The sequence below is a fragment of the Carassius gibelio genome, chromosome B6, assembly GCF_023724105.1.
Source record: "Carassius gibelio isolate Cgi1373 ecotype wild population from Czech Republic chromosome B6, carGib1.2-hapl.c, whole genome shotgun sequence".
In the NCBI taxonomy this organism is placed as follows: Eukaryota; Metazoa; Chordata; class Actinopteri; order Cypriniformes; family Cyprinidae; genus Carassius; species Carassius gibelio.
Genome location: NC_068401.1, coordinates 21,496,354 through 21,640,532, shown reverse-complemented (window position 1 = coordinate 21,640,532; position 144,179 = coordinate 21,496,354). Strand labels below are relative to the sequence as shown.

At 39.2% G+C, this 144,179-nt stretch overlaps 2 protein-coding genes and 1 long non-coding RNA gene across 5 annotated transcripts; 1 reads left to right on the top strand and 2 right to left on the bottom strand.

The window, feature by feature from the left end:
- The first annotated feature begins 80,035 nt into the window (after positions 1 to 80,035).
- Positions 80,036 to 123,045, top strand: tmtops2a (teleost multiple tissue opsin 2a). Its single transcript, XM_052559036.1, has 4 exons — positions 80,036 to 80,977; positions 116,334 to 116,659; positions 116,786 to 117,019; positions 120,931 to 123,045. Exons 1-4 carry the CDS (start codon positions 80,608 to 80,610, stop codon positions 121,117 to 121,119), a joined length of 1,119 nt encoding a protein of 372 aa, XP_052414996.1. The 5' UTR covers positions 80,036 to 80,607; the 3' UTR covers positions 121,120 to 123,045.
- Positions 91,056 to 93,695, bottom strand: LOC127959717 (uncharacterized). Of its 2 annotated transcripts, none has more exons than XR_008154285.1 (5): positions 93,325 to 93,695; positions 93,121 to 93,206; positions 92,909 to 92,990; positions 91,431 to 91,582; positions 91,056 to 91,254 (listed from the first exon to the last, which is right to left on the bottom strand). It is a non-coding gene; the product is annotated as an uncharacterized LOC127959717 (long non-coding RNA). The 2 variants fall into 2 exon arrangements; XR_008154286.1 differs by having other exon boundaries at positions 92,909 to 92,984.
- st6gal2b (ST6 beta-galactosamide alpha-2,6-sialyltranferase 2b) lies at positions 117,021 to 143,355 on the bottom strand. Of its 2 annotated transcripts, XM_052559031.1 has the most exons (6): positions 143,070 to 143,219; positions 127,920 to 128,678; positions 124,191 to 124,288; positions 123,980 to 124,081; positions 123,632 to 123,806; positions 117,021 to 118,549 (listed from the first exon to the last, which is right to left on the bottom strand). In XM_052559031.1, exons 2-6 carry the CDS (start codon positions 128,653 to 128,655, stop codon positions 118,302 to 118,304), a joined length of 1,359 nt encoding a protein of 452 aa, XP_052414991.1. In that variant the 5' UTR covers positions 128,656 to 128,678; positions 143,070 to 143,219; the 3' UTR covers positions 117,021 to 118,301. The 2 variants fall into 2 exon arrangements, with proteins under 2 accessions (XP_052414991.1, XP_052414992.1); XM_052559032.1 differs by lacking the exon at positions 127,920 to 128,678 and having other exon boundaries at positions 143,070 to 143,355.
- Between the last annotated feature and the right edge of the window lie 824 nt (positions 143,356 to 144,179).

The following is a 144,179-nucleotide window of genomic DNA, read 5'->3' as shown; positions in this document are numbered from 1 at the left end:
TATATTGTTGGTGGCACCGTTCTGGCCCACCCAGACGTGGTTCTCGGGAATTCATCAGTCTGTTATTCGGCCCCCTTGGCAGGTGTCTTCACAGACACATCCTGCTGACTTGGGTACAGGCATGATTTGGACATCCAGATTTATGGAAGCAATGGGTGTGGCCCTATTACAAATAATATATAAACATTTATATAAATGTATATGTATACAATAAAGCCACAATACCAACAATAGGGGGTTTCTGGCTGACAGTGAAAAATTATTTTGCACATTATGAAGTAAATCGGGCACTGTACATGATACTGATGTTTGTAACCAAATAGGTTTGGAACAGTTATTGAATAAACAATTAAACTGAACTATTATGCCAGCCTATCTGCTTGACGGATGAATTTTTTTTTTTTTTTTTTTTTTTTTTTTTTTTTTATCACTGAGAGAGCATTGGCTTATGATGTTGGTTCAATATATATATATATATATATATATATATATATATATATATATATATATATATATATATATATATATATATATATATATATATATATATACATATAAAGATTAATAGCTTAGATGTAGTAAGCTACTTTTGCCATGTTGCTACTTTTCACAGGGCTGTTACATTTAGTGTAAGTTATTCTTCATTAAATGAACCTTCACTTAATGAAGAATAACTGTTAGCTTAACTACATTTTCCAAGTATCTTGCTCAACTCTGGGAGTATGTTGATGGAGTAAGCAGTTATTTGATATTTGTCACTGGATTTCATATTAACAATGTGAAAATGTCAGAATGCCATTATTAAAATGAGAGAAAAAAATAGAAATAGCTGTTTTAAAAAATAAATCATTAAAATTAAATAAAAACACTCTCTAACACTCATAGTCTACACACTCAAAAAATATACTCTGGTATATAAAAATATGACAACATCCATTTTTTCATAGACTTTTTTCTTTCTTACAGTGCTTGCATGAATATGATATATTGCCAAATCAAGTAGATGTGTCTCCTCAAAAATATCTCCAAATGTAAAGGGAAATTTCTATATATTTTTTAAGGCACAATTATGTTGACATTTGGGCCATTTATCAGACATTCTTATTCAGAGCACCTTATAAAAACTGCTCTTTCACATTCAGGAGACTGTTAATCAGCAGATAGCATGTATGCAATTCTCATCTTTATCTGCTTGGAAAAAGGCATTTCCAACAACAACAACAACAACAACAACAATAATAATAATAATACAATTATAATACAAATTGTGTTACAAGGTGTTAGAACACATTTGTATGAAATGTATTTGTTCTTTACATTACCGAATTTTTGCTTTACAGAAATAGACAAAAAATAATGTGTTTGTGGGTTGCATTGTGTAATTACAATGGATGGTTCTGTCAAATATGTGAATTGTTGCAAACATTGTTAGAGATGTTATATGCACCATATGGACATCTGAAATAACTGCCATTGATTGGTGCACTTATTGATTTCTGCCCATTTCTTTGCCTTTTGTTTCCCTCCTTTTCGTTATCTCAGTCATTACTGTTTATGTACCCACATGGCACGTGGAATGTTTGTGTAAGGTATAGCTTTTTTATTGACACTGTAAGAATAATATTTTGTCAAGGGTTTATTATATTGATGAACAAAAAATCAATTGTGATGGGGTTTATTTTCACACTTTTTGGCCAGAGCAACAAGTAAAGGGATCAAAAGAACCTCAGAAGATGAATAAAAGATAGAATCCAGAACTCTAATCACTCTCAACTCTATCTAACAAAAAGAGTGTTTCTCATTTTCCCAACCAGGCCAGAAATGTAACACAATTTCCCATTTCATCTAGTGAGCTATCCTGACTTTCATTATAGGAAAACCTAGATACACTCAACTACAGTCTTCACTGGGGAATATAGATAAGTGGTATAATTTGAGGTTTAAAAGGATTGGAATTGTCATTATGTTGAGAGCTTTGGTGATGAAGAAGGCTCAAATATAATTATGCACACATTACTCAGATGCAAGCTGTGTGGGATAGTTGTTCACACCTTGACCATTTATTACCATTTATACATTAAAATGCATGAGCAAGTAATAATGGTTATTGTAATGGAACTATTAGACATAATTACAAAATCGCAAATAGCAGATGGAGGAAATCTTTATTGCAATTGATTGTTATCTAGTGTATATAATCCAGAGATAACTATATGGTTTCATATAATGTAATCATATGTCTACAAGATATACATACATTATTAATATGCATTTGAATAGTTTGCACTGATTCATGTTGCTGTTACATGCAGTACAGTACGTCATCTGCCCAGAGCGGTTTTCTAATGGGAACTTGGGTACGACAGTTAGCTGAAGCTAAACATGGCTGTTTATATGTGTTAAATATAAATAACTTTCTTACAAAAAGACTTTCTTTATTCGCCCCCCACCCCTAAGCCATGTGGGACACTTTTTATGATGGATGTATATGCTTTATTTGACTTCTTTAGCTCTACTGAAATATAACACCTATTCACTGCCGTTATGAAGCTTGGAAGAGCCAGGATAACTTTCACAAATAACTCTGATTGTATTCTCCTGATAAAGGATGCCAGAATTAAAATTTTTGGACAAACTATCCCTTTAATATTACGTAACGCATACTTTCACAAAGTGTGCTTTCACAGTTGAGCTTTTTGATGTATTTCTTGCAAGTATTGGGTGGACACACTGTATTCACAGAAGCCTGTAAATTATTAAAATTCACACTAATATTTATTACCAAACCAAAGACAAAATTGTCTTCAGTCCAAATTATACCATACTGTATTATGCACATGTCCATTACAGCTAGGGATGGGTATCGTTAAGGTTTTAACAGTATTACTACTCTTACCGATACTGGTTAACGGTCCGGTACTTTAACGGTATTCTTATCGGTACTATGTGTTGTGTGAGTGTGTTTTTTTAGAACAAGTTGAGAACAGAATTAACATTTCTTTATTTTTTTTATGTAAAATTAATAATGGGCTTGTCTTGGACCAGAGGTGTTAGGAGGAGTTGGTTGGTTCATAGTAGCTGCATACATACCTGACGTAGATGGGGCAACAACCAGAAACGAGCTAGCTTGGCAGTCGATACACATAATGCACTTTTGCTTTGACGGATTGCTTGTGTTTCCGCCCTTACATGCAAATATTGTTTTGCACTTATGACAACGAGGTTGTCAGCATTAACTCTAGTGAAGTATAACCACAGTTAGGAACGTTGTGCTCTCTCCGCCATCGTCACTCTTTGTATTAAGCAGTAGTTTTCGTACTCTTATGCGTGTACCGCGCTCGTTCTTGTGTGTGACTGACAGACAGCCTCCGCGGCGCGCATGCAAGTTCTTGCAGATCTCACAGAGAACAAACGTCTTAATAATATCGCAAATTAGAAATGTTTGCTAAGATAAAATGTGCACGATAACATTAAGCAAATCTCTTCGCCATCGTCACTCTTTATTATTAAGCAGGATTTTTACGTACAGTCATGTGCGTGCGCTCGTTGTGGTGTGTGTGTGTGTGACTGACAGACAGCCTCCGCGGCGTGCATGAGAGTTCACGCAGATCTCACGGACAAACGTCTTAATATGATCGCACATTAGAAATGTTTGTCGAGATTCAATGTGCACGACAACATTATTAAGCAAAAGTACATAGTACATAATTTTTTTTTTCCTCCAGTACCGAAAGCAGAACCGATACCATCAGATCTTACTGATACTACGGTCTTTCATAAATTAGCCCTGGGGCCAGTTTAATACCGGGTTTCGGTACCCATCCCTAATTACAGCTGTGCTAAAAAATCATCATCAGCCACAACTTTCTCATAGAATGTGTGAATTTAGAAAGTTACCCCATTATAATTGTCAATGTGGTTTCCTGTCAGATTATCACAATGATACTTGCCAAAGTCACCCTATCAAAATGGGAGTGAGAAACCATAAATATCTTTTCCAATCTGGATGCCATGGGCGTAGCTATAGCCCCACTAAAAATGACTAAAATGACTCTCCATAAAACTGTACACAAATTTCTGTGTTGTTCTATCTCCTGGTGGTTGGATAGAGCAGTGGTTCCCAAACAGGGCTGGCCCAGGTTCTGTTGGTGCCCTAGGCCCCCACATATACAAAATTCTGAAAATGCAGATAAAAAAAAAAAAAAAATCTAAACTATAATAAAATATATCAGAAATACGCATTAACATAAATAAGTTGTAAATAAATAGTTATAATAAGTGACTTTTTATGAGTGAATCTGTTGAAATAGCCTATTGAAGAGACCAGACATGAGCTACTCCCACAACTATGCTTACAGTGACAAGTACTTATTAAAACAAATAGAAATATGAGCAATATGAAATAAGGGCTACATGTTGTAATTAATTTTTACATGTTTGCCAGCTAGCTAGCTAGTCTATAAATTTAATTTCACTTTTGTGCATACAGTGGAAAATGACATTCAAACATACACATTTATTTCATTTTATGAATGCTAGATTCAATTCAATTCAATTCAATTCAAGTTTATTTGTAGCGCTTTTTACAAAACAAATCGTTACAAAGCAACTTTACAGAAAATTATGTTTCTACAATATTTAGTAGTAGCTAGTAGCTTGTGCACATTTGACAGGATTTTAGAAAAAATAAAAATAATAATACAAGACGTAGTCAGCTAGACGATGAACTATCAATATTATTAATTAAGTTATTATATGATTCAGTCACACATTTAGCAATAATTGTTAGTTCTGTTTGTTGATTCAGGGTTAGCATCATCTGAGGTCCTCTGAGGGTCAGCATCATCTCTTCTCAGGTGTTCTGGATCCAGACTGGAGCTTGTGTAAATCCTAGTTACCACGGGATGTAAATCCCGTTGCGAAACATAGAAACAAAATACAGACATTATTAACATAGCTGCTGATCCAACAAAGTAAAATTAGTTTAACCCAAGCTAATGAATAAAAAAGCACTTTTGATCAGATGCAACTACACTCACAATTTAAAAGATACATTATTCGAATGCTTGGCGAAAGAGATGTGTTTTTAATCTAGATTTAAACAGAGAGAGTGTGTCTGAACCCCGAACATTATCAGGAAGGCTATTCCAGAGTTTGGGAGCCAAATGTGAGAAAGCTCTACCTCCTTTAGTGGACTTTGCTATCCTAGGAACGACCAAAAGTCCAGTGTTTTGTGACCTTAGGGTGCGTGATGGGTTGTAACGTGGTAGAAGGCTAGTTAGGTACGCAGGAGCTAAACCATTAAGGGCCTTATAGGTAAGTAATGATAATTTGTAACTGATACGGAACTTAATAAGTAGCCAGTGCAGAGACTGTAAAATTGGGGTAATATGATCATATTTTCTTGACCTCGTAAGGACTCTAGCTGCTGCATTTTGGACTACCTGTAGCTTGTTTATTGACGAAGCAGGACAACCACCTAGAAGTGCATTACAATAGTCCAGTCTAGAGGTCATGAATGCATGAACTAGCTTTTCTGCATCAGAAACAGATAACATGTTTCGTAGCTTGGCAATGTTTCTAAGATGGAAGAATGCAGTTTTTGTAACATTGGAAATATGATTTTCAAAAGACAAATTGCTGTCTAATACAACACCCAGATTTCTGACTGTAGAGGAAGTAACAGTACATCCGTCTAGTTGCAGATTGTAATCTACAAGATTCTGTGTAGTGTTTTTTGGTCCAATAATTAGTATCTCTGTCTTATCCGAATTTAATTGGAGAAAAATTATTTGTCGTCCAATCTTTTACATTTTTAACACACTCTGTTAGCTTAGATAATTGGGAAGTTTCATCTGGTCTCGTTGAGATATATAGCTGAGTATCATCAGCATAACAGTGGAAGCTAATTCCGTATTTTCTAATAATATTACCAAGGGGCAACATGTATATTGAAAATAGAAGGGGACCTAGGACGGATCCTTGTGGCACTCCATATTTTACTGATTATAAATGAGATGACTCCCCATTTAAGTAAACAAAATGGTAGCGATCGGACAGGTAGGATCTAAACCATCTTAGAGCCTGCCCTTGAATACCTGTATAGTTTTGTAATCGATCTATGAGTATGTCATGATCTATGGTGTCGAACGCAGCACTAATATCAAGTAAGACTAGAAATGAGATGCAGCCTTGGTCTGACGCAAGGAGCAGGTCATTTGTAATTTTAACAAGTGCAGTTTCTGTGCTATGGTGGGGCCTAAAACCTGACTGAAATTCTTCATACAGATCATTTTTATGTAGGAAGGTGCTCAATTGAGCAGACACAACTTTTTCTAAAATTTTAGATGTAAATGGAAGATTTGAAATAGGCCTATAATTTGCCAGTACACTAGGATCTAGTTTTGGTTTCTTAATAAGAGGCTTGATAACCGCCAGCTTGAATGGTTTTGGGACGTGTCCTAAAGATAACGACGAGTTTATGATATTGAGAAGCGGTTCTTCGGCTACAGGTAACAGCTCTTTCAGTAATTTAGTGGGTACAGGATCTAATAAACATGTTGTTGGTTTAGATACAGTGATAAGTTTATTTAGCTCTTTATTTAGATTATAGTCCTTGTCCTGTTCTTTTTCAAAAGAGACACTTTTTGGTGAATTAAAAGCAAGCAGTAATGTAACTGAAATTAAAACAACATTACGGAAGCTTAAATTTATTTTAAAGAAAATAAAGCAGTTAAGCAGTTAACTCAACCCATTCCATGGTGTTAGTGTTGCCAGTTAAGATGTTCTAAATAGACTATTTCAAAATACTACATAAAAACCACGGGCTAATACATAGTCGTTTACTTGTAATTTTTATCGAGAGCAGTGTTAGTTTAGTCAGGCTACGGAGGCAAGGCTGTGAACAGCTGATGCGGTCAGCTGTCAAATTGCTCCAATCACTTTCACTCTCCTATTAGACACGGGACATATATATACTTGGCACTACTGCTCGGTAAGTATGCTCAATGGCTCACAACCCTCCCTCCCTCCCCATTATAAGCATGAGCACATTACTGCGCACCTTCTGGCTGTAGTCTTCTTTGTTTCAGATCACTAAGACTTCCAAAATCTTAGCTGCTATGGACCTCACTGCGGAGAGACACTCATCTTCATAACAAGGCTACAGGATAGACGTCCCACTGCCACATCTACATGATTATCAATGTTGCTTAAAGACTTTATTACAAGTCTTAATTGTTATGTATTTCTAAACTCATGGTTCTGGGGGGTTAATGTTAAAGCTCTTGTGTGTTAAATTTTTTTGGGAGCAAGAACCCCCATAAGGAACCATACCGCCAAAGATAAATTGTGTTTAATAAACTCAATTAAACTCGCCAAAGTGGTTCCTGTCTGAAATCTCTGTAGGCTATTGATGTCGCTTAATGCCTTGTGCCCAAGATCATTTATTTTTTTCACTAATTTTTTAGAAATAATACTTTAAGAGCACATAAATAGCAAAACTATTTTAACCTGTTTAATACCATATTTTTCCCCAGACATGAAAATATCCAAATGATGAGTCATTAGTAACACTTTGAAATAATCTTCTTTTTTTTAATTTTTTGGGAAAAGTAAAAAAAAATTGTGTTTTATGTTCAATCACAATTGTGACCGGTGGGACAATGTGTGTACTGAAATAAAAATTTTCTGCAGTCATTAAATTTGTTGGATATCTTGATAGCTATTTTAAACTGTTTGATCACATTATAGGGTTACTATTATGCATTAAAAAACTTATGCAACACTGATAGGCACACCAAGATAAAAATAAATAAATAAATCAACCATCACTGCATTTAAAATTTTCTTTTTTGTAAAATATAACATAAAATTTTTATATTAACCGGATATCACAAACTGCTTTGTTTTGAACTCTCTCATAACAGACACGGAAGAGAAGACAATGCTGAATAAAGTCGTAGTTTTTGCTACATTTTTTGTAACATTTGAATTTTTCATTTAGTGCGATATTTTGTCATTGCAACATTTTATTGTCATTTTCACAAGGAACTGCAATCTGATTTATATTGTATATTTGAGTTCACTGTAATCAAACTATTATAGTCACTATTGTGACCATCAACATAAATATATGTGAATGCATATATTAATACTAAACACCCTAAAGATCATGTGTTTGTCATATATTCATGTGTCACGGTTCACGACTGTCAAGCACTTCTGGACTCCAGGGCAGAAGGTAATTTCATGGACCATGCACTTGCGCACAAACTTCAGATTCCCCTCAAACCACTCACTCACAAACCACGCCCTCAATGGCCAAGAACTTCCTGACAGGAAGAAGGATGGGTCTCTGTGACATTGTATTGATTATCTGGTACTGAAGAGCATCATGGGGGATGAATACTTATTCTTTATTGTTGATGTCTTCAGCCTTCGAGAGGTTGCAGGGAGCGTCAATCTTCACGAAATTGGATTTACTTAATGCTTATCATTTGGTCCGCATTAGGTAGGGGGATGAATAGAAGACCACTTTTAACACCCCAGAGGGCACTTTGAATAGTTGGTAATGCCTTTCGGCTTGTCCAACTCCCCAGCGGACTTCCAGTCATTCGTAAATGACGTACTGCGAGATATGGTCGACCAGTTCATATGTCTCTGGATGACATATTGATTTTTTCCTCTTCTCTCCAAAAACATGTGCAGCACATCCGATGAGTGCTTCAGAGGTTGCTGGAGAATGGGCTTTTTGTCAAGGCAGAGAAATGCGCTTTCATGCACAGTCTGTTCCTTTTCTGGGGTACATCGTTTTGACTGAGGGAATGTGTATGGATCCTGAGAAGGATAAGGCTGTGGTAGATTGGCCAAGTCCAGATTCCCGTAAGGCCCTACAGAGGTTTCTGGGGTTCGCCAACTTCTACTGGTGTTTTATTCTCAACTTCAGCCAACTAGACACACCTCTGACCTCCTTGACCTTCCCCAGAACTACGTTCAGGTTGTCAGACACAGCCGAGGCTGTGTTTGCCAAACTGAAGGGTTGCTTTGTTTCAGCCCCCATCTTGATTTCCCCTGATCCATCACATCAGTTTGTGGAAGAGGTCGACACATCTGAGGTGGGGATAGGTGCAGGTCTATCCCAATGTTCTCCCAAAGACGAAACTGTGCACCCATGCAAGTTTTTGTCCCATCAGTTATCCCCTGCCGAACGTAATTATGATATTGGTAACCGAGTGTTGTTGGCAGTAAAGTTGGCATTGGAAGAATGCTGCCACTGATAGAAGGCCCTGGGGTACCTTTTATAGTATGGACCGACCATAAGAATCTAGAATACATTAGAACCGCCAAAAGGTTGAACTTCATGCAGGCTCAGTGGGCACTTTTGTTGGACGTTTTGATTTTAATCTCTCATACCACTGGGTTCCAAGAACATCAAAGCCGATTCTTTGTCAGAATTGGTTATTTGAGCTGGGGGGATTACGGTCTGACGTCATTCAGTGGGGACACTGTTCCAATGTGGCTTGTCATCCATGAGTTAATCGTACTAAGTTTGTGGTCAAGCAATCATTCTGGTAGCCACTTATGGCTTGCGACGTTCACAGTTTTATTTTGGCTTGCTCGGGTTTGTGCCACTGGTAAGACTTCCAATCGACCCCCAGATGGGTTATTTCAACTGCTGCCTCAAGGAGAATGCATTGACTGTGGTAGAGCACGTTTTTCGCTTACATGGCCTCCTGACAGACGTGGTTTCTGGTTTCCCAGTTTGTGTCCAAATTTTGGCCAGAATTTTTTAGATTGCTGGAAACGACCTCCTTAGGGTTTCATCCCCAGAGCAATGCTCAAACCGAGAGAGCCTACCAAGATTTGGAAAGGGTGTTGCGATGTCTGGTCTCCAAGAATCCTTCCTCTTGGAGCCAACAACTGTCAATGGTGGAGTACACAATATGTTACCAGTATCATCTATGGGCCTATCTCCGTTCGAATGTAGTTTAGGATACCACCAATTTTTCACAGTCTGAAATCCGAAGTCACGGCCCCCTCCATTCACGCCTTTGCATAGAGGTGTTTACTTCACACTGATTGTTTGATGCGGGCATTTCCATTGATCATCAGTGATCAGCAGCAGCTGCATCTAATTCCTACAGCATACTTAATGCCCTGTCTTTCGTCTCTTGTCAGATCATTGTTTGAGGTCCTCCGTGCTGCATGTCTGTTTCCCTCCTGTACAGCATTCATTCTTGTGGGTTTGTTCCGGTTCCGTGTTTCACTGTGGATTACTTCGTCATCACCTGGACCTTTCATCATCCTTCACCAGCACGCTCAACTCACCTTCTCACCTGTCCTGTGCTGTCATCGAGGTCCCTGTGCCACCAGCCATCAGCTAAAGCCTTTCACATTCATTTGTCAATAAACCGTTACTTGCATTTTGCTTCCTGTCTTCAATCCCCTGACATTATGTTGAGACACTTTACTAGTTTGAAACTTTGATGCAGCCATCATCTTCTCAAGGTGCAAACAGGAAATAATCTGTGAAATCATGTGAAACTGCACATATTTAATTACCCTTTATGTTTTTCCATATTTGCAGGAAGTGCACTAAAACATCAATGAGTTTATAAATGAAAACCTTTTTTATGGTCACTTTTGTGACCGATGGGATTAAATGGGTTTTAACTGCGCGCGCCACGCATAATTAATGCATTATGATGACATATCATAATTACGTCATGAAGCAGAAAATATTTAAATTAGCCCATAATGTTGTCAAATCTTATGATTTTTCATTGATGCCAATTTTATTATATTCTAACATTATTTTATTTTTTATTATATTCTAACATCAATTTGATGATCGATTAGTACTAAAATTATCTTAACTTCAGAAATAATTTTGCCTAATATGTGGGTTTAGGCGTGCACAATATGTCACAAGAGGGCGCACTTCTGAACAAAAAAAATTTACTTTCCTGCCGCACCCCCAATTCATTTTGTGCCCTAGGCAACTGCCTATGTTGCCTATGCCACGTGCCGGACCTGTTCCCAGACCTGTCCTGGAGGACCCCCTGCCCTAAAATGCTGCAGGGCCCCAAAGGAAGAGAGGGCCTTTGAAAAGTCTGGAATATATATTTTCAAGGGGAGGGGGGGCCATTAGGACTGCCTATGCATAGGGCACGGAATCTTGTGCAGCGCCCCTGGTTATGCTGCCTCAGAAATTTGTCCGAAATCAGTTTCATGAGGTGTCTATGGCATCAAGGTAATCAGCTGCCTAAGTTTTCAGATGCAGCCTTTTTTGTATGTCTCCCTTATTAGACACACCCAATTTTGTTCTTGCAGTCTCTACAAACGAACTGATTAATGGAATCATGTCTGTTAGATAAGGAAGACATACAAAAGGTGCAGGGCAGGGGGCCTCCAATACAGGTTTGGAAAGCACTGGGATAGAGGATGTGATTACTGATGGTTGATTAGCCGCATTGATTATCTCTCGTGGTTGGAAGTATGATGCTGTTATTACGTGTTGATTATTTGTTCATGCTCCTCCTGTAATTTGTTCATAAAACATCACGTTGCAGGGTACTCTCACAGGAAACAGTCCTCATCCTCTGTAATATGCTATGCACACATATCTGGGTTGAAATGTTCTGGAACACTGCTGTAAATACAACTTATCCACTGATTTCTAGTTGTGTCCTCTTTTGGAAGCCCAAACAAAATAGTTTCACTTTCACAATGAAAAACACAGCTTCTCCAGGACATGGCAGCAGTGAGAAAAGTGAGAATAAAAGTTAACCCTTCTTTTTTTTGTGTGAACATTTGGGCGGCATTATTCAAATCTTCTCACATATTGACGTATACATGTGGGAGCATGTTATAATTAGCCCTTTTTAACGTTTACAAAGAATATCTCTTTGGATTTGATACTATAGTCTTTGCAACTTTACAGATCTTCTTTATGCACCAAGAGCTTGTAACTGGAAATCACATCATATGACCCCTAAGTATTGTAAAATTAATTGCATGTGTTAACGCATTAATGTAGATGTTTTATATACAGTACAGACCAAAAGTTTGGACACACCTTCTCATTCAAAGAGTTTCCTTTATTTTCATGACTATGAAAATTGTAGAGTCACACTGAAGCAATCAAGGGCTATTTGACCAAGGAGAGTGATGGGGTGCTGCGCCAGATGACCTGGCAATCGAGATGGTTTAGGGGTGACCTGGACCGCAGACAGCAGGCAAAAGGGCCAACAGGTGCTAAGCATCTCTCTGGAAACTCCTTCAAGACTGTTGGAAGACCATTTCAGGTGACTACCTCTTGAAGCTCATCAATCAATCAATCACCTTTATTTATATAGTGCTTTAAACAAAATACATTTCGTCAAAGCACTGAACAACATTCATTTGGAAAACAGTGTCTCAATAATGCAAAATGATAGTTAAGGCAGTTCATCATTGAATTCAGGTATGTCATCTCTGTTCACTTTAAATAGTGTCTGTGCATTTGGCAAGAAAATGCCAAGAGTGTGCAAAGCATTAATCAAAGCAAAAGGAAGAACCTAGAATATGACATATTTTCAGTTGTTTCACACTTTTTTGTTATGTATATAATTCCATACATAATTCCACATGTGTTAATTCATAGTTTTGATGCCTTCAGTGTGAATCTACAATTTTCATAGTCATGAAAATAAAGAAAACTTGAAAACTTGAATGGTGTGTCCAAACTTTTGGTCTGTACTGTATATATATATATATATATATAGTAATGGGAGGAGCCAATGAGAGAAACAGTGGGCTTTTATTACCAGAAAATAAAACAAAAAGAGAGTGAATAAACGTGGCAAAAGAGGGAGAGTGTCCAAAATAAACAGGGGACCGTTGTCCTCACATGCTACTGGGTTCATGTGGTCGGGCAGTGTTCATTGACACACACGCGCTCCCCTCTTTGGTCCAGGGCCCGAGGGGTGGAGGCTTCTTCTAGTGGCCGCATCCTTCTCGTCAGGCACGGCACTTGCAGGGGATAGACGGTCCAGCATTCTGGTCGTCGTTTGTGTAAACAGGTGCGGTTCTCGTCCGGACCGCGGGTCCGGTGGCTCACGTCTCTGGTGGTGCGGGAGTCCCTCAACGCTCCCTTCCTGGAACCACGAGGACACCAGTATGCATGCACGGGGAAGAAACCGGTCTTTCAAGGAGAGGCGCGTTGGGCTTTTAAACAGCGGCGGTGATGAGGCTCCATTCAGGCTCCTTCAGGTGTGCCCCATCACACGTCGCCAGCCATGGCTTATCCAGCACCCCTCCTCTCTCACACACCCACTCCTGTCGGGAGCCTGGTGAAGGGCAGCGATTTAGGACGGGGTGCCAATGATAATCAGGGAGGAGGCAGCTGACTTGTCACAATATATATATATATATATATATATATATATATTGTGGGCTGAGCCCCCTGAAATGAAAATCCTAGAATCACTCCTGCTGGATGCAGCTTGGCAGTGTTTCACAGAAAAATAAGAGGTTCAAGATGACACCAAGCTCAATTAAAGTTCATCCTACTCCCTGCAATTGGATGAGTCTGACAGTGTTAACATGGGGGCAGGGGCTCTGGAAGCTGGGGATCAGCTGTATGGATCACTATGTTGTAGCACATATAAAATTTCTTAGACTCAGCAAGCAGCCACACAATTACCATCCCCCATTCCATCACCTCACACCTCTGTCCTCCATTATGTGCCAGTAGGGGCTACTGTTGCCTTTAGTGTTTTATAAAAAATATCTTAATCTATGTGGCACTGTACTTTTTAGTATTTATTGATGTTCACTATTGACTCCTTTTCATATTATAATGAAAGACAGAACTTTCTGGTGGAGAAATTTCCCCTGACCTCTTCTTTAACAACAAACTACAAATAACCATTTTAATGTGACAGTTAAAAAAAAGAAAAGTGGTGTACTGTCAGGGAAAATTATGGCTTCCTCTTTCTGAAAATCTAAAGGGGCTGCTGAAAAAGCACTCATCACACTATATCTGAGTACCAAATAAATAATTTCCCCCACTTGCACATCACAAAATTTGAGCATAGTGTTCTGCATATTTCTTTGGGGAAATCATGTTCCCAGAAGTTGCCGAGGGCAGAGTGCACGGGAGCTTCGAGAACTTTTGGCTTATCTGATGGTTTGAAGCACCAGGAGGGACTGTGTGTGTCTTCACTCCAACTGATCATATCATTCTTGGGCAGCACCCAGCTGCATCCCACAAACAATTGTATTAGCCAACATATTTATGCCCTCACACTTTTCCCATAGTAGATCAACGAGGCAAGCGTGAAAAGGAGGGAAACCGCCATGAAAGATTCCATATGTGCTGTTTGTAAAAGCACACATACTGAGTTATTGCTTAACTGCTTATTTTAAAAGTTCATTTGAAGAGATTCATAAAGAATAAAATACTTAAATTATCTGAAATATCTAGGCCCAGAAAAACCTTTTTTTTTTTTTTTTTGTGGTGGTGGTGGGTTTCTAAAGCACCTGTTACAGACTAGCACTAAATAAGATATTTATTCTATTCTATTTAAAATAAAATAATACATAACAATATAAATAAAGGCTTAAAATAAACGCAACTCTCATGCTCTTTTGTTTCTTTGTGTTTTGTTAAAAAGCATGCTTGCTCATGCATGCTTTCTCTCAAAGCTGTGAAGTAATTGTATATGGACTCTTTCAGAATAAACAACATCTCTTTGAAGTAAGAGGTTTATGAGATCATTCTTGAATTTCAGACAACTGTGACCAGATTTTCTAAACAAATTAGTGTGAGAGTGCAATCACATAAAAGTACAGATGAAAGTTCTGCAGGTGACCTACTGACAATGTAAAGTTTAAAGAACACAGATGAAGCCAGATTAAATCCATAATGAGCGACACAATCTACCAAGAGCCGTTCAAATTAGCATAGGGTTGGTGATAATCAAGTGTGGGTAATCTACTAATAACACAGATACAAATTGGGTTAAGACATCTTCTCACGTGCCTTTAGAAGTGCAAGCTAAAAATTGCAAGATGTTAGGCTACAAGCTGTCAGTAAATCTGTCAGTTAATAGTTTGGGATTCTAATGACAAATACTTTCTTTTAGAATTTGAGATTTGAGAATTAGTGATTACATATAATTACATGTTATATGTAATTATGTTTTCATAATCATCCTGAAAAATACTAATTAAGTCACTAAGTAACTTCTGATCTTTCCCACCCAAGATACATATTATGAGTCAGACCACTTTTACTGCATATCCGTGTCTGTCTTTGTCTTGGCTGTCACAAGAGATACTTGATTTGCAATAGTAACATGTGAAGCAGATCTATTCTGCCAAGACAAGTAAATCATAGAGATAATTGGTACTAACATTCTTGGATTTACCATGTTTTGTTGTGAACCTGTCCTCTCTGTGTGCTCTCTGAGAGCCTTTAAAGGTCCTGTTTTTCGTGCTTTTTTGAAACTTTGATTGTGTTTACAGTGTGCAATATAACGTGTTCATGTTTCGCATAAAAAAAAAAACGCCAGTATTTTTCACACAGTTCACCTATCTGTATACCGCTGTTTTCACTGTCATAAAAACAGGCTAATGACTTCCTTGTTCTATAAAGTCCCTCCTTCAGAAATACGTAACCAGTTCTGATTGTGCCAGCGGTTCCTGTGTTGTGATTCGACAGCAGCTTAGTGCACGCGGCCCTCTTGGAAACACGATTCTAGTTTTGGAGTAGTTTTGAGAAGCAAGTGGGCAGGAGCATGTGCTGGAGATGTACTTATAATCACAGGAGCGTTTTTACTGACGAGATGCGCATGAAAATCCCATACGATTTTTTTGCACAACCTTGACATCTAGTTAACAAAGCTAAACAGTGTTGCCCTTTGTGTAATAAGTTACAGAAACTGTTAAACGCACCAACTTAAATAATAAAATACACTTACCAGTTGTGGTCCATAAACAACACCGTCTCCAGACAAAGAAGTAACTGCTCCATCTTTCAAGAATAATCTTTGTGCGAATCTGGCATTAAACTGATTGAGATTGAGGAAGCTGTCCTCAGCAAAATGTGCTGCACATAGTTTTACATGTGGATTATAATTTTCGGGAACCGAGTTAAACATAAATTGTAACCATTAATCTCCAAGTTCATCGTCCCTGGGAAGCCCAAACAAAGGTGATTGGACTCCGAGATGAAAATAACACAAACGCAGCTCTTCCTCTTCTACGTCGGAGCGCAACAAGGCCACGCCTCCCTTTTTGTGGGCGGAGGTTAGTCAAAAAGCTGTTTTAGTGATGTCATTACTGCAGGAACTAGAGGGATGTAGTCCAAACAGGTTGTTTTTTGTAGGCGAATTCTGTTAAATAAAATATCTCACTTGGCATTGAACTTTAGAATTTTACAGATATTATTTATACTCTAACAACTGCTGCAGCAACTACATCTTACATGCTCACAACATCATGTCTAGCATATCTTGGCCATAGCATAAATGGGATTAATTTATGATATAATGCTTACATAATGCTGAAATGGAAAATGAAAGTTTGAAGCCAATTTTTCATTTTGTTAATTTTGATGGTGCAAATTGAACAAAGCACTGCAAAGCGTTACACGGACCCTCCTCTATTTTAAAAACTATGAGCCCTCCATTGCATTATTACAGTGCTGCCCATGTATTAGTTTATGCAATATTTCCCACACTGTTTGACAAAGAATAATTTAACCTGGCCTGCTGTGTTGTATCTTTTATTTATCCTGGTCAGTCTGTGAGATTTCCTTTAAGTGAAAGGAAGTGCACTTACTGACCTTTGGTGACCCAGGAAGCAGTCCTTGGATATTAATGGACAAAATTGAACAATTCAATGAATCATGGCACCATGTGTGTACAGAACACTATGACAGGAGAACATAATTCCATTTTGTGGCAGACATGGCATCATCAATCAATGGATCTAATATTTAAATGTCCATTGTTCCACAACTGAAACTAGTAAACATGATGTAAATATGCTGATTTGGTCTTGGTAATGTTGTGCTACTGTCAGCAGAAAGAAATTCTTAAGAAATTCAAAGAAATGACAGACAAGAGACCTGCTATGCACAGGGTCTGAAACTCAGCACGGTTCTGGGGAGATGTCGGGATAGATCAGCCACTGAGTGCCAGCCAGACTCTAACTGCTCCGCTTACGGTCACATCTAGATGATGTGATGGACAGTCATGCTAGAAAACATCAGTCAAATTATCATACTGCCCTAATGGAAAGGGAAAGTTCCCCTGGCCATGAAACCTAAGAATGTGTGAACAACAAGTTTATGAGTAATAATATAATCTTGTTTGTAATTAGAAACAGAAAGAGAGAGTTTGTGTTTCTGATAATCACACATTGCTTTCCCCTGATGCAAGATTTGTTTTACCTATTAAAGCCTGACATAGAAAACAAGAACCAAGTCTACAGTACATAGAAACAGCAGATACAACTTTACACAACAGACTGGATAGGGCAACACACACCATGAGATGACTGACCACAAACATGGCCATCCAAGCATCATGCCAAACAGAATTTTCATAATTCAGTTGATTCTGTCCTTTTGCACTGTTTTGCTCACACAAACTCGTCCCCAACTAAACATATGTCAGTATTGCCCAAATTCATGCAGAATGATCATAAATGTAACATACTGTCACCCCCCATTTTTTTAAATAGGCATTAACATGCACTATTCAAACTAAAATTGCTGTAATTTCTGAACACTTTGGAATATTAACATAAGGTTGGTCTCTTTTTAAAGAAGAAATCGAAAAAAAATTGAAGTATCAAAAAGTTATAGAAGTTTAAATGTACTGTAAATAATTTGCGATATATTTTATTTTATTTATTATAAATATTTTACTTAACAGGTTTTAATCTAAAATTGTTATGAAATTAAAGCCTTGTGTCTAAATAAGTTATGTTATAAATTTGAATTTGATATGAAAAAAATTGAGGTTCCTGTGATATTTTATTTAGGGCGTCATACCACACACAGCCACTGGCAGTCATCAAAACTATTTAGAATTTTGCTTAATTAATTTTTCTATAGATTTCTCTGTGAATTTTTACTTCTACCTCAAAATAACCCCCAAATATGTAATCCTGAGACACATTTCCAATGATATGTTTGTTGCCAAGATTATAAAAAGTTTTAGTTCTAGAAGACCGTAATGTATTATGTTTTATGACACTTGACCCTGCCTACTAAGGGGGAGGTGACCGCTATTAGATTTTAAAGTACCATTTCCATGGTAAAGCAATGTGCGATGTCAAAATGGTTTTCACAGGATGAATCTTGGGCTTCTGAGCTTTCAAATGATATATGATTAATGATGATTACTAAAAGATTTTATAGAGAAAAAGACAGGTGGGACGGTGACAGTTATGGGGTTAATGGCATATATCATTATTAATATTGCCAAATACAATCAAGTGTACACTCTTAAAAATAAAGGTGCTACAGGATGCCATAGAAGAACCTTTTTTGTCTGAATGGTTTATAAAAAAAATAAAAAATAAAAATAAAATAAAAATAAAAAAACTTTAACATTTGAAGAAACTTTCTGTTTCATAAAAGTTTCTTTGGATTATAAAAAGGTAAGAAAGATATGTTTTTTTTAAAGAATCTTTGACTGAATGGTTCTTTGTGGCAATGGAGGCTCATGGGTTTTAAAATAGAGGCACACTAATTGTTTTGGTCTGGGGATCCCTGCCTATGATTATTATTATCATTATGGTAACACTTTATATTAAGATTTCCTTTATAAAGGGTTTATAAAGGTGTTTATAAATGACTAATAACTCATTAACAAATGCATTATAAATCATTGATAAGCAGCTATAAATGCATGAATAAAATGGTGATTTTAATGCAATACCTGCCAACTAGTGAACCATTTTTAAATGCTTAAATTGTAATGCTTCACATTATAAATGCTTAAATATATTTATTCATACTTATTTCACTTATTCATTTATATCTCATGACTATATCTCATTGTTTTAATTGGAGGTAGCAACAATTGAAGGGTAGGAAAAATCGACAGAACACCGGCTCTGAATACAGCTGTGAAATTACAAACAAAAATATGCATTCTGAGACATGAACTGAAATTAATTGTGAATTTCATTAACATTAAATCCTCCCATTTTCATCTCAACATTTTGGGGAAGCCGTGCCTCCCCTGCCTCCCCCACCTCCCCCAATGAGCCACCACTGATTTGTGGCGCCAAAAGTGGTTCTTCTATGATATCACTGTGGAGAACCTTTTAAGCACCTCTATTTTTGTACTGGAAGTACAAGTACCTTTGTTAAAGGAATAGCTCACCCAAAATCATAATTTACTCACCCTCATGTCATTCCAAACGTGCATAAGTGTCCTTCTTGTGTTGAACACAAAATATATTTTGAAGAATTCTGAAGATCCAAACAGTTTTTGGATCCCTTTGACTTCAATAGTAGGGAAATAAATAACTATGGACGTCAATGCGGCAACCAGCATTCTTCAAAATATCTTCTTTTATCTTCAACATTAGAAAGAAACTTGTACAGGTTTGGAACAACAAAAAGGTGGGTAAATGATGACAAAATGTTAATTTAAACTGAAGACAAAAAAACAACTAACTATATGCATTCAAAATATTTTTAAATCATTTAGAACTTTTAACAAGGAAACTGAAAATTATTAGGCAACTGTTTTTATTTAGCATTAATAATAATAATAATAACAGAATATGATCGATCTTATAATAACTTTTGATTTAAATAAACTTAATCATCCCAAAACTTTATAATAAATGTCTCATAGCTTTGCTTTTATTGATGATAATTAACTCCAGATGTTTCTGTCAATTCTCTCTCTTCTCTGCTGATGGAATGAGAAATATTAATTTCAGTTTTAAGTTTATTTAACAGAGCTAATTAAAAAATAAACCCAGAGCCAGGGTAAATATCAGTTTAAAACATTATTTTAGTGTCTATCATTTCCATTCAAGTTGGAATTTTGTCACATTTCTCAAAAAGTGTGAAAATACAATTTAATGGTGTTGTGCAAGCTGTGAAATTAGACATAGCAAGAAGTTGCTTATTGTATTCCATTGCATGTTTCAAAATGTAATTTAAACCACTGTAACTAACATAACAGAATACAACGATGAATGACACTGATTGGAATTTCACTATTTTTGGAAAATAAAAGACAATAAAATCCTCCTGATCTGTAGACCGCATATTCACCGTTGAACTTTGTTAGTGGACAAATTCAATGAAATAATGAGGGTGTGAAAAGTGTTTTCTGCAAAAGTGTTTTTTCTAAAAGTCCACAGAACCAAAAGTGTCCACAAAAACAACACCCATAAATAATAAAAAAAGGCTTTTTGCACATCTCTGGCCTGCAACACCACAACACAATGCGGAATCCTAACAAACTTATTCTGGGCACAAAAGAAAGAAAGTACAAAGCATGTGCAATTTGATCAAGAGTGCATTTTAGAAATGTATATATCTATATGTATTTGGATATGTATATCTCTATAGCATATTTTTGTTGCATATTAAATATTAGTAAAATAGTAAGGTAACTCCATAGTCTCTTGATTAATTTATGGCCAGAACCAAATACATATTTATTCTGGTTCATGCTTGACAGAATGATTTTATTGAGGCTGATATATTTCCGGAATTTCATTAAACCCTCATCAGTACGTCAACGACAAAATACACCAAACATTTGTTAAACTGACAAACAACTTAATAGGAAACAGACAAATTCTTCTCAAAATCACTTCCAAAAAAACAACAACAACAAAAAAACTGCTTCATTTTTTGTCAGTGAATACTGGTGTCCTCAGCTGTGTTGCTCTAAGGAGTTGAACACTCATGATGGGTAATTAAACACTAACATGATTGATGATTTGTTATCCTTGTCAGGATACTCACAACTGTCTCTAAATACTTCTAACTAGAAGCTCACCAAGCGGCCTGTATTCTCCAAAGTAGGACAGCAAAGGCTCGTCTTTGAATCATCATAAAGCATGTAAAGAATAACCAACCTTATTGTCAGAATATGATAGAAATTATTTATTTGATTTCCTTTTCTAGTGTATCACAAGCAAGTCTCTCTGAAATTTCAAAACATATGCAGCATCAACAAATTAGGGTAGCTGTTTTGCTGTCCAGGTGGTTTTGGGTAAGACCACCAGGTGTGACCTAGTTATCCCTTTAGTTATTTTGATAGGCCGAAGAACAGGAATGAAAGGAACAAAATAATTTACTTAAATAACCTCTTGCTGTTGCCTGCTACATTTGCATCTTTCTTTTCTGTCCACTAGCAACTCCCAACATCCGGCCAAGTCTAAATGTTTCATTTCATGTTGACGCAACCTACAGTATAGGTCTAAGCTCTGAACATGCATTAAGTTTTGTATTTCTATAATTATTTGAGTTATGACAATACATCTCAGCAAGTGTCTCCACAACACCTGAGCAAGCTGTAAAAACATAAGCATGTGATAAGCATTATATACTATGAAACCGTAAAAAAAAATGTCACCTCATTTATTCTTTGTACACAGTGTCTAACAGTTCTAGTCTAACAGTAAAACACTGTCATATTTGGAGAGAATTAAACGATACTTGGGTGTTGATAGTTCTCTATCTAGCAATCCATTATGTCCAGGTAAAAAATTAATAACACAATAATCCAACTCAAATGCTATGTCTGTCAGAAATGTTTATGCCTTTAGATCTTTGCCCAGTGGAGTGCACTGATGCACAGACTCTGACATCAGTTTTTAGATATCAATGCATGTGTGTATGTGTGTGTGTGTGTGTGTGTGTGTGTGTGTGTACATGTTTTTTCTATTCCGGTGGAGGCTTAAACCTGAATACACACTTGACTCATGGGGACTTGTGTCACTGTAGGGACCTACATTGAGTTCCCAGTGGGTAAACAAATCAAAAGGAATTTAAAAATGCAGAAAGTTTTCTGTGAGGGTTAGGTTTAGGTGTAGGGTTGGTGTGTGCATCAGAAAACAGCAATGTGTTACAGAGAGGCACACAAACATCTGAAAATCCAAACATACAATTCCAGACAATCTGACTGGTGTCTATACTTTCTTGCAAGAAATGTAACAATTAAAGAGACATGAAGCAATTACTCTGATCTTCTATAAAACTGGTTATATAGTTATTTATAATGTTATTTATTTGTTATGGTTTCTTGACTACCTAAAGCGATAAAAAAAAGCAAAGCATTATTTTGCTAGGAGGAAATGATCAGCAGGGAGGTTTTTCTTTTATTTCCTTTATTTTATCTTTCCTTTATTTTTTTGACTCTGACATTATGCTAGCCTCAAGGATATCCAAAAATAAATAGTCTAAAAGTATCCTTAGGGCAAATATCTCAGGTGTTTTATGAGAAAAGAAAAACTTGGATTTCATTATTTTCCTGTAGTGACAAGGGAAAAAAAAGCAATTCTCTGCTTTTAACCATGACATGAAGTGACTTCACTTAAAAATGTAAGGTAGTTGGTGTCCAGATTTTCTGGTGGAACACTTCTTTATAAAAGCTTTTTTAGTATAGTTGGGTCAGCTTGGGTTCATGGTCATCTGTGACTGCCTGTAGACATGATGATTCATTGTATTTCCTCGTGGTGTGAATGTTTGTCTGTTTACAGGATCTGTATCTCTCATGGTAAACTGATCCCTCCCCGAGCTTTCGAAATCTCTCTCCCAAAGAGATTCATTTTAATCAGCCTTGAGCAAATGGGTCACAGAGGTTCTGAAGATTTGGATGTAAACCATAGGAACAGTTGTATTTCTCTGCACATTTGGCAAGGCAGGAGACTTCAGGGATCAGAAGACTGTCATGATTTAACAAGATGAGCTCAGCTGGCTAGTCTAACAAATTTCAAATTAATGAATAATCTCTGTAAAGGAGTACACATGCTACCTCTTCATGTTTCAGTTCTCATGGAATTCAACATAATACTGCTGGAAATGAATGAATATGTCAATACCCAGTTCACTTAAAGTGTCGATACCCCAATATCCTCTCTCATTTGAGTAATGACATGTTCTGCTGCCAGTGTACCTTCAAGACAAACAATATATCTGCCACGAGCCAGCCCCTCATACACTTTGTTTAAGTAACAATCTGAGGAAAATGATTTTTGTAACTGGATTGTGCAGGTTTCACTGCTTAATATGCTACTTATTGAGCATTAAAACCTCAAGCCTCATTGATTATAACATCTCTGTTGAAAAAGGGTATATTTTGAAAGATGTCAGCTGGTTTAAGCTGGTTGGTCATAAGCTGGTTTAAGCTGGTCCTTAAACGGGGAGCAGAAGACCACCACAACCGTGTGGTCAGGGCGGAAGCCCCCCAGGGTGGAGCAGAAGACCACCACAGCCATGTGGTCAGGACGAGAGCCCCCCAAGGCGGAGCAGACCTCCGTGCGGTCGGACAAATGGGACGACGAAACTCTGGTAATCCCCTGGTGTCTTTACTGGACTCCAGAAGAACGGTGCTGGCCTGACTCTGCTCGCGAAGATCATTGGTGACTTTACTTGACTCTGAAAGGTCAACGGTGACCAGTCTTGTCTCTGGAAAGTCCATGGTACCTAGCCCTGGCTCTGGAAGGTCATCGGTGACTAGCCCTGACTCTGGAAGATCAGCGGTGACTAGCCCTGACTCTGGAAGATCAGCGGTGACTAGCCCTGACTCCGGAGAGTTCACGGGAACCTGACTCGACTCCGGAGAGTTCACGGGAACCTGATTCGACTCCGGAGAGTTCACAGGAACCTGACTCGACTCCGGAGAGTTCACGGGAACCTGACTCGACTCCGGAGAGTTCAATGGAACCTGACGCGACTCCGGAGAGTTCACTGGAACCTGACTCGACTCCGGAGAGTTCACTGGAACCTGACTCAACTCCGGAGAGTTCACTGGAACCTGACTCGACTCCTGAGGGTCAGCTGTGACTGTCACCCTGTGCAGCGGCGCTGGGCAAGCAGCCATCTTGGGCCATGACTCTTGACTGGCGGCCATCTTGTGCTGTGCCACTGGACCGGTGGCCAATTTGGGCATTGGCGCTGGGTTAGCGGCCATCTTGTGCTGTGGCGCTGGGCTGACAGCCATCTTGTGCTGTGGCGCTAGGCTGGCGGCCATCTTGGGCTGTGGCGCTGGACCGGTGGCCAATTTGGGCATTGGCGCTGGGTTAGCGGCCATCTGGTGCTGTGGTACTGGGCTGGCGGCCATCTTGGGTTGTGGCGCTGGACTGGCGGCCATCTTGTCTCGTGACGCTGGGCTGGTGGCCATCTTAGGCAATGGGGCTGGGCTGGTAGCAGGCACGTGCACAGGTAGGGCTCAACCTGTGCAGAGCACATGCCCTTTTTGCCCTTACACTCCGAAGTGCCCTTTTTTTGGTGGTGTTTTTTTTTTTTTTTTTTTTTTTTTAATGCTATTGGTCACCATTTACGTCTGTATGTCTGTTTTACAAATATTTAGCAAATGAAAGTTCTTAAAACGAGCTTGTGTAAATCTAATTCGATCCTCAAGCTGTCAGTAAGCTGATAACTCCGCCCCCTCTATATTCATTGAATCAACTGAAGTTCCACAGCAGCCGCACAGTAGACAAAAGCTGAGCTGAACAGTTTTGCGAAGGGTAAATAAATATCTTGTTTTTTGAATTACTTTTCGAAGTACTACTAAACACTATGTCTATAAAGGCTCATATTTTATTTATTGGATGTCTGTCTGACTGGCTGAGACATGTGGGACGTCGCCTGAGAGAGAGGGCTAGCATTTGCCATCTAGTCATAGCCAATACATAGCCAACACTTAAATAGCCTGGGCATATAGTAGCATTTCATCTTTTATAAAATGCGATTTTGGCCAAATGCATTTTACCACAGGAAAAACTGAGCGCTCCGTTTATATAGCTAAAAAAACTAGTTTGTAACCTGTAGATGAAAATGTAATGTGATCCTGGCAGCGGCAGGCGCCGTCGCCTTTTTAATGACGGACAAAAAATAAAAATAAATAACATTTGCACCCATTCGCTGGTCAAAAACTATATATTGATAACAACAACATATAATTTGTTTTTACCATCGGAAAATCATAACAGGTGCGCCCCCGCGCTGTTTCGAACTGGAACTTACACAAAGCAGCGAGTGATCCTCGTCACCTAGATAACTATATTTCTAAGAAATTTCTTCTTTGATTTATGATTGCTGATACACTTAATTTTTTAACATTTAGGATAATCATGTTATGGTACACTCTCCGTATACTCTCTGTATAAAAAGTAGTAAAACATGGTTTTACTACAGTAATGTAGTAGTAACAAAAAAAAATTACAGAAGATCACTGTGAAATCTTTATATTTTATCATGCAGAATGTAATTCATGATTCATTCCAAGGCTTCGTTTATTTGATCCAAAATACAGCAAAAACATTAATATAGTGTAATATTTTTACAATTTTAAATAACTGTTTTCTATTTGAATATATTTTAAAATGTAATTTATTTTTGTGATCAAAGCTGAATTTTCAGCATCATTACTGCAGTTAGTACTCTTCAGTGTCACGTGATCCTTCAGAAATGCTTTTCACTGCAACTGTACTTTTCACACTATTTTTATTTATTTTTTCATTGCTGGCTTATTTTAGGGAAAGTGTAGTGAATAGGAGACCTTCAAGAAACCAACATCCCTGGTCCACCACAGTATCAAATTTTTGCCAGGTAGGCGGAAACATGTTGGATATGTTACAGTAACGGTATGGCTATAGTTTCTTATAATCTGGAATTGAGTTGTACCGTAGTGTTGGACATAATTACTTAAATTATATTTCAAAAAAGTTAGTCCAAAATACTTGACTCATTGCTCACCTTCCCCTCTTCTCAATGTCATTCATAAAAATGTTAACCAAATAATACAAATTAGCTTATGAAACCAAACAGAATAGCTAAAAAAGAGAATATATATAATTAATATAAAAAAAGGGAGGGGGTGCCCTTTTTCAGTTTCAGCACATGCCCCTCAAAAGGTCTGTGCACGGCCCTGGCTGGTAGCCATCCTGGGCAGTGGTGCTGGGCTGACGACCACCCCAACGGAAGAGACCGGAATGGCTGGGGCATCCCACTGAAGCCGATGCTGCAAGTAACGCATAAATTCCCAGAATTCCAGTGTCTCTGAACATGCCATCTCCTCCTGAGACACTGGGTCATCCAGCCCGCCACTAAAATAGTCCTTTAGGGCTGCATCGTTGTAACCCATGCCCTCGGCCAGGGACCACCGAAGATACTTGGTTCTCCACTCCGCCATCTTGGCTGGGGAACGGAAAAACGACACACCACTGGTTCCTACTTTGACGGAGTCCTTCTGTCACGATCGGTGTTACAGGAAACACGGAGAGAGAACCAATTGCAGGTATGACATTTATTGAAGGGCAATCCAAAGGGGTAAACAGTCCAGGCAGGGGTCAATACCAAACACAATCCAAACATGAAAACAAGACAAGAAGACAAGGCAAGGGCAAGACTGATTTGACGGACATGAATAATCATTAGACGTTAAACAAGGACTCCGTAACACAGACTCAGACAGACCGGGTATAAATACACAGAAGGTGATGAGGGAACTGGAGACAGGTGGGGAACAATCAATTAACTCAAACAAGGAGGAAGGTGACCAAATAAGGGAACAGGAAGTTGATAAGGTGACAGACACCGTGGGAAAGGAGGACACCTAGTGGAAACCCAGGGAACACAACCCAGACAATGTGACACAAACAGCATATACCTCACTTTTTTTAGAACAATAAAACATTTCAGAAAGTCGGGGCACAGAGGAGCAACAGTAATGTTCATTATTTGGAAAATAATGTGTTTTAAGATTCTTAAACTGAACAAACTCATTGCATTATATCAAATATACAAAATAATGTTCTTTTTAGCAATGCCATATGACCCCTTTAAAGGTTTTAATCCCTCTCTAAGTTTTATGAACTATTTATTGCAGCATACAAATGTTAACAATAGATGCACTTATTATTATTATAGTCACAACAATAAGAAATAAAATGTTATATTGTGTTCACAGCAATAAAAAAAAGTGCTAAAATGAAAGTGAGTTCATTAAGTCATCACATAAATAACATAAGACTGAACTTATAACTGATGATGTGAGAAACTACGTTCATACCAAGAAAATCCTCATTAATCTGTCAGTTGACTGACCTGGAGCATATGTATAACAATTTGTTACCTTTTTAAACTATTTTTTTCCAATTAAATTCAGAGCCCCAAGTCTTGTAACAAGATCCCATCATCAATTTCCCAGCATTTGCTATCAAATCAGGCTAGACGTTTTAGATTTGTGACGGTTTGGTCTGTTTTGCATTTCTTTCAGATATGTCATGTCATGCACTCCACACACTTCATGACCATAAGCGCTACAGAGAGACTCATTAATGTTCCTCTGGACCATCTCAAATGTCAGACTTCTTATAATATGAGATCATTGTCATATTGCTCACCTTTCAGATACCTGTGAGTCATGGCTGTGAGGAATCTTAAGTGCTTGTTTTCAAATGCAGAAACCCTGGTATGTAATGTGCAGCATGCATCGGTGAATGTGAAAATTCTGAATCCTTATGTGAGAGCTTTTACACTATGTTACAACAATACAATATCTTTGGTTGAGTAAATAATTGAATTAACATCTCTGATACAGAGGGTACTGTTTTTTTTATTGCGGAGGCAACCTTGTTGTATTGACACCATGTCACTCAGCCCTTAATGTGCACCATGTAATATTGTGCTCTGTGGTGATGTAGTTACTGCATATGTATGGCTGATGTCTGGATGTCAGACAGTGGGAAGACAAATAACAAGAATAATCAATGCATTATGAATTTAGAGGCCTTCAGTAAAACAGTTTTACCTTATGTATGGAATAAATTGCCAGAGCATGACTAAACAGACAGGGTCATGGTGAGCATAAATCCATATATTAAAGCATTTGGTACACGGTAAAATGACAGTACAAGGTAACAAACCGTATTCATCTTTCCTTGAAGAAGGAACTTCAATATCTGATTTACATATATGTTTATAATAACATATATGTAATAACACATATTGTAATAACATATGGTATCTAGAGGGGGTTGGGGGAGATATTTGTGGACCATGTAACCACAAGCTAGTTACTGGCCTACTGGCCCCCCTGCACTGTTAGACCTTACAATAAAGAATTACAGTGCATAACTGGCAGGAGTGTTGGCAGTTATTTACTGTAATGACACAAAACCAATCAGTATAATACTGCATATAAATTTACTGTATATAACATTTGTGTAACAACAGAATTTTAAAAAGAGAAAGCATATAACATTTTCATACAAATATATTTTATTAATTTGGGAAAAACAAATACATAACATGAAATATATCACAAAATTAAACAAATCAGAACTTAACTAAAATGAAAAAAAGACAAAAAAACAACAACATTATCTATAGAATTGGCTGAATGACATCTTACAACCTCAGTAAAAATTATAAACAAAATACAAGCATTCTTATAACAATATAATAACAAAAGTAATATAAATAAACAACAACGGCAGTATATTTTAGCAACTTAATTCATCAAGCATATTTTCAATGCAAAAGCAAATTAAATAAATCAATCACTCACACACACACACACACACACACACACATATATATATATATATATATATATATATATATATATATAAATTAACAAAACCAGTGCATTTTAGTGAATTCTAGCAATTTACCTGGCATATTTCCAACATAACTGGCAAAATAATTACATCACATCACCACAATATATAATGATAACAAAAAAACTAAACAATAAAAAATATACACCATCCAAAATATAATAATCAGTCACAATTGACCCACAAGTTGTTCCAAACCTGTAATAATTCAACACAAAATTAAATTACCAGTTTATGTCTTTATAATAAAAGTTTTAATAAATACTGCTTTCGCTTAATTAATAAGATGTTTTCCATTCAAATTCGGTAAGGCTCTGCAAAAATATATGGACATGTGGATTCACATTTTGAACCTTTCTTTTAACTGTAGACTGTAGATCCTCACAAAGAACCTAATCCTCAAATCAGACATCAATTTTATCATTTAGAAAAATAAAAATAAAAATAATCAAACTGTATTATGTGAACCAAGTACAACAGCAAAAACATATTGGCAAAAAAAGTTTCAAAACAGTAGTTGTTCCCGTGTGTATTTGGACTAGCCATTCCTTAAATAAAACCATAATTGGACATGATGATTTTTAACACTTACCTTTGAATTAGCTCAATTGTGGTACTGTCTGACACCTGGTACTCAATATTAAAAACATAAAAGCAACCAAAAAGCGCAGAGAGTGCTGCAGCAAAATGCAAAATGAAGTTAGAAGTTTATCTCCTGAAATATGAAAAGTCACCATAAAAATGGCAAAGAAACATATAGGTTGTCTACTATATATTTTATGCTTACCAATCATGATGAGCCTTGGTGTGGCTGGTAGGGTTTTCTCAGTCTCTTTTGACATCTTGGTGGAAGTTTCCTTGAAAACAACATTAAAAAAAAAATCCCAGCAAAAACTTAGCAATGCTCCCTTTAAAAAGGTTTATTTTAATAGTTTTATTTAATTTAATGTATATACATTCTGACTGGCTGCACTGTTCCCTAACTGATGTTTGCCTAAACAGAGATGGAAGGGTTTCTTTAACTGGCACATACTGACAAAAGCGTTCTTAACCAGCTTTGTCAGTGCCCAGGTATATCTGTTTTGGCTCAACAAAGTTAAACTTTTGTTTGAAAAATTGTTTTCTGGTTTTGTCAGACTTTAACTGATCCTCATTGAACAAAGTTAAAAGATCTTGTGTAAGTTCATCAATAAGTTTGTCTATGTCACATGAAGGTATATCTGATGAGGATAACAGCTTTTCTTTTAGTCTAACTAGCATGGCCTGCATGCCATCAACATGAACTGCTTGAAATACCTCAATAATTGATTGAATCGTACTGGCAGTTAACAACATTTTGCCTTGCATCTTTAGGTAAAACAGAGCCAAGTTATGTAAAAAAAGCCTCTTCGTAAGTATTTATATGACTGAAAAGATGATGCAGACCAGTGGTTCCCAATCTTTTTCAACTCGCGGCCCACACAACCAAACACATATTTTTGCGTGCCCCACTGCAAAAAAAATAAAAATAATAAATAAATACAAAATACATTTTTTTTTTAACCCTGCTATTGTTGGGTTAATAACTAAGTATTCAGAACCTAGATTGTTAACTGTCTTTATTGAATGAACTGGCAATGAACAGAAAATAACTTGGGCTGGCACCACTTAGCCCAACTGTTGTTGTTCTGTAGCATGTGCAGCAAAAATATTTAAGATAAATTGGCGGTTTATTCTTAAACCAATCATCGAGCTTGAATAGTGGAAGTATAGTTACAGTTTAATATTTAATATTTAAACAATTTCATTTTTTTTCTTATTTAATTACATATATGAAATGATGTTATTAAGTGATGTGTGTCTTAATATTTAAGACAGTATAATGCACATATGCAAATTGCCTCTTGTACATCCCTGGGTATCTTAATATTTAAGACTACAGTATAATGCACATATGCACATTATTGCCTCTTTTACATCCCTGGGTATCTTAATATTTAAGACTACAGTATAATGCACATATGCACATTGCCACTTTTACATTCCTGTGTATCTAAATATTTAAGACTACAGTGTACTTTCATGCACATTATTACTATACTGTACCTTTTCCCTTGGCCCATTTGGTAGTTCCACAGGTATGAGAGGTGCAGGTGCCGGCTTGGCTGTTTTGTCATTCATCTGACATGTCAAACATGAGGCAATCAGAGTATCATCACTTCTGCCCATTTTCAGCCACCAGTAGAGCTCCCGAGGCCATTATTTTGTCCGTACAATGGTAAATGGTAAATGGACTACATTTATATAGCGCTTTCAACAGACCACATGGCCATCCAAAGCGCTTTACAAGTTGCCTCACATTCACCCATTCACTCATTCACACCGACAGCGATGTCAGCCATGCAAGGTGCCATCCAGCTTGTATTTTGTCCGTGCAATGCCTTGGTGCCCTTCGTGAGCTAAGTTCACCAGTCTTGTTCACAGTGACAGTGGAACAAGGCAGTGATCACCCAGCATAACTAACAGACCCTCCACAGACAACTCATGTCTGATGTGAAAGTATGGTTCTAGTTCTTGTTTCATGGACTTCTTGTTTTTAGGCCAGCAATTTGTGATCTGTTCACGAAGTTGGGTTAACTGGAGGCAGCTCCCCGATGCATAAGAGAACTCAGAGACTAACAAGGCATGTAAGTGAAAAACATTGACGACCATTTCAGGTTCATCTGTTGGATCACTCGGCTCAGGTAAGGGGAGTCGAGAGAGGTAGTCTGCTGTTGTTGTATCTCCCAGGGTGGAATGCAACCTCATAGGAATAACATAACAAACGGGCTGACCTCCTAGCGATTCGCATGCCAGCTCTCCCTGTGCCCTTGGATGTAAGAAGTGTTGTAAGGGCTTGGTGGTCAGTGCGCAGAACGAAAGGCAACCCCAGAGATACGTCCTCCATTTTTCAATACTCCACACACAAGCCAGTGCTTCCCTCTCCACAGTCTAATACTTTCTTTCGGCTAGCGAAAGAGTTCGAGAGACAAAGGCCACTATGCGCTCCGTACAATCAGTGTGTTGCTGAGAAAGGACTCCTCCCACAAAGTAATCGGAAGCATCAGTACCTCACGTATGTTGGCAATACTGGGTCAAACAGAGCAAGAATGGGGCTCTTTGATAAGAGTGTTTTCAGGGTGACAAAACTGTGTTCTGCCTTATCAGTCCAAAGAAAGTTCATGTCAGTGGAGGTTCTCAACACTTCTCACAGGGGTTCAACCACTGTGGCATAATCAGGTAGAAATTTACTATACCAAGATGTAAGTCCCAGGAATGAGCACAGTGAGGCTGTACCATGGGGAGCAGGTGCGTGCACGACAGCAGCAATGTTATCAGGGTCTGGATGAAGTCCCGCTTTAGAAATTGTATGTCCTGAAAATGTCAAGGTTTGGAGCATAAATTTAAATATCTGCATTTTTAGTTTCAGACCAGCCTTGTTTAGACAGTGAAGTACAGCCTGCGAGTGTCATGGATGTCTTCTGTATGTCCATAAACAATTACACTGTAAAAAATGACTATGTAAAATCCCTACAGAAAAGTATTGTAAACCCAAAAACATATTGTTTTTGTTTAATTGACAGTGAAATTTTGTAAACTATTAAACATAATTTTAACAATAACAATATGTGACAATATTCAGAATTATTTGTTAAAATTACAAATTATTGGTATCAAAAACAAAGAAATACTGTAATACTCATAACAAAACAATTTTGTTAATTTGACATGCAAATATTGTAAAAACTAAAGTTTTAGTCTGTTGTTTTTAAAAATACAAATAAAGTATGTATGTCACTTTACAAGTTTATACTGTAGGCTAATTTAAGCATGATTGATGAAATGATGCATGCAATTTTTTGTCATCTGAACAGCTTCTCTCTCCATATTATATATAAAAATATGGCTACAATTATAATAATATTGTTTTTATAATTTAGGCTATTTGTAAAATATTGTAGCCTACTGTGTGTGTGTGTGTGTGTGTGTGTGTGTGTGCGTGTGTAATAAATGTAAATTATTGATATGCAAAGTAATACTTCTGTTCAGTAATCCCTGTATGTTTCTTATAGTCTTTAAATCTTAATGTAATACTTAGCCTACTGGTTTTCTACATAGGCCTATTGATAAAATAATAGTAATAATTTGAGCATTGTGTCATTATCACAGGCTAAACAACCGAATGGTGCCTTCACTAACATTGATTTATGATTTATTTGTAGCATACTGTATTTATAGCCTATGTGTATAAGGAATTAAAATTATTGAGGCCTGTGCAAAGTAACGCTTCTGTTCAGTCCCAACCATAATTATTATGCTTTATGTTTCTTTTAGTCTTTAAATTTTAATGTAATACTTAGCTTAATGGTTTTCTATTTATTTTTATATAAAAAAGAGCATTGTATCATTATCACAGGCTAAACAACCAAACAGTGCCTCAAATTGTCTGTGCTCTCTCTCTTTTGTGCGCTGAGTATGCCTAATTTTGAATTTCATAGCGGCAGATGAAGCTCGTCTCTGATTGGATAATCGTGGGAGGAGAGCGGGAGAAGAACGAGTGACGTCAATAAACGAGCAAACCAGAACTGCATTTATTAGACAAAAAACAGGCCAAGCAGAAATCTTCGGACCGCTTTGTTATTTTAAAATCTTTTACGTTTTTAGGGACAAATATACGATCTCAACACAAGTTTTTTTGGATGATCTGATGCTGTTCATCCAGAAAATTGAAAGACTGCACGGTAAGCTTCACATTTAACTTATTCTTTTTTTCGAGACCAAGTGAAAATGTGTGCTGAAAGCCCATGGTGCAGGCTAAGTTACGTTAACAGTTAAGATAGCATATTTAAGATATCTAGCTAGCTCGATCAATGCGTGATAACTTTAAATTTATCCAAAGCGACTTACAGATGAAGACAGTGGAAGCAATCAAATACAACAAAAAGAGAAATTATATAAGATATAGGTGCTATAACAAGTCTCAGTTAGGTTAACACAGTACACGTAACATGGGATTTTAAATAATATAGTAAATAAAAAGAAAACAGATCAAAATAAAAAAGAATAGAGCAAGCTAGTTAGAGGTCTTTACACATACACACATATATATATTTGCATAATAAATTAAAAGAAAAATAGAATACAAAAAGATTAGAAAGGTAGTTAGATTTTTTAAGAATAGTATTAGAATATTGAGTGATAAAGTTAGAGGGTCAAATAAAGATGGAAGAGATGTGTTTTAAGCCGATTCTTGAAGATGGCTAAGGACTCAGCTGCTCGGATTGAGTTGGGAAGGTCATTCCACCAGGAGGGAACATTTAATTTAAAAGTCCTGTGACGAGTCAGCTGCCTCCTCCCTGATTATCACCGGCACCCCGTCCTAAATCGCCGCCCTTCACCAGGCTCCCGACTGGAGTGGGTGTGTGAGAGGAGGGGCGCTGGACGAGTCAGGGCTGGCGGCGTGTGATGGGGCACACCTGAAGGAAGTGGAGCCTCATTACCGCCGCTGTTTAAAAGCCCAACGCGCCTCTCCTCAGGAGACCGGTCTCTTCCCCGTGCATGCACACTGGTGTCCTCGTGGGTCCAGGAAGGGTGCGTTGAGGGACTCCCGCGCCACCAAGACGTGAGCTGCCGGACCCGCGATCCGGATGGGAACCGCACCCGTATACACGGCCGACGGGCCAGGATGCCGGGCCGTCCATCCCCTACCAGCGCCGCGGCCAACGAGAGAGACGCGGCCGCTAGGAGAAGCCGCCGCCCCTCGCGCCCCGGACCAAGGAGGGGAGCGCGTGCGGCCGCCGGACTCCGCCCCTTGCCTGGACCCTTCCTTGATGAACACTGCCCGACCTACACAAATCCCGCAGCACGACGAGGACACCAGATTCCCTGTTATTTTGGACACTTTCCCCCTTTTGGCCACTTTTATTCCCTTTGTTTTATGATTTCTGTTAATAAAAGCCTCTCCGAGGCCTGACGCCACGCCCACTGTGTCTGTCTTGTGCTCCTCCCGTGACACTGGTGGAGAATGCGGGCAGGCGGAGCCTAGACAGCGCAGTTGGGAAACGTCTGGTGACGTCACCCCCCTCTCGCTTGCAAACGTTCGTGAGAACCCAGACTGGGACGGAGGAAAACTGGGGACAGCCTCCCAGCCACACAAGGGGTAAGTGACTTTTCCATTGTCATTTTACCCTGTGGTTGGTTGAGGCTGTCACTAAAACCCGGTTTCTCTGTCCCTGTTCTGGTGCGCTGCGAGAGGGAGGACCGCCCGGAGAGGAAGCCCCGCCCACTCCGACCGTTTGGAGCCTGGTTGAGGATGGTAGCACTCCCGTGTGGGTGGCGCCCTGGGGACGGGGATGTCGCTTGGGAGGGGGAATGTGACGAGTCAGCTGCCTCCTCCCTGATTGTCACCGGCACCCCGTCCTAAATCGCCGCCCTTCACCAGGCTCCCGACTGGAGTGGGTGTGTGAGAGGAGGGGCGCTGGACGAGTCAGGGCTGGCGGCGTGTGATGGGGCACACCTGAAGGAAGTGGAGCCTCATTACCGCCGCTGTTTAAAACCCCAACGTGCCTCTCCTCAGGAGACCGGTCTCTTCCCCGTGCATGCACACTGGTGTCCTCGTGGGTCCAGGAAGGGTGCGTTGAGGGACTCCCGCGCCACCAAGACGTGAGCTGCCGGACCCGCGATCCGGATGGGAACCGCACCCGTATACACGGCCGACGGGCCAGGATGCCGGGCCGTCCATCCCCTACCAGCGCCGCGGCCAACGAGAGAGACGCGGCCGCTAGGAGAAGCCGCCGCCCCTCGCGCCCCGGACCAAGGAGGGGAGCGCGTGCGGCCGCCGGACTCCGCCCCTTGCCTGGACCCTTCCTTGATGAACACTGCCCGACCTACACAAATCCCGCAGCACGACGAGGACACCAGATTCCCTGTTATTTTGGACACTTCCCCCCCTTTGGCCACTTTTATTCCCTTTGTTTTATGATTTCTGTTAATAAAAGCCTCTCCGAGGCCTGACGCCACGCCCACTGTGTCTGTCTTGTGCTCCTCCCGTGACAGTCCGTAAAAGTGACTTTGTGCTTCTTTGGGATGGCACAATCAAGCGATGTTCACTTGCAGAACGCAAGCTTCTAGAGGGCACATAAATCTGAAGTAACAAATTTAGGTAAATGGGTGCAGAGCCAGTGGTAGTTTTGTAGGCAAACATCAATGCCTTGAATTTTATGCTAGCAGCTATTGGCAGCCAGTGCAAATTGATAAACAGAGGTGTGACGTGTATTCATTTTGGCTCATTAAAAATTAATCTTGCTGCCGTGTTCTGAATTAATTGTAAAGGTTTGATAGAATTGGCTGGAAGACCTGCCAAGAGGGCATTGCAATAGTCCAGCCTGGAAAGAACAAGAGCTTGAACAAGGAGTTGTGCAGCATGTTCCGAAAGAAAGGGCTTGATCTTCTTGATATTGAATAAAGCAAATCTGCAGGATCTGACAGTTTTAGCAATGTGGTCTGAGAAAGTCAGCTGATCATCAATCATAAGTCCAAGGCTTCTAGTTGTTTTTGAAGGAGTTATGGTTAATGTGCCTAACTTGATGGTGAAATTGTGATGAAACGATGGGTTTGCTGGAATCACAAGCAGTTCTGTCTTGGCAAGGTTGAGTTGAAGGTGATGGTCCATCATCCAGGAAGAAATGTCTTTTAGACAAGCTGAGATGCGAATAGCTACCGTCATCGATCATCAGGATGGAATGAGAGGTAGAGTTGAGTGTAATCAGCATAGCAGTATACAAGCCATGTTTCTGAATGACAGAACCTAATGATGCCATGTAGACAGAGAAGAGAAGAGGTCCAAGAACTGAGCCCTGAGGCACCCCAGTAGTTAGATGTTGAGACTTGGACACCTCACCTCTCCAAGATACTTTGAAGGACCTATCTGATAGGTAAGACTCAAACCATTGAAGTGTGGTTCCTGAAATGCCATTTGCCAGTAGGGTTGATAGGAGGATCTGGTGATTAACCGTGTCAAAAGCAGCGGACAGATCAAGCAGGATAAGTAATGAAGATTTGGATTCTGCTCTTGCCAGTCTTAGAGCTTCAACAACTGAGAGCAAGGCCGTCTCAGTTGAATGTCCACTTCTGAAGCCAGATTGGTTGCTGTCAAGGAGATTGTTGTGTGTGAGAAATGTAGAGACTTGTTTGAACCCAGATCTATCAAGTGTTTTTGCAATGAAAGGAAGAAGAGAAACTGGTCTGTAGTTCTCTAAAAGAGATGGGTTGAGGTTGGGTTTCTTAAGTAGTGGAGTTATACGTGCCTGTCTAAATGATGAGGGGAAAACACCAGTGTGGAGGGAAGTGTTGATGATGTGAGTGAGTGCAGGTATAACTGCAGGAGAAATGGCTTGAAGAAGATGAGATGGATAGGATCAAGCGGGCAAGTAGTAGGGTGATTAGAAAGGATGAGTTTTGAGACTTCTGCCTCAGAGAGTGAAGAGAAGGATGTAAATAAGTGTAAGTTTGCTGGTGATATGAACTTGAATGATTGTGGTGTGGAAAATTGTGCACTAATGTGTTTAATTTTATTAATGAAAAATCGTTGCAAAGTCGTCAGCTATTAGAGATGAAGCAGGAGGGGGAGGAGGAGGACAAAGAAGTGAGGAAAATGTTTTAAAAAGCATGCGAGAGTTAGATGAATTGTTCATTTTGTTATGGTAGTATGTCTTTTTAGCAGAGGAGACATTAGCAGAGAAAGAAGATAGGAGTGACTGATACACAATAAGGTCAGTAGTATTTTTGGACTAGCGCCACACTCTTTCAGAAGCTCTAAGTTTAGAACGGTGTTCGCGTAGAACATCAGGCACCCTTTTTTCGAGACCAAGTGAAAATGTGTGCTGAAAGCCCATGGTGCAGGCTAAGTTACGTTAACAGTTAAGATAGCATATTTAAGATATCTACCTAGCTCGATCAATGCGTGATAACTTTAAATTTATCCAAAGCGACTTACAGATGAAGACAGTGGAAGCAATCAAATACAACAAAAAGAGAAATTATATAAGATATAGGTGCTATAACAAGTCTCAGTTAGGTTAACACAGTACACGTAACATGGGATTTTAAATAATATAGTAAATAAAAAGAAAACAGATCAAAATAAAAAAGAATAGAGCAAGCTAGTTAGAGGTCTTTACACATACACACATATATATATTTGCATAATAAATTAAAAGAAAAATAGAATACAAAAAGATTAGAAAGGTAGTTAGATTTTTTAAGAATAGTATTAGAATATTGAGTGATAAAGTTAGAGGGTCAAATAAAGATGGAAGAGATGTGTTTTAAGCCGATTCTTGAAGATGGCTAAGGACTCAGCTGCTCGGATTGAGTTGGGAAGGTCATTCCACCAGGAGGGAACATTTAATTTAAAAGTCCGTAAAAGTGACTTTGTGCTTCTTTGGGATGGCACAATCAAGCGATGTTCACTTGCAGAACGCAAGCTTCTAGAGGGCACATAAATCTGAAGTAACAAATTTAGGTAAATGGGTGCAGAGCCAGTGGTAGTTTTGTAGGCAAACATCAATGCCTTGAATTTTATGCTAGCAGCTATTGGAAGCCAGTGCAAATTGATAAACAGAGGTGTGACGTGTATTCATTTTGGCTCATTAAAAATTAATCTTGCTGCCGTGTTCTGAATTAATTGTAAAGGTTTGATAGAATTGGCTGGAAGACCTGCCAAGAGGGCATTGCAATAGTCCAGCCTGGAAAGAACAAGAGCTTGAACAAGGAGTTGTGCAGCATGTTCCGAAAGAAAGGGCTTGATCTTCTTGATATTGAATAAAGCAAATCTGCAGGATCTGACAGTTTTAGCAATGTGGTCTGAGAAAGTCAGCTGATCATCAATCATAAGTCCAAGGCTTCTAGTTGTTTTTGAAGGAGTTATGGTTAATGTGCCTAACTTGATGGTGAAATTGTGATGAAACGATGGGTTTGCTGGAATCACAAGCAGTTCTGTCTTGGCAAGGTTGAGTTGAAGGTGATGGTCCATCATCCAGGAAGAAATGTCTTTTAGACAAGCTGAGATGCGAATAGCTACCGTCATCGATCATCAGGATGGAATGAGAGGTAGAGTTGAGTGTAATCAGCATAGCAGTATACAAGCCATGTTTCTGAATGACAGAACCTAATGATGCCATGTAGACAGAGAAGAGAAGAGGTCCAAGAACTGAGCCCTGAGGCACCCCAGTAGTTAGATGTTGAGACTTGGACACCTCACCTCTCCAAGATACTTTGAAGGACCTATCTGATAGGTAAGACTCAAACCATTGAAGTGTGGTTCCTGAAATGCCATTTGCCAGTAGGGTTGATAGGAGGATCTGGTGATTAACCGTGTCAAAAGCAGCGGACAGATCAAGCAGGATAAGTAATGAAGATTTGGATTCTGCTCTTGCCAGTCTTAGAGCTTCAACAACTGAGAGCAAGGCCGTCTCAGTTGAATGTCCACTTCTGAAGCCAGATTGGTTGCTGTCAAGGAGATTGTTGTGTGTGAGAAATGTAGAGACTTGTTTGAACCCAGATCTATCAAGTGTTTTTGCAATGAAAGGAAGAAGAGAAACTGGTCTGTAGTTCTCTAAAAGAGATGGGTTGAGGTTGGGTTTCTTAAGTAGTGGAGTTATACGTGCCTGTCTAAATGATGAGGGGAAAACACCAGTGTGGAGGGAAGTGTTGATGATGTGAGTGAGTGCAGGTATAACTGCAGGAGAAATGGCTTGAAGAAGATGAGATGGATAGGATCAAGTGGGCAAGTAGTAGGGTGATTAGAAAGGATGAGTTTTGAGACTTCTGCCTCAGAGAGTGAAGAGAAGGATGTAAATAAGTGTAAGTTTGCTGGTGATATGAACTTGAATGATTGTGGTGTGGAAAATTGTGCACTAATGTGTTTAATTTTATTAATGAAAAATCGTTGCAAAGTCGTCAGCTATTAGAGATGAAGCAGGAGGGGGAGGAGGAGGACAAAGAAGTGAGGAAAATGTTTTAAAAAGCATGCGATAGTTAGATGAATTGTTCATTTTGTTATGGTAGTATGTCTTTTTAGCAGAGGAGACATTAGCAGAGAAAGAAGATAGGAGTGACTGATACACAATAAGGTCAGTAGTATTTTTGGACTAGCGCCACACTCTTTCAGAAGCTCTAAGTTTAGAACGGTGTTCGCGTAGAACATCAGATAACCAAGGGGCAGAAGGGGTGTTACGGGCTGGCCTGGAAGATAAGGGGCAAACAGTGTCTAAACAAGATGTAAGAGTGGAGCAGAAAGTATCAGTAGCACTGTTCGTGTCCAAAGATGCAAACAGTTTAGGGGAAGGAAGTGAAGATGAAACCATTGCAGATAGCCGGGAGGGTGAAAGTGTGCAAGATTACGTCGAAAGATGACATGTGGAGGAGTAAGTGATGTGTCAGGGACCATGTTAAGGTTAAGAGTGAAGAGGAAGTGATCTGACGTGTGCAATGGAGTAACCAGAACATGATCAGTAGAGCAGTGTTGTGTATAAATAAGGTCCAGTTGGTTGCCTGATTTGTGAGTAGCAGTAGTTGACACTCGGTTGAGATCAAAAGAGGCAAGCAGAGAGTGGAAATCAGCAAATAGAGGTTTATCTAGATGGATGTTGAAGTCTCCAAGCATAACTAGGGGAGTACTGTCCTCAGAAAAGAGCAACACATCTAATTCATCCAAAAAGTTACCCAGTGGTCCTGGTGGTCGATAAACAACTACAAAATGTATTTTAAAAGGGTAGGTAACAGTAACTGAATGAGATGCACAGGAGCTGTTGATACCGAAAGATGGTAAAGGATTACATTTCCAATCATTAGAGATGAGCAGACCAGTACCTCCACCTCTTCCAATCTAACGGGGGGAGTGGGAAAATGAGAAATTATTGGAGAGTGCTGCAGGTGTAGCAGTGTCCTCTGGTTTGATCCAGGTCTCTGTTAAGGCCATGAGATGAAGCTTTGAATGACTAATAATAGTAGAAGAGTGAAGAAGAATGAAATTGGCTTTGTTTACAGCAGACTGGCAATTCCAGAGACCAATAGAAAAAGAAAGTAGTGTATTAGCAGACATAGACAAAGTGTGCAGGTGGTTAAGATTGCGCTGTCTACATTGTGTGATGCATGGTTTATGAGTGGTAATGATATTAGGGATCTGGAAACACATAGTGAGAATTGGTTATAAACAAAAACTGAAAAAGAAATTAAACAAGAAGAAGGAAAAAGAGATTAATCAAAACAATACTTATATCCCGTCGGTATCCCTGCCCGGTGGAGTCGCACGGTAGAGTCAATGGTCTTTACACTCTTCGGTCTTCACACGAGGAGGGCTTAACTGGCGGTATACTAATCTTTTTTAAACCCAACAAAACGGAAATTGAATTCAGCTGAACGCACTTTACTGTTTATCACAACAAAGGACTAAGTAAGGGCACAACACTGACAACGTATGCGATAGAGTACCAGACCAAACACAGCACGTCTCAACACAGTAAACAAACAAGTGTTTCCTAGCAACGACAACTGCGCTAAACACTAATGAGACAAGAAATAAATACACTTACGATATGCTTTTAACTCCCGCTGATTTAACTGCTTCTCACAAAGGGTATTTCTTTACACTCTCTTGGCTGGCGCTTGAACACACTTTACTGTTTATCACAACAAAGGACTAAGCAAGTGCACAACACTGACAACGTATGCGATAGAGTACAAGACCAAACACAGCATGTCTCAACACAGTAAACAAACAAGTGTTTCCTAGCAACGACAACTGCGCTAAACACTAATGAGACAAGAAATAAATACACTTACGATCTGCTTTTAACTCCCGCTGATTTAACTGCTTCTCACAAAGGGTATTTCTTTACACTCTCTTGGCTGGCGCTTGAACGCACTTTACTGTTTATCACAACAAAGGACTGAGCAAGCGCACAACACTGAAAACGTATGCGATAGAGTACGAGACCAAACATACAAAAATAAAATTTAATTTAAACTTCGGTTTAAGCTGAAAAGCAAAGGCAAACACTTGAAATCCTAAAAACGATCGCCTGCGTCTTTTGTAAAAAGAATTTGGAATTGGATACATTAAGAGGCTATGTACTACATTGCAGAGTGCATAGGAATGAGCCCCATTGTCTTTTCAAATGTGTTCGCGCCAACTGTAGTCAAATATTTACCACTTATTCCGCTTTGAATGGCCATTATTATCGTGTACACAATGCACCTGTACCGCAAGCTGATCCTATAACGTTAGCTGTTGCGGATTTAAAATGCGCCATTTCATTATGTTCCCCCCATTTTCACACGGAGAAAGAACTATTGTCTCAAACGATCATATTTGAGTCATGTCAAGTAAGTGGTTGTACAATCCTGTTTACAAAAAGAGTAATAATTTTCTTCTCACATGTGTAGGAAGCATAAAGCATGCTCCCTAGATGTTATTGATAACATGTAGGTTACACGGAAACTCGCCCTCAGCCCCCATTTGTCTTTGCCAGTACAGATGATTCAGAAAACACACGAGTCCATGCCAACAGCTAGTGCAGCCATTGATATACCAGAGAATGATAGTCAATATTATCTCAGAAACATTTGTCTCTTTTATGTGCAGGAGTTAGGTCAAGCCTTTACAAATACCTAAAGTAAGTTCTTTGAAAAAAAAAAAAAAAATGATATGAGCCGAAGAAACAGTCACTAAAATCTGTGACCGCATTAAAGAGTCCGATTTTTTGCTCAGCTACTTTGAGGAGGAGTCCATGTTCCTCCATGTAAAAGCTAGATGTCTGGCAGAAGAGGTCCACCTGGAGCAAGTGCTTCTGACACCCACTGTTATTGTCTGGTAAGTTCGTTTTTATTTTTTTCAATCTTATTTTATTGCACTGTTTATAGAATCCGTCATGTGAGTGCGGAGCTTATTGATATAACCTGTTAAATAATTTGTTCTTATGACAGTCCTGCTATTCCTCAACAAGGTACATGCTGAGTCTGGATCAGAACCAAATCAACACAAACATCTCATTCATTTCAGCATCGTGCCTCATGTTCGGGGGCTACTACTGTTTTAATATCCATTATCCATCTGAGCTGGCTTCAACTCTGGAGTTTTTACAAAGGTGAGTAAACATGGCTTTCTCATTTCTACGTTCCCTGGTCTAATCTGGTTCATACACGCACGTACACAGACAGACAGGCATGCATGCAGACAGACACAAGCACACACCATCAGACAGGCACGCAGACAGACAGGCACTCACGCACGCAGACAGACAGGCACGCACACAGACAGGCACGCATGCAGACAGACAGACAGGCACGCAAGACAGACAGACAGACAGGCACGCACGCAGACAGACAGACAGGCACACACACAGACAGACAGGCAGGCACCCACGCAGGCAGACAGACAGACAGACAGACAGGCACGCACGCAGACAGACAGACAGACAGGCACACACGCAGACAGACAGACAGGCACGCACGCAGACAGACAGACAGACAGGCACGCACGCAGACAGACAGACAGGCACGCACGCAGACAGACAGACAGGCACACACGCAGACAGGCACGCACGCAGACAGACAGAAAGACAGGCACACACACACACACAGACAGGCACCCACGCACGCAGACAGACAGGCATGCACACTGACATACAGACAGGCACACACACAGAAAGACAGGAACCCACGCAAGCAGAGAGACAGGCACCCACGCACACAGACAGACAGGCACCCACACAGACAGATAGACAGGCACGCACGTAAGCACCCACACACGCAGACAGACAGGCACATACACACAAATACAGACAGGCACCCACGCACACAGACAGACAGGCACCCACACAGACAGATAGACAGGCACGCATGTAAGCACCCACACACGCAGACAGACAGGCACATACACACAAATACAGACAGGCACACACGCAGACAGACAGACAGGAACCCACGCACGCAGACAGACAGACAGATAGGCACGCACACAGACAGAGAGGCACACAGACAGACAGGCACGCAGGTGTATATATATATATATATATATATATATATATATATATATATATATATATATATATATATATATACACACACATTGTAGTTTCTTTAATGATCAACTAAAATGCTTAATATGCTTTAATCTACAGGTGTTGGGTAAAATGGTAAAATGTTAAATTTACTCAACAAACTTGTTCACTTCAGTGTAACAATGATGTTAATATTACTGAAATCCAATGTTAAATATATATGTTAAAAATGTAAAATTCACATGTAACTCCGTAAGTATGTTTACGGTTTGATGTCGTTTTTACAGTATTGTTCTGGTAACCACAGCTGCCGGTGTTTTTCCGTAGAAACAACGGGATTTTTTTTACAGTGTAGGACATCCAGGTAAGCTTGAACACCTGGCAATCCATGCAGTATAGTCATCATCCAGTGTGGAGCAAGGTGGAATTGGAGCCATGTGGTTGAAACAGAAGCCCACCTGGGTAGCGCAGAAGACCACCACATCCGTGCAGTCGAGAAAGAAGCCCACCAAGGCGGCGCAGAAGACCACCACATCCATGCGGTCACGACAGAAGCCCACCAGGTCGGCGCAGAAGACCACCACATCCGTGCGGTCAAGACAGAAGCGCGCAGAAGACCACCACAGCCGTGCGGTCGAGAAAGAAGCCCACCAGGGCAGCGCAGAAGACCACCACAGCCGTGTGGTCGAGACAGAAGCCCACCAGGGCAGCACAGAAGACCACCACATCCGTGCGGTTGAGACAGAAGCCCACCAGGACGGCGCAGAAGACCACCATATCCGTGCGGTCGAGACAGAAGCCCACCAGGACGGCGCAGAAGACCACCACATCTGTGCGGGCGAGACAGAAGCTCACCAGGGCGTCGCAGAAGACAACCACAGCGGTGCGGTCGATACAGAATCCCACCAGGGCGGCGCAAAAGATCACCACCTCTGTGCGGTCGAGACAGAAGCCCACCTGGGTGGCACAGAAGACCACCACAGTGGGATCGATGACACAGGAGAGCAAGTCTGGTTAGGCAAGTCTGAAACAGAGAACATGAACAAGTTAAGGGTCAGTCGAGTGCTCAGAGAGTTTGGCTGAGACGTGACGAGGCTCTGGAAGTTCCACAGAGACGAGGAGAGGCTCTGATAGTTCAGCCGAGACGAGGAGAGGCTCTAGTAGTTTAGCAGAGACGTGGGGAGGCTCTGAAAGTTCAGCAGAGATGTTGAGAGGCTCTGGTAGTTCAGCAGAGACGTGGAGAGACTCTGGTAGTTCAGCAGAGGCGTGGAGAGCCTCTGGTAGTTCAGCAGAGATGTGGAGAGACTCTGGTAGTTCAGCAGAGACGTGGAGAGGCTCTGGTAGTTCCGTGGTGTTTAGACTGGATTCAGAAAGATCAATGGTAACTTGACTCTGCTCATGAAGTTCATTGGTGACTTGACTCTGCTCATGAAGATCACTGGTGACTTGACTTTGCCCATGAAGATCATTGGTTACTTGCCCTCGCCCATGAAGATCAATGGTGACTTACCTTTGCCCATGAAGAACACTGGTGACTTGACTTTGCCCATGAAGAACACTGGTGACTTGACTTTGCCCAATAAGATCACCGGTGACTTGACTTGACTCCGGAGTATCAACAGCGACTTAACCTGACTCTGGAATGTCAACGGTGACTTGACCTGTCTCTGGAGTGTCAACGGTGACTTGACCTGACTCTGGAGTGTCAACGGTGACTTGACCTGACTCTGGAATGTCAATGGTGACCTGACCTGACTCTGGAGGGTCAATGGGAGTCTGACTCGATTCAGGAAGGTCAAAGTGAACCTGACTCGACTCTGGAGGGTCCACAGGAACCTGACTCGACTCTGGAGGGTCAACAGGAACCTGACTCGACTCTGGAGCGTCAACAGGAACCTGACTCGACTCTAGAGGGTCAACGAGAACCTGACTCGACTCTGGAGAGTCAACGGGAACCTGACTCGACTCAGAAGGGTCAACTAGAACCTTACTAGACTGTGGGGGGTCAACGGGAACCTGACTCGACTCAGAAGGGTCAACTAGAACCTTACTAGACTCTGGGGGTCAACTAGAACCTGACTCAACTCTGGAGGGTCAACGGGAACCTGACTCGACTCTGGAGGGTCAACGGGAACCTGACTCGACTCTGGAGGGTCAACTGTGGCTGTCATCTTGTGTAGAGGTGCTGGACAAGCGGCCATCTTGTGCCATGTCTCTGGACCGGCAGCCAACTTGTGCTGTGGTGCTGGGCAGGCGGCCACCTTGTGCTGTGGCGCTGGGCTTGCGGCCATCTTATGCTGTGGCACTGGGCTGGTGGCCATCTTGCACTGTGGCGCTGGACTTGTGGCCATCTTGCGCCGTGACGCTGGACTGGCGACCACCTTGTGCTGTGGCACTGGGCTGGCGGCCATCTTGCTCCGTGGCGTTGGGCTGGTGACCACCTTGTGCTGTGGCGCTGGGCTGGCGGCCATCTTGTGCAGTGGCGCTAGGCCAGCAGCCAACTTGTGTTGTGGTGCTGGGCTGGCAACCATCTTGGATCAGCACCTAGAAATGACCTCTACAGCCCTGAAAGACAGCGGAGACCAGGACAACTAAACCTTGACTAAACTAGACCTTGTCTCAGAGGAGCACCAGGACAAGACCACAGGAAACAATCTGACTTTGCTTCAGCCTGGAATTGAACTACTGGTTTTCATCTGATCAGAGGAGAACTGGCCCCCCAACTGAGCCTGGTTTCTCCCAAGGTTTTTTCCTCCATTCTGTCACCGATGGAGTTTTGGTTCTTTGCCGCTGTCGCCTCTGGCTTGCTTAGTTGGGGTCACTTCATCTACAGCGATATCGTTGACTTGGTTGCAAATAAATGCACAGACATTTAACTGAACAGAGATGACATCACTGAATTCAATGATGAACTGCCTTTAACTGTTTAACTCTTAATTGACACACTCTTTTCCTAATGAATGTTGTTCAGTTGCTTTGACGCAATGTATTTTGTTTAAAGTGCTATATGAATAAAGGTGACTTGACTTGACTTGAATGGTCGTCTTTTGGACAACTGTCAGGTCAGCAGTCTTCCCCATGATTGCTTAGCCTACAGAACTAGACTGAGAGACCATTTAAAGGCTTTTGCAGGTGTTTTGAGTTAATTAGCAGATTAGTGTGTGGCACCAGATATCTTCAATATTGAATCTTTTAACAATATTAAAATCTTCTAAGATACTGAATTTGGGATTTTCCTTAGTTTTCAGTTAAATTCATCAAAATTAAAAGAAACATTTGAAATATATCACTGTGTGTGTTCATATAATATACAAGTTTCACTTTTTGAATGGAATTAGTGAAATCAACTTTTTGATGATGTTCTAATTATATGACCAGCACCTGTATTTAAAGAAAGTGTTAAATAAGAGGGCTACAGCGCCCCCCGAAGGAATGTTGATTGGGTGTGTGAGCTGATGTTAAGATAGAAAGTTGTTCCTGTTCAGTCTGATAATAAATATAATATTCTTGATATTAAGCTGTTTCCGCGAGTCCTTAAAACTGACTCTTCCTCATCCCAGTAAGATGATGCGGCCACTCTGATGCAACAATATTCAAATAATTTCCGGTTGCCTGCAACTTCTCCCAGTGCTCTTAATACAGGACATTTACATGCTCTATAAATGCTATACTCTCAAAATAATTGTTGGAAAAAACCATTGTTATGAACGTTTGGATTGTTAATATACACTCACCTAAAGGATTATTAGGAACACCATACTAATACTGTGTTTGACCCCCTTTTGCTTCAGAACTGCCTTAATTCTATGAGGCATTGATTCAACAAGGTGCTGAAAGCATTCTTAGAAATGTTGGCCTATATTGATAGGATAGCATCTTGCAATTGATGGAGATTTGTGGGATGCACATCCAGGGCACGAAGCCCCCGTTCCACAACATCCCAAAGATGCTCTATTGGGTTGAGATCTGGTGACTGTGGGGGCCATTTTAGTACAGTGAACTCATTGTGATGTTCAAGGAACCAATTTGAAATGATTCAAGCGTTGTGACATGGTGAATTATCCTGCTGGAAGTAGCCATCAGAGGATGGTGGTCATAAAGGGATGGACATGGTCAGAAACAATGCTCAGGTACAGGGTCGTCGCAAGTGGGGTGAAAGGTGGTGGGCCCCCGGCGATTTCAACCGTCTGGCTGAGGCTAGCCTAAAAAGATGATCAGGACAGTTGACAGGCCACATCTGCTTGTCGTCACGAAAGCTTATAATTTTCATGTGTTTTTAAGCCTGACCACTTTCCAATTTAAACATTCAAAAGAGCTTAAACCATTCAAACCCAAGACGCAGAAAATCTCAACTCGCGCGGTGTATTCGGTGCGCACGCATCTCACAGTCTCAGAGCCTCGTCTGACAGACAGCGACACTAAACCAAGCTCTCGTTTGCAAAGTTCTCCTCGAACTTCCTCCTGCACCCGAACGAACAAATACAAATCAAAGTTTAAACAAGCAGAAAAGGATGTGAAAAAAACCATTTCAGCATCACGGTGTTGCGTTGTTCACGAGAGGCGTCTCAAAACACTATTTTAACACAGAATTTGCCTCTTTTTGCTCTTGTACCGACAAAAACATACAAAATATGTCAAAATATCCGTCTTGGAAAGTATGTTCGAAAAAACTGTTGGTTATGTCTTAAGTGGAAGTAAAACAGTTGAGAAAAATATCGGATGTGTATTATATTGGATGCTTCATTGTCTCTTAAAGTGACCGTGCCTAATTTAGCTACTAGCTGCTGTAATGTTAATCCAAGAAAATTAAAGAAATGATATATTTTTTAAGTTTTAATAGTAGGTTTCAGGACACTATAATTAATTTAGGTAAGAGAGTATAGCAAAATAAAGCGAGCTGTGACATTATACCCAAAAAATCTTCATATATTGGACTACTAGTGAAATTGATAGAAAAAAAATGGGACCAAAAATTATTCAGACACTTTGACCTCACCATTTTTTTCCTGAATTGCTAATGCAACCTTTTCACACCACAGACTGAACAAAATTAAGCATTGCTTGGTTATTGTTCAACAAAGTATTGATAGTTGTGCAAATATTGTCATACTAACAGTTGTGTGAAGTTTTTTCAATCAAAGTTATCTGACATTATCAAGATGAATTTGTTCTGACAGTTCAACTCTGAGTTCTTGTCATATATTTCCATTTGATAAACTAGAGCAAATAAACTGTGAAAATGTAAGAAATGTTGAAGGTGTCTGATTACATTTTGGTTTGACTGTTAACTTAGTTTTTACAGTGAAGACTATGCAGTACTATTTTATATTTAACTATTTGTTTTCTGTACCTGGACACCTACAAACATGAAACAACTTAAACATTGTGCAATTAGCACAAATAAATATATAGAATGAACATATATATTAAACAATTTCAAACAGGGCCCACTGGTACAGCCTGCACCGGGGCCCCGCTTACCCCAGCTACGGCCCTGCTCAGGTAGGCCGCTGCATTTAAACGATGCCCAATTGGCACGAAGGGGCCTAAAGTGTGCCAAGAAAACTGATCAGCACGCCAGCTGATCTCATTCATCATACCAGCTGCTGCCAATCCACTCACCTATAAGAACTGATCGCACTCTCCTCTCTTTGTCAGATCGTTGTTTTGGTGTCCACAGTGTTGTCGTCGTGTGCCGTTCCAGTCCTGTTCCGGTTACTAGTTCCTGTTCGCTGTCCTTGTGGTATTTGTCTTCTCGTCTGGATGTTCACCGTCACCTGTCTTCACCAGCATGCTGACCATCTAGTCCCTGCACCACCAGCCCACCCGAGCTCCAGTACTTCTGTGTTTTGTTCTACTCTTAATAAAGAGTTTACTTGCATTATTGCTTCTGCTTCTTGTATCATGACAGAACGATCTGATCAGACGATGGAAGCAGCAACCGGATCCTCTTCTCCTCTGGAGGAATTTATCAAAGCCAGCATTTCACGGATGGATGCCCAGGAGAGGAACATGACTGAGTCGGGTCGGGCTATTCAAGCTCTTGTGGTGCAGGTGTCCGAGCTCACCCAGCAATTACAACATCAATGAGCTTCCACTGCGCCACCACACCGGCCGCTCCCCCAGGACCACCACAGAGCGTTTCGCAGTCAGAGCCCCACCTACCGGTCCCCGAGTTATACAACGGTGAGCCTAATTATTGCAGAACATTCCTAACACGCTGTTCAATGCATTTCTCTCTGCAGCCCAGGACCTTTGCCACTTAACAAAGCAAAGTGGCATTTGTACTCACGCTACTGACTGGGAGGGCAGCACTATGGGGGACGGCGGTGTGGGAGAACCAAGATCCATGCTGTGCCTTGTTCCAGACACTCGCCACCAAAATGAGAAGTGTATTTGACCGCGCGGTCGTGGGAAGAGAAGCAGCATGGATCCTCGCAGACCTCAAACAAGGCAGAAGATCTGTATCTGATTACGCTATCGAGTTCCGGACTTTGGCGGCAGAGTGTCAGTGGAACGAGGAGGCGCAGTGGGACATGTTCCTGCATGGGTTGGCTGACCGCGTCCTGAGAGAGATCTACGTCTCTGGACTTACCTACCGGTCGGGCGAGCTCTGCTTTCCCGGGAGGAGAAGGAAAGGTGGAGATCCCAGGGCCTTTGCCTTTACTGTGGAACGGCAGGACATTTCGCTTACAACTGCCCGGTAAAAGGGCAAGCCCGGCAGTAAATCTGAGGGTACTGTCGGGTGGGATCTCCGCTGAGAAGACCTCATCAACATCTAAGCTCCTCCGGGTAAGACTAAGATGATCAGCCAACACTCACAGCTGTCAAGCACTTTTGGACTCCGGGGCAGAAGGTAACTTCATGGACTACACATTTGCACTCAAGATTCAGGTTCCCCTGTTACCTCTCACCCGCACCATTTCTGTTCACGCCCTTAACGGCCAAGCTCTACCTAACATTTCATTCACCACCTGACCCATTTCACTCATCCTATCTGGCAACCACACTGAGACTACCTCCTTCTACATTCTGGACTCCCCCCTCACACCCATTGTTTTAGGACACCCCTGGCTCATCAAACACAACTCTAAGATTGATTGGCAGCAGAGATCAGTGTTGGAGTGGAGTAGTAAATGTCATGAGTCCTGTCTTGTGTCTGCCTGTTCTTCTGTTTTTGTTTTTGCATTTCAGGAGGAAGCAGTGGATTTATCAAACGTGCCCACGGAGTATCAGGACCTGAGGGAAGTGTTCAGTAACTCTCGAGCTGCTTCTCTCCTTCCACATCGTCCCTATGACTGTGCCATAGAGTTACTGCCAGGTACGTCTCCGCCTAAGGGCAAGTTATATTCACTTTCTGCTCCAGAAAGAGAGGCTATGGAGAAATATATTTCTGATTCTCTAGCAGCGGGGTTCATTCGTCCTTCCTCTTCTACAGCGGGGGCAGGGTTCTTTTTTGTGGGGAAGAAGGACAGATCTCTGCGACCTTGTATTGACTACTGGGGGTTGAAAAGCATCACGGGTAAAGAATACTTATACTTTGCTGCTGATGTCTTCAGCCTTCTAGAGGTTGCAGAGAGTGTCAAGGCTAAAACCGATTGCCACCGGTCTAGGCCTCCCGTATATGTCATTGGTCAAAAAGTGTGGCTTTCTACCAAGAACATTCCTCTCCGTTCCGTCTCTAATAAACTTGCTCCCAAATGTATCGGCCCGTTCACTGTCACCAAGATCATTAGCCCGGTGGCAGTCTGTCTCCCTCCAGTGTACAGAAGGATTCATTCCGCCTCCCATGTTTCCAAAATAAAACCTGTGTTTGATTCTCATATTAATCCGCTGTCCCGGTTACCTCCCCCGCCGCGACTCGTAGAAGGGGAACCTACATATTCGGTTAATCGTATTCTGGACTCAAGGTGGGGGGGACGCAGATTCCAGTACTTGGTGGACTGGGAGGGTTACGGTCCAGAGGAGAGAAGTTGGGTTCCTGCTAGAGACATCCTGGATCACTCCCTTATTGGTGATTACAATCGACAGGTAAGGAACGCCAGGAGGCGTTCTTAGGAGAGGGGGTACTGTCACAGTTCATGAATTCACTGGTTTCTTCTTGTCCCGTGTATTTGTTGTTCTGTGTATGTGAGTGGGCGTGACCGCTCGTTCCACTGATCAGCACGCCAGCTGATCTCATTCATCACACCAGCTGCTGCCAATCCACTCACCTATAAGAACTGATCGCACTCTGCTCTCTTTGTCAGATCGTTGTTTTGGTGTCCACAGTGTTGCCATCGTGTGCCGTTCCAGTCCTGTTCCGGTTACTAATTCCTGTTCGCTGTCCCTGTGGTATTCGTCTTCTCGTCTGGATGTTCATCGTCACCTGTCTTCACCAGCACGCTGACCATCTAGTCCCTGCACCACCAGCCCACCCGAGCTCCAGTACTTCTCTGTGTTTTGTTCTACTCTTAATAAAGAGTTTACTTGCATTATTGCTTCCGCTTCTTGTATCATGACAAACAAGGCATGATGGATCCATGTTCTCATTATGTTTACGCCAAATTCTGACTCTAACATCTGAATGTCTCAACAGAAATTGAGACTCATCAGACCAGGAAACAGTCTTCAACTGTCCAATTTTGGTGAGCTCATGCAAATTTTAGCCTCTTTTTCCTATTTGTAGTGGAGATGAGTGGTACCCAGTGGGGTCTTCTGCTGTTGTAGCCCATCCTCCTCAAAGTTGTGCATGTTGTGGCTTCACAAATGCTTTGCTGCATACCTTGGTTGTAACGAGTGGTTATTTCAGTCAAAGCTGCTCTTCTATCAGCATGAATCAGTTAGCCCATTCTCCTCTGATCTCTAGCATCAACAAGGCATTTTCGTCCACAGGCATGCCGCATGCTGGATGTATTTCCCTTTTCACACCATTCTTTGTAAACCCTAGAAATGGTTGTGCATGAAAATCCTAGTAACTGAGCAGATTGTGAAATACTCAGACCAAATTTTGGGGCTTATAATGCAGTAATATTAGTTTTTTTTTTTTTTAAGATCCAGTTTTACAATTTAGGGACTAGAGGAAAGTGGGATCCTGGACCATGACGAGTCCATGACTTTCGCTAGGACTGCGTACTTCTGTTATGAAGTGTTTTTACCATTATCATTTGATTAACACAAGCCTTTGAAAAAGAAAAAGTTTATTGAAGTTTAATAACAGTTTTTGACTTCCTAACATGGTTATTATTATTGTTGTAAATAAATAAAATAATAAATTGTTTTAAATGATATAAGAAAAACACTAAATTAAGCAAACATGGGTATGCACATTTAAACAGGAGAGTTAAATCTTAAGTTGACTTTGTAAAAAAATAAATAAATAAGCCAAAACATAAGTGTCCTCGATTTGAGCATGAGCTGTCCCACATTAGAAAACTCACAAATTCTTAAACGATTTGGCACAAAGAGCACTAATATGTGTGCTCCCTCTGAATTTTTTTTTTCTGATTTAGACAGGAAACATCTTGGTAATTTCATAATGATATAACATTTTGATGTATAATTTTGGCTTCATATGGAAATATGAAGCACAATTCAAAATGGCTAAAAGTGTCCCACATTACCCAAAACCACTCTCTCACTCTCTATATCTCTTTTTTTGGAAAACATAACTTTTTAAGAAAAAATACATATATTTGTGGAGTATGAAAACTGCAGTTTCAGAAAAAAAGTAGTGGTCACTCATTTTGTCAATGACTTCAGCATATTTTTTTCACGTTTTCACTCAACAGTACTGTAAATGTGTCCTATGGTGTGACTTAAAAATTACTAATAAAAATAATATTAAATAACATAAAAAAAAAAAAAAACTTGAGACAGAATTGTTCACATTACTAAAACATTCTTAAAGTGATATTTATTTTACATGGAAGTACTAATTAGAATAATCTTCACCATGAATGGATGAACTTGATAAACTTTTCCCTACGAATGTCAATAAAACTTTTTTGACAACCTTACAGAACTGTTTGAAATTGTACCTATCTAAGATGAGATATTATTGTAACTCCCCTAATGCCAAACTCGACTCTTTTTTTTTTTTAAAGATATTTTAAAATAAGTATATTTTTCTGTTGTTTTATGTTTATCACACCATAGGACAAAACGTCACACCAAAGGACATAGATAGTCATTGCATAAAAAGAGTGAGAATATGTAGCGTTTATTGTAACATTTACAAAGGTGCACTAGCTCCGGTTCAGAGATGAATTAACTTTTGCACTCATCTCTTACTCAGTTCTTTCTGTTCTAAAAAAAACATAAGTAGCATTATAAGTAGTAGCACTGTATTTATGTACTTTATTTGTTTACAGTTGTTACATTATACATTATAGATGTTTTAGTAACACTTCAGAATATTTTATGTAGTCTACAAAAAACACTAATAAACATTATGTAAGTCATTATTGAATTTAACATCAACAAAACTGGTCAAAAAAGAATGAAAAGTATGTTAACAAACTTTATCTACCGGTTTTTGCTTTAATAGCTTCTTAAGGAGGCCACAGTGTCACACCAAAGGACATTTGAGCATTTGTGGCAGTTAATAACAATGCAAATACTAGCTGAATTGTCATTAGCAATTAGCATGATACATTTGGATAATATTACATAGTCCTGCTGTTAAAAATACGAATTTGAATTAAAAAAATTAAATTTAGCTGTGTCACACCAAAGGACGAAAAAACTGAACAACTTCAGTGGTCTGAAAAAATAGTTAAATATATGAACAATTCTGTGAGAAATACTTACCATGTGCATTGCTCAAGGCCTTCATAGGGGTTTTCAGTCACATGACCTTGAATGGGGTCTTTTAACTAAATGTAGTTGTTGATGTCATGATATTGGTCAACTTAATATCGGGTTTTTGCATAACACCAAAGGATTTTTATTTCTGTGACAACTTTATGAAATTCCTACACCTTTAGAAATGTATGTATAGAAAAAGTGATGGCCACTTAGTGAAATAGACATTGGCACAATTATGCCAGGAGTGTTCATTAAGATTTTTTAACATTATTTTATTATTTATAAAAGTTAATCTTTAAATAAAATGTATGCATTTAGCAGATGCTTTTATCCAAAGCGACTTACAGTGCATTACAGTGCATTCAATCAATTTTTACCTATTATATCATTGTTATATATAATAGTTAAAAATAAAAATTGTATATATTATTATTATTATTATTATTATTATTAATTTTTATTATCATGTATTATTTATTAAATGATTTTGTCACACCATAGGACGATTTTGAGGTTTTGTTCAAAGTTGTAAAAAAAAATAATAGTAATAAAATAACTTAGGAATTAAAACAACAAATTCATTTAAAACAAGTAAATGTTTAACCATTTACAGTTTTCTAAATTATGAAAATGTGAAATAAATAATTTTTTATCTTCTGTGACGGTGAAAAAGTCACGTCAAGTCAACTACTCATTATATATATATATATATATATATATATATATATATATATATATATATATATATATATATATATATATATATATATATATATATATATATATATAATTATAATTATTATTAAATATTAAAGTTACAACTGTAATTATCCACTACTCGGCCTTGTTTGGATATGAAAAGGGATCGACCAATCATTTTAACACATTGTCCGAGCATTGGCCACGCCCACGTGTTTACTCGCTTTACTTCTGCTAACTTTCTCTACGGACTTCGGATTGCAGTATTGGAAAGGAGTGGATGTTTTTTTTTTTTAATTATTATTATTAACTTACCCAGGCCATTTGTTTGAGGCATTTGACTGCCGATTGCTTTGAATACGAGAGTTCCAACGAAAAAACCTTCGTTCAAAGATGAAGCAGCCAACTGTACTGAATCTGACAGCATCGTCGTAAGTAATCATAATCTCATAATCTCACAATGTCTCATAATGCTTTGTCTGTAAATGGTTTGTATGGAGTTTTTTAATGGTGCGTTGGTATGTTTGATATTTCTTCCTATCGGATGATGTTATTCAATCATACAAGTGGCCTTTTACATTAGAGGGTCAGAATAGGGTTGAAAATAATAATGAGTTTTTTTTTTGTCAATATCAAAGTGAACCTCAAGGAACGTAATAATAAAAAAAATAAAAAAAATCCGAGACATGACAATTTAAAAGATGCGATTCTAATCAACCAATCAACATGGCAAGAGAGAGGCAGGCGCCTTTTTTGAATATTAAATGAGAAGCTTTTGTGTTCTTCGCGTCAGGCCGATCACAGTCTAAATGACTGATCACCATTTAGTCATTTAGCAGATGCTTTTATCCAAAGCGACTTACAAATGGGGAGAATGGAAGCAATGACAATCAACGAAAGAGCAATGATATGTAAGTGCTATGACAAGTCTTAGTTACACGTAGCAAGGGCTTTTAAATAATATAATAAATAAAAAAAGAATAGAGCAGACTAGTGTAAGAGGTCTTTTTTGTTGATTTTTTTAATTGTATAATAAATTAAAAGAAAACATAAGAATACAAAAAAATTGAAAGCTAGTTGCATTAGAAAAACTTTATGTACAAAAAGCTATTAGTAAAAAAACGAATTATAGGGATAGTTCACCCCAGTTTTTTATTATTATTATTATTTGTATACTTTTTGTAAAATTGATTTATCAATAATGGATTAAATTGATCTTTTATGGGCATTGCTCAGCCAAATTTGATGTGTGATGAATATGCAATTAATTGTATTATTTAATTGCCACACTGTGCAGTTGATTAGATTAAACATTTTTAATGATTGACTGCCCTAGTATAAATACTCCATATTCTATAAAGTTCTGTGACTTAATTTTAATTTTTTTTTTTAATTTTTTTTATTTGATCTTCAATGATGTTGTTCATATTTACTCATTTTCTTTAGTTGTTCATCAGTACCCTTTCTAGTCTTGTATTCTCCTTAATGCTTTGATTTGATACTTGTAGTCTAATATTATATATTTCTTTATTTGTCTATTTTTTGTTTTCTTCTTTTTCTTGCTTTTTTTCCCCTTTTATTACATCATGTTGTTTCTCCTTGTGTTGTGCCGAGTTGTGTTTTGTGGTCTTGAGGGGTGTCTTGTGTGTTCTGGTGTGTTTGTGCTGTTTTTCCCTCCAGTCCTGCTCTACCAGCAGGATGCCTGTATCACAAATACTCTGTTTGAAGTATGTATGCAGTCGATCAAACATAACAAATAAACTTGTGGAGGTAGAAAACAAAGTTCTTTAAAGATAAAGTGTGAATGCTCTAACCCAGGGGTGCCCACACTTTTTTGGGTGGGGTTCTTCTTTTCAAATGACAAACTCAATGAGATCGACCCCCCCCCCCCCCCCCCCTCAACAAAAAATTAAAATAAATTTACTTGAGGGGACCAACACATTTATCTATATATTGAATTAATGTAATAATAATAAAAAAAAGTTCAATTATGATATTCTTCAAATTCACATTATATTAAAAACATCAGGGTGTGGTCTGTAAAGGTCCACGAGCCTGGACTCAATCTCAGGACAAACAAAGCGCAACTGTGTTTTGTGCCACACTGCCCAAAATGTTATCGGAGGTGACAGCTGTCACTCTGTGAAAATATTTTAACGATTGACTGCCCTAGTAGAAATACTCCATACTCATTAGTCTTCGGACACTTATTACAGCTTCACTCCTCTATGTTCAGTTTCCTGCGGGATCGCTGTCTTGGATGGTGATGTTGAGTGGTGTCCCTCCACACCATATCTATGGGAAGGAACCAAGGTGTCCGGTGGTGTGATGCTCTCACTCACCCTTGCTCAGCTGAGTCACTCTTACCATAGCGAATACCTGCTTTATATCTCTCACTGACAGTGAAGATCAATAGTGAAGCTTCGCTCGGTGGGTGACGGTTGGGGTCCAGTTTAGCTTCTTGCGGGAGCCAAACTTTGTCTGTGTTGCCTTTGTTTAAAATTTTTGTTTCTTTGTCGTGTCTTTACATGTTGATTTGTCTTTGTGTCTTCCATGTGTTCCACGTCCTTTCTTCCCTTGGTCATGTTCTCTTGTTTTATCATTGTCTTGTTCTCATTTCATTAATTGTGGTCACCTGGCCCCTGTTTACTTTCCTCCCTTTATATTGTTCTGTTTATTCCTCTTTTGTTGGCTGGTTTGTCTTGTGCTCTAGAGACCTTTCTAGTTTTGTATTCTCATTATGGCTTTGATTTGATACTGATTGTCTAATCTTATATAATTCCATATTTGTTAAGTTTTTCATTTCTTCTTTTTCTTGTTTTATTTTTCCCCCTTTATTAAGTCATGTTGTTTCTCCGTGTTGTGTCTTCCATGTGTTCTACCTTCTTTCTTCCCTTGGTCATGTTATCTCGTTTAATCCTTGTCTTGTTCTCATTTCATTAATTGTGGTCACCTGGCCCCTGTTTACTTTCCTCCCTTTATATTGTTCTGTTTCTTCCTCTTGTGTTGGCTGATATGTCTTGTGCTCTAGAGACAGTTACTGACTTACTGCTCTGTTTTCCAGTCTTGCTTTGTTATTCGCTGCAATTGTGTGTTATTGTAGTTTTTGCTTTTGATTTTCTTTTTTTTATCTTCATTTATCTTGCTCGTATTTACTCGTAATGTTTTCTTTGGTTGTTCATCAGTATCCTTTCTAGTCTTGTATTCTCCTTATTGCTTTGATTTGATACTTGTAGTCTAAGCTTATATATTTACTTATTTTTCTATTTTTTTAGTTTTCTTCTTTTTCTTGATTTTTTCCCCTTTTATTACATCATGTTGTTTCTCCTTGTGTTGTGCCGAGTTGTGTTTTGTGGTCTTGAGGGGTGTCTTGTGTGTTCTGGTGTGTTTGTGCTGTTTTTCCCTCCAGTCCTGCTCTACCAGCAGGATGCTTGTATCACAGATACTCTGTTTGAAGTATGTATGCAGTCGATCAAACATAACAGATAAACTTGTGGATGTAGAAAAGAAAGTTCTTTAAAGATAAAGTGTGAATGCTCTAATCCAGGGGTGCCCACACTTTTTTGGGTGGGGTTCTTCTTTTCAAATGACAAACTCAATGAGATCCCCCCCCCCCCCTCAACAAAAAATTAAAATAAATTAACTTTAGGGGACCAACACATTTATCAATATATTGAATTAATGTAATAATAATAATAAAAAATGTTCAATTATGATATTCTTCAAATTCACATTATATTAAAAACATCAGGGTGTGGTCTGTAAAGGTCCACGAGCCTGGACTCAATCTCAGGACAAACAAAGCGCAACTGTGTTTTGTGCCACACTGCCCAAAATGTTATCGGAGGTGACAGCTGTCACTCTGTGAAAATATTTTAACGATTGACTGCCCTAGTAGAAATAATCCATACTCATTAGTCTTCGGACACTTATTACAGCTTCACTCCTCTATGTTCAGTTTCCTGTGGGATCGCTGTCTTGGATGGTGATGTTGAGTGGTGTCCCTCCACACCATATCTATGGGAAGGAACCAAGGTGTCCGGTGGTGTGATGCTCTCACTCACCCTTGCTCAGCTGAGTCACTCTTACCATAGCGAATACCTGCTTTATATCTCTCACTGACAGTGAAGATCAATAGTGAAGCTTCGCTCGGTGGGTGACGGTTGGGGTCCAGTTTAGCTTCTCGCGGGAGGCAAACTTTTTCTGTGTTGCCTTTGTTTAATATTTTTGTTTCTTTGTCGTGTCTTTACACGTTGATTTGTCTTTGTGTCTTCCATGTGTTTCACGTCCTTTCTTCCCTTGGTCATGTTATCTTGTTTAATCCTTGTCTTGTTCTCATTTCATTAATTGTGGTCACCTGGCCCCTGTTTACTTTCCTCCCTTTATATTGTTCTGTTTCTTCCTCTTGTGTTGGCTGATTTGTCTTGTGCTCTAGAGACAGTTACTGACTTGCTGCTCTGTTTTCCAGTCTTGCCTTGTTATTCGCTGCAATTGTGTGTTCTTGTAGTTTTTGCTTTTGATTGTCTTTTTTTATCTTCATTTATCTTGATCGTATTTACTCGTAATGTTTTCTTTGGTTGTTCATCTGTACCCTTTCTAGTCTTGTATTCTCCTTATTGCTTTGATTTGATACTTGTAGTCTAAGCCTGGGCCGGTTCTAGGGTGAGTGGAGATCCGGGGCTTAGCCCAGAAAAATCCATCAAATATAAAATTTGGAATACAGAAATATGAAATTATGAAAGAAATTAGAATGGTACTTTGCCACTAGGTGGCTGCATGCCACTGCTTTAATGGTTGAGTCTGTCAGTAATTTAATCAATGGATTCGTTAGAAATGGAAGATTCATTCAGAAAAAAAGTAAGCAACTGTTTTTTGAATGGGTCAGTGAATCATTTACTCAAGCAAATTTATTCAGTAAACACCGCTGTGTGTTGCTGCAGAGCACAAAAACATGCTTTGTTTGGAACCATTTCCTTGGTGAAATATATCTTTTTTTATTATCTTGTTTATTGCATTGTTGCCCTGACATGAAAAGTCTGCCACAGACCGTGCTAACCAAACATTATAACCGCTCTGTTTGTGTGTGTGTGTCCTAAAGACTGTGCTGCGCAATCGTTAACTGTTAGATGTTCAAAATGTAACGTTAAATCAGACACAATTTAAAACCGAAAAAGAAATATAATACTATGATTAAAATTTACAGATACCTGAAGCTCATGTATCTTGGCGTTCAAGTGTTGCCTGGGGGTGTTTTACTTCCTCTTTTTGAAGAATTTTGAAATATCTATTTTAATTTTCAAAACAAAATTGATATAGTAAAATACTATACACCAACAAACCGCCTGCCTCCAAAAAATCTCATTTCATTGGCTGGATCGTACAGACACTCATCGATGGTTGGACAGTTTACATGTCAGTCAGAAGAACTAGACTCAGTGGACGGTTTTCGTTGGGTGTGAATGACAACACGTAAATTGACAGACACTGTAGACCTGAGAGTTGAGAGATATTTATTTATTTATTTAAATTCTAATATAAGTTACTTTATTGGGCATGAAAACTCATTGATGGCATGGTGGTAATAAAAACATTCAGGACTTTACTGAAAACATTCGGGGCTCCAGCCCCCTTAGCCCACCCCTAACGCCGCCCCTGGTCTAAGCTTATATATTTACTCATTTTTCTATTTTTTTGTTTTCATCTTTTTCTTGATTTTTTTTCCCCTTTTATTACATCATGTTGTTTCTCCTTGTGTTGTGCCGAGTTGTGTTTTGTGGTCTTGAGGGGTGTCTTGTTGCGTGTTTGTGCTATTTTTCCCTCCAGTCCTGCTCTACCAGCAGGATGCCTGTATCACAAATACTCTGTTTGCAGTATGTATGCAGTCGATCAAACATAACAAATAAACTTGAGGAGGTAGAAAAGAAAGTTCTTTAAAGATAAAGTGTGAATGCTCTAATCCAGGGGTGCCCACACTTTTTTGGGTGATGTTCTTCTTTTCAAATGACAAACTCAATGAGATCTACCCCCCTCCCCTCCAAAAAATTTAAATAAATTAACTTGTGGGGACCAACACATTTATCTATATATTCAATTAATATAATAATAATAAAAAAATGTTCAATTATGATATTCTTCAAATTCACATGAAAAACATCAGGGTGTGGTCTGTAAAGGTCAACGAGCCTGGGCTCAATCTCAGGACAAACAAAGCGCAACTGTGTTTTGTGCCACACTGCCCAAAATGTTATCGCAGGTGACAGCTGTCACTCTGTGAAAATATTTTAACGATTGACTGCCCTAGTAGAAATACTCCATACTCATTAGTCTTCGAACACTTATTACAGCTTCACTCCTCTATGTTCAGTTTCCTGCGGGATCGCTGTCTTGGATGGTGATGTTGAGTGGTGTCCCTCCACACCATATCTATGGGAAGGAACCAAGGTGTCCGGTGGTGTGATGCTCTCACTCACCCTTGCTCAGCTGAGTCACTCTTACCATAGCGAATACCTGCTTTATATCTCTCACTGACAGTGAAGATCAATAGTGAAGCTTCGCTCGGTGGGTGACGGTTGGGGTCCAGTTTAGCTTCTTGCGGGAGGCAAACTTTGTCTGTGTTGCCTTCGTTTAAAATTTTTGTTTCTTTGTCGTGTCTTTACATGTTGATTTGTCTTTGTGTCTTCCATGTGTTCCACGTCCTTTCTTCCCTTGGTTATGTTCTCTTGTTTAATCATTGTCTTGTTCTCATTTCATTAATTGTGGTCACCTGGCCCCTGTTTACTTTCCTTCCTTTATATTGTTCTGTTTATTCCTCTTTTGTTGGCTGGTTTGTCTTGTGCTCTAGAGACCTTTCTAGTTTTGTATTCTCATTATGGCTTTGATTTGATACTGAATGTCTAATCTTATATAATTCCATATTTGTTAAGTTTTTCATTTCTTCTTTTTCTTGTTTTATTTTTCCCCCTTTATTAAGTCATGTTGTTTCTCCGTGTTGTGTCTTCCATGTGTTCCACCTTCTTTCTTCCCTTGGTCATGTTATCTTGTTTAATCCTTGTCTTGTTCTCATTTCTTTAATTGTGGTCACCTGGCCCCTGTTTACTTTCCTCCCTTTATATTGTTCTGTTTCTTCCTCTTGTGTTGGCTGATATTTCTTGTGCTCTAGAGACAGTTACTGACTTGCTGCTCTGTTTTCCAGTCTTGCTTTGTTATTCGCTGCAATTGTGTGTTATTGTAGTTTTTGCTTTTGATTTTCTTTTTTTATCTTCATTTATCTTGCTCGTATTTACTCGTAATGTTTTCTTTGGTTGTTCATCAGTATCCTTTCTAGTCTTGTATTCTCCTTATTGCTTTGATTTGATACTTGTAGTCTAAGCTTATATATTTCCTTATTTGTCTATTTTTTGTTTTCTTCTTTTTCTTGATTTTTTTTCCCCTTTTATTAAATCATGTTGTTTCTCCTTGTGTTGTGCCGAGTTGTGTTTTGTGGTCTTGAGGGGTGTCTTGTGTGTTCTGGTGTGTTTGTGCTGTTTTTCCCTCCAGTCCTGCTCTACCAGGAGGATGCTTGTATCACAGATACTCTGTTTGAAGTATGTATGCAGTCGATCAAACATAACAGATAAACTTGTGGAGGTAGAAAAGAAAGTTCTTTAAAGATAAAGTGTGAATGCTCTAATCCAGGGGTGCCCACACTTTTTTGGGTGGGGTTCTTCTTTTCAAATGACAAACTCAATGAGATCGACCCCCCCCCCCCCCCCTCAACAAAAAATTAAAATAAATTAACTTGAGGGGACCAACACATTTATCTATATATTGAATTAATGTAAGAATAATAATAAGAAATGTTCAATTATGATATTCTTTAAATTCACATTATATTAAAAACATCAGGGTGTGGTCTGTAAAGGTCCACGAGCCTGGACTCAATCTCAGGACAAACAAAGCGCAACTGTGTTTTGTGCCACACTGCCCAAAATGTTATCGGAGGTGACAGCTGTCACTCTGTGAAAATATTTTAACGATTGACTGCCCTAGTAGAAATAATCCATACTCATTAGTCTTCGGACACTTATTACAGCTTCACTCCTCTATGTTCAGTTTCCTGCGGGATCGCTGTCTTGGATGGTGATGTTGAGTGGTGTCCCTCCACACCATATCTATGGGAAGTAGGGGTGTCCATGGTTAACCGGTTAACCGATTAACCGTTAAAAATTGTGTAACCGAGTGAAACATTTTGCTCGGTTAAGTGACGTCAATGGCGTGCATTGAATTTAGTTGTAATACATTTTTGCACCACCAGAGACCGCCAGAGCGCTCCCAGACATTTGTAATGTCCACAAGAAGAAGTCATTTTTCTAATATGAAGCGGGCTAATACGAGTGACGGGGCAAAATGCAAGTATTGCAATGCAGTGCTTAGATATACTTAAAGTAAAACCTCGTTGTTGTAATCTCAACAGCCAACACCCGGGCATCATTAGGTCGGTCAGGACACACTGGATGCGTGGCGAAAGCATCTCAGCTGCGTGGCGTGTCTGTTTTTAATTCGGCTCCCATGTTAACAGGTTAGAGCTTGCCAACTGCCTGCGTGAGACGCGCGGATGCTAGAAATAGAACCGACGCCTTGTTGGAAGCGTTTCCAGGCAAAGTATAATAGGAAAATATGTTTATATGTCATTTTGTACAAAAATACATATTAATTCATGACATTTTGATATTTGAAAGTCTATAGGTTGACATAAATTCAGATATAAATGTAATTTAAATAAATAAATAAATAATTATTGATTTTCAAATATTGTACGTGTCAAACATAGTCATAGTCATAGCCTTTGCGAGGCGGCCGCGGAGTCTGCTTGTTACCTTTTGCCTTATACATTTTAGGCTTATTCTCTAATTCAGATTGTGTTAATGGGCGGCATTATTAGGCAGTTTTAATAGGACAATTTGACCGGAGAGATTAAATTTGGTCGGACATTCCTTTTTTTTTCGGCCAATGTCCGGAAATTACTATGGTTATGGTTACTATGGCACACTATGGTTAACCGAGTATTAACCGCTAAGGGCCTCGGTTAACGGTTAATGAAAAACTTGAGAACGTGCAGCCCTAATGGGAAGGAACCAAGGTGTCCGGTGGTGTGATGCTCTCACTCACCCTTGCTTAGCTGAGTCACTCTTACCATAGCGAATACCTGCTTTATATCTCTCACTGACAGTGAAGATCAATAGTGAAGCTTCGCTCGGTGGGTGACGGTTGGGGTCCAGTTTAGCTTCTCGCGGGAGGCAAACTTTTTCTGTGTTGCCTTTGTTTAATATTTTTGTTTCTTTGTCGTGTCTTTACACGTTGATTTGTCTTCGTGTCTTCCATGTGTTCCACGTCCTTTCTTCCCTTGGTCATGTTATCTTGTTTAATCCTTGTCTTGTTCTCATTTCATTAATTGTGGTCACCTGGCCCCTGTTTACTTTCCTCCCTTTATATTGTTCTGTTTCTTCCTCTTGTGTTGGCTGATTTGTCTTGTGCTCTAGAGACAGTTACTGACTTGCTGCTCTGTTTTCCAGTCTTGCCTTGTTATTCGCTGCAATTGTGTGTTCTTGTAGTTTTTGCTTTTGATTGTCTTTTTTTATCTTCATTTATCTTGATCGTATTTACTCGTAATGTTTTCTTTGGTTGTTCATCTGTACCCTTTCTAGTCTTGTATTCTCCTTATTGCTTTGATTTGATACTTGTAGTCTAAGCCTGGGCCGGTTCTAGGGTGAGTGGAGATCCGGGGCTTAGCCCAGAAAAATCCATCAAATATAAAATTTGGAATACAGAAATATGAAATTATGAAAAAAATTAGAATGGTACTTTGCCACTAGGTGGTGGCATGCCACTGCTTTAATGGTTGAGTCTGTCAGTAATTTAATCAATGGATTCGTTAGAAACGGAAGATTCATTCAGAAAAAAAGTAAGCAACTGTTTTTTGAATGGGTCAGTGAATCATTTACTCAAGCAAATTTATTCAGTAAACACCGCTGTGTGTTGCTGCAGAGCACAAAAACACGCTTTGTTTGGAACCATTTCCTTGGTGAAATATATCTTTTTTTATTATCTTGTTTCTTGCATTGTTGCCCTGACATGAAAAGTCTGCCACAGACCGTGCTAACCAAACATTATAACCGCTCTGTGTGTGTGTGTGTCCTAAAGACTGTGCTGCGCAATCGTTAACTGTTAGATGTTCAAAATGTAACGTTAAATCAGACACAATTTAAAACCGAAAAAGAAATATAATACTATGATTAAAATGTACAGATACCTGAAGCTGATGTATCTTGGCATTCAAGTGTTGCCTGGGGGTGTTTTACTTCCTCTTTTTGAAGAATTTTGAAATATCTATTTTAATTTTCAAAACAAAATTGATATAGTAAAATACTATACACCAACAAACCGCCTGCCTCCAAAAAATCTCATTTCATTGGCTGGATCGTACAGACGCTCATCGATGGTTGGACAGTTTACATGTCAGTCAGAAGAACTAGACTCAGTGGACGGTTTTCGTTGGGTGTGAATGACAACGCGTATATTGACAGACACTGTAGACTTGAGAGTTGAGAGATATTTATTTATTTATTTAAATTCTAATATAAGTTACTTTATTGGGCATGAAAACTCATTGATGGCATGGTGGTAATAAAAACATTCAGGACTTTACTGAAAACATTCGGGGCTCCAGCCCCCTTAGCCCACCCCTAACGCCGCCCCTGGTCTAAGCTTATATATTTACTTATTTTTCTATTTTTTTGTTTTCTTCTTTTTCTTGATTTTTTTCCCCTTTTATTACATCATGTTGTTTCTCCTTGTGTTGTGCCGAGTTGTGTTTTGTGGTCTTGAGGGGTGTCTTGTGTGTTCTGGTGTGTTTGTGCTGTTTTTCCCTCCAGTCCTGCTCTACCAGCAGGATGCCTGTATCACAAATACTCTGTTTGAAGTATGTATGCAGTCGATCAAACATAACAAATAAACTTGTGGAAGTAGAAAACAAAGTTCTTTAAAGATAAAGTGTGAATGCTCTAACCCAGGTGTGGCCACACTTTTTTGGGTGGGGTTCTCCTTTCAAATAACAAACTCAATGAGATAACAAGTTAATAAATTAACTTGTGGGGACCAACACATTTATCTTAATATTGAATTAATGTAATAATAATAATAAAAAAAATGTTCAATTATGATATTCTTCAAATTCACATTATATGAAAAACATCAGGGTGTGGTCTGTAAAGGTCCACGAGCCTGGACAAAAATCTCAGAACAAACAAAGCGCAACTGTGTTTTGTGCCACACTGCCCAAAATATTATCGGAGGTGACAGCTGTCACTCTGTGAAAATATTTTAACGATTGACTGCCCTAGTAGAAATAATCCATACTCATTAGTCTTTGGACACTTATTACAGCTTCACTCCTCTATGTTCAGTTTCCTGCGGAATCGCTGTCTTGGATGGTGATGTTCAGTGGTGTCCCTCCACACCATATCTATGGGAAGGAACCAAGGTGTCCGGTGGTGTGATGCTCTCACTCACCCTTGCTCAGCTGAGTCACTCTTACCATAGCGAATACCTGCTTTATATCTCTCACTGACAGTGAAGATCAATAGTGAAGCTTCCCTCGGTGGGTGACGGTTGGGGTCCAGTTTAGCTTCTCGCGGGAGGCAAACTTTTTCTGTGTTGCCTTTGTTTAATATTTTTGTTTCTTTGTCGTGTCTTTACACGTTGATTTGTCTTTGTGTCTTCCATGTGTTTCACGTCCTTTCTTCCCTTGGTAATGTTATCTTGTTTAATCCTTGTCTTGTTCTCATTTCATTAATTGTGGTCACCTGGCCCCTGTTTACTTTCCTCCCTTTATATTGTTCTGTTTCTTCCTCTTGTGTTGGCTGATTTGTCTTGTGCTCTAGAGACAGTTACTGACTTGCTGCTCTGTTTTCCAGTCTTGCCTTGTTATTCGCTGCAATTGTGTGTTCTTGTAGTTTTTGCTTTTGATTGTCTTTTTTTATCTTCATTTATCTTGCTCGTATTTACTCGTAATGTTTTCTTTGGTTGTTCATCTGTACCCTTTCTAGTCTTGTATTCTCCTTATTGCTTTGATTTGATACTTGTAGTCTAAGCCTGGGCCGGTTCTAGGGTGAGTGGAGATCCGGGGCTTAGCCCAGAAAAATCCATCAAATATAAAATTTGGAATACAGAAATATGAAATTATGAAAAAAATTAGAATGGTACTTTGCCACTAGGTGGCGGCATGCCACTGCTTTAATGGTTGAGTCTGTCAGTAATTTAATCAATGGATTCGTTATAAACGGAAGATTCATTCAGAAAAAAAGTAAGCAACTGTTTTTTGAATGGGTCAGTGAATCATTTACTCAAGCAAATTTATTCAGTAAACACCGCTGCGTGTTGCTGCAGAGCACAAAAACATGCTTTGTTTGGAACCATTTCCTTGGTGAAATATATCTTTTTTTATTATCTTGTTTCTTGCATTGTTGCCCTGAAATGAAAAGTCTGCCACAGACCGTGCTAACCAAACATTATAACCGCTCTGTGTGTGTGTGTGTGTGTCCTAAAGACTGTGCTGCGCAATCGTTAACTGTTAGATGTTCAAAATGTAACGTTAAATCAGACACAATTTAAAACCGAAAAATAAATATAATACTATGATTAAAATTTACAGATGCCTGAAGCTGATGTATCTTGGCATTCAAGTGTTGCCTGGGGGTGTTTTACTTCCTCTTTTTGAAGAATTTTTAAATATCTATTTTAATTTTCAAAACAAAATTGATATAGTAAAATACTATACACCAACAAACCGCCTGCCTCCAAAAAATCTCATTTCATTGGCTGGATCGTACAGACGCTCATCGATGGTTGGACAGTTTACATGTCAGTCAGAAGAACTAGACTCAGTGGACGGTTTTCGTTGGGTGTGAATGACAACGCGTAAATTGACAGACACTGTAGACCTGAGAGTTGAGAGACATTTATTTATTTATTTATTTAAATTCTAATATAAATTACTTTATTGGGCATGAAAACTCATTGATGGCATGGTGGTAATAAAAACATTCGGGGCTCCAGCCCCCTTAGCCCACCCCTAACGCCGCCCCTGGTCTAAGCTTATATATTTACTTATTTTTCTATTTTTTTAGTTTTCTTCTTTTTCTTGATTTTTTTCCCCTTTTATTACATCATGTTGTTTCTCCTTGTGTTGTGCCGAGTTGTGTTTTGTGGTCTTGAGGGGTGTCTTGTGTGTTCTGGTGTGTTTGTGCTGTTTTTCCCTCCAGTCCTGCTCTACCAGCAGGATGCCTGTATCACAAATACTCTGTTTGAAGTATGTATGCAGTTGATCAAACATAACAAATAAACTTGTGGAAGTAGAAAACAAAGTTCTTTAAAGATAAAGTGTGAATGCTCTAACCCAGGTGTGCCCACACTTTTTTGGGTGGGGTTCTTCTTTTCAAATAACAAACTCAATGAGATAACAAGTTAATAAATTAACTTGTGGGGACCAACACATTTATCTTTATATTGAATTAATGTAATAATAATAATAATAATAAAAAATGTTCAATTATGATATTCTTCAAATTCACATTATATTAAAAACATCAGGGTGTGGTCTGTAAATGTCCACGAGCCTGGACAAAAATCTCAGGACAAACAAAGCGCAACTGTGTTTTGTGCCACACTGCCCAAAATGTTATCGGAGGTGACAGCTGTCACTCTGTGAAAATATTTTAACGATTGACTGCCCTAGTAGAAATAATCCATACTCATTAGTCTTCGGACACTTATTACAGCTTCACTCCTCTATGTTCAGTTTCCTGCGGGATCGCTGTCTTGGATGGTGATGTTGAGTGGTGTCCCTCCACACCATATCTATGGGAAGGAACCAAGGTGTCCGGTGGTGTGATGCTCTCACTCACCCTTGCTCAGCTGAGTCACTCTTACCATAGCGAATACCTGCTTTATATCTCTCACTGACAGTGAAGATCAATAGTGAAGCTTCGCTCGGTGGGTGACGGTTGGGGTCCAGTTTAGCTTCTCGCGGGAGGCAAACTTTTTCTGTGTTGCCTTTGTTTAATATTTTTGTTTCTTTGTCGTGTCTTTACACGTTGATTTGTCTCTGTGTCTTCCATGTGTTTCACGTCCTTTCTTCCCTTGGTCATATTATCTTGTTTAATCCTTGTCTTGTTCTCATTTCATTAATTGTGGTCACCTGGCCCCTGTTTACTTTCCTCCCTTTATATTGTTCTGTTTCTTCCTCTTGTGTTGGCTGATTTGTCTTGTGCTCTAGAGACAGTTACTGACTTGCTGCTCTGTTTTCCAGTCTTGCCTTGTTATTCGCTGCAATTGTGTGTTCTTGTAGTTTTTGCTTTTGATTGTCTTTTTTTATCTTCATTTATCTTGCTCGTATTTACTCGTAATGTTTTCTTTGGTTGTTCATCAGTATCCTTTCTAGTCTTGTATTCTCCTTATTGCTTTGATTTGATACTTGTAGTCTAAGCCTGGGCCGGTTCTAGGGTGAGTGGAGAGCCGGGGCTTAGCCCAGAAAAATCCATCAAATATAAAATTTGGAATACAGAAATATGAAATTATGAAAAAAATTAGAATGGTACTTTGCCACTAGGTGGCGGCATGCCACTGCTTTAATGGTTGAGTCTGTCAGTAATTTAATCAATGGATTCGTTATAAACGGAAGATTCATTCAGAAAAAAAGTAAGCAACTGTTTTTTGAATGGGTCAGTGAATCATTTACTCAAGCAAATTTATTCAGTAAACACCACTGTGTGTTGCTGCAGAGCACAAAAACACGCTTTGTTTGGAACCATTTCCTTGGTGAAATATATCTTTTTTTATTATCTTGTTTATTGCATTGTTGCCCTGACATGAAAAGTCTGCCACAGACCGTGCTAACCAAACATTATAACCGCTCTCTGTGTGTGTGTGTGTGTGTGTGTGTGTCCTAAAGACTGTGCTGCGCAATCGTTAACTGTTAGATGTTCAAAATGTAACGTTAAATCAGACACAACTTAAAACAGAAAAAGAAATATAATACTATGATTAAAATTTACAGATACCTGAAGCTCATGTATCTTGGCGTTCAAGTGTTGCCTGGGGGTGTTTTACTTCCTCTTTTTGAAGAATTTTGAAATATCTATTTTAATTTTCAAAAAAAAAATTGATCTAGTAATATACTATACACCAACAAACCGCCTGCCTCCAAAAAATCTCATTTCATTGGCTGGATCGTACAGACGCTCATCGATGGTTGGACAGTTTACATGTCAGTCAGAAGAACTAGACTCAGTGGACAGTTTTCGTCGGGTGTGAATGACAACATGTAAATTGACAGACACTGTAGACCTGAGAGTTGAGAGATATTTATTTATTTATTTAAATTCTAATATAAGTTACTTTATTGGGCATCAAAACTCATTGATGGCATGGTGGTAATAAAAACATTCAGGACTTTACTGAAAACATTAGGGGCTCCAGCCCCCTTAGCCCACCCCTAACGCCGCCCCTGGTCTAAGCTTATATATTTACTCATTTTTCCATTTTTTTGTTTTCTTCTTTTTCTTGATTTTTTTTCCCCTTTTATTACATCATGTTGTTTCTCCTTGTGTTGTGCCGAGTTGTGTTTTGTGGTCTTGAGGGGTGTCTTGTGTGTTCTGGTGTGTTTGTGCTGTTTTTCCCTCCAGTCCTGCTCTACCAGCAGGATGCCTGTATCACAAATACTCTGTTTGAAGTATGTATGCAGTCGATCAAACATAACAGATAAACTTGTGGAGGTAGAAAAGAAAGTTCTTTAAAGATAAAGTGTGAATGCTTTAATCCAGGGGTGCCCACACTTTTTTGGGTGGGGTTCTTCTTTTCAAATGACAAACTCAATGAGATTGAGCCCACCCCCCCCCCCCCCAACAAAAAATTAAAATAAATTAACTTGAGGGGACCAACACATTTATCTATATATTGAATTAATGTAATAATAATAATAACAAATTTTCAATTATGATATTCTTCAAATTCACATTATATTAAAAACATCAGGGTGTGGTCTGTAAAGGTCCACGAGCCTGGACTCAATCTCAGGACAAACAAAACGCAACTGTGTTTTGTGCCACACTGCCCAAAATGTTATCGGAGGTGACAGCTGTCACTCTGTGAAAATATTTTAACGATTGACTGCCCTAGTAGAAATAATCCATACTCATTAGTCTTCGGACACTTATTACAGCTTCACTCCTCTATGTTCAGTTTCCTGCGGGATCGCTGTCTTGGATGGTGATGTTGAGTGGTGTCCCTCCACACCATATCTATGGGAAGGAACCAAGGTGTCCGGTGGTGTGATGCTCTCACTCACCCTTGCTCAGCTGAGTCACTCTTACCATAGCGAATACCTGCTTTATATCTCTCACTGACAGTGAAGATCAATAGTGAAGCTTCGCTCGGTGGGTGACAGTTGGGGTCCAGTTTAGCTTCTCGCGGGAGGCAAACTTTTTCTGTGTTGCCTTTGTTTAATATTTTTGTTTCTTTGTCGTGTCTTTACACGTTGATTTGTCTTTGTGTCTTCCATGTGTTTCACGTCCTTTCTTCCCTTGGTCATGTTATCTTGTTTAATCCTTGTCTTGTTCTCATTTCATTAATTGTGGTCACCTGGCCCCTGTTTACTTTCCTCCCTTTATATTGTTCTGTTTCTTCCTCTTGTGTTGGCTGATTTGTCTTGTGCTCTAGAGACAGTTACTGACTTGCTGCTCTGTTTTCCAGTCTTGCCTTGTTATTCGCTGCAATTGTGTGTTCTTGTAGTTTTTGCTTTTGATTGTCTTTTTTTATCTTCATTTATCTTGCTCGTATTTACTCGTAATGTTTTCTTTGGTTGTTCATCAGTATCCTTTCTAGTCTTGTATTCCCCTTATTGCTTTGACTTGATACTTGTAGTCTAAGCCTGGGCCGGTTCTAGGGTGAGTGGAGATCTGGGGCTTAGCCCAGAAAAATCCATAAATATAAAATTTGGAATACAGAAATATGAAATTATGAAAAAAATTAGAATGGTACTTTGCCACTAGGTGGCGGCATGCCACTGCCTTAATGGTTGAGTCTGTCAGTAATTTAATCAATGGATTCGTTAGAAACGGAAGATTCATTTAGAAAAAAAGTAAGCAACTGTTTTTTGAATGGGTCAGTGAATCATTTACTCAAGCAAATTTATTCAGTAAACACCGCTGTGTGTTGCTGCAGAGCACAAAAACATGCTTTGTTTGGAACCATTTCCTTGGCGAAATATGTCTTTTTTTATTATCTTGTTTATTGCATTGTTGCCCTGACATGAAAAGTCTGCCACAGACCGTGCTAACCAAACATTATAACCGCTCTGTGTGTGTGTGTGTCCTAAAGACTGTGCTGCGCAATCGTTAACTGTTAGATGTTCAAAATGTAACGTTAAATCAGACACAACTTAAAACAGAAAAAGAAATATAATACTATGATTAAAATTTACAGATACCTGAAGCTGATGTATCTTGGCATTCAAGTGTTGCCTGGGGGTGTTTTACTTCCTCTTTTTGAAGAATTTTGATATCTATTTTAATTTTCAAAACAAAATTGATCTAGTAATATACTATACACCAACAAACCGCCTGCCTCCAAAAAATCTCATTTCATTGGCTGGATCGTACAGACGCTCATCGATGGTTGGACAGTTTACATGTCAGTCAGAAGAACTAGACTCAGTGGATGGTTTTCGTCGGGTGTGAATGACAATGCGTAAATTGTAGGGATGCACCGAAATTTCGGCCACCGAAAATTTTCGGCCGAAAATGGCCTTTTCGGTTTTCGGCCGATAGACTTTTATCACCGAAACAACACGGCCGAAATGTTGTGATGACGCAAACAGAAACCGCGACCTGCACGTGCACCTGCATAGCGCAGACCACGAGCTCCACGTGACATTCACTTAACACCAGTGAGAACTTTCTCTCTCTTCGTATTCCTTTATTCGCAGCACTAAAACGTCTCCTAACAAAGAAATTAAGACGGACCACGAAGTAAAAACAAAGAAAAGTACAGTCTTATAGAGTCAGTTAGCACACGTCTCACTGAGATCTTTTCGGATCCTCTGCACTTCATCACGAATGTGCTTGATCCGCGTTATAAAGACCATTACTTGGATGCGGAAATTAGGCAGCGCGCACGAGAAATGATCCAGGCCACGCTGGATGCGGAGAACCCGCGTGGAGACGGAGAAGCGCCAAGCGCAGGAGACAGATCAGAGCGCAGAAAAAAAGACTGGTCTCTGCACCAGATGAGTGGCATGCACCATCGTTGTCTGATATGTTCAGTGGAATTCTGCAAGAAAGTGCCTCAAATAATAACAATGCGTTGGCTATTTTGTTCTTAGGCTACTATATACACACACACACACACACACAAACATACATACATAATATCAGATTGTAGCCATATTTATGCTAGATTTCTGCTTTAATTTGATAAAAATGTTTATTTATGCCCTGGCCCTATTTAAATACACTCTCTCAAATATTTCTCAAATGTCAGGCAGATGACAAGCTCAACTGCTCAACAGGTAGATGGTTATCTGTCTGAAGTCCCCATCCCCAGAAGTGATAACAGTCTTGCCAACTGGAGAAGTAATGCACTTTCTAGTCCTACATAGAAAAATTTCAAATGCACTTCACCTCAATGCACCTAAATGCAATGTTTTTATGAGAGAACTGTTCATTTTAAAACCTTTCTGCAGGCCAGTAGGCCTGTACATTATTATTAAAAATACACATGAGTGGGATACATTTTTAGTTTTAATTTTATTTTATACTGTGCATTGTTGCAATGTGCTTAATAAATATTTGCATCATTTGTAATTATGTATTTTTATGTTTTTTTTTTTAAATAAGTTATGTAATTGTAATTATCTTTGAAACTTTAATATTAATTTATGCAATTGCAATGTCTTAATTTTAGTAAAGTTAGTACACGGTCACAGCAATAAATGCAATGGTACTAATAATTGGCATAATTTCTTTCGGTGTTTCGGTTTCGGTTTTCGGCCTTGGTTTTCTCTTTTTCGGTTTTCGGTTTCGGCCAAGAATTTTCATTTCGGTGCATCCCTAGTAAATTGACAGACACTGTAGACCTGAGAGTTGAGAGACATTTATTTATTATTTAAATTCTAATATAAATTACTTTATTGGGCATGAAAACTCATTGATGGCATGGTGGTAATAAAAACATTCGGGGCTTTACTGAAAACATTCGGGGCTCCAGCCCCCTTAGCCCACCCCTAACGCCGCCCCTGGTCTAAGCTTATATATTTACTTATTTTTCTATTTTTTTAGTTTTCTTCTTTTTCTTGATTTTTTTCCCCTTTTATTACATCATGTTGTTTCTCCTTGTGTTGTGCCGAGTTGTGTTTTGTGGTCTTGAGGGGTGTCTTGTGTGTTCTGGTGTGTTTGTGCTGTTTTTCCCTCCAGTCCTGCTCTACCAGCAGGATGCCTGTATCACAAATACTCTGTTTGAAGTATGTATGCAGTTGATCAAACATAACAAATAAACTTGTGGAAGTAGAAAACAAAGTTCTTTAAAGATAAAGTGTGAATGCTCTAACCCAGGTGTGCCCACACTTTTTTGGGTGGGGTTCTTCTTTTCAAATAACAAACTCAATGAGATAACAAGTTAATAAATTAACTTGTGGGGACCAACACATTTATCTTTATATTGAATTAATGTAATAATAATAATAATAAAAAAATGTTCAATTATGATATTCTTCAAATTCACATTATATTAAAAACATCAGGGTGTGGTCTGTAAAGGTCCACGAGCCTGGACAAAAATCTCAGGACAAACAAAGCGCAACTGTGTTTTGTGCCACACTGCCCAAAATGTTATCGGAGGTGACAGCTGTCACTCTGTGAAAATATTTTAACGATTGACTGCCCTAGTAGAAATAATCCATACTCATTAGTCTTCGGACACTTATTACAGCTTCACTCCTCTATGTTCAGTTTCCTGCGGGATCGCTGTCTTGGATGGTGATGTTGAGTGGTGTCCCTCCACACCATATCTATGGGAAGGAACCAAGGTGTCCGGTGGTGTGATGCTCTCACTCACCCTTGCTCAGCTGAGTCACTCTTACCATAGCGAATACCTGCTTTATATCTCTCACTGACAGTGAAGATCAATAGTGAAGCTTCGCTCGGTGGGTGACGGTTGGGGTCCAGTTTAGCTTCTCGCGGGAGGCAAACTTTTTCTGTGTTGCCTTTGTTTAATATTTTTGTTTCTTTGTCGTGTCTTTACACGTTGATTTGTCTCTGTGTCTTCCATGTGTTTCACGTCCTTTCTTCCCTTGGTCATATTATCTTGTTTAATCCTTGTCTTGTTCTCATTTCATTAATTGTGGTCACCTGGCCCCTGTTTACTTTCCTCCCTTTATATTGTTCTGTTTCTTCCTCTTGTGTTGGCTGATTTGTCTTGTGCTCTAGAGACAGTTACTGACTTGCTGCTCTGTTTTCCAGTCTTGCCTTGTTATTCGCTGCAATTGTGTGTTCTTGTAGTTTTTGCTTTTGATTGTCTTTTTTTATCTTAATTTATCTTGCTCGTATTTACTCGTAATGTTTTCTTTGGTTGTTCATCAGTATCCTTTCTAGTCTTGTATTCTCCTTATTGCTTTGATTTGATACTTGTAGTCTAAGCCTGGGCCGGTTCTAGGGTGAGTGGAGATCCGGGGCTTAGCCCAGAAAAATCCATCAAATATAAAATTTGGAATACAGAAATATGAAATTATGAAAAAAATTAGAATGGTACTTTGCCACTAGGTGGCAGCATGCCACTGCTTTAATGGTTGAGTCTGTCAGTAATTTAATCAATGGATTCGTTAGAAACGGAAGATTCATTCAGAAAAAAAGTAAGCAACTGTTTTTTGAATGGGTCAGTGAATCATTTACTCAAGCATATTTATTCAGTAAATGCCGCTGTGTGTTGTTGCAGAGCACAAAAACATGCTTTGTTTGGAACCATTTCCTTGGCGAAATATGTCTTTTTTTATTATCTTGTTTATTGCATTGTTGCCCTGACATAAAAAGTCTGCCACAGACCGTGCTAACCAAACATTATAACCGCTCTGTGTGTGTGTGTGTGTGTGTGTCCTAAAGACTGTGCTGCGCAATCGTTAACTGTTAGATGTTCAAAATGTAACGTTAAATCAGACACAATTTAAAACCGAAAAAGAAATATAATACTATGATTAAAATTTACAGATACCTGAAGCTGATGTATCTTGGCGTTCAAGTGTTGCCTGGGGGTGTTTTACTTCCTCTTTTTGAAGAATTTTGAAATATCTATTTTAATTTTCAAAAAAAATTTGATAAAGTAAAATACTATACACCAACAAACCGCCCGCCTCCAAAAAATCTCATTTCATTGGCTGGATCGTACAGACGCTCATCGATGGTTGGACAGTTTACATGTCAGTCAGAAGAACTAGACTCAGTGGACGGTTTTCGTCGGGTGTGAATGACAACGAGTAAATTGACAGACACTGTAGACCTGAGAGTTGAGAGATATTTATTTATTTATTTAAATTCTAATATAAATTACTTTATTGGGCATGAAAACTCATTGATGGCATGGTGGTAATAAAAACATTCGGGGCTTTACTGAAAACATTCGGGGCTCCACCCCTAACGCCGCCCCTGGTCTAAGCTTATATATTTACTTATTTTTCTATTTTTTGTTTTCTTCTTTTTCTTGATTTTTTTCCCCTTTTATTACATCATGTTGTTTCTCCTTGTGTTGTGCCGAGTTGTGTTTTGTGGTCTTGAGGGGTGTCTTGTTGTGTGTTTGTGCTATTTTTCCCTCCAGTCCTGCTCTACCAGTATCACAAATCCTCTGTTTGCAGTATGTATGCAGTCGATCAAACATAACAAATAAACTTGTGGAGGTAGAAAACAAAGTTATTTAAAGATAAAGTGTGAATGCTCTAATCCAGGGATGCCCACACTTTTTTGGGTGATGTTCTTCTTTTCAAATGACAAACTCAATGAGATCTTCCCCCTCCCCTCCAAAAAATTAAAATGAATTAACTTGTGGGGACCAACACATTTGTCTATATATACAATTAATATAATAATTGAAAAAAAAAATCAATTATGATATTCTTCAAATTCACATTACATTAAAAACATCAGGGTGTGGTCTGTAAAGGTCAAAGAGCCTGGGATCAATCTCAGGACAAACAAAGCGCAACTGTGTTTTGTGCCACACTGCCCAAAATGTTATCGGAGGTGACCGCTGTCACTCTGTGAAAATATTTTAATGATTGACTGCCCTAGTAGAAATACTCCATACTCATTAGTCTTCTAACACTTATTACAGCTTCACTCCTCTACAGTATTTTATTCTACAGTATACATCTTTTTTATATTTTATTCTTATATTTTTATTGTTCAGTTTTATTTCATTCTTTCATAGATTTATTTATGTATATTTTATTCTGTGTTATATTTTTTAATAATTGCACTTTCCATGGATCGGACCTGACTCACATTTCACTGCTGGTTGTATATGCTCTATATAATTGTGTATGTGATGAATAAAAATCTTGAATCTTGAATTGTAATTGGCCCACCTGCAATACCATCACGGCCGACAGGTTGCAAACCACTGATGTAGACGGTACCTCACTATTAATGCACAGATCTATAGGAGGTAGTTGATCATTAAGAGACAGATCTGTTGGTGTTGCTGTCTCACCCAGTTTGTGGAAACAAGACTGCTGCACTGAACCTGTCTGCTTATGCTTCTGCGATTATATGAGTGGTGAATGATGTTCTTACACTAAAATATTTCAAGCAGCCTTCAACTGGACAGCAAACTTTTCTACCATATCTAATTTGAATTTGCAAGTGGAAGCACAGCTCTGAAAAATTACAAGCCAGAAATGCGTACCCTAGGACCTGACAGTGGAGGTTCGCCTGTGGAGGCCTATGTATAACGTTATCTTGTTTTGTGGCTGCCTGTGATTTCTGTGCATATGAGGCCTAACATCTGTACATTGTGGAAAATGTTGACTAACCAATTAAATGAGTAAAGAATACATTACTAAATAAATAAACAAGTTGAGTTGGTCAATTATTGATCAATTAAATATTATGCAAAACCAAGGGATGTAACTGAAAGTTGTGAGGAGAGGCTCCAAACTCAGCTAACCATATAGCTTTCTGGAACCAAGAGAGTCCAAGAACAAATAACAACGATTTAACTTCAAATAAAGTATTCTAGAAACCTTGTTGTGTAAGGTTCCATTTTAAGGCTTAAAACTTGAAAACGTTGCAACTGGTTGACTAATGAAGGCAACACCTTCAAGTTTAGGATAAGGCTGTCAGTGCGTGTGTATGTGTGTGTTAATGCATAAATCCTTGGTTTCTGCCTGAATATGTGTACACTTCACAATATAATATGCTATAATGCACTCGAGTAGTTTCGGAAGACAGTAATTTACTGATTAATGTTACAGTTGGTACCTGTAATGGGTAGAGTAAATTAAATGGAATTTATTATTTGAGCTGCATAAATTCTACAGTGTGGAAATAAATGGCCCTGATGTATGTGTCCTGGGGTTGGATCTGCCCCTAGTGTCCAGGCCATATTAGGGGTGGTAAGATTTACCAATTTGCATCAGTGCATTGACATAAAAGTTAACGATGCGATTCAATGATTTAAGTGTGCATTGGACACTTGGTGCATTAGACACAGGACATATAATATTATTTATAATATTATTTGTATATAGTAATAAGATGCTGTATACTTTTAATATTTAGAAAGTGGCCCATAATTTGTAACCAGTATTTTAGATGTAGTTTGTTTTCTCAAGCGTGTTCTCTCATCACCACTGCAGCAACAGTATGTGAATATGTGAATATATATCATAACACTACGGAGACCTAACTGTGAATTACTGTACCATCTACTCATATTAATAATCGATAAAAATAAAAAAATTAAAACCAGATGTGTGCTACTGTCAAAGAAAACTACAAATTAAATAAACAATAATAATAAAACAAAATTCATTGAACATCAATTACCTCAAACACCTAAGTCAAAATAATAATAATAATAATAATAATAATAATAACTATCACATAAATAGAATTTGTGAGGAATATTATCAAACATTTTTAAGGTAAGTGGTTGCAAACAATTTATTTTAGTTACGTTTATAAAAAATAAATTTTTTTTTGAAAGTTAGTCATTTTGATTTATTTAATTCTAGCTAAAATAAATGTATTGTAACCACTTACCTTACCTTTTTTTTTTTTTTTTAGGGTGACCACCAAGCAAAGATTTCAATATCAATGTAATTTTTAAAACTAGATGAAACACGAAGACAATAAACCAATATCAACCAATGTCATTGTTATAAGTCCAATAAGAATACCTATGTACATATAGCCTCCATGTAGCCTATAACACTGTAACGTAAAATATTACGCATGATTATCATATATCGAGTGTTTACGTCACTTAGGTATAGTCCTCTCAATGCCTGTTCCACACAAACGCGCGCGTGCTCTTCCTCTCTCAAGCGCTCTGAAGAGGCGGCAAACTCGAGATGCGCGAGCTTCGACGATGAAAGCATCAGTAGCAGGGAAAGTGGAATTTCGTCTCAAAAAGGATGCCTGTTGGTTACCGTTAATTTTTATGAGCATATCTTATTTACTCCGCATCATTTCAAGATAAGATGAACTTCCTTTGTTCGTCTTCTGTCGGTGAGATTTTGACTATATAGTGTAGTTAACGTACAGTTTAACAATCTGCAAAAGTGTTTTATTTCCCTGTTGACTTGCTTTAAAAGTTACCATTAACATTAGTGGCAGGCTTGAATTTGCTTTTTGCGATAGCGGTATCCTCAGATATGAATACCAAACGGAGCTTACAAATTTGTTTGTGATGGGCTGGGAGGTTTTTTATTTGGGCTGCTGAGCCCTGAAACTTTATTCTCGCGCTGTGAAGACAATTGCAAAGATTTGACCACAACATTCGCAGCATGAACTTAAACTCTTCACGGAGCTTTTCGTGAATGGTATGCTCCGAGTTTAGGATCGTGCAAGAAAAGTAAACACCAGCTGACTTACCTTAAAAAAGCAAGAAAGTGAGAAAGCGAAGCGAAGCGAAGATGTTTTCTGGAGAAGCTAATTTCAGTAACACTTCAAACGGCACGGATGAGGACGTGCTATCGGCGCTAGATGATGACTGGAGCGACACTCCGGCTGAGAAACTGTCACGGACGGGACACAATGTGGTCGCCGTAATTTTGGGATCTATTCTGGTATTCGGGATCCTGAACAATTTCATCGTGCTGGTTCTGTTTTGTAAATTCAAGACCCTGCGGACTCCTGTAAACATGCTTCTGCTCAACATCAGTGTGAGTGACATGCTCGTCTGTCTGTTCGGAACCACGCTTAGCTTCGCGGCCAGTATCCGCGGCAGGTGGCTGGTGGGGAAACACGGGTGCATGTGGTACGGCTTCGTCAACTCATGCTTTGGTGAGTAAGAATTTGAATCAATATTCAAACAAAGATGCAGGATGCGCGTAACAGTCACTGGGAACCTATCAAGTATCTATCTATCTATCTATCTATCTATCTGTCTGTCTGTCTGTCTGTCTGTCTGTCTGTCTGTCTGTCTGTCTGTCTGCCTGTCTGTCTGTCTGTCTGTCTGTCTGTCTGTCTGTCTGTCTGTCTGTCTGTCTGTCTGCCTGTCTGTCTGTCTGTCTTAGCAAATTAGGCACAGCCTATACCTGATTCGCATTATTCTGTTTAAAATAAGAATCACGATTTAGCTGTCATTGTTTTGCTTAGCATTGAGATCACCATTTTCTCACGATTCTGAAAAAAATAAATAAAAATAAAATGTTTGTCAGTCAGTGCTCTAGAAAAGCTGCACATGATAAAAAGTTATTTGCCCCAGACATATTTAAAATGCAATAAATTGTGAAACGTAAAATAAGTCTAAAGTTGAACTGCCACAAAAAAAATCTTTAAACTTTCATGTGTCAAATTTGTAACACACACACACACACACACACAGGTTCACTTAGTTATCTAAATAAGGGAACATTACATAGACTTTTATTGTTTTTATATACAGACTCAGTGCTGTCTACTACATCATGTGGCATCCCCCGGTGGAAGAAATGACATGCACCCCCCTTGTAAAACTACCATCCTCTTTAGATTATTAATGTTGTGTATTATGCAAAATTTATCATGCAAATTAAATGTTAAAATTCTCTACTTAGGATCATTCACAAACTAAATAACGGCGACTGGCCAATCAAAACCTGTAACAAGCTGTGCACAAGCTGGATGGAGCAAGTGCAAAATGGTTCAAGTGCAACTTTTGAAGTTCTTTAAAAAGGAGACAACAAAGGGTATGCTTTTTCCTTGATTGGAATTTAAAGACATTTATTTCCCCTGACATAATGTAATTGTGCTGTATATGACTGTGAGGGACTGAGAAAGCTGATGAGTAGGCTATGTCATAGACTTTGCCAAAAAAACAAAACAAAACAAAATATCGAATCATGTAAGCCAGCAATCCAAAGGTCAATTCACTTAATTGTTAAGTTTCTATTTGAATCAGCCATTTTGAACGAATCGTTTAATTTGAATGATTCAATAAATCATTTATTTAAACAGGGATTTGCTTCCAACTACAGGCGGTTTTATTGTCATAGTGCCAGGTGCCAGCACAAAAACACATGATTAAAGACACACTATAATGAGCAGTATTAAACCACATTCCTCCATTTCAGGCCCCAGAATGTAAAAAAATAAATAAAATAATAATAATAATAAATAAATAAAGTTTAGTTTGTTTAATAAGGCTAATTTGTCATTAAATAAAAACGTTTTTATAGAGATATTTCATAATCATTGTGAAAAAGTAGCTACTGGAGAACATTGAAGATACCATGAAAAATTTGATTCATGCAGCTATTTTTCTGAGACTCTCTAGTACCCCCATCCCCCCTTATTTATCCTACTGTAATGGCAGGTTTAGGGATGGGGCAGGTATATATGCTAATAAACCCTCACACCTTATTAATATCATGCTGGAAGCAAAATCTGATAGGTAGCACTTTTCACTATCAAATTATGTTACCATCTGTTTTAATGAGAGGTAGCAAAATCTGACAAGGTAGCACAAATCGTCAGAACACTGGCCATATGATGGTACTCGTACTCGTACTGCCATATAGTCAATAGTCACACTGTTATGGCCGTTCATATAGACAACATTCACACTGATAGCTGGTCATGCAGTCAGTAAATACACGTTGATGTGTGGTCATACAGATGCAGCCACAAACACAAATACATATATAGCAATATATCATCGATGCTTGAGGCTTAGACCTTTAGAATTATTATATAGTTTGTCAAGATTATTATGTCAATTTTCATTTAATGAAACGTGACAGTTTTAAAACAAATTCTGTTTGGTTTGAAATTGACCACACAGGCAGATTAAACATCATATATACAGGTGCATCTCAATAAATTAGAATGTCATGGAAAAGTTCAGTAATTTCAGTAATTCAACTCAAATTGTGAAACTTGTGTATTAAATAAATTCAGTGCACACAGACTGAAGTAGTTTAAGTCTTTGGTTCTTTTAATTATGATGATGATGATGATAATTTGGCTCACATTTAACAACAAACCCACCAATTCACTCAACAAATTAGAATATGGTGACATACCAATCAGCTAATCAACTCAATACACCTGCAAATGTTTCCTAAACCACAGCTTAATGAGGACTGTCAAGCAAAATCGATTCCAGAATTTGAGTGAACTTCACAAGGAATGGACTGAGACTTAGGTCAAGGCATAGAGACGTGTCAAGGAATTTGGCTACAGCTGTCGTATTCCTCTTTTTGAGCCACTTCTGAACCACAGACAATGTCAGAGGCCTGGGCTAAGGACTGGACTGTTACCCAGTGGCCCAAAGTCATCTTTTCAGATTAGAGCAAGTTTTCTATTTCATTTGGAAACCAAGGTCCTTGAGTCTAGAGGGACGGTGGAGAAGCTCATAGTCAAAGTAGCTAGAAGTCCCTTGTTAAGTTTCCACAGTCTGTGATGATTTGGGGTGCAATGTCATCTGCTGGTGTTGGTCCATTGTGTTTCTTAAAAACCAAAGTCACGACACCCGTTTACCAAGAAATTTTGGAGCACTTCATACTTCCTTCTGCTGACCAACTTTTATGAAGATACTGATTTCATTTTCCAGCAGGGTTTGGCACCTGCCCACACTGCCAAAAGCACCAAAAGTTGGTTAAATGACCATAGTGTTGGTGTATTTGACTGGCCAGCAAACTCACCAGACCTGAACCCCATAGAGAATCTATGGGCTATTGTCAAGAGGAAAATGATAAACAAGAGACCAAACAATGCAGATGAGCTGAACGCCACTGTCAAAGAAACCTGGGCTTCCATACTACTTCAGCAGTGCCACAAACTGATCACCTCCATGCCACGCCAAATTGAGTCAGTAATTAAAGCAAAAGGAGCCCCTACCAAGTATTGAGTACAAACCCTGATTCCAAAAAAGTTGGTACACTGTACAAATTGTGAATAAAAACAGAATGCAATGATGTGGAAATTTCAAATGTCTATATTTTATATAGAATATCTATTCAGAATGCAACATAGATGACATATCAAATGTTTAAACTGAGAAAATGTTTCATTTTTAAGGTAAAAAATAAGTTGATTTTAAATTTCATGGCATCAACACATCTCAAAAAAGTTTGGACAAAGCTATGTTTACCACTGTGTGGCATCCCCCTTCTTTTTATAACAGTCTGCTAACGTCTGGGGACTGGGGAGACAAGTTGCTCAAGTTTAGGAATAGGAATGTTGTCCCATTATTGTCTAATACAGGCTTCTAATTGCTCAACTGTCTTAGGTCTTCTTTGTCACATCTTCCTTTTTATGATACGCCAAATGTTTTCTGATATTTTCATGTTTTACATGTGTTTCACAATTTGAATTTACTGAAATAAATGAACTTTTCCACAACATTCTAATTTATCGAGATGCACCTGTATACAGCCTAATGAAATTCTTTCCCACACACAAAAAGTGAAGTTCTCCAAATGTACTGTGTACTTAAATCAAAAATCAAAATTGCATAGACCCACTGGAAAATTCATAGATACTATGTACAGTCTTTCTTTATATCCAACAATTACGCGTCCCACAAGGATTACTGCACACTGCGCTACCTTAATCGATAACATATTCACAAATATTCAGAATACTAATATATCAAGTGGATTGCTGGTTAATGATATCAGCGATCACTTACCAATTTTTATATCCTATGAAAAAAGAATAAAAACAAAAAAGATAAGTAAAACAATAACAAAGAAAATCAGACTAAGATCTGAACAGTCAATAAATACTCTTAACCAAAGCCTGTCCAAACAAAATTGGGATGATGTTCTTGGAGAAAATGATGTAAACAAAGCATATTATAATTTTGTTAATACATTTAATAACTTATATGACCAAAACTGCCCTGTAAAAACATATACATATACGCAGATGAATAAAACAAGTCCATGGATGACAAAGGGATTGTTAAATGCGTGTAAAAAAAAAAAAATACCTTATATAAAAATTTTATACGGAAAAGGACAAAAGAGTCAGAAGTAAAATATAAAAAGTACAAAAATAAATTAATAAGTATTATAAAAACTTGTAAGAAACTGTACTACAGATAATCTGATTGAGAAAAATAAAAATAATATGAAAGGTCTTTGGGGAGTATTGAATAATGTAATTAATAAAGATTATAAATATGCCATGTTTCCTGATAACATGATTTAAAATGAACAAAAAGTAACAAATATGGATAAATTTAACGCATTTAATGTTTTTTTTTGTTAACATCGGTCCAGAACTTGCATCAAAGATTGCCACCTCAGATTATAATTATGCTGGCTGCACAAATAAAATTGCACACTCAATGTTTTTGACTGCAACAAATGAGAATGAAATCATCAAGATAAAAATAAAAAGTCTACAGATTGGAATGACCTTGATATGGCCATAATTAAGAAAGTAATATGTAATATAGCAACACCTCTAACCTATATCTGCAACACATCTTTTCTAAATGGAGAAGTTCCTCAGCTCATGAAAATCGCAAAGGTCATTCCAATTTACTAAAACAGGGATAGTCATCAGTTCACAAGCTATCGACCTATTTCTATACTTTCTCAATTATCAAAAATATTGGAAAATATTTTTGTTGCACGCCTGAATGGCTTTATTAGCAGCCATAGTTTACTTCACGATAGTCAATACGGTTTTAGAAAAAATATGTCAACTGCTCATGCATTAATTGATCTAATAGAATATATAAGTGACAAAATTGACAGCAAAGTGTACTCGGTGGGTATATTCATTGATCTCCAAAAAGTGTTCGATACTATAGACCATGAAATACTTTTACAGAAACTACAACAAAATGGGATAAGAAGTCTTGCATATAACTGGGTGAAGTCTTACTTAACTGATAGACAGCCATTTGTACAGGTAGGTGAGCAAAGGTCAAGATGTAGGAGCATTACTTGTGGAGTCCCCCAGGGTTCGGTACTGGGACCAATATTGTTCCTGTTGTACATTAATGATCTGTGCTATGTATCGCCTAAACTTAAATTTATATTATTTGCCGACGACACCACAATCTTATACTCAGGCAAAAATCTTCAGCTAATTGTGAATGAGATCACAGTAGAGTTAGAAAAACTTAAAAAATGGTTCAATCAAAACAAATTATCATTAAATATAATGAAAACAAAAGTGATGTTATTTGGTAAACGTAAGGAGGATGTACAGTTTCAAATCAAAATTAACAAAGTTGAAATAGAAAGAGTAAAAGAGTATAAATTCTTAGGAGTGATTCTTAGACACAATATTAGCTGGAGACCACAAATAAACAGCATTCGTAATAAATTAGCAAAAAATATTGCTATTATGGGCAAGTGTAGATATCTATTGGACCAACAAGCTCTCCTTATCTTGTACTATTCGCTTATACTACCTTACCTCAGTTACTGCACAGAGATTTGGGGAAATACCTACAGTAGCCATCTTCAGACTGTATTTAAACTACAAAAAAAAGCTATTAGGATAGTGCACAACATTGATTTCAGGGACCATACCAACACACTGTTTATAAAATCTAACCTTCTAAAATTTGAGGATTTAATCAAACTAAAAGTGCTTTTAATTGTATTTAAAGCTAGAGCTAACCAACTTCCTAGCAACATCCAACATTTATTCACCAACAGAGAAGGCGGATATAATTTGCAATGTGTCACTCGAAGAGGTGTGAACTTATGGAATGACTTAAAGGATGAATTAAAAAGTGCTGTAAATGTTCATCAATTCAAAAACAATTTAAGATAATTATCTTAAGGCAATATGTCAAATGTAATCACTAAGCAGGATTTCTGTCACTATCTATTAAAATGAGTATAATATATCATATCGTGCTGATACAACTACTGTCACCAATGTCTCCACATGATCTGTCATAATTAAAATGAGGAAATTGAGTTAAAATAATGCTGTTTATTACCATTGTCATTACTATCACGATACACGATAGACAAAAGAGAATTAGGGAAGACGAGACATGGACCCGTCGGGTGAAGGGCTCCCTCCTCTAGACTGGCTCATGAAACATCGTTTTTTTAAATGCATCACACAGCAAAGGTTATAAACATCGCCCGCTAAGACAATTATTTAGGGTAGCTGGGCGGGCCTGCTGGATGGGGCCGAGATCCACTTCCAACGAGCCCATGCCCTGGCTTTTTAATGCACAACACAAGACAGGGTACACATCATCATCATCATCATCATCATCAAAATGAATGCTGTAAATGTACACCCAGTTGCTATGGAGATGATAATGATAACAAGGTAATAACAAGACAAAATATGTATAAGAAAAAGTGTTTCTACACAATAGTTTTAGCAATGTGATACTATTGAATCTAATACTTGAATTATAGAATTGATAAAAATTATAATGAACATATGGTTAACCAAAAATTACTATAATAATAATAATAATAATAATAATAATAATGATAATTGAAAGAAGTGAATAATGTGGAGACTGGTCATGTCAGTTGTGCCAGTTATGATTGTTTTTTGCTAACAGTGGGTGTAAATTTTCTAGTAGTATACAGGATTCTGTATTAATGTTATCCTTCACGACATAATGCCTTATGGAAGATACTTATTAATGCAGTATCAGAAATGCTGCTTGTACAATAGATATATCCTGTAACTCAAACACAGTTTGTACAGTTATCCCTATACGCTTGTGACAATATACATTGGATGTGGAATGTAGCTACAAGCTCTAACCATTTCAAATGCTGCAATTTGTAACGTTTATATTACTGATAGTATGGTTGGAAATGTAACTCATAAACAGGTGCACGCTCGTGGTGATGTGTGCCTGGGTATGAAAATGATATACTTGAATTTTGCACATTTTATGGTAACCTTATCAATGTAATATATATTGTTAAATGCAGTGTTATTTATTAAGTTACAATTGGGAATACAAATGTGAAATCCATGGGTACTGAGAGTATTGTACATAGGGGTAGGCGCATATAAGCTTCCTTGCTTCAGCCTACTCCTTTTGAGCTTCCATTACTGTGTAAGTTTATGACTTCTGTAACAACCATGATTCTGAACAGCTCAAATAAACTAAACTAAACTAAATAAATAAATAAATTAAAAACTTTTAAAAGTTTCAATATGAACAGTACAGCTTTCTCAGTCCCGTATTTAGTTATTTGCAGTAATAACTCAATACGTTATTACTGCATACAGTTTTATAATGTACGATAATGAGGTGCAGATAATTGCCACTATTTCTAATTAGTATAAATAGAAGCAAATCCTGCTATTTTAGTAAATAGAATTTATCACTATCTGCTCTTAGTGTAAATAGCATATCACTAAAAATGCTTCTATTTTCACTTAGTGTAAATAGAATCCATTGCTCTTTGCACTTAGTGTAAATAGCTTCTATTGCTAAGAAAAATTTATTTTATATATTGATTTTTTTTTTATAAATAAACAAACAAACAAACAAACAAAAAATATATATATATATATCTTTTTATTGAAGAAGCCTTTTTAAAATTGTACAAACAGGTTTAGGAGAACAGCGGTACTGTTCATATTAGACCAAAATTCTTTCCTGGATAGGCTATAGAGGAGGTAACACATTACCAGAGTAAACTGAGGCGACCAATGTGCAAATATTTTGTGTCGATAGACAAAACCTTTTTCGCATACCACAGTGATGAATTTGAGGCATGACAAAATGACACTTCAGCCTGTATCTCTGCAAACATTTTGTGTGTTATTGTCTCTCACGCAGAACACACCAAAATGATTTGATTACAGCATCACCTGTTGGTCAAAAGTGATAATACATTTGGTAAAATGGCAAAATTGACAACTCAATTCAATTGAGTTGACCTAATGTTGGTCTCTTCATTGAATTAACTTAAATGTTCAAGTACAGATAACTTAAAAAGGCAAATAGACTTAACTTAAATTTTTGAGTTTTATATGGTTTACTTGTTTTAATGATTTAATACAAATATTGTTTTTCCATTAACAGCTTTATTTGGTTTATACACTTAACATTAATTTAAGAAACATTACTAATATCAAGCTCATATTTTTAAGTCACATTTAGACACTTGAACAGCACTTAAGCTCACATTTTTAGAAAACAGTAGCTCATATTTTTAACAGCAAGCTGCATTTTTAAGTCACATTAAAATATTGAGCTCATGTTTAACAGTAAGCTTACATTTTTACAGAACATTACACTCACATTAAAAAAAAACAACAACATTAAGCTCATATTTTTAAGTCTCATTTTCAAAAGACCATGTTTAATGTAAATGTGTTGCAATTAAAAGTGCGCCAAGCAATTTCTCGATTTTAGCCAAACAGCTGGTTTGCCAACGACTGTGTTTTAGGCTGCAGGTCTTTCTGCCCCAAGGAAAGTAGAATCCGCTGAATGAAGTCAAACATGTATCCCAGTGACTTTGGGTAACTCAGGTGCAATGCATATAGAAGTCCGAACAGAAGGCACGTTGCTTCTTCAGGAAGGTCATGTAGATTGTCCATCACTAATTTTCCCTCGATTACGATTTCAATCGAAGAGGGAGACCCATCTTGTCCCATCTTGTGCCCTTGCACCTCATTTCAAAAAGGTGCAACTTAAAGGGTTAGTTCACCAAAAAACTTAAAATTCTGTTAGTAATTACTCACCCTCACGTTGTTTCAACGCAGTAATACATCGGAACACAAATTAAAATATTTTTGATGATCCGAGTTGTCTCACTCCTCCATAGGCTTCTCTGTAATTTAAACTTGCCAGCCCAGAAAGTTTGTAAAGACATGTTAAAATAGTACAAGTGACCACAGTGGCTGAACCAGAAATTTATCAAGCGTAGCGTTACGCTATGTAACAGCGCAGCGCCTCTGGGTTGTACATCAGAACGGAGGCTCACGCTGGTCATGTGTGTGATGCTGGCCAATAGTGAGCCTACGTTCTGACGTACAACCCAGAAGTGCTGCACTGTTAGACTACTTGAACTCACTCAGAGAAACAAAGAGGACAATGTATAGTTGAATAAAGACATTATTTTGTTTGTTTTTTTGCGCACAAAAAGTATTCTCATCGCTTGATAAACTTCAGGTTGAGGCACTGTAGTCACTTTGACTATTTTAACAATGTTTTTAACTTTCTGGGCCGGCAAGTTACAATTACAATAGAAACCTATGGAGGAGTGAGACAGCTCTCAGATTTCATCAAAAATATCTTAATTTGTGCTCCGAAGATGAACGAAAGTATTACAGGTTTGGAACAACATGAGGGTGAGTAATTACTGACAGAATTTTCATTTTTTATTACACATTCACACTATGTCTCACATACACTGCATCAATATCAATACTAGAGATCCAATTCAATTACCACTTTCAAGGTCCAAAAAGGTATGAAAGACATCATTAAAGTAATCCATGTGACTCCAGTGGTTTAACCTCAATTTCATGAAGCTACACAAGTAATCTGTTTGTGCAACAAAAAAAAAAAGTACAACTTATAAAAAAATATAATCTCCAATGCACGGTCACGCAATTACGTCTGCTCTCACATGAATACAAAACTCACATGTTGTGGTGCTATATGAGATACTGTCTTGAATGGGCGTTGCAGATAAACAATTACACTGGTAAATTATGTTTTTTTTTGCACAAACATAGCACTCGTTTTGCTTCATAAAATTGAGGTTAAACCACTGGAGTACAGTAGTACAGAGTACTGCAACAAAGTCTTTCCTATCATCCTTGAAAGTGTAGTTGTGTTGGATGTCAATGGAGGGACAGAAAGTTACAGAATATCATTAAAAAAAATCTATTGTGTCTTAAAGATGGAATGACACAAGGGTGAGTCAATGAATTACAGAATTTTCATTTTTGAGTGAATTAACCCTTTAGATTGATATAGTGTGTGTGAATGACCGAGATTGTGAATGTGTTAGAGTGTGTATAGAGGGTGAGAGGGTGTCTTTTGGACATTTTCTCCTTGGAACACTTACCAAACACATCTTAAAGAAAGCAGGAGTCATCTCCAAACCAAAGGGGTAGTCCTTGAAGCACCAAAGTTCAGTTTCAGTTGGCTCTGATAGCTTGTGTGAAAAAAATAACATTTTATTAAATCCAACCACTTGATAATAATACATTATTATAGCCTTTTAACATTTAATCAGAGATCAACTATGAAGTCTATATTGCAGTTTATAAAGAATCAATCTACTATCTTCTAAGATATATCTAGGATAAATTATTGGGACTTCTAACTAACCTTTGTTGCTTCAGAAGGTTCATCAAAAGCTGACCAGCAACTCCCGTTCTGGCTCTGAAAATGTCCAAGAGCCATGTACTATGTTGGTCAAGGGTCTCGTAAAATTCCCTTTTCAAGATCTTACCAGCAATCCTATTAAACTCTACGTAGACCTGAAAAAATTAAGAAGGGGAAAGTAACAACATGCATGCATGGTGTGCTTGATTATTTTTTAAGATAACAAGTTAATTCCAGTCAAAGGTACAAAAATGTATTAATTAAAAAAAGGTTAATTATTTATTTACTTACATTTAAAAGGATTTTTCATTCATGAATAAAAATTTGCTGTCAATTTACTCACTCTAGCCATCCAAGATGTGGGCGACTTTATTTAGGAGAACATTAAGGGAGATTTTTAGCTGAAACTGTTGTCTTTGGCTATTCATATAATGAAAGTCAACTGTAACCATCCCTTTGATTGTCAAAAAACGTGTACAAGCAAAACAAAATCAATAATTGTGATTCCTGATGATATATTTGTGTCTTATGAAATGAAACGATAAGTCTATGCAAGCAACATTATTTATAACATTATTACCTTTACCTTGTACAAACAGCCCTGAGTGTATTTTCTACAGTCTGGAGTGCGAGTGTAAAGATATATCAAACTTTGGGAATATGTGAAAACTCAATCTTCCCAATTTGAGATCACTCATGTGAACAATCTTACTTTTTTATACAGGTTGCAGCATCAAGGATAGTAGCAAGTACCATTTTGCACATCCTGCTAGTTGTAAATAAACCACACATCAGGGTGCTTGCGCTCCAGGCTGTCAGGGGGAGATGGGTCTGTTGTGTTGTTCATCAAAATGATACTTGCTGCTATCCATAATGTTGCAACCCGTTTAAAAAAGCAAAATTACATTCACATGTGTGATCTCAAATCGGGAAGATTGACAGATTCCCAAAGTTTGATATACATCTTTACGCTTGTGTTCCAGACTGTAGTAAACAAATTCAGCTTTGTTTGCAGAGGCTGTGAATTAAAGGTAATATATGAGGTTTAGCTTCTTGCATAGACCTATCATTTCATTCCACATAACTATTCATTAATTAATAATATCTCTGTAAATGTGTCGCAGGCAGGAAAAGGTCTGCGGTTTTTAGTAACATACCGGCCAAAGAAATTCTTATAACAATTAACGTTAGGCATAAGTCAGTATTCACTTCAGTCAGTATTCCCAATTTTACACCAAATAAAAGAAACGTCCTTTCACAAATTACACAAAGAGACATTTCAGTGTCTGGAAATAGATTTTTCTCGAAGTTCGAGCCGCAATATCACGCTTAGGTCTATTGTAAACAACAGCGCTAAGTTAGTCTGTAAAACATTGGCTATGTTTGGATGTTAGGGGATTTTAACTTAAACGCATTTATACCTTAAGTCCAGTTGTATAAAAAATAAAATAAAACATAGCAGACAATAAAGCAAAATTTACCAGCGTAACGTTACTCCTGTGGCCTCGACTCTTCCCCCTCCTCGTCTGCTTCATAACCACCTGCCTGCTAATGTTACTGTCCCTACAGGAGGAAAACGGGAAATTCAGATGTTCTTACAGAAAGTTGGTAACACGAACGTGTTTATAACTCGAAAATACTCAAAGGCAACTAAGCAAAATTTAAATATATATTTTTCCATTATTCTACCTACCAGCGTACTCTGGGTCTTTCACGACGACTCTCTTCCCGCCTGCTTTAACGCCTGTCTGACTGCTTGTGCACTGTGCAGCTGGCCCGCTGCCAGAGTAAAACGGAAAAGTATTTTCAACATGCAAATAATATGACAATAAAACGTATAAGGAAATAAAAAAACAACGTGTGTATATTTATGCGTTGCGTTTAAACCTTTACTTACCTATTTAACTTTAAACTGTATTATTTATTTCTTCTTTCAGGTGTTCCTGCAAATGATTGTGAACCGCAGTCAGTGCTGCGTCTTCAGCAAATTCGACAAACAATTCCCGCCTTGTGTTATATTGGCCAATCGGCGCTGTTGTCAAGGCAGAATTTCAAGCGCGACCAATCATTTTTAAACAGGGACGTACGAATAATTTAAATAAATGGAAATTCTGAGTTAATAACACTTAAAATCTTAATTCAAAAGATTTTTACTGCCAATGAGTAATTTAAACACACCTGTTTAAGTTTTGATGGCAAAACTTGGTGTTATAAGTAATGTGAAGTTATGTTAACTTGATTTCTTTATTAATTACAACATTAGGGTTTACAGTGAATGGCTGATTCATTCAGGAGTGAAGTAAATGATTATTTATGAATGGTTCATTGAATCATTGGGCTTGTTTGACTTTAAGCAGATCATCACCATCAGACCGACCAGAGTCGGCTTCTGTGCCACGGAAAACTGCTGAGCAAAGTTTTCCACAGCGTTGCCGAAGAGGCAGACACAGGGCTCTCAAGTTTTGAAGACAGGCAAGAGTGACAACCCCCATCCCCCCCCCCCCCCCCTCAAGTTTTTCTATCAGTGAGACAGAAGACAGAGAAAGCTAGTCAAATACAGGCTTCTTATAGGATATATCTCTGATTCTGAGCCATTCTGATGGCTTGAGGATAGAAGCTGTCTCTGAATCTACTAGAGCTGTTTTTGATGCTCTTATATTTTCTACCAAATGGCAGAGGGGTGAATATGTTTTTATTGGGATACCATACTTTTAAAAATTTTGTATCCATATTCCATCATCAGAAAGACCACTAAATCCATAGAAAAGGTGTATTTGTTGTTAATAAGCATACAGGTTAATCTCCCTATGTGACTTCAAAGCATTACCTGGCAGTGGGTGCAGTGAGTCCTGTTGGCTAAGTAACAGACACTCATGAAAAACTGATGCTAATTATCTGGGAAACATTCTCTAACAGCAGTCAAGTTGTCATTGTTTGTGTCAAACAAGTTGTGAATTTGTTGTAACAGGAGATCATTACTTACTTTGTGCTCAAAGTGATGCTCGGAGCTCCAGTGGTTTCCTCTGTGAGTGAACGAGGAAGATGGTGAACAATTCCAGGATGCTTTTTTTTTCATTGGTTGTTGCTTTAAATCTTACCCAGATACATTAGTGCTATTTTCTGATTGGCTTTTGTGTAGCCTATTTCTTTTTTTTGATTGGCTGATAAGTGACCGGCTCGATTAAGAACTCCAGGGGAGACGCGCTTGATTCCTGACGGTTTCCATAGTGAGAGCGGCGCGACCAGATAACTTTTATTAACTATATATTATAAATAGTTTTTCTGCGTGAGAAATACAATGTGTGGCGGGAGTGCGTGACAAAAGAACGAAATGAGTGACTGTCACGCTCAATGCGTGACACTTGAGAGCCCTGCAGACAGGGACATTGAGCAACTGCACCTTGTCGGGCTCACGCATGTCCGCCAGGTTCAGCCACAGGTGTCGCTTCTGGACCACTAACGTGTATATAGCCCGACCCAGGGAGCTTGCAGTGACTTTCGTCGCCCGGAGGGTGAGGTCTGTCAGTTCCTGCATAACCCCTGGGTTGTAACTACCCTCGTGCAATTCCTTGAGCTCCTTGGCCTGGTAGACCTGCAGGAGCTCCATGGCAGAGAGCTGCACGGGTCCGATTTTGTAAATCCGCACCCGCCCGTACCCGCAGTGTTTAAAACCACATCCGACCCGTTTTCCGACAGCAGCACTAATTAAAATTCGCACCCGACCCAACCCGCACCCGAAATCAAATCATTGCCAGGTCATACAGAAGTTATTTATGGAAAACTCTTTTTAAAAGATATTCGTTTTTTATACATTGTATCTTAATTTTGATCAATGTTTTATCTATCAATTGCCCATATTTTAATAAATAAGAAGCAAATATATAGCAGACAATGAAATAACCTTAGTGTTATTGACAGAATTACTAAAAAATATTTTGCTACCTAAAATTTAAATATTTTTTGTATCACGCGTGCATGCATGTCTATTTCCCTCATATTAAATATAAAACGCATGTGGACTGATATTTTCCAATGTCTGGACTCCTTTATTAATGGAGTAGGCTATATAAAAAGACGTTTCAATATACTGGTATTAAATGCATTTTCTGAGAATTTATATTTCACTTTTTTACTGGAAATGTCGAAATACGTGCTCTTTGGTCCATCAGTCACTCATCACATTAGAATAAAATATCTCATAATAAAATGCAAAATTTACTGATTTATGAATGTATATGCATAGTTCTCATCAGTCGGAAATACAGATAAATGCTTTCATTTGTTGTATTTTTGATCCTGAAAGAAAACAGAACAACAAAAGAGCGAATCATACCACCGTCTGAGGTTGTGCTTCAAGTCGAACGCACCCATTTATTAATCCTTCACAGCTGAGCATCGCGAGAGGCGGATCTGCGCCAGAGCGCATGTCAATGAGCTGCACAAAGTCAAAAAAACAACAACCCTGGACAAATGTGTTAGCTATGGAATGAAATATCTGATATTCCGATTGTGAAATACATGCATGTGGAAGTGTATTGTTGTTTAAACACCTTTATAATGATCGCGTTATGCGCAATATAATTTTATGACACAAATTTTAAAATAGGCTTAAATCAAACACATTTTAATTCAGATTCTGTATATATATATATATATATATATATATATATATATATATATATATATATATATATATATATATATATATATATATATATATTAGGGCTGTCAAAAATAGCGCGTTAACGGCGTTAATTAGTTGTGTAATTACGTCAAATTTTCAAGTACGCATTTCACGCATGCGCAGTGTGACAAATTATTCAGGTTAGGAAAGTCTCGTCGATCTCTGAATTCTCAAGATAATAAAAAACAGCGGCGAGTGCCGCGACGAAAACACCGAAGAAGCTTAAGGTTTTACCCCAGTTACTCTCAAATACATTCATGCCAAGCTCGATAAACAGAGAAGACTTTGGTAGTTGATACGCTGGAGCTTCTTCCTGTTATAGCGTCCTGGGTTTCACACTGTGCATGCGCAGAACGCATACATGCAATGCAGCGAAAATTACAGCTGTTTGGGAAACATATGCATTTTACTTGGTTTTACTCTCACTTGAAGCCTTCAGAATGTGAAAATATCGATCCTAAAGTATTGTGGCAGAGCAAATGAACACCTCCCAAAAACAAGAGTGCCCAGACAGAGTGCTGCTTATGTGATGGTGGCGCATGTTTGTGTTTCTGAGTTCATTCTTTCGAGTTTCTCTATGCATAATTTCATAGATATGTGGCTATATTTTACCACTGGTTCACCTAAAACTCTTACACTATCTATAGTTAATTGGCATGGTTTGATATAGTGCTCAGGTAAATTTGATCTAAGTATATGTTAAACTTTTGAAATTCAGAAAAAAAGAACCACATATTGATGAATCAATACATGAATATAATGTAGGCTATCTGTGTCCTGTTATTTATCTTTTGGTATGCATTTCAGAAAAAAATGGTTAGGATTCAGGTGTAATTGCAAATAGTGATTAATCATGATTAATCCACTGAAAATTCTGATTAATTTGATAAAAAATTTTAATCATTTGACAGCCCTAATATATATATATATATATATATATATATATATATATATGAACGGAAAACAAAAACAACGGAAAAAAAAAAAACAGCTGGCTGATCTTAAAGGGGGGGTGAAATGCTCGTTTTCACTCAATATCCTGTTAATCTTGAGTACCTATAGAGTAGTACTGCATCCTTCATAACTCCAAAAAGTCTTTATTTTTATTATATTTATAAGAGAAAGATAGTCTGTACCGATTTTTCCCGGAAAAACACGAGCGCCTAGAGGCGTGACGTGTGGGCGGAGCTAAAGAATCACGAGCGCCAGTAGGCTTTTGAGTTGAGAGCATGTGGAAGCTGTGACACAGATCCAGAGGCTGAAATTTAACAAGAGCAGCATCAGCAAAGGCGGTATTCTATGTGGTATGTACTGAAACTGTATATATTTGCTTAGCGGTTTTGGAAAATGACTAAGTTCCACTTTATGTCATCTTTTTTTTTTTTTTTTTTTAAGCTGTACATGTGGAAAGTGCAGTTTGATGACAACATCGCATGTTGTTTACTTGATGTGCTTACGCGCTGATAGCTAAGTTAACAACACAGAGGTATTTGAAGCAGTTTTACTCACCGCATGTGGTTCCAACACACGATCGTGACCCTTTTTAGTTGGGACTGCATTATCCTTAAGAAATAAACGATGTGCAATCCGAAATGCAGGGAACAAACAAAAACACTTGCATAACTCCGTTGATGCTCTGTAAAAATAAACTCCATCCACTGGTCCCTTAATGTTGTTTCTCTTTTGGTAATCTGTGCAGGGTTGTCTTGCCCTGGCAACCAAAAACACACTTCTTTTGTGACATTTCGCGACACTCTCGCTCTGATCAGGCTGTGCTTAGCCTCTCAGTGCTCTGCTATACGGGAGCGCGCGCTCTTCCGGAAGAAGTGCCTTAGGACCCATATAAGGAAATTCCGCTCCATCTAATGTCACACAGAGCCATACTCGAAAAAAACTTTCCGAAACTTGTGACAAACCGGAAGAGGTTTTTTTGGAACAAAAATACTCCTTCAAACGTACAACTTAATTTTTGAAACTTTGTCCATGTTTAGCATGGGAATCCAACTCTTTAACAGTGTAAAAAACTCAGTATGCATGAAATAGCATTTCACCCCCCCCCCCTTTAACTGATCTTAACGTCTGTTAACTATGACTCATGCAGCCGTTGGCACCGTGGTGATTTTTTTAAAAAGTGGAACGTAGGCCTATTTTTACGTTTGCACGTGACTGTTTTGAACCCGTGTTTAGACCCGTGTTTCCCTGTGTCCGACCCGACCCGCACCCGTATCCGACACAGTTGGATATTTTTCACCCGTTTCAGCCAAATTATCCCTATCCCTATCCCTATTTCAGCCAAATTATCCCAACCAAAAAACCCAAACCCGTGCAGGACTCTACTCCATGGCATGCAGGACAGAGGCAGCTTCTCCACAGGCTGAGTAAGCCTTGTCTGAGAGAGTGGACGAGAACTTACATACCCGGGAGGGGAGGCGTGGACTCCCACGCCAGAAGGTAGCGGTCTTGGGACACAGCTGCATCGCCACAGACCGTTCCACCAGAGGAATCTCCACGTAAGCCTTAGCTGCGCTGCCGCCCGAGTGAGGGAGGAAGAGGCACCAGAACGGTTCCAGGCAGAAAACGGTGCCGTCCATATCCTGGTAACCTCTTCATGCACTTCCGGAAAGAAAGGCACTGGGGCAGGGAGCAGAGAACCAGCACGGGCCACCCTGCGATACCAATCATCCAGCTGCGAAGGTTCAGGACACGGTGGGGGGTTCCACTTGAGCCCAACTCTTGCAGCAGCCCAGGAAAGCTTAGCTGTGAGCTCTGGGTCTGACTCGGACAATGCTGGCACACCCAAGGGGGGCAGCGCAGCTGAGTCATCATCCCTAGAGGACATTAGCTCACCCTCCGATGCAGCGACCGATATCTGATCATCCGGTGGAGCTCCAAAAGAAACAAATGGGACCAACGGGGGAGGCCCAGCACGCTCTCTTGGAGCCTCCGCGGGTAGCGCTAAAGAGAAGTGAGGGGCCCGAGGAGACTGGCTCAGCGGGTTACCTCTCACTGTGATCACCAAAGCTATTAACCAAAGTAGGCTTCTTTAGCTGGGCAGAAGAAGGGCTTGATTGGGGAATAAGCGATGCGATACACAGCAGCTGGTGCAGTTATCGCATGCCAATATGCATTGGCTCGTTTTATTTTACTCGAAGTAGATAGGCTCTCGCAAGCGATCCCCATTCGTCAGAATCACTTCTGACTCATGTTGTAGTGATCTGACGAAGGGGACCACAATTTAAGTATTACTTAACTTCTATTCAAGAAAGTAGAAAAAATAATGTACTCAAGTACTTTAACGAAAGCATTTGTAATGAGTTACTATCCACATCTACATGACGGCTGTTTTAGAGGTGTGTCTAGCAATCCACCGACCACTGCACTAGACCGTGACCATGTGTTGGCTCTGAATGCATCTCTCACAGACTGACAAAGGACTGTTTGTGAAATGGAGCTTTGTCAAGTGTTAATCACTTCAACCGTTTCCTTATACCAGCAGAATCCAATTTAAACACTTATTGGCGTATTAATAATACATCACTCTATAGAGGTCTGCTTTTATTTGTGTACACTGTATGTGTGTTGTGCCGTAACTAGTTGTATCACATGCCAGTGCCCCCCGCCCCCACCCTTTTCTTTTAAGTTGACCGTGAAAAGGTTTTTAAATGTCAAGATGCTGTCCATTGCATGTAATTTAGAAGTGTATACTTAACTTGCATTATCATGTAGTTTTCAGGTAATACATTTGTCCTATGTTGCATTTTTTGAGGCCTGTCCTATGTGATCATAAAAACAGTATTAGGGGCAAATTTCTTTATAGAGCAGCAAAGATGATTGGGATATTAAGTATATAGTCAAACTGTATAAAATAGCTTGACTGTTTAATTCTTGCATCTCTTATATTGTGATAGCATGCTCAATTGTATGTGAGTGATACCAGGTTGGAGAGCTGCATACAGTGTATCCATGTTAATCTCAAATTGACCTTATTTCTTGTCTTCACTCAAGCATGTTGGGTCTAAATCCTTATGAGCAGAGTATCCTCTTAAGCGCAGATAAACATGATTAAACAGCTTTGAAGATAAGAACATGCTGTCCTGTTACAAGAGAGAGGCCTGTGGAGTAATTTGGGAACATTAGGGAATTGATTGCATAACTCACCTTTTCCCACAAAAAGCCAGGGCTAAGGAAATTCAGATCTGAGGCCAAGAAGAAACTCAGGATCTGTCTTTGTGACAAAATCACTTTCAGATAATATGTAAATCCAACTTTTAATTAGAAATTATCATCAGATGATTGATGCTGAGAGAATATTTCCATTCCAGGATTACAATAATGACAAGTAAAGTCTTTCATCTTCATCAGATTATATTATTTATTATCCTGACACTCAGTTGGCTTCCATTTATGATAAATCTCTTCAAATAGTAACTGTAATGTGGCAAAGTATCAGTTTTGATTTGCAATACATTATTATTACTTCATCCTTCTCTCATTAAGAATGAGAAATGAATCAAACCCTGTCCAGTCCAAAATATTTCTCAGCACAGCAAGTTATTTTCTGTGATTCACTCTTTCTGAGTCAATACTATTGCTTAACAGCAAAAAGAAATGTAAAAACACTATATTCTACAAACCAGTGTATTTTTGATGATTTTGTGATAACAAGCTAAAATAATATAACAGATATCAATTTGCAGCATAACATACATATTTTTACTTAACATTTTCATTTTTACTTAATAGGTAGTGTATTCAAAATATAGCAATCTGTATATCAAACACTTCTCTGACAAGGTCCCTGCTGACAGAAACCAAATAAATTTCATTCCATAATTTCTAATGTTCCTCAAAAGACTAATAGCATACTGTATAGCTCACTTCTGTTGCACAGGTAACTAGTATTGAGTATTGGAGCCTGACAGATCAAATATAAACGCCATTCAATTTTGTGAGATTTATGTGATTGATTTTACATTAATGGATCATTAGAACACACATTTCATGTGCTGCTTTAGTCAAATAGGTTAAATTTTTTGCTAAACAGGATTCCCATACTGTGTTCACTGCTCCCTACACACTTAACAGAGAGGATATTTTTGCTGGAGTTCTCTTCACTTGACAGAATTCAGAAACATAGCACAAGAAATCTTTTCAAGCAAAACATTTCACACTATATATACAGTATATATTTAAAGTACATCTATTATACATTAATAATTTGTCCATTTGTACACAGTTTGACTTAATAATCTAAATACTTTTGGGGACCACTGTAATTGTATATAAAACATTATCCTCCTGGTTCCACAGACAAGGCTTAAGCCTAGTCCCTGACTAAACTGTAAGTATGAGTTGTTTTTAACTGAAAGAAACTTGCACTGATCTTGAAACAATTGAAATGTTTGTTTGTTTGTTTTCTAAGGCATGTTTATAAAAATAACTTTAAAATCCTAATTGACGTATGGCCTAGTCGTGGCTTAAACTAAGCCCTGTCTGTGATTTTCTTTTTACTCTTTATCTTCTCTGTTAAAATCAATGTAGTATATGTTGTGTGTAGTTTAATCCATGAGTGAAATGGGTGATTTGTCAGACTTCCAAAAAGGGTATACTGTATCATGGGAGCCCAATGGCCTTAAAACTTCAATTGTTAAAACTTCACTCACTCACAGACAATTATGCTAAAATGAACAAATATCCATCCATAGTCCACAATCTTTTTAATCAGTGAAAGAACATTATGACTGACTGCCGATTACTTTCTCGATTGGGTCTTCTCCACATTCAATCCCTTCTTGGGGTTCACCTTAAAAAGGCATCCGTTGAATGGAAAAAAATCCTCAGTAATAAAACATGGACTATAACCTATGCTGTCAATATATTTAAAATAAAAGCAGAACAATAAGAACTTGCCATGGGCATGCTTGTGGTGGACGTTTCCTATAAAGTATGTGAGAGGTTGTTGTGTGTGAGGCAGATTGAGAAGGTTGTGACAATGTAAGAGAGTGTGTTATGTGAGGATGGGAGTGTGAGGATGCATGTAGGGCTGCACGATTAATTGCATGCGGTTGTCAAATGAGTTTGCAGATGAATCGCATTCGATTATGAACAGGAGAATATTGCGTAGCTTGTCAGTTAACTATGGCTCTGTGTAGTAAATGCTAAAACTAATATCTGATGATAAAAACTATGACAAAATATATGCCGCATTTTTGTTAACAAGATGAGATGGGAATATAATGTTATTTGAGGACTAATGGACATTCAAAATACATCCCATAGGCTACTGTCTTGTCCTTAAAAATGTGTGTCCCTGTCATTGGATTGCAATCAGATAAGGGCCGTTCGCAGTATGGCAGCCGCAGGAGATGGATAGACTAACAAAACGTGAACTATCGATCTGAAACAATGGCCTTAGCACCCGAAAGGGTAGGGTGAGGTGACCATATGTCTAGTTTGCCCCGGGAGTCACAGTTCATTGTCGATAAACTTACCGTTAGTGAAGGCGGGATAGGCGGGATAGACGGAATCGCTAGTGGTGCTCTCTCTCGCGCATGCTCCACTTCAGTTCTCATATACAGCATATAACCAACAAATATTACATAAATATTTTAAGTAAACTTAATTTACAGTATCTGAAAAAAAGTTTAATTTGTATCTCTTTCATTTTTGTCTTATTATCTTGTTCTGTCTCTTTTTCAAAAAATTATAAATTATTAAATATACATGAACAACTATAATCCTCTATAAGTTGCTCCTTTTTCACTACTATTGAAGGGATAGTTTATCCAAAAATGAAATTTGTCATCATTTATTCAAGTTTTTCCAAATTCAATCCTTGATTCAAATTTATAGTACATAGAAAATAACTACAGAAAATAAATGTTGGTAACTGGAGTTTGACTAAAAGTAATGACTAAAGGTTGACAAAAGTACAATGACTTTTTGTCGACTAAAACTATATAAGACTCCTATGACTAAAATGTGACTAAGACTAAACATTTTCATCTCATGATAAAGACTAAGACAAAATCAAAGACTAAGACTAAAAAAAATCAAAAATCCCTGTCAAAATTAACACGTTAAGCGTTTAGCATGTGAGAATGTGTGTGTGTGTGTGTGTGTGTGTGAGGATGCTTGTGTGAGTGTGAGGATGCATGTGTGAGAATGTGTATGTGAGAGTGTGTGAGTGTAAGGATGCATTTGTAAGGGTATGTGAAAGTGAGCTTGTTTATGTGGTTAATGAGGACACAAATTTGTATAATGACATGGGTTTGACACAGGTATTACAATGAGGAGGTGGTTTATGAGGACATTGTTAGTGTCACCGTAATTCAAAACGCTTATAAATCATACAGAATTAGTTATTTTGAAAATCCAAAAATGCACAAAGTTTCCTGTGAGGGTTAGGTTTAGGTGTAGGGTCGGGGTATAGGGCAATAGAAAATACAGTTTGTACAGAATAAAACCCATTATGCCTATGGAGAGTCCCCATAAACCACATATACCAACATGTGTGAGTGTGAGGATGCATGTGTGACTGTGTGTGAGAGAATGCATGTGAGAGAACGTGTATGTGACAGTGTGTGAGTGTGAAGATGATTTGTGAGTCTGTCTATGTGAGAGTTGCGTGAGTGTGAGAATGCGCATGTGACTGTGTGTATGTAAGTGTCTGTGTGTGTGAGAGTGTGAGAATGTGTGAGGATGCATGTGTGACTGTGTGTGAGAGTGTATGTGAGATTGAGTGTATGTAAGTGTAACAATAAAACTTCATATTCATCGGGAAGAAGGAGGCGGGAACTGGCGGACAATGAAATGAAAGCTTTAATAATAAAATAAACACAAAACAGCGCGGCAGCCCCTCACGGTCAGTGTGTGTTGAAAATGTGTTTAAGTGACTGTGTGTGGACACACATTTGAGTGTGATACGTGTGAGTTAGTGTATGAGTGTGTGTTTTAACCTTTGCACAAACTCAAGTGTTTCGTGGGAAGTCGTGGCCTAATGGTTAGAGGGTTGGACTCCCAATCGAAGGGTTGTGAGTTCTAGTCTCAGGCTGGACGGAATTGTGGGTGGGGGTAGTGCATGAACAGCTCTCTCTCCACCTTCAATACCACTACTTAGGTGCCCTTGAGCAAGGCATCGAACCCCCAACTGCTCCCCGGGCGCCGCAGCATAAATGGCTGCCCACTGCTCCGGGTGTGTGCTCACAATGTGTGTGTGTGTGTTCACTGCTCTGTGTGTGTGCATTTCGGATGGGTTAAATGCAGAGCACAAATTCTGAGTATGGGTCACCATACTTGGCTGAATGTCACTTCACTTTTTTTTTTTTCTCCTTGGTTTCCTGATTATGAAATGTTCAAGCATGAAGCAAACATCAACTTCAGAGCATCGCAGAAGATGGTGATGTGTCTGTTAACTATGAGTTGGTCAACAGAAAACAAAGTTCTCTGAGATCAAAGGGGGAACTTCCTGTTGTCATGCATAAGAAAAAGAAGAGATCAGTAACACTTTGATGAACTTACTGCAAATATTAAATAGTTTTCCTTTAAATATATTCAAACATACCACACACAATTATGCTTCTGACAGTTAGTAACTTGAAATGAAAAGGTCCCTGCAGAGACTCGCACTGTGATGCAGAAGATAACTGCCGATGATGACGGTAAACATGACTTTTAAATGCATTGTAATTTCTGAACCGTAACTTGCAAACTGCTATGCAACAAGCTAATAGGTAATGTGGCTCATTTCTGTGTAGCCCTTAATGTTGTGAGTTGTGAGTTTTCAAAGAAACACCACAACTATTACAAGTTGTAATCTGTCTTCAGAAATGATTTAATGGCATTTTGTTTTCATCTTTGCTCTATGTAATAGCTTACCTAAAGCATTGACTCTCAATTCCAGTCCTTGCGCCCCCCACCCTGCTCTGCACATTTAGTATGTTTCTCTTATGGCTTCAGACATTTGTTCTATTCAAATCACAGGATATTCCACCAGTTCCAGTTCAAATCAAACGTAAATGTTCCATTCAAAGTGCTTTGAAGTGTGCGAGACAGAGTATATGAGCGGAGCGACGTGATTTTGTCTGGAGCTATGAGTGGATTTTTTGAAAGTCAGAGCTTTGAGGTTTTCACTTGGTCCAAGAACGCCCCCATACCGCTCCGTCATGAGCACAAATTATGCCAACTCATGCATTAAACATGTTTAGGAACAAGTGCGTGAGGTTACAGCATGTTGTAAGTTGTAGCCTACAGTTTGTTAATATCTGCTTGCAACTAATTTGCTGCTACATTGCTGCACATGGAAAGAGCACACAAGCTTGCACATAATGTAGCCCACAGATCGCGTGCATAAATTCAGGAATGAAGAAAAACTGAAAAGTTACAGCATATTCTCTGTTTCTGAAGTTACGTTTTTGAAAGCAGTCAATAAATCATTTAACTAATTGTAGTGTTCCAATAAACCATCATTGGTAATGTTATTGTTTTAGTGATTATGCAAACAAAAAGTCATTTTATTTGTTGATTTTTAAATATAAAACTTGGTTAAGTAATTTATATGTATGTACTTTTTAAACATCTCCAGCACATTATAACAATACCATGATAATACTGATAACCGTGATCATTTTGGTCACTATAATCGTGATAAGAAATGTTCATATTGTTACATCCCTAGTGAATTTCCTCATGCAGGCTTAATAATCAGTGCTTGAAGAGGAAAAAGTGTCGACCAACATACCGTTACTAACGTTTCAAATCGCACGTCACTTTAAGTTTCTGAATCCAGAATTTTCATCCAACCTCACCTCGGAAAATTGCATTTTTTGAGGTTTTAGACGACGCCTACGATTATGTATATAAAAACTGATTAAAACACTGCACTATGCGTCGAAGTTCGGTAAAGATGAAACATGTCAACAGATTAGAATTTAACGTTATCTGAGCTAACGGTTAAACTCATTCTTAAAGTTCTTTGACCACAATATAACGTTAGCAGTTAACTTAGCCTAACTTACATGGTATCAAAACCTACAACTACAAAATTATGTGGTAAGATTCTGATAAATTCTAGAAAAACAAATAAAAATAACATCAAATGAAGCCTAAATTTGAAACTTTTTGAAGATTTTAAATGACTGACGGAACTGGTCAGTGCCGAATTTTGAAACACTGGTTTAACAATTAAAAAAGGTAAACATTCTAATTGCTAGAACTCAAAGAACGTCTCGGTTACATACGTAACCCTCGTTCCCTGATGGAGGGAACGGAGACGTTATGTCGTTATGTCGTTATGTCGTCATCTCTGAATTTAAGAGAAAACGCCAATGAAAATTGGCTAGTGGATTAACATACCTGAGCCACTCCCGTGCCGACGGGTATAAATAGGGCGACAGGTGCATCCACTCATTAGGTTTTACGCTGAGGAGCCGAGAACGTGTCCCGGCAACAGCGAATGGTTCAAGGTTGTGGCATGGGTACATAGCGTCTCCGTTCCCTCCATCAGGGAACGAGGGTTACGTATGTCTTCTGGCAGCCGTTCCATCCCTACTCCAAGGTAGGACCTGCCTCAGAGACCCCTTCCATATGTAGTACTGCCCCTGGGTCAGTCCATATCGGTATATCCACATGTCACCTCCCTACGGGACCGGGACTCCGGGCATGCTAACGCCAGTACTGGGCCTGGCGACAGACTGCTCCACCAAGTCTGACTGCCGAGGGTGCTGGAGGATGCTCGACCAGGGTACGCCAACCGGGGAACTCTACTGGGAGAAGAAAGGTGCTCACATCCCCGTGTTAGGGGGAATGGCACAGCAAGCATGACACCCAGCCAGCCCTTCCCGCCAATTACCTGTTACCCAACACACGGGAAGAAACTGGCTCTACACGGAGGTTGTAAAACCTCGCAAAGGTGTTAGGTGTCGCCCAGCCCGCAGCTCGACAGATGTCTGCCAGAGAGGCGCCGTGCGCCAGCGCATAGGAGGAGGCCACACTCCGTGTGGAGTGGGCCCTCACCCCCAGGGGGCATGGCTCGCCTTGGGAATGGTAAGCCAAGGCGATGGCGTCCACTATCCAGGGGGCCAACCTCTGCTTAGAGACAGCCTTCCCCTTCTGCTGACCTCCAAAGCAGACCAGGAGCTGCTCAGAGCTTCTAAAGCTCTGGGTGCGGTCCACGTATATGCGAAGCACTCTTACGGGACACAGCAACGACAAGGCAGGATCTGCCTCCTCCAGGGGCAGCGCTTGCAGGTTCATCACCTGGTCTCGGAAGGGAGTGGTGGGAACCCTGGGCACGTATCCAGGCTGGGGTCTCAGGACAATGTGAGAGTAGGCCGGCCCGAACACAAGGCACTCTTCACTTACCGAAAATGCTTGGAGGTCCCCGACCCTCTTGATGGAAGTGAGCGCGATCAAGAGCGCTGTCTTGAGAGACAGGAACTTAAGCTCGACTGAATCCAGTGGCTCAAAGGGACCCCTCTGAAGTCCCGCCAGGACAATAGAGAGGTCCCAGGAGGGAATTAGGGGTGTCCTAGGAGGATGTAACCTTCTGGCACCCCTCAGGAACCTAACGATCAGGTCATGCCTCCCCAGGGACCGGCCGTCCACTGCATCGTGATGGGCTGCGATGGCAGCCACATACACCTTTAGGGTGGAGGGTGACAGCCCACGCTCCAACCTTTCTTGCAGGAAAGAAAGCACGACTCTGACTGGGCATCTCCGGGGGTCTTCTCGGTGAGAAGAACACCAATTTGTGAACAGACTCCACTTCAGAGCATAGGCCTGCCTCGTAGAAGGGGCTCTAGCCTGAGTGATAGTGTCTACCACCGCTGGGGGCAGATCACTTAGGTCTGCCGTGTCCCGTCTAGAAGCCACACGTGGAGGTTCCAGAAATCTGGACGCGGGTGCCAATGGTGCCAAGCCCCTGAGAGGGGAGGTCTCTCCTCAGGGGGATGCGCCAGGGAGGAGCATGAGTTCCGAAAACCAGGTCCGGGTGGGCCAGTAAGGCGCAACCAACAGGACCTGTTCCTCGTCCTCCCTGACCTTGTACAGTGTCTGTGCGAGCAGGCTCACTGGGGGAAACGCATACTTGCGTAAAGCCCGAGGCCAGCTGTGTGCCAGTGCATCTGTGCTCAGGGGGGCCTGGGACAGGGAATAGTACAGCTGGCAGTGGGAGGACTCATGGGAAGCAAACAGGTCTACCTGAGCTTCCCCGAATTGACTCCAGATCAGCTGGACCGTCTGGGGATGGAGTCGCCATTCTCCGGGGCAAGTGAGCTGTCGTGAGAGTACATCGGCTGCACGATTGAGCTCCACCATCTCAGGATGTCATATGCCCCAGGAGCCTCTGAAAGTGTTTCAGTGGTACCACTGTCCTGCCTCTGAAGGAACTCAGGCAGTTCAGCACTGACTGGGCACGCTCGCTGGTGAGCCGTGCCGTCATACTCACCGAGTCTAACTCCATACCGAGATAAGAGATTCTCTGCACAGGGGAGAGCTTGCTCTTCTCTCGGTTTACCTGAAGCCCCAACTGACTGAGGTGCCGGAGCACCAAGTCCCTGTGATCGCACAACTGCTCTCGGGACCGGGCCATAATGAGCCAGTGGTCGAGATAGTTGAGGATCCAGACGCCCACTTCCCAGAGTGGGGCAAGGTCGCCCTCCGTGAGCTTCGTGAAGACACGGGGGAACAGGGAGAGCCCGAAGGGGAGGACCTTGTACTGCCATGCCTGACCCTCGAATGCAAACCGCAGAGTGGTCTGTGGCGAGGGAGGATCGAGACATGAAAGTACGCGTCTTCCAGGGTGATCGCTGCAAACCAGTCCTGGGGCTGAACGCATTTGAGAATGCGTTTCTGCGTCAGCATCTTGAACGGGAGCTTAAGCAGGGCCCGATTCAAGACTCGCAGATCCAGGATAGGCCGAAGGCCACCGCTTTTCTTGGGTACGATGAAGTAAGGGCAGTAAAACCCCTTCCTCATCTCGGCTGGAGGGACCGGCTCGATTGCATCCTTCGCCAGCAGGACAGCAATCTCCTCGCGCAAGACAGAGGCATCCCGGACTGCCACCGAAGTCTCGAGCACGCCATTGAACTTGGGGGGTCGCCGGGCGAACTGAATCGCGTAGCCGAGTCGGACCGTCCGGATGAGCCAGCATGATGGGTTGGGCAGCGCAAGCCACGCTCCCAGACTCCCTACAAGTGGCACCAAAGGGACAGTCGACATACCCGCAGTGGTGCAGCGATGGGGAGTCGTGTCAGAAGGCCCAGAAGGCATTGCTTCCTGGGTCATCACAGCCACACCCCCGTGTTCCCGGAGAAACTGGCCAGAGACGCGTGGAGAGGCATTGCGTCTCCGAACCGCGACCTCTCGACCGCTGGCGAAACGGGGCGTCGTGGGTGAGAATGAGGAGGCAGTGTGTCGCTCATCGTCAACACACGAGCCTTGCAACTCGGAGGAAAGGGAAATTGCTCTTTCATTGAAAAAGTGGGAGCCACTGGCCATTTGACCAGCAGCGGAACAGAAAAAACATAACTGAAGATTTTCCACCCGGCCCTCCTCCGGGGGAAGGAGTGGCAGATTCCCACATCTCCGAGTTGCCCGTGTCAGGGCCGCTTAGTCGACTTCTTTGAGGACTTCGCAGCCAGGAGTGACACGGTGGGCGCCGCTCTCCTGCACGGGGCTCGACGATCCGGCCTCGAAGAACTCTCAGCACAGGGCGGAGCTGGTGTGGAGGACGCAGGGGGGTGCCCACGGCGACGAGCAGGCTGAGGCACTGCCTGCGACAGAATGGTGGCAACCGGAGGATCACGTCGTGGCGAGATGTGCTGTATGGCCTCAGTCTGCTGTTGTTCTGTCAGGAACTACTGGGCACAGCCCCTGACAGCGTCGCCACACAGGACAGCCTGGGACATGGGAGCATCGAGCATCGAGAGTGGCGGCGTTTTGCGGACACGAGTGCACCGCAATCGCACTCTCCTGCTGGGGAATGTCAACTCACCCCTAGCTGCCCCGCCATCGAGGGTAGTGAGGACGGAGGAACGAAATGAGCTGCTTCTGGCCGTAAAAGGGGCCATCCACGACTACATCACTTCCCCATGCACATCCGGGAAGAAAGGAACCAGAATAAAATGCGGTTGTGAGTCGCTCTCCACACCGAGAACCAATCAAACAGCCATGAGCACTCAGGGCTGGGCGGTGCATTCACCTCCATCCTGATGCTCACAGCTGCCCAGGCAAGCACGGCTGTCAACTCTGGGTCCAATTCGGCAGTGGCGACAACACCCGAGGGGGGCAGCCCCAACGAATCTTCATCCACAGAGGTCAACAGCCCATCCCCGATGCTGCAATCGACATCTGATCTCCGTCGGCAAACTGAATGGCCCGTTGGGACTGCCATAAGACAGCCCAGCAAAATCACCCAGCAGCCGCACAGGACAAACACTGCGGAAGGGGTAAGAGGTCCGTGGGGCGTGGCCCGGCGGAGAAGCTCTCACTGTCACCTTCAAATCTCCCAGAGCACTAGCCGGCGGTCCTCTGCTCGAGACAGAGATACCAGAACGGGTAGTGACAGAGGGGTCTGCTCCCTTCCCTTTAAGAAAGGGGAGACGCGATCACAGCATTGCCATGGTCACACACGCTGTGCGTGCATGAACCATCCACGAACGCGCCTTCAGCGTGCTGAATGCCCAGACACGGAAGAGAGCGAACGTGGCTGTTGTCAGAGAACAGGAAACGACCGCATCCAGAAGGACGAGGACGAAACGGCGTCTTGAAAAAGACGCGAATCGTCCGCGATTTGCTCTTTTAGGAAATCTGCTCTCCTAGTTGAAGCGCCCAGGGGAATCGACGGAAAGGGACACCGCTGTTTGCGCTGTACCGTCAACCAGAACAGCTTCCCGACACAGCAGATGAATGGCTTTGTGGAGTATAACAGCTTTCATACAACCACTCGGCTCTGAAGCAAAAATCTAATGAGTGGATGCACCTGTCGCCCTATTTATACTTGTCGGCACGGGAGTGGCTCAGGTATGTTAATCCACTAGCCAATTTTTATTGGCGTTTTCTCTTAAATTCAGAGATGATTGGCCTCCCAAGAGAGACTCCATTTGTCGGTCGACATAACTCGTAGTGACCGACAGATAGGGAACTGACATACAGTACTATACAGTAATGACCAAAAATAGAAAACATGAATTTTACCTGCTTATTTTCGCCTCACATTGAAGATTGACCATGAAATTGAAGGTCTAGTGATTCCTTCTGAACACGCAGCAGCCCCACTGCGTGCTTAGAGGAAAATGTATCCTTGCGCTAGGGCGGGAATTCCTTCAGTTCGAATATATTTAAAAATCTTAAATCTTAATTTTTGTAATTTAAATATCAGCATATTATGAAATTATACTGTGAGAATAAATGCGTAATATTCCACAAAACTGAGCATAACTATTTTGACAAGCGGAAGAAGACGTGGTCAGTTGACAGTAGCATGGAAATACGATTCTTTTGCTTGAATTGATTTTTTGGGTAGGATGTTTCAAAAAAACGGTTCAAAAACTGATTCACCTGCTCCTTTAAACAAACACGTAATGTAAGCTACATATACAAAATGTTATATCAATAATAATATTAATAATAATAATAATAATGAACAGGTGAACTTTGTACAGTTGTTATTTATATTTTTAATCTATTAAAAAAATATGACAAATCATATTATTAATGCCACACGCACACACACACACACACACACACACACATGCCTGCTGGACCGCAGACAGAAGGCAAAAGGTCCAACAAGTGCTAAGCATCTCTCGGGGAACTCCTTCAAGACTGTTGGAAGACCGTTTCAGGTGACTACCTCTTGAAGCTCATCAAGAGAATGCCAAGAGTGTGCAAAGCAGTAATCAAAGCAAAAGGTGGCTACTTTGAATATGACATATTTTCAGTTGTTTCACACTTTTTTGTTATGTATATAATTCCATATATAATTCCACATGTGTTAATTCATAGTTTTGATGCCTTCAGTGTGAATCTACAATTTTCATAGTCATGAAAATACAGAAAACTTTTTGAATGAGAAGGTGTGTCCAAACTTTTGGTCTGTACTGCTGTCTGTACATTGTTGTGCACATTGACATGTTTGGCGTTGTGCACATTGACATGTTTTTCATGCTCTCATAACCAACAAAATGTAGACACTTCATTGTGTCGTATAGATGTTTCAATCATAAATGCAAGTTTTGGTGAAAGTGCAGACCTTGTGCTGAACTAAAGTAACTACCAGAGCACATTCTTAGATAAAAGAGGTGTGTTTAAACTAATCAGGGAATACTTGTTTTTTATGCTTATAAGAGTAAAATGCTAATAACCTAGTGGTGTATCAGTGTAACCTGCAGAAATAGATAATATATCTCTGTACTCTTAGCCAAACAATCATGCCACTGGTTTTCAAGAACGGTGCGAAAAACAAGAAAGAAACAAAAGCTGTGGTATCAGCACCTCTTTGGCAAAAATGCCTTGTTAATAGGAGAGATTAGATGAACATTCTGACAGGTTCAGTTGACAGGAAAGCAACAGTCACTTAAATAGCCACACACGTCTGTGCAGAAGAGCATCTTTGAATGTAATATTTCAAATTTTAAGTGGATGCCTATAGCAGCTGAAGACCCATCTGAGCACCCCAAGTGCTTTGTATGTCTCTCATGTTTCTCCAAATTCAATTAATCTGAGAAGTGTTCATGAAAAAATAAATCTGGTTGAGGGGGATCTACACCAGTCATCATTTGAAGTGGATCAAAACCTTTAATCTAAGTTGTCCTAAAGCCAAAACAATACCCTTTCATGTCTTAACTTTGAGCAACTTTTTTGGTCCACTTCAAATGTTGACTACTGTACTCCAAACTCATGCATGACTTGGAGCGATGAGAAAACGTTTCATCTTCATCTCAGTTCTGTAAAATTAGGATCGCTGTGGAATTACTTTATGAGATTTTAGATAGACATTGTTCTTTAAGGCAAAACCAAAACTAAATGGGTAGAAAATGCATTTGTTTGCAGTTGTTTGTGGATTTGTAGCTGGAGATCTTTTTATATTTCCCATTGTTTCAGAAATATGCATGTGGTTTTAGCAGTTATCTAAATCAGACAAAAATCAACATTTTTAGTCTGAAAATAAAAAAAAAAAACCTATAGAGCTTTTAGAGCCTCTTTTTTAGTTGACTTAATCTTATTCCTTTTGAAAGAGATATTATTAAAAAATTAATGAACAGGTAGACAAAATAAGCCTTTATTTACTATTTTTATTTACTATATTACTATATTTTATTTACACCTTTTTTAAGGGGACACATTGGTGGTCAAGGTTAGGTCCACTGTACAATGTTATCCAATCCCACTTATTTTGCAAAGCTTCAACAGTTTCTTAGTTTATTACCCCTACAAGCTGAAGTAGCTGTTCCACACACGTCATTGTGTATCTGTTGAATCTGAGGCTATTATCCCATTGTAGCTGTCTTTGTTTGTGCTGAAAGTATGTTGAAAATCCCAAAGAGCTTAAGAAAGGCCAATAATAGTAATGAGAATATAAATATTAAGAAAATAAACACGTATTATAAATTTTCTCATGTACTTCTCTGGGAGCCTTTACCCTGGTGTTTACAAACATTTGTAACATTAAGTTCCTTCCTAATCTAATTGGCTGAGCAGTACTCCAAAAGTGTTGATATTAAGTTCAGTATGACTAGGCCTATTCACTGTTTGTATCATTCTGCTTTTCAAAGGTTAGATGTTCCACAAAAATGTAAGTTGTCAATCTGTATATTAGTGGTGGGGATTTATCAATTACTAAATTACAAAAGTCTTTATCAGAAAGTCATTGAATCATTCACTAACCCCTCAAAAAACAATACTTCATTCATGAATTAAAAACAACTGTGCTGTATGGGCACATGCAATTGTTGATTCTGCTTTGACTTGGTTTGGAACTATTTTTATTGACAGAGTAAAAAAAGATACCTTGTTCACTGAAAAGAAATAGCACACAAAAAAATTACATAGAAATTCATTGCCTGGAATAGTACATCCACACAACAAGTATCAAGTATACTGTATACTGTACGTATTTAAAAGGTATGTTGTAAGTAAATTAAGAATGTGTATTACTTTTCCATGTTAGCTGCACCAAGGTATCCCTGTTAATTTTTCTGCAAAATCGCAATATGTGCATTATGACAGCCAAGCAAAAAGTAAGCTGCAGTGTCTGACTCTACTAAACAACAAACTCAAGATATGAAAAATCCCCTGTAATCCCCTGCTGTGTGTTTCTGCAGTGCAAATATGTTCGGCTCTACTCTTGTGTGCCGTTTCTTGCATAAACACTGACAAATGCGACAGCCTAAGATTCCATCAACAGACTCAAAGATTAGCAGATTTACAAAGATCTTTATTAGCACAGCTTTTGCATGCATTAAGGGAGAAAAAAAGGAACAGTCTATGTGCCCTTCATATTCTGGTGAATATCTGTTGACTTAATGTCCATAATGAATTGGCATATCTCAATGTTGGAGAAGAATCTGTTTTGGCATGATATGAATTAACTTATTTGCACATAAATGTTTAAAATGTGTTTTCTTGAAATATCTGTACCTGTCATTTACATATACCGGTGTATGTATGTATGTAAATATATATAAAATTGTAGATTCACACTGAAGGCATCAAAACTATGAATTAACACATGTGGAATTATATACATAATAAAAAAGTGTGAAACAACTGAAAATATGTCATATTCTAGGTTCTTCAAAGACCGCCTTCTGTCTGCGGTCCAGCTCACCCCTAAACCATCTCGATTGGGTTCAGGTCCGGTGACTGTGGAGGCCAGGTCTTCTGGCGCAGCACCCCATCACTCTCCTTCTTGGTCAAATAGCCTTTGATGCCTTCAGTGTGACTCTACAATTTTCATAGTCATGAAAATAAAGAAAACCCTTTGAATGAGAAGGTGTGTCCAAACTTTTGGTCTGTACTGTATATATATATATATATTTTTTTTATTATTTTTATTTTTTTTTATGAACACCATAACATTGCTTTGACACTAAGAGCTTTCATTGGGAACCAATGTGAATAGTAAGGCAGATTGTATTTTTTTTCCCTGTAATTATTCCCTCAAATTAACAATTTTTTGTTTTTGTCAGGCAATGAATGTAAGGAAATAAATTTTGAAAAACAGACATGTAAACTAAATCACTTGTATTATCAGATTGGTGCTGGTTTACTAACATTCATTATCCTTTCAAGGGGATTCGGTGAATTGCTCAAGGCCTAAGTCGTGGTATTGGCAGCCCGAGACTCGAACCCACAACCTTAGGGTTAGGAGTCAAACTCTCTAACCACTAGGCCACAACTTCCCCCTTATTTATTTATTTATTGACATCACAGTTTTATCTGACTTTCTAGTTTTTTTAACATTAAATAATAAAGACAAGCATTAAGGGAAAAGGGCATAAATATTTATAAAAATATATTACTTAAAACCTTTGTCTTTCCTTTCTTGTATTGTACAACTTTGAAATCTAGTCTTTTGTCATATCTTTCTGCTTCTCATTATTACTGTAATTTGTAGGTGATATATTTTTATTTGCTTTTTTACTTTTTTTTCTCTAAAACTTTAAAAATGGTTTTGGAATGACATTTATTGTGAACACTGAATTAAAATGAATAGCAGCCTTTATATTGTAGTACCTCAATAGGGTGTCATTCTATTTGGGGGTCTTTAGAATTGAAATGTTTGAAAATATCTGAATGAATATATGTTATTATAATAATAATTGCTATTGTTTGCATATAATCATATTTCAGAAAGATAAGTGCTAAATAATAATTTCTTTGCTCAAATAACCTCCCATTTAACTCCCATTTAGTGCAAAATCTGTTGACATCTATGTCAAAAATACCAAAGAGCTAAATTAAGACCATTAATAGTAATACAAAAGCAAACATTAAAAGATCAAACATGGTCTTATACATTTTCTAGTGTATTTCTTTGTGCAGCTTTACCTTGAGTTTATAACAATAGCTTAAGGAAATCTCCCTAGTTCATTTGCATTTTTCCTGTTCATACTGTAACGCGTGACAAAATGTTGTTGATACAAGTGGCTCTGTGGTTTAATGGTGAGCATTTAGTACTGTACATACACTAATTTCTTCTTTCTTTCTTTTGTAAACAGGGATTGTATCATTGATCTCTCTTGCAATCCTTTCGTATGATCGTTACAGCACTTTAACGGTTTACAACAAGAGGGCCCCAGACTACAGCAAACCCTTGTTAGCTGTCGGGGGCTCCTGGCTGTACTCATTGTTCTGGACAGTTCCCCCCTTGCTGGGCTGGAGTAGCTATGGACTGGAAGGGGCAGGAACCAGCTGTTCGGTTACATGGACAGCCAACACCCCGCAGTCGCATGCCTATATCATCTGTCTGTTCATTTTCTGTTTGGGAATCCCCGTGCTGGTCATGGTGTACTGTTACAGCCGGCTTCTCTGTGCTGTCAAACAGGTATATTCAGGACATTTTAGGACATCTTTATAAATATCAGTAAATTATATTCCTGAACCTGATGAATGAGTGGAATCATCTGCTGGTGAGAATAAAAAATACTAATTAATGCACGTTTTTCCTCAGGTAGGGCATATTAGAAAGACAGCAGCACGGCGGAGAGAGTACCATATATTATTTATGGTCATCACTACAGTGGTCTGCTACCTTTTGTGTTGGATGCCTTATGGGGTTGTTGCAATGATGGCCACGTTTGGACGTCCAGGAATCATCACTCCCATTGCGAGCGTGGTGCCATCCCTCCTTGCTAAAAGCAGCACAGTCATCAACCCTGTGATTTACATCCTCATGAACAAACAGGTTAGACTTTTCAAACTTTTTAATGAACACTAAATCATGGGATTTGATTTCTTATCATACACTGAACTATCATGGGTGCTTAAAAGTTAACATTTCTTCCAGAAATACATTTCTTTTGATTTAATTGTCTTAACCCAACATCCACTATTATGAAACAAATTACCAGCCAATAGAAAGAACAATGTCAAGTACAAAATTGATTGTAAGAAAAGATAAATAAATAATAAACTCCATTCAAAATGTGAGTTATTTAAACAATAACAGCAGTTAAGTATCGGTACAGCTTGAGACACCATTTGTGTCAATATATAATACAGTATTTTTAAATACATTTACTAAACATTTTACTAAAGCACAAATAAATATAAAAAGGTTAATAAAAATGATTTGCCCAAAAGTCAGTGTTAAACTTTTCTAAGTTAAGCATTGTCTTATCTCAGAGGTTTGTTAGTAGCACTTCACATTCATATTATGAAATAAATCAGTCATAAAACACCTTTACAAATTACACTGATCATTTTCTCTACAGTTAAAATTTAATGATCTTGGCTCTGTGGAATATTAACAGCTTTGAATTGTCATCTAACCAATAAAAACTGCAAAAGATTTATTCAAAATTACCACATCGGCACAGATAGACAGAAAAGAGGAATCTCTTTCCATCTTAACTCATTTCATACTGAAACTTAAAAAGGTAATTGTCCTTTTTATATACAAAATGTGAGCAGCTTTAAATGACAGTGACTCAAAAATTCCAACATTTTGGAAATGTAAAACTTGATATTCAACCCTCTCTTCCTACTTTTTTTCTGTGTTATTCTTAGAACACAAACTAGAATTTGATTCCTCTCAGGAAATGGTGTAAGTGGATCTTTATATTTATAATCTAATGTTTCTTCATTTCAGTAGCTCTTCCAAGCATATCAAGAGTTTACTTTGAAACTCTCCTGTGGCCTGCATCACATCATGTTTTGTATGTACAGCATCTGTAATCTCTGTCTGAATTGAGGTCATTTTAAGGTCATTAGGACATTTCTGACTCCATTGCGAGTGAAAGCTGTAGCTTAATGTCTTTCAGCATAAGGACCATCTTAAGATGATCAGACTTTTGAAATGTGGTTAATTACCCTCTTCATTATAATATCTTGTCTCAGTTTGTTACAAGAACTATGGGTAAAACCTCTAGCCTGTTAAGGGTCCTTCACTCTAGTCTTTGAAGGGTTCATACAGTCTTGGAGACCTGTTTCATCTTTTCACGCTGCTGTAAGTTTGAGCCTGTAAATCACAGCGGACAGTTGATCTTACTGAATCCTGGCAGTGTGACCTTTCCCTTTTTCTTGATGTCCTCCTCCGAAGCTGTGCTCATTCGCTTGATAAGCAGTTTCTCGTAAAGCAGAGGGTGGTATGCCCCAAATGTGCAGGCCGCATCGTTATACTTCTCATGGTAATGGCACAGCTTACTTTGTCTCATTGAAGGAATGTACTCGTACACATGGACCTCCTCACAAAAGTTCATCATCATGACTATACCTGTCAAATACACACACACACACGCACACACACACACACACACACACACACACACACACAAACAGATATAGATGATATATTGATTAATAATGACTGTACTGAGCAGCCCACATGAGGCCAGCCTTTATTACAAGTGTTTTGAAGTCAATCAATGGTCTTGTGTGAGCAACCAATCCAAAGTCGCTATTGAAATATTTATCAAAAATGTTATTGTCTGCCACATATTTGTCTGAATGATTCATTCATGAATTCATAAAGTTAGAAAACATTCATCAGATTATCAGCGAGGATCAACTTCCCTCTTTCCTCACATTCCTGTACCAGTAAAAAGTTTGGAACAATTATATTGTTTTAGAAAAAAAAATCTCTTATACTCACCAAGGCTGTATTTATTTGCTAAAACTAGTGCTGTCAAATTAATAATTGTGATTTTTTTTTTTACATAATATATGTATGTATGCTGTTTCTATTTATTATGTACAGTATATATAAATTTAGACACATGCATGTGTATATTTTAGAAAAAATATTATGTTTATATTTGAAATATATTTATTTATACATAAACATTTAAATACATATACATATTTTCGAAATATATACTGTATGTGTGTGTGTTTATATTTACATAATAAGTATATACAGAACACAGATATATTATGCAAACAAAACCTTTTATCTTGTCCTTTTATCTAATTAATCGCGATTAATCGTTTGATACTGTAGCACTACTAAAAATACAGTAAAAACAGCAATAATGTGAAATATTAATACAATTTTAAATAACTGTTTTCAGTGTGACTACATTTTAACATTTTAATTTATTTGTGTGCTCCAAAACAGAATTTTTATCAGCCTTTATTCCAGTCTTCAGTCTCGTGTGATGCTTCAGAAATGATTCTAATATGTGTTGCTTAAAAAACATTTCTTATTACATTTATGGTTGAAACAGTTTTTGCTTTTAATATGTTAGTGGAAACTTGATATACAACTACCATTTATAGGTTTTGGGTAAGGGCAAAATAATACTTTTAGTCAGCATGGACAATTGATCAAAAGTATCACAAAAGTATCACATATTACAAAATATTTTTTTTTTTTTATATTTTTTACATTTCTGTTTATCAAAGAATCCAGGGAAAATGTATCACATTTATTAATATTAAGCAGCAAAAACTATTTTCAAAATTTATAATAAAAATAACCATTATTAAAAATAGGCCACAAATGAGAACTGATAATAACTGAGCACCAAAACAGTAAATTTAACTGCTTATGTGACTTAAGTAAAAGATTTGAAAGTACATTAATTGTGAGTGAAAAAACAAAAAAATTGCGACCAGTACATTCACATACAGATCTGGAATGACATGATGGTGAGTAAATGAAACAATCTCCTCAAAGATCTTGTCTGAATCTGGTAAGACATTAGTACACAGCACACATTCTGTCAGCTGTGTGTACTGCGGTCTATTGTTGGCCACCTCTCTGAATTATTGTATTTTTGTTTTACATCACGACTCTGTCATCTGCCCGCAGGCTGACAGCCTGACAGCACCCTGCCAAGATCAGACACAGTGTTGTCTTAGTGCATACACGCACACATGCAGGGGACATACTCACCAAATACAAGGCAGTATAGTCCCACGTCAATGTGAAGGCCAATCAGAGGCCTGGATGGGCCGAGACAAAGCCAATCGGACATAGAGTCTCATGAGAAGAACAACAAGGCACACACCCCTTGGAATAGCCGATCACCTAAGACAGTTTATTTGTTCAGTGTCCACATCTATAGGTTGTCAAGACAACAAAGTGAACCAAGTTTATTGACTAACATCAACCCAGCAGCTATCATCTGAGAACCAGCGGGTGTGCATCTCATGTTGTTCACCGTAGTCCAGGACACGCCACAGGGACTTTTGTGTGGACTGGATTGAATTTAATTGGCTTCTTAGGCATACTGCAAAAGCTGTAAAGAGATGATCCCATGACACACACATAGGTTTGAATGAATGTAAACAGCTATTTCTGCACCTCGCTCCCTAACAAGTGACCTTACATCTGACATCTTATCAGAATGAAGAAACAAGCCAATCAAAACATTCTAGTTGAAAATGGCTGGGTCAATGAAATGACACAAAAAAAAGTTATTCACAAATACATAAAAAGAAATACACTTCATAAATATAATAACTTGAATGTTTCTCCTTTCTGAATTAGTATTCTTTGTTGTTGTTTTTTTCATTCTTGGTAAGAAATCTTTAACCAGTTTGGCTTAATTACGCTTGAACCATTTTGAGCAATCTTTCAAACAAATGTACAAAATTGAAATGGCTGTGCATCTTTTGTGTACGAGTGCTAATTTATTGTGTTTTGTGCAGTTTTACAGGTGCTTCCTCATCCTGTTTCATTGCAAACACAGCTCTCTAGAGAATGGACAGTCATCTATGCCTTCAAGAACTACTGGCATCCAGCTCAACCGAAGAGCTTATAGCAACCCAGTGGCTAGCAATGCACCTCCATCCATTGGTCTCCAAAAGGAGTGCAGCACCCCTGTCTCGGGCTGCTGAACCAATCCATACAAAATCACATCTTGATGTTCCAGCCCCATTCTAAACCTACATGTACATACTGTCACAAAAGATGCCAAGACAGAAATCATCTGTGTAGTGTTGTCGAGTGCCTACAAATCAAAAGCTGAAAGAAAAAAAAAATCATAACTAAAGTGATCTCTATAGATGTGTTTGTGATGACAAACTGTTGTTTAACCTAACTCACACCATTTTAAGTAAGTATTTGTGTCAATATAAATGTTACAAAGAGTGAGAAAAGTGCAAACAGCCACTGGTGACTTGTTAAAATGGATGTTTAGATCATGTGCTGGTGCAGTACTTCTGAATGTGCTTACCCCCATGTTGTCTGTATGTTCCCAACCCATTTAAGGCCAGGTCTGAATAAGAGGTTGAATGAATCTATTAATTTAAAGGAAGCTGGAAAATCTGCTAAAATCCCCAACACATGACTGCTTTGTTCTTTTTTTTTTTTCTACTCTGCCCCTAATCACACCATTATCTGCTGGAGATCAAGCATGGTGACATTTGGATCATTAGTCACATCATTGCTTCAAATGAGTCCGGTGATCTAAGACAGTATTTCCAAACTTGGTCACTAGTGGCAATGATAAATGAAGAGTTTACTCAAAATTCTGTCAATTACTTACCCTCATGTCATTTTAAACTCTTAACTAATTTAAGTGTCTTATCTGGTTGGGGGAATATAGTACAATGGCAGCATTTATAATATATATAATTTTCAAGTTTTGGTGTAAAATAGTTTAGCAGCTGCATTTCATTGCAGACATCATTGCGTTCCTGTACTCTCCAGTCCAGTAGGTGGCGACATACTGTCACTGTATTGAATTTGCCAAAACAAATGTTCATTGGAGGCTTCTCAATCAGAAGGCTTAGTCCTTGTAAAGCTGCATATCTTTGCTGCCACATCTTCAAGCTCCTTTGAAGGCCATCTCAATTTGAAGCATCCTTGTAAGGCAGCTTGTGTTTCATGTCTATTATGCAGCAGTTTTCAAAGGATGCATCAAGTGTATCCTTTGTGCCCTCCCATCACATATAACATCATATACAGTAATGATAAAGATTTTTAATATAAAACATTTTTCCAAAGTTATTTTTTTATATATATTTTTTTTTCCGTTTTATTAATCAGTATTTATTGATAAGAGAAGAAGTGAATAAAAGGGACTACAGAGAATTAAACACCGCATCACACCAAAGAATTAAACTCATCTACTCACTGGCCTGCTTTAACAGCCTCATCGTGTTTATAATCACTCGCTTGCAAACATAATTTTGAAGACTGAAGGAATTGTTTAAAGCTTAAATAATTCAACTGTGATGTAGTTTGTTCTTGTTCTATGTTTAATTTTTTATTTCTGGCAATTGCATTTAGGCTTCAAAATTCATAATACTGTTGTGTTCATTTGTGCAGATTATTATGATAAAAAAAAACAGACAGATCCTACTCATTTTTTTTAGGCAACCAAAAAATTATAATAATAGTAAATTAATGAATGCTGGCCGACAAAAATACGCCATCACTGCAGCACTCTGTTGGGAAGCTAATTTTTGGGAAGCTAATCTAATTTTGTTATTCAAAGAAGCAAGTGAGTCATGATTTTGTAACAGCATGAAGGTGGAATAAATGATGACAATTTTGTAGAACAAATCCATTAGGTCAAAGTCAAAATGGTGTTAAAGGTACAATCAACCATCACTCACTCAAAACAATGAATGACAAAAAGTAGTCCTCTCTTAATAGCAGATACTGGATTGCGCCTTTTAGATAGCACATACATGTATGTTTGACAGGTTTAGGAATGTTAATTATCTGTTTGAGAACCATCAGCTTGATTTACACAGACTTTCAGATTATATGTCAGTCATCTAAAAAATAAATAAAAGTCTGGAACCTTTGTTAAATTACTTGTTTGTCTCTTTCAGATCTTGAGTTTTAAGCCAAACCTTCATTTTCATTAAAATTCAGCGATGCACTCACAAGGCAAGGGAGATAACAAGAAAGACTGTGCATGAGTGTACATTCATTGGCTCAATGCTGCAATAGGCCCTCAGTTAGCCATTCAGTCACTGGCCTGCGGCAAAGGTAAGTATCCTCTGGAAATGTTATGGAGAGTTTGCCTCCCAGATTGAAATAATCCCATCATGCCCCTGAACTATAACCTATAGTAACAAATTTTAGCATTTGCGCACACACATACACACACATACATCCTACGCTCTGTAGTTAAACATTTATTCAAGAAGAACAGTGAATACAAACAGACATGATTTTCATTTGGAAGTCAGCAGATACTCTGGATAAGTAGGCAGAAGAACATTTGATCTTGCAAAAATTAGGGTCGAATATGTGCGTCAGATGCACAGCATGGCAAATCTCTCCGAAATTACTGTCACAACATGTGGCACAACAATTTTCCTGAGCGCAAGGATCAAAAAGTGGCCAGATTGTGCGTCTATATGTGCTTGTGTTAATAATGAGGATGCTCACCTATAAATCCCGAAGAAGGAGGGTTGGGTTGAATGTTATCCTTTGTGTTGCTTTGCACAATATCCCAAAGTTTCCAGATGAATGAAGGATGCAGGATATAAAAGGGCTGCTCAGGGAAATTCTTTCTGTGAGTTATGTATGGAGTAAACAGGTCATAATCGGGTTGCTGGTACCACTGTGGACAATGAAAAAACAAGAACATATTAGGTTGAATATAAAGTCCTGACACTTAGGCCTGGTTTCACAGACGGGTCTTAGATTAAGCCTCATACCGAGAAAACTGCACAAACAAAGTTGAACAGGGCTGAATGGTATGAGACTTCTGACAGATTATCTATGATGTGATACCTTATGCAGGTCAATGTTATAAGGAGCAGGATCCCAGGCTACCAAGGTGATGTCCTTATAAAGCGAACTAGTGCTGAAGTTGTGTTTGGGGTTTGCTAGAATCTGATAAAAGAGAAGAAAACATCTCTATTTAGTCCTTGCACAAGGAGACAGGGAGTGAGTCAGAGAGTGAAGGTTTGTGTCTGGGTGCATTGATGCAAATGACTCTAACCTGAGAGTTCATGATTCGAATGGTTGTCTTGCTGCCCACGTCCTTTTCATAGCCCTTGCTGGGTGCAGCATTAAAACGCACAACTGCATCATGGGAATCTAGAATGGCAAAAACAGCAGTCAATCAAAAGACCAGAAAAGTTTTAAAGGGAAAACACATGTTGCACTTTTGTGAAAATATGCTTGAATATTCTTAAACGCTGTCATAGTTAAACTCTGATTATACAGAAGAGTATGCTTTTTTAGGTGAAAACTTTAAACCGTAAAAAACATACAAATTATAAAACATACAAAATTGTCAAATCAAAATTGTCAAAAACCAATTTCAATAAATTAAATGAATTTACACATCAACTTGCCTGAATAATTATAAAATAATAAATAAAATAAAAAACAGCTTAATTTGTTGTATAATAATCTTAACCTGACTTTTAAGAAAAATACTTTGTCCTGAATCTGAAAAATCTACCTCCATTATATAATTGACTCTGGACTTAAAGACTTTTACATGTTGTTTGAACATAAATGTGTGTTGGCTGTGTGTACACATTCACAATCACCCTATTATAATAAAAATCCAATCCATGTAATCTGATACATGCAAAGACTAAATCTATTATGAAATGTGGGCATTTTTATATTTATGTGCGCAATAATAATCTTTGACATTTTAATGCTTTCATTTGTAAAAATGTTTGTGCTGCTGCACTTTGCTGTGTGTAATAAGGAAAGTGTACACTCGTTGTGCACCCACCTATAGGCGCATATTACTAACACACTCTTTTAAAAATTAAAAAGAATAAATAATAAAATACAAAATATTGTGCCAGACTTTAGACAAGGTTTTTGTTAGTCAATTGCACAGTCTATTTCCTCAAAATAGCAACTCGCCTGAACACACCTGGACCAGCACACCCATGAGCACACAAATGGACATGAAAATGACAACTGCATCGTTCTGAAACTAGCAAAAAATACTTGCATTGTGCCAGGCACTGCATTGTGCTAGGTGTATGATAGGGCCCACTTAGAGCATTTAAAAGCAGCATTCAAGTAAGAAATGTCTTCTTATTAGAGCTATAGAAGTTGTTCAGTCCAGAGAGCAGTGACTGATTTTAAAATTTTATTCTATTGTTTGAGTCAAATTAACAGCGTAGACCAAAATAGCGGTCAGTATAGGTACTGTATATTAAGCTGCTGCTGTCACTTAATCCGATCTAATGTCGAGATTCTATTTCTTTCCCAGTTGTTTAACTTCACAGACATAAGGGACTGTGTTTTTGTAACTTAAGCATGTTTTTAACATAAACTTGTGTGTGAAATAGAACATTTAGTACACATGTGTTTGAGAGCCACTCTCTGTTCAGTGCTTCGGATGCATGCATCCAGACAAACGTATATCATACATTTAAACTGGTATGGCTTTAAAATGCGTGATTTCAGCACAATATACATGATATTAAAAAAAAAACAGATGTTTTTTTGGCAGAGTTCTGAGAAACGAGCTAAATTTGCACAGCCCTTTTCTGGGAAAGAGGGCGAGAAGCAGCACACTGACTAGAACAACCTGTTTCTGCCTCCACTCAGGTATTTTCAAAATGATATAATAAATGATCTGTTGGGTATTTTCAGCTGAAACCTCACAAACACATTCTGGGGACGCCTAAGATTTATAATACATATTTAAAAAGTGGATTAATAGGTATAATTGAGCAATTATATTAATACATTTCACAAACATTATTCTATTAAGCGGTTTCTGAACTATGCTGTAAAAGATATATATAAATATATATATTAATTCAGTCTGTATGCAGTACATTTTCACGATCGGTTCAATGTGTAATTTGTCTTTTGTTTGTATTAATAGAGACAGTTCAATTAATTTCTGAGTGAACACTGTAAAACCCTTTTTTCAGTGCAGGAGTTAACATTAAATAAATACAGAAAACATTTCTGTCATTAGACATTTTACACAAAATCTTAGGTATTCAGTTAGAAATTATTATTTTTATTATTATTATTATTATTATTATTATTATTATTATTAAAAAAGAACTTAATTAAATGGATCAGTCTGAAAAAAAAAAGTGTTATGGCCAAGCTAATATTATAAGATATTGCTCCCTCTAGTGTTGTAAGGCAAATACTACCATAATAAACTCCTAAAAGACATGATACAGGTATGTTCATTTACAGGTATATTAGATTATATGTCTGATATATCCCTATAGTAAACTAAGTAATTCCTTATTCTTTGACCTTGAATAATCAAAGAATCTCTGCACGGTGAATTATGATCATCTTTTTTCAATATCTTTTTACATGCAAAACATAAAATCACCACTAGAAGGTAGCAAAAGACAATTCACTAACATCTAGTAACAGGAACTATTTTATCTAGACTCACTTCCCAAACTTTGCTTGATTTGTGAGCAATAAAATGTGAGCATATTCAAATAAACATTTCAGTAAAGAAATCTAGCACTTTTAATAAACAACTACTGTGTAAGTGTAATATAGGTTTCAATGTCCAGTTTCTAAAACTTTTCTAAAAAAAAGGTCCTATAAGACTCCCATAAATAAACAAAAACATTCAAAGACATGGTGTGAATTCCAGCAACATTGCTTTAGTTCTTTCTGACAATGAAGCAGGGCAAAGCTATTCAAGGGCTTCTGAGAAAAAGGAGAACTGCTCGAATGCTTATCTGCCATTGGCTGTCAGCTGTGGTATTCATGTTCCAACACATTCAACAATTAGGCCTTGTGCATCAATGTCTCTATTCAAAAGCAGACCAAATCAAGGTCTAACAAGAAAAAAAAATGGCGATGAATTGAGTGAAAGAAATGAAATGAGGGGATGAAAGTAAAAGCAAGAGTGAGAAAGAGAGAGCAACCCTCAAAACAAGACAAGAAGGTGCCTGTTTGGATACTGAAAAGTCTGAGAAAAACAAATAATTCTATGTAATTGGACACTTATGGACAGATTTAAATTCACCTTCTAAAAACTAAATAAAATTTTTTATTTAAAAAATACATGATTGTAATATCATCAGTAATGAAAAAAAAATGCTGTCTTTACAATGCTGATTATTGAAAAACTGGATCAATGAATCGAAGTGGGTCAGGTAGAATGACACGATCCTTCATAAATCAGTCTAATTTGCTTATTTGATGTTCAGTTATTATCAATTTATGATCAATACTATCATTTATTTTATCAGTATAATACATCCTTGCTGAATATCAGTGTTATTTTTTTCTAGCTTAACCCAAATGTTTGAATGGTAGTGTATCAAAGTTTCTATAAACAAATTATACATGAAAAACCTTTTCATTGTTTTCAACTAAGCTAAAAGTAAGAAATGTTTCTTTAGCACCAAATCAGCATATTAGAATGAAGGATGTATTTATGAAGGATCATGTGAGAATGAAGACTCTGTCATCACAGTAACTAGCTACATTTTAAAATTGATTACAACACAAAACATTTAGCTTATATTGTAATAATATTTCACTGGATTACTGTTTTTATCAAATAAAAGCAGCCTTGGTGAGCATAAAACTTATTTAATTAATTAAATAAATATATATATATATATATATATATATATATATATATATATATATATATATATATATATATATATATATATATATATATATATATATATTATTCAAAGCTTTTGACTACTGGTGTAAATATGAATGTTATCCCTGTCCAACTCACCAATTTCACGTCCCAGTGATGAGTTCAGTATTGCCCCTGCTGAAGTCACAACAGCACATGTTGTGTACATCTTCTGCAGTTTAGAAGAAGACAGCTGTTTAAAGCCTAGGTGAGCAAAGGGCTGTTCAGAGCCATCCAGGGTCCTGAGTTGGGCTTGCCATTTCATCTGACACAGCATCTCCTCTCTACTCTTGTTTGCCTTTCGTTGGCCTTTGTAGAGAACATTGTGCTTATTAGAGCGAACATGGTCCCTCAAGGCTTGCTGTAGTTGATGGCTTAGCATTTTGTAGGACACCTGACCGTTCCACAGACCGCGAATCACCGACCAGTCATTGGAAAAATAGTCATCACTGTATTCATTTCTAGGAGGCTTCTTCAAGTACTTCCTTGCCTTTGGACGACGTTCTCCAAAATTCATGAAATCAAACTCTTCTCTAGCGCGAGGAGGTTGAAACACTTGCCTTTGCTGTAAAGGACCCTTCCTGTCTGCATACAGACGCCAGCGGGAATTATGGGACGCCATGATGGCCCGGGAATTATGCTGAACATAGGTTGAGTGTTGAGACTCAGAGTTGAACGGGATAATCTTTTGGGGCATGTTCACCTGGGAGTCAGTGAAGTAAGTGAAGACAACGAAGAAAAACAGAATCCAGAGCAGTAGCACCAGCAGCAGAAGTTGAGCCAACTGCTTCGTGACATGCCGTAAGCCCGGCAATAGAGAGTCCTGGACTCCCATCACCCTGTTCCACAACACTCACCCTGGAGGGAGACAGAAATGGGTGACGCTTAATATGTACAATGTAAAAATTGGCAACCTACAAGAGACCCTAGTACAGCAAATGTACATATTTGTTCTTTTAATTTTTTACTTTTTTTATTTGCAATGATTTGAATGTTCAACTCCAGAGATAGTTGTGATCTGGTGACACTTCTCTGACAGTCACTGCCCTGCTTAAAAAAAAAAACTGTATATGCTGGGGGGTTTTTTTTTGTTTGTTTGTTTGTTTATTTGTTTTGTTAGCTTTTTTTCAACAGGGTGTGAAAACTAGCAGTTTAAGCTGGTTGGGCAGTCAAGAACTGTAGATTTAAAGGTTAAGTACACTGATTTTCAACCAGCTTTGTATTGTTACAATGTGAGTGGTAAAAATAAATAAACAATTTGTATTATTTTTCTGTGTCACTTTTATCAAGATATCCCCATTTATTTGCCAGCAAAAATGCATAATCTTCTGGCAGAATTTTGACAGCTGCAGTGCTTTTGTGAAAACTACAGTCATTGGCTGCATCCGAAAACTGAAAAATGCTGCCTTTGGAGGTCGCATTCCAAGGTAGGAAGGCATCAAGGCACATCCGAAATCAATGTCAGCTTCATTTCCTATCTCCTGAGATGCCTTCTTCTGGACGGTTTTTGAAGGCAGCATACTGTAGATGTATCCTTCGTATCCTTCGTATTCCCCTATGCATTCCATTCCGTGACAGTTATTAAGATGGCATCTGAAAGTTGCAGTCGGTGGTCAGTTTGTGTGTAAATGTATGTTTCTGAACAAACGTTTTCCACTTTTTATGTAATTTCTAGCGAGAAATTAGTAATTACTCTGCCTCAAAAGCCTGTCCGAAATCCGTTCCATGAGGTGCCTTCGGGCAAAAACGCCACCTGCAAAGTTACTGCCTGATTAGACAGCAAGGCAGCAAGTCACCTGCCTAAGTTTTCGGATGCAGCCATACTTTTCTGTTCTGATCTCAGTGCACTGTGAGTGTTGAAGTTTTTCTACCTCTTTTTTACCACTTCCCTTTTGATCTATTGTCTCTAGTTGTGTAGCACCATTAAAAAAAGAAAACAAAGAAAGAAAAAACATCATATTTATACTGCATAGACAGCCTACCTTTATTAAAACCTAATCTTTCCAGAAGTTAATCATGTCTTTAAGAGATTCATACAGAAAATGCCTAATTTTTGTGCTCACAGAGATTGATGAAATAGAACAAAAAAAAATTTTTTTTTAAATGAATAAAAAATTTCTATATAAATATTTAGGATTTTTCTTGAGCCTAATGTTCTTTCTGTAATTATAATGCAGAAAATTTATTTTCTGTGTGTGAATTGGGCTTACAAGGAACAGTACCATTAACCCATTGTGTTACTGATAACTTCATATAAATGTATATGTATATATACATATACATATATGTATATATGTACATATATATATGTACTCATTTACTGAATGAATTCAATGACGAACTGCTTTTGCATTGTTGACATACTAGTTTCCTATTTGCTGTTCAGTTGCTTTGTCACAATCTGTATTGTTAAAAGCACTATATAAATAAAGGTAATTTGACTTGACTAAAGTAGCCTCGTTTCCCTGAGATACAGGAATGAGTACTGCTTCTGCTAAGACGCTTTGGGAAAACTCATTTTGCTTCGAAAACTGAAGCCTTTTTCAATCACGCAGTGTAAATGCATGGCCTTAGCTTGTGCAGTGTATTAAAAAAATGAACCAATGGCTCGGCAGTTGAGCCAATTGATACTTGATACTCACCAAGGGCCCAGAGGGACCAAGTAATTACATGGAAGCCCCACAGGAAGTGATACGGTTGAAACTCACAGCGGTCAGCCAAGTTCCATCCAACGAGAGTCTTTCCAAGGGGCCAGAGCTGCTATGTCCACCTTTACACGGAGGCTTCTGAGATGCCAGGTGTGGGACGGAACTCGCATTTTCAGCCAGCACCGAAGGGACCGCATGCAAAGCAGGCCCAGCTGATGTACCGGAGACATGGAGGCCATAAAGTCCAGCATCTTCTGAAATGCCTTGAGAGGGTGAGGGGCTCCAACCTTGTATGAGGCCACAAGCTGCTGAATAGCTGAATAGTGCACATTCTAGAGTCGAGAACTGTTCCCAGGAACGATATCCATTGGCTGGGGGACAGTGAGCTCTTGGCAAAATTGACTCTGAAACCCAGGCATTCTAAGTGGTTGAGGAAGATGTACCTGTGAAATAGTCGATCATGTTCCGCCTGGGCCAAGATAAGCCAGTCATTGAGGTAATTCAAAATGAGGATTCTCATCTGTCTCAGTGGGTAAAGAGCAGAGTCTATGCAAGCAAAAGTGCGAGGAGCTAGGGACAGTCCAAAGGCAAGGACCGAGTATTGATATGCCACTCCCTCGTTCAGTTACTCTGCATGACTGAAAAAGGCTTCAGTATTCTGAGAAAAAGGAGTTTTCCCAAAGCGTATTAGCAGACGCAGTACGAGTGGAGTATCAACAGGGAACGTCTCGGTTACGTATGGTAACCCTCGTTCCCTGAAGGAGGGAACGGAGACGCCACGTCGGTGACTGATGAATATGGGATATCGCTTCGATAGACCAATCTACTTCGAGTGTAAACTAAACGATGCATCCAGCTGCTGCTGATCACTGCGTGAGTATAAGGGGGCAGCAGGTGCAATGCATACCAGTTTTTCGCTGAGGAGCCGAGCCGGCAGCTCAGCGGCGGTACAGCAACCATGGCGACGGGACGTGGCGTCTCCGTTCCCTCCTTCAGGGAATGAGGGTTACCATACGTAACCGAGACGTTTCCCTTTCAGTCGGTCACTCTCGACGCCACGTCGGTGACCAACGAATATGGGATCCCTATCAAAGCGCCATGGGTGCTGCCTCTTCCAGTGCCCTGTGCGAGCCGCCTGCGCCCCTATTAGGTGTAGGCCGGGGCTCAGAACAAGTAGCTCCACTCACCGTTGTCAAAGCACTACCTCACTGGGTGAGATTGGATAACACTGGGAAAACGTACCCGGTCCACTTGGAGCCGGGACGCTGCGGTAGCCCCATCCTTCCCGAAGGAGGTCTCGGAGGCAAATACACATATAGCATCCGTTTAGGAGTATACGGAGAAATTTGAGGTGATTAAAACCCTCTTGGGAAGGCAGAAGTCTGCCGGGGAAACACGGGCTCTAAGGCTATACCGTTGACTATACACATACGAGTACTGCTTAGGTCTCAATATGGAACCCAGCCTTCCATGGTTCTCACGGATTCATCATGAAGGCCTGGTGCCGGACGTTCCGCCACGTCCAGCTGCCTAGGGTTGATGGAGGATCTCAACAGGGTCTACATTACGGACACTCTGGAGCAGTTTTAGCAAGCCGACACTAACCGGGGCCTCTCAGTGCCACTACCCGTTTGAGGTGAGAACATAGGAGGATACCGGCTATACACGAAGGCTATAGAACCTAGCGAACGTGTTAGGGGTCGCCCAGCCCGCAACTCTACAAATATCTGTCAGCGAGGCGCCACGAGCTAGTGCCCAGGAGGATGCAACACTTCTAGTTGAGTGAGCTTGCAACCTGAATGGGCAGGGCACATCCTGAGCCTGATAAGCCAGGGTTATGGCATCCACAATCCAGTGGGCCATCCTCTGCTTAGAGACGGCATTCCCCTTCTGTCAGCCTCCGTAACAGACAAAGAGCTGGTCTGAGGTCCTGAAGCTTTGCGTCCGGTCCACGTAGCACCTTAATGCTCGGACGGGACAAAGCAAAGCCAGGGCTGGGTCTGCCTCCTCCAGGGGCAGCGCTTGCAGGTTCACCACTTGGTCTTTGAAGGGTGTAGTGGGAACCTTGGGCACGTAGCCAGGCCGGGGCCTCAGGATTACCTGGGAGTCAGCCGGCCCAAACTCTAGGCACAAATCGTCGACCGAAAATGCATGCAGGTCCCCTACCCTCTTGATGGAGGCCAGTGCAAGCAGGAACAGAGTTTTAAATGAATGAAACTTTAGCTCAACTGAATGCAAAGGCTCGAATGGGCCCTGCTGTGGTGATTTAAGCACTAGAGACAGGTCCCAAGAGGGTATACAGGGGGGGCGGGATGGATTTAACCTCCTGGCCCCTCTAAGGAACCTGATGATGAGGTCATGCTTACCCAAAGACTTCCCATTCACGGGGTCATGGTACGCAGCAATAGCAGCAACCTGGACTTTGAGGGTGGAGGGAGACAGCCTTCGCTCCAACCCTTGCTGCAGAAAGGATAGCACAACCACAATCGGGCATCTTCGAGGGTCTTCTCGGCAAGAAGAACACCACTCAACGAACAGGTTCCACTTCAAGGCATAGGCGTGTCTCGTAGACGGTGCTCTTGCCGAAGTGATGGTGTTCACTACCTCTTGGGGTAGGTCACCTAGAACCTCCGCATCCCGTCCAGGGACCAAACATCGAGTTTCCAAAGGTCTGGACGCGGGTGCCAAATGGTGCCCCTTCTCTGAGTCAGTAAATCCCTCCTCAGAGGAACCGGCCAAGGAGGGGCTGTCGAGAGTAGCACTAGTTCGGGGAACCAGGTCCGAGTAGGCCAATATGGCGCTACTAGCAAGACCTGCTCCTCGTCCTCCCGGACTTTGCACAATGTCTGTGCGAGAAGACTCACTTGGGGAAACGCATACTTGCGTAGGTCCCGCGGCCAGCTGTGTGCCAGTGCATCCATGCCGAGAGTTCCCTTGGTCAGGGAGTAGAAATCCTGGCAGTGAGAGGTCTCTGGAGCAGCAAACAGGTCTACCTGAGCGGCTCTGAACCGCCTCCAAATCAGCTGGACCGTCAGGGGATGGAGTCGCCATTCTTCCGGGAGCATTGCTCGAGACAGCTCGTCGGCTGTACGACTGAGCAGGCCTGGAATGTGAACGGCAAAAAGTGACCTCAGAACCTTCTGACTCCAAAGGAGGAGGTGGCGGGCGAGTTGCGAGATGCGACGAGAGCGCAGACCACCTTGGCGGTTGATGTACGCAACAGTCGCAGTGTTGTCCAATCGGACCAGCACAGGCTTGCCTCGTAAGAGACCTTTGGTCTTGGGTACAATGAAGTACGGGCTGTAAAACCCCGTCCTCATATCGGCTGGAGGGACCGGCTCTATCACGGCCTTCGCCAGAAGGACTACGATCTCTTTCCGCAAGACAGGGACATCGTACGCTTTCACTGTAGTGAAGCAGACACCGCAGAGCTTGGGGGGAAGCCGGGCGATCTGAATCGCGTAGCCGAGGCTGATGGTTCGCAGAAGGCGCTTAAGAACCGTACAAGCGGGACCAGCGGGACCAGCGGGACCAGCGGGACCACAGCCATACCCGCAGTGGGGCAGCGAGGTGGAACACAGAGACCCAACTTGGGCGGCTTGTGAGCAGGCCGGAGTGTGGTGCGAGTGTGGGGTGCAGGGGCTCACCTGGTTCCACAGGTTGGCAGAGGGTGCGTGAGTAGGGCCTTTGTTGATGCTCTCGAACCGCGCGCTGCTGCCATCTGCCGAATCATCATCCGACAGCTCTCCCTCTGATGCTGAGATCGACATCTGGTCGGGGGGAGTTCCACTGGATACTGCTGGAATGCTCCTTGAAGAGGGCCCAGCGCGTTCCGTGGGTTGCTCTACTGGTTCGGAGGTGCTAGAGGAGTGGTGGTCCCCAGAGGGTTGGTTCCCTGCGGGGTTTGCCACCACTGTGATCCTCAAATCACCCGTGCTACTGCCGGAAGTGGTTCTCGTCTGTCGGCCGCCAGAACGAGCCCCAGATTGCGGCCGTGGGACTCCGCCCCCCTGAAGGTAGCGGAGCCTGGTTTGCAGCTCCGGAGATGGTCATATTCCCGCAGTGAGAACATGACTCATCACATGACTCATATATATATATATATATATATATATATATATATATATATATATATATATATATAAATATATACCAACTTACTCTTGCTCTTTGTGAGTCTTAATGTCTGCAGATTTAAATCTTGTGGGATTTTGTCAGAGTCCATAGTTGATTGATTTTTTATCTCTCTCTATACTTTAGATGGACTTACTGTCAAATCACAACCCTTTCATTCTCAGAGAAATCTGCTTTACACAATGAAGGAATCAATTTGATGTGCTGAAAATTGTTCTTACGGTATGTTAGCAAATTGCTCTTCTTCACAGTTTATTCAAAGCAGAGATAAAGAAGAACACTGCAATATACCTTTTTTTCTAGAATATTTATGTTCAGTGGATGTTTTTGAGAGCCTTATACTCTGTAGAGTGTATAAAAATCAGTTTTCACTGACCTTAATGCACCAAGAGATTTTGCATTTAATAACCTGTCCTCTGCTCATCCCAGTAATGTCACTGAGATAACAAGCACTTATAGCTCTCACTAATTCACAACAGCATAAATAACTGGGGTCAAATTACAGTCAGACATTTATGTACACATACTATGTGTACTGTATACAGGTGCTGGTTCGCAGTAGGAATAGGATACTTGTAGTTCTGGGTCAGTTCTAGTTTTTAATTGCTGCTATTTCTTAGAACTGACTGCCAGATACTGCTATCTGCTTTCACACTGCAGGGGACCTGGCCATCATCATACACAAACCACAGAGAAGAGTTAAGGCTGCAGACAACTATCAATGATAATATTTTGATGAATGATAATTTTTTTTTTTTTTTTTAGGCTTAATTTAGATTCTCAGTTTGGGGAAGGTAACTTAAATGTAGTTTCCCGTAGGAAAAAAAGAAATGACAGAATATTTTACTAAAATGTCAATGAGTTCTGAAACATATTTAGCCAGAAATTTCAAAGAGCTTAAAAAAAATAAAAAATACTGAAAGTTTTAGCTCACCTAGAAATACTGGATTGCATATATGATGAACATCTGATAGTTAAATTGAATGTTTTTTTTTTTTCAAATAATTGCACGTAAAAGAATAGTCCAATCAGGAAAAATAAATAAATAAATTATCCTTATTTACTCCATCATGCTGTTCCAAACCTGTAAAACTCTAATGTGCAACACAAATTATTATTTCTTAACATCCTGGATGTAAATATTTTCAGATAATAACAGCTTTAACATCAATGTCTCGTGAAATAAAGCTCTGAAGTGACATGAATAACCTTTATAATACTTCTACAGCATCTTGACAGGCTCATTTTTCAAAATGTTTATTTTGTCATATTTCTTTGTATAATAATTGCTTTCTAAGAAACAGAAAGACACAGCTCTAATTGCCTAGACCAGAAAGACAAGTTTCATCTAACAGTGTTAAATAAGAAAAGGGCAAAAGATTACCCATTTGCTACTGTAGGTATACCTGCCTGGGGTCAAAGTCTCATTTTACTATTGAAAGGGGTAATAACAGTAGTTTTAAATGATACAGAGGAAATCAGGGGCTTTACTGATGCTATTATTCTAACTGCCATAGGTTAGCATATATTTATAGTGTTATCTACATTGTCACAAAGGTCAGAAATTAATCAGGGCTTTGAGCAAAAAATACTTTAGATCATGGATTGCCATTATGGTATCAAGGGAAGTCTGGTTAGGTTAGAATTATCTGTCCGTGAGATGTGTATTTAATGCCCCAAGAAATTGGTTTTGAAATAAGTAAAGTACATCAACTTCACCAAAAGGAGCACTAACAAACACAATATCACAGCAGCTTGTAACTAATTTATGCTTACAGGAGCTTTAAAAAAACAAATAATAATATCATGACAAATTCAAGGCTAATTCATATTAAATCCTACAGTCTCATTGGTGTGTTTTGTTTTATTGTAGTTTTTGTTGATTCGTGTGGAATCTGTCCATTGGACAGGGCGACGTAACAACCAGGAAGTTATAAAAGCACATGCAGAGCAGCTGGCTTCAGCTTCGAGGAGTGGCTCGCATATCTATATAGTAAAATCTGACAAAAGTGGAGGGCGTGGACCATCCCGCAGTGTTGCGGATGTCAAAAAGGGTCACACCTGCTAAGAAGGCCTTAGAGGCTGCCATACCCCGTGTAGAGTGACCCTTGGCTCCCAACGGCAGGGGAAGACCAGAGGACTCATAGGTAACGTTGATAGCCTCGACAATCCAACCTACTTAGTTGCAGGAAAAATACAACTTTGGGGGGACCATGGCACACAGGTCATCGGTCTGTCTTTGTCCACAGATCAGCTCTGCCGATGTATGTGTCCTGCACTTGAGCTTTATACATACAATTAGCTTCTTCTGGTTGGACTCCCGGAAGGGAGGAGGAGGGCAGAAGGCCTGCAGTACAATTGGTTGTGGTGTGATAGATGGAACTTTTGTAACATAACCCGCTCAAGGGTGTAAGAATGCTTTGGCCATGCAGGGCGCAAAGTCTAGGTAGGTAGGGGCCACCGAAGGGCCCTACGGTTTAAAGGGTCAGATGTCTATCTGAAATATCTTGAATTGGCTCGAATGGAGCTTACAAAGAGCCTCTAACACCACAACCAAGTCCCAGGGGGGATCACAGGACCGTACTGGAGGCCTCAGCCTCAGCGCACCATGGAGGAAATGTGTCAATAGGGGGTGTCTACCCACTGATTGATCACTGGAAGTGACATGTTAAGCTGCAATGGCCACCACGTAAGCCTTTAAGGTGGAGTGGGTTAACCCTGCAGAGACTCGGCTTGTAGAAACTGTACCAACTGGGCAGTTAACAGGGTCAAACTGGCGGTCTCTGCACCATGGCGTGAAGCGTTTCCACCTCAGGGCACACAGTTTCCTCATTGAGGGAGCTCTGGATTGGAGGAGGGTCTCAACAACCTCAGTTGAGAGACCGGATGCTATGAGTTGTGCCTTCTCAGGGGCCCCACCCACAGTTTCCATTACTCCAGGCGGGGGTGAATTATCATGCCCTGCACCTGAGAGAGTAGATCTGTCCTGATTGGAATCTCCCATGGAGAGCTGTCGAGTAGAGAGATCAGATCTGAGAATCATACTCGGCCTGGCCAGAACGGGCTACTAATAGAAGACGGACCCCGTCCCGGTGTACTATCGCCAGAACTCCTGGTAGTAATGCGGGAAAGGCGTACAGACGAAGCCTCAGCCAGGTCTGTACCATAACGTCCAGTCCCAGAGGAGGTAGATGAACAAGAGAGAACCAGAGGGAACCTTGTGATGTCTCTTGACTCGCAAAGAGGTCCAAAAACTCTCCATATCTGCTTCACCACTTCGGGGTGAAGCCTCTATTCACCGGGCCTTGGCCCCTGTTTCGATAGTATGTCTGGTCCCATATTCAATCTCCCAGGAATATACATTGTTCTGAGCGAGATGAGTTTGTCCTGGGACCACAGAAGGATCTGGTGTGCCAGTTTGTACAGGGGGCACAAACGCAGACCTCCCTGGTGATTGATATAAGAGACCACTGATGTGTTGTCGGTGCGCACCAACTCATAGTGACCTCTCAGGTCTGGGAGGAAAAATGTCAATGCTCGATACACAGCTAGCATCTCTAGACAATTGAGATGGCGACCGCTCCACAGACCGTGGGCAGGATGGCCACTAATGACCACAGCCCAACCAGTGAGGGATGCATCTGTCGCTAGCATTGCACGCGACAAAGAGCTCCCAGCACCGGGCCCTGATTCAAGAACCCAGGTTTCTTCTACATGTCTAAGGCACAAAGGCATCGCCGCATGACCTTGTCGTTAAAAGTGTATTCCCCTCTGGGAAAATCCCTTGGTCTTGAGCCACCACTGTAGGGGTCTCATGTACAGCAAGCCAAAAGTGATCACTTTGGACGCAGCTGTCATCAGACCTAACAATCTCTGAAACTGTTTGACAGTGAGTGACTGGCCTTCTTTGACTCTCTTGAATGAAGTGAGGATTGACTCTATAGGAGCAGGAGACAGACGTGCCTGCATCGTGGTCATTTCCCACACTACGCCTAGATAGGTGTACTTTCTCTGAACTGGAGAAAGTACACTCTTCTTGGCATTCAGTCCCAAACTCAGCTCCCCAATGTGAGTGAGAACGACATCTCGATGTCGAACCGGCATCTGCTCTGATTGAGCTTAAATCAACCAATCGTCTATATAATTGAAAATGTGGATGCCCTGCACACGCAGAGGAACCAGAGTCCCATCTACACAATTTGTAAACGTGCGGGGTGAGAGTGCATGGCCAAAGGGAAGTACTCGATATTGGTAAACTTCAACCCCGAAAGCGAACCTCAGAAACGTCCTGTGTTGTGGAAGGATGGAGACAGAAAGTATGCATCTTTGAAATCTATAATGACAAACTAGTCCTCGGATCTGATTTGAGCTACAACATGCATGATGGTGAGCATTTTGAACTTCATTGACATAACTGAGTGGTTCAGCTGACATAGATCTAAGGTCAGACGCAACTGATAGTGTTGGGATAACCCCGTTGAGTCTCGATGGGCTCTGGCTTGCGCTCCGGTTTGCGAGGTAAACGAGCGGTCATGTGATGTGTTTCGATTAGCGCGAGAAAGATGCAAAAATGAATGCTGAGCAGGTGTAACGGAGGCTTGCCTCTGGTGATTACGTTTTGGTTGCACCAGCAACTAAAGCAAACTCTGAGGTGTGGAAAAGTTTTGACCATGCTTATAATGAGAATAATGAGTGAATAATGACACACCATCAGTGAGCGCAGGAACGCGGTGAAGACATCTACAGTGGATTCAATCATTTTCCTCCACAAAAACATGTAGACCTAGCCTAATCTCTGTGAGTAAAGGTTTTTCAAATGAAAACTAAATATTCAGTCTTAAATGCATAATGTTGACAGATTATTTATGCTAATGTTGGCATTATTCTTTTATTAAATAAAGCAAATCCGGCGGGGCCTTTATCTTAGTTTCATTATTGCCAAATACCCATCTTAATTTAAATTTTATCTTAATTAAATTTTTTTTAAATGACTCGTTTTTATTGGTGTGTTGGTCTATTTATAGGTTAAATGAGCCTATGTCTAGAATTCTGAGATGTTAAGATGTCACAGAGGACTTATTTTATTTCTTTATTCCAACTTCCAAGTGGTCTAGTCTACGCTAGTTATGAGTAAATTATGTTAAAACATGAATAAATTACTAATTGTTGACAAAAGGCAAAAGAGCTGTGTGCGTGCGCACATTTGAATAATGTCGGGCTGTAAACGGGTTCAGGCTTTAAAAAAGCTGTCAATCAAAATGTACTTGTCGGGCTCGGGTCCTGACGGGCCTAACTTTTATGGCCCGATTACAGCTCTAGTCCACGGTTCAGCTTCTGAACAAGATATAGTAGCTATACTTGCTAAAGCCACATCATGTTTCAAATTCTAGGTATACAGTTAGCCATGCAGAAAATGAATTCATTTAAATTGTCTAGCTAGGATAATGTAGCAATAAAGTTAAGCTTGCTAGCAGCATGGGTGTGGTGTAACCTAGTGTGACAGATTCAAACAATAAGCACATTACATGTTTAAACCCTATAAATGACCATTGTACCTCTGAGCATATTTGTCGTTTATGCAAAATTTTTATCACCTGCACTTGTTTCAGCTTTTTGAATAATATGATCAAGAAATCAATGTGGTTAGGATATAGTTAAATATGCTACAGTAAAGGGGAACTTCACAAGACAATGTATCCATTCATATATACCATCTTCTGCTTAAAATATTCTCCCTTTCATGCAACCATAGATTTAGACACCCAATAGCATTTGAGAAGCTGCCTACACACACATCATGCTACAAGCAGATACAAACACTTTCATGCTTAGTAAGGCGTATAGTGTAGGAGTCAGGTGCACAATTTTAGCTGGAAAATTATGGCAAAATTCACAAGGATTTTTAAACTCTTTTGCATCAAGTATACACATTATTTTAGAAAAAGTACCTGAGTAGCTACCTGGTGTTGAGTGCCTTGCTCAAGGGAACAAGTTAAAGGAGAATATTTAATTTAATGTACTTAAAGGGGTCATATGATGCCCATTTTCCACAAGTTGATATGATTCTTTGTGGTCTTAATGAAAAGTCTGTAATATAGTTTGGTTAAAAAATCTCAATGGTGGTCAAAAACAGCTCTCAATGGTGGTCAAAAACAGCTCTTTTCAGAGGACGCCGTTTTGTAGCATTTTCCTTGAAATATTATTGAGCTTTGCTGACTACGGCCCTCTTTTCCGAGATGCTCTATGGGGGCCTGTTTACTTTAGCCACATTCATCGTGAAACTGATGTTAAATTTGCACATTATTAGGAAAAGCAATTTGCAAAGACTCAATAAAAAAAAAAAAAAAAAAAAAAAAAAACGTAGACTCACTGTAGGTGTAGCTGGAACACAAATGATTCGCACGAACATAGATGCATTTAGGTAGATTGGGGGTGCATTCTCTTCAAAAACAAAAGTAATTTTCAGTGGCTCAGATCTCAGGAGTAAAATACGACTGTTATGTTCATTATTACATCCAACAACAGAACACCTCAATCACTTAATCTGTAAAACAATTGCAGACTGATGACAGCTCACACAGGGCAGGTCTAAACTAAGGGCCTGTCCCAAATGGAACACTTCATGTGCACTTTGGGCTTGAAAACTTACAATGGCCACCGAGTGTGCATGTCAGTTAAGTCCATGAGAATGAAGGGTGTCCCAATCATCATTTTAGCGTTCAGAAGGGTGCTCGCGAAAGCACCACTCCAGTCTCCAAGATGGCAATCCAGTCTGTGCTGAAACGCTACTGTCATGGGAGGGGCCTGTTTTTTGTGATGTCACAAAGACAGGCATCTGAGATCGGCTCGATTTGATAAGGGGGTAAATATTTGAGCAGATTGAAAAAAAAAACACTGGGTGGATTTTTTTAATTTTAGGGTTGTTGTGTACACACACTGCCAACACACATTTCAGTTCAAACAACTTGGGAATGTAGCATCATATGAGCCCTTTAATCAGAAAGCTTTCTGTTTTGAAAATGAGATCCATTAGACTATGGTACCAACATCAGAAATTATATGATAGACTATAAATAATTTCACCTGCTCTCTCTTAGTCCTTGGCCTGTGCCCAATACCACTAAGAGAAACAAACGCCTACGCCAGCAAAGGCGATCCACTGTGGAAGAGAATTTTAAATCAGCACAGCTTTTAAACACAAATAAGTAAACCTGCCAGAAAAAAAAAAATACAAGAAGAAGAAAAGCTTTTTCAATCCAGAAGGAAGTGTGTGTGACAGATCTTTGCTAAAAGAAAAATTAACAAATGGAGACAGAATAAGGGCAAATTTTGATGCGTACTATGCAGAGAAAAAAGACAAGACAAAGTGCTGTCACATGAGGAGCAAATAAACAGCTAACAAAGAGGTGTTGAGTAAAAATTATATTGTCATGATGGATGTATGGTCTGACGTATTGTTCTACTTTTTTCAAATTTGACTTCTATCTTTTTCTGCACCCAGTCAACTGATCCGATGGTCTGTCTAAAACCAGGGTAGAATACAAAACCTATATGTGCACTTTTGCCAAGTACAATCTGCCAGCATCTGGCCACTCATCCTCAACGCCAAATGCAGGTTGTACTCAAATCTCTGCAAAAAAGTCTCAATAAAATATAACCTGTATAAGATTCATAAACAAAGCAATACATCCCCCACTTATGATATTTCTTCAGTCTTGTTTACAAATAAAATGATTTGAAATTATTTATTCTATATTGAATCAGTATTCACAGATCCACTACAAGAAGTGTACTTTTCATTAGCCAGGTTTGCAGAACGCAATTTTTCCATAAAAAGCAGAGAACAAATAGGATGGAAACATAAGCTGGGTGATTAATGCCAGTATGTAATGTATCAGTAGCTAGTTGTGGTAGTGTGTGCTGTCTAGAACAGATGTAGACAGATGCACTACTGTAATAAAACAATCAAAGGCTGCATACCGCTATATGTTCTCTTTGATGTGTCTAATAATTTAAATCTACATTTTCGAGAAGTGGCATGTGCCAGTTCCTTTAAACATGTCTTTGGTGGAAGAGACCTATTTTATTTTTTTTTTTTTTTTTTAAATTGGGTTCTTTTCATTCTCAACTGATTTAATCTATAAGGAAGAAAGTTATTCAAACAGACTACAGGTCCTCAAAATAACTTAAACGCTACATAAATCGATTACCCATGAATTTAATTACAATGACAATGTGAAAGTAGGTTATATGGAACTGAAATGTACAAATACGTGTTTGAACGAAGACAATAGATTACTGTAGCTAGTAACCCGGTTCTCTGAAACATCGAGATTATGGAAGAGAACTGCTAATAGTCTTTCATCTTTCAAACTGCAAATACATTTCTGAAAACAGTACTGTGTGGCATACAGAAAAAAAATCTACTGCTAAATATCTGTTTACGAGCAGTGTGTAGCCTACTTACTGCAGTGGCAGACCGTCTGCGTTGCGCGGCTGCATTCAATCTCTCGCACCTGCTCCGTCCAGCATGCGCTTGTAATAAACAAAATAAACACTAATACACGTTCACACGTGAACATTAACTACATTAAAACATTAAGTCATTGCTGTTTCCTCGCCAGAGGGCTGGACCCGATATTTTTTTTCTCCTTGTCATTACGTTCATCTTTGTCAGTTTCGCTATTGCCTACGCAGGATGTTGTCACGCTCTACTTCAGTTCTCAAAACTCTGGGACGAGATGTAATGAGTGCAGACAACGAAAGAGAGAAGACTAGCCAGATTCACCCGCCCTCGGTGTGTTTTCCCACGCCAATTCTTTTTGACATAATAGACTCTCCAGTGCTGATGTCTTTAACCGAAACCGTCTTTAACCGAATTATTAAAAAATAATTTAATATAAAATAATATATTGTTTATAACCTGCTCGTTTCCTCAAGTAGAATCCAAAAATGTCAAATATATATAACATTTTGACCTTGTGGGTACTATTTTTAAGGTGGCCCCTATAGTGTAATGAATACCAGTGCCCTCTCTCTCTCTCTCTCTCTCTCTCTCTCTCTCTCTCTCTCTTTTTCTGTCTCTCTTTCTCTCTCTCTCCCTCTCTCTCTCTCTCTGGCACACACACTTTTTAAACTTAAAGTAGACAGCTAAAGTTATCATTGCAGAACTGTTCAAGCACAATTAGTTTGTATGGACATCATAAGTGGATAGCCTTTTCCAATTACACCCATAAATTCTCAGTTTGATTGAGATCTGGGGCCAGAGTCACAAAAAATCTTCTTGAAAAAAAACTCAAAGTTCTTTGTAAATTCATAAGAATGTTCCCGAATCAACTATTTAGGTAGAAAGTGAAAGACCTTTAGGAAATGCCACAGGAAGTAGAGACAAAGGTGTATTTATACTACAGTCAATGGAATCTACCTTCATCTCCCTTTGACTATGTGACTTCAAAATCCAGTTTTAAAGGTTATGTGGCTCTTGATGAATAAAGTAAATAGGACGTTTTTTTCTTACATAAATTCACAACATAATAATTTCTGCTGACAGAAATTTCTGACAAGTATCCTTAAATAC

Bases quoted from the DNA above. Each gene is read 5' to 3' on its own strand.
- st6gal2b (XM_052559031.1), bottom strand. From the start codon at position 128,655: ATGGGAGTCCAGGACTCTCTATTGCCGGGCTTACGGCATGTCACGAAG. The intron at 124,289-127,919 runs GTGAGTTGGACA...TTGCCATTCTAG, and splicing joins ATCACTGGGACGTGAAATTG to ATTCCCATGATGCAGTTGTG. The intron at 118,550-123,631 runs GTGAGCATCCTC...TGTATTTGACAG, and splicing joins TCCTTCTTCGGGATTTATAG to GTATAGTCATGATGATGAAC.
- tmtops2a (XM_052559036.1), top strand. From the start codon at position 80,608: ATGTTTTCTGGAGAAGCTAATTTCAGTAACACTTCAAACGGCACGGAT. The intron at 116,660-116,785 runs GTATATTCAGGA...GTTTTTCCTCAG, and splicing joins TTCTCTGTGCTGTCAAACAG to GTAGGGCATATTAGAAAGAC. The intron at 117,020-120,930 runs GTTAGACTTTTC...TGTTTTGTGCAG, and splicing joins ACATCCTCATGAACAAACAG to TTTTACAGGTGCTTCCTCAT.